The 121,896-nt window shown below is 41.2% G+C and overlaps 5 protein-coding genes across 16 annotated transcripts; 4 read left to right on the top strand and 1 right to left on the bottom strand.

Annotated features, from left to right (window-relative positions):
* The first annotated feature begins 575 nt into the window (after positions 1-575).
* Positions 576-6,683, top strand: LOC135527475 (peptidase inhibitor 15-like). Its single transcript, XM_064955991.1, has 7 exons — positions 576-786; positions 1,009-1,166; positions 4,057-4,455; positions 4,800-4,918; positions 5,079-5,181; positions 5,410-5,525; positions 5,765-6,683. The coding sequence occupies exons 1-7, from the start codon at positions 576-578 to the stop codon at positions 5,904-5,906; spliced, it is 1,248 nt and encodes a 415-aa protein (XP_064812063.1). The 3' UTR covers positions 5,907-6,683.
* A 1,401-nt stretch (positions 6,684-8,084) lies between these two features.
* Positions 8,085-37,414, top strand: LOC135528416 (hepatocyte nuclear factor 4-alpha-like). 3 transcript variants are annotated; one of them, XM_064957488.1, is made up of 10 exons: positions 8,085-8,268; positions 31,539-31,713; positions 31,959-32,083; positions 32,741-32,847; positions 33,227-33,382; positions 34,730-34,817; positions 34,996-35,148; positions 35,346-35,582; positions 35,823-35,945; positions 36,437-37,414. In XM_064957488.1, the coding sequence occupies exons 1-10, from the start codon at positions 8,214-8,216 to the stop codon at positions 36,577-36,579; spliced, it is 1,362 nt and encodes a 453-aa protein (XP_064813560.1). In that variant the 5' UTR covers positions 8,085-8,213; the 3' UTR covers positions 36,580-37,414. The 3 variants fall into 3 exon arrangements, with proteins under 3 accessions (XP_064813560.1, XP_064813558.1, XP_064813559.1); XM_064957486.1 differs by lacking the exon at positions 8,085-8,268 and adding an exon at positions 29,834-30,010; XM_064957487.1 differs by lacking the exon at positions 8,085-8,268 and adding an exon at positions 29,835-30,010 and having other exon boundaries at positions 31,959-32,053.
* A 1,481-nt stretch (positions 37,415-38,895) lies between these two features.
* Positions 38,896-44,547, top strand: LOC135528415 (alpha-tocopherol transfer protein-like). Of its 4 annotated transcripts, none has more exons than XM_064957485.1 (6): positions 38,896-39,173; positions 39,620-39,830; positions 40,104-40,285; positions 40,900-41,093; positions 41,261-41,371; positions 41,912-44,547. In XM_064957485.1, exons 2-6 carry the CDS (start codon positions 39,757-39,759, stop codon positions 42,194-42,196), a joined length of 846 nt encoding a protein of 281 aa, XP_064813557.1. In that variant the 5' UTR covers positions 38,896-39,173; positions 39,620-39,756; the 3' UTR covers positions 42,197-44,547. The 4 variants fall into 4 exon arrangements, with proteins under 4 accessions (XP_064813557.1, XP_064813555.1, XP_064813556.1 ...); XM_064957483.1 differs by having other exon boundaries at positions 39,542-39,830; XM_064957484.1 differs by having other exon boundaries at positions 38,896-39,242; positions 39,542-39,830.
* Positions 44,548-48,440: 3,893 nt separating this feature from the next.
* On the top strand, positions 48,441-69,551 carry LOC135528413 (cAMP-dependent protein kinase inhibitor gamma-like). 7 transcript variants are annotated; one of them, XM_064957475.1, is made up of 6 exons: positions 48,442-48,657; positions 56,954-57,112; positions 66,807-66,870; positions 67,553-67,655; positions 68,280-68,464; positions 68,904-69,551. In XM_064957475.1, coding segments are annotated over exons 4-6 (270 nt in total). In that variant the 5' UTR covers positions 48,442-48,657; positions 56,954-57,112; positions 66,807-66,870; positions 67,553-67,653; the 3' UTR covers positions 68,987-69,551. The 7 variants fall into 7 exon arrangements, with proteins under 7 accessions (XP_064813553.1, XP_064813547.1, XP_064813546.1 ...); XM_064957474.1 differs by lacking the exon at positions 56,954-57,112; XM_064957479.1 differs by lacking the exon at positions 67,553-67,655 and having other exon boundaries at positions 48,444-48,657.
* A 3,228-nt stretch (positions 69,552-72,779) lies between these two features.
* Positions 72,780-105,701, bottom strand: LOC135528412 (adenosine deaminase-like). Its single transcript, XM_064957473.1, has 11 exons — positions 105,556-105,701; positions 87,411-87,472; positions 86,957-87,079; positions 82,549-82,692; positions 82,154-82,269; positions 81,044-81,168; positions 79,610-79,681; positions 75,229-75,330; positions 74,216-74,283; positions 73,923-74,052; positions 72,780-73,805 (listed from the first exon to the last, which is right to left on the bottom strand). The coding sequence occupies exons 1-11, from the start codon at positions 105,598-105,600 to the stop codon at positions 73,701-73,703; spliced, it is 1,092 nt and encodes a 363-aa protein (XP_064813545.1). The 5' UTR covers positions 105,601-105,701; the 3' UTR covers positions 72,780-73,700.
* Positions 105,702-121,896: the final 16,195 nt, after the last annotated feature.

Raw genomic sequence — 121,896 nt, 5'->3', positions numbered from 1 at the left:
GCTGGCCTGCCACCCAGGCGCCCGTCAGATCTTGGCCTTTGTGCAACAGCGCTTTTGGTGGCCTACCAAGGTCCCTGACATGTCCACATTTGTCACAGCTTGCACAGTTGTGCACAGAATAAGACTCCTCGGCAAACTCCGGCTGGTCTCCTCTAACCTCTGCCTGTCCCTCACCATCTCTTATCTCACAACTCCCTGGACTTTGTCACAGGTCTTCCCCCATCTGATGGCACCACCACCATCCTGACTGGTTGATTGCTTCTCCAAAGCCGCCCACTTTATTCCTCTCCCCAAACTACCCTCTGCCAAAGAGACGGTCCAGCTCATGGTGCAGCACATCTTCCGGATCCATGGACTGCCCATGGACATGGTCTCCGACCGGGGTCCTCAGTTCTCATCCCAGTTATGGAAGGCGTTCTGCACCCTCATTGGGTCATCAGCCAGCCTGTCCTCCGGGTTCCGCCCCCAGTCCAACGGCCTGTCGGAGTGAGCCAACCAGGACCTTGAGACCACCCTGTGCTGCCTGGTCTCTGCAAACCCCACCACCTGGAGCCAGCTGTTTGTGTGGGTCGAATATGCTTGCAACACCCTTCCCTGCTCTGCCACGGGCCTATCTCCCTTCGAGTGTTCCCTGGGATATCAGCCCCTGCTCTTCCCTGAGCAGGAAGAGGAGGTCGGCATACCTTCTGTCCAGATGTATGTTCGCCTACTGGACCGGTCGGCACTCCTCAAGACCACCTCCATGTATCAACGACAAGCGGATCGCCATCGGACCCCGGCTCCCCGGTATCATCTTGGACAGAAGGTATGGTTCTCCACCCGGGATCTGCCTGTCCGGATGGAGTTTCGCAAACTGTCCCCCCGTTTTATCGGCCCTTTCCCCATCTCCAAGGTCATTAGCCCCTCTACTGTTCGTCTTCTGTTGCCCCTTACCCTTCGTATATACCCCACCTTTCATGTGTCCCGTATCAAGTCCGTGTCTCACAGTCCCTTGTCTTCCATTTCCAGGCCCACCCCTCCTGGGGGTTCGACCAGGGGGCAGGGGTTTCCAGTACCTAGTTGACTGGGAGAGTTATGGCCCGGAGGAGAGGTGCTGGGTCCCCGCTAGAGCCATCCTGGACCCCAGCCCTCATTGCAGACTTCCACCAAGCACCCCGGTCAACCAGGTATGCGCCCAGGTAGCCACCCCCAGGGGGGGGGGGGTACTGTCACACCCTGATCTGTTTCAGCTGTCTTTGTGCTTGTCTCCACCCCACCCCAGCTGTCGTCCATCTTCCCCATTATCCCGTGTACTTGTACCTCTGTTTTCTGTTTGTCTGTTGCCAATTCGTCTTGTTTGTCAAGCTTACCAGTGTTTGTCCGGCCAGCTCCTGTCTTTTCTCAGCCTCTCCTTTTCTCGCCATCCTGGTTTTTGAACCTTGCCGGTCCTGACCTTGAACCCGTCCGCCTGACCACTCTGCCTGACCCTGAACCTGCCTGCTGTCCGGTACCATTGCCACTATCTGGATTTCTGACCTCTGCCTGACCTGACCATGAGCCTGCCTGCCTGCCGTCCTGTACCTTTGCCTCTGTTGCTGTAATAAACATTGTTACTTTGACACGGTTTGCATCTGGGTCTTACCTTATCCTGATAAATATGATGTCAAGATGAGCCAATGGGGCCAAAGTTTAGGGAGAGTCAATAATGCCACCACACAGTTCACTGGCATATGTCTGGTTATAGTACCTATAGCAGGCATCAGTATGGTTGTACCTCAATGATTTTGTCGAAAGGGGATGTTTATGATACTACAGTGAGTATATAAGATTTTCAGGAAGTATATTATATTTCCTTGAGATAATTGGGTGACTGACAAAATGATGGGGTTTTATTTGGATTAAAAATCTAAACATATTTCAGTTTGCATTTAGGCCAATTTGACTGAAATCCTGTGCTTTCCCCATCCACTCAAAGTGAGAGAAAGACTCATTGGAATGCCTTAGTTAAAGAGTGCTGGTCATTCTGTACACAGAACATCTTTTTCGTTGGGCATGGCATGGGGGTAGAGGGTGGATGAATCTTCCACAAAGTAAAGACTTTTCCATACGGTTTCATGGCATACATCCAAGGTATTTCCCAACTGTGACATTCATTATTCATCGCATACATTCAGAAGTTTGGGTGGTCAATGGTTAGACTGTGATGGTGTTTGAAACTGAAGTATTGAAACTAAAGTTATTGAAACGAAAGTACAGTATAGTGATTCTTGTAAGCAAGCAATTCCATCACACACAATACAGTACTTCATGTACTATATACTGTAGACAGTCTCCTAGAAAGAAATGTAATATGCAAGTGTAACCATTTGACATGCCAACTGTATGTGTGACTATATATGGCATGAAACCCTTTTGATTTAATGCCTAAATACCACTGATTTAATCAGAGTGCTCCCACTGGACAGTTACTGTACCTCTCTTTTGACCTTATATATTTGCTCCACTGAGGAGGCAAGTATCTTGGCGATCTCTTTGACCCCACACTACTGGTAGAGTTTTGACAGTTGGTGCTGTGTACCTTGGCAGTGCCATGGTAGTCGAGAGGTACAGTATATTACAAATGGCAGAGGTTCTAGGAACCTTCATGCCTGGAATCCACTGGGACAGCTGGAGATGAACGCTGACTCCACAGTGTCAGGCACTTTCAAAATGGGACCTTTTAATGTTTAATATGCATTCTTCTCTCCTTTCATTCCCTGGAAGCATGCTTCTTATTTATTGAAATGTTTTATTGTGTTTTATTAAAACAACTTGGGGATAACTGTGGAGATAGAGGGGCAGCCAAAGCATGTGCTCTACGATTACAAACAGTTCTTTAGGCAGACCTAAGCACTCAAATGAAATATCACTCAAATGTCCCAACCCACAAATTATTTTGATGGAAAACTCTCATTCTACAGTTGATTTAAAGAAAAATCTTTATTATTCAGGGATTGAAAAAAATCCAAGTAATATTAGCCATCAAGAAAATACAAGAGAAGAAGAGATACTCATGTGCAATGAATTCTATAGAAACAGAATATATAAATACATATACAGTATTTCAATGATTACTAGAAAATCTTTCTTGTGTTTTTTTTACAGGGGCTTGGAAGCCAGTGCAGTGAGTTTTCATAATGAGCGTATTAACATATATCAAATTGTTTTCTGGCCCCTGGGTAGAAACCCTCTGTGAGAGAAAAAAAAGGAAGAGGGAGAAAAGACAGGAGGGCTTGTGAGTGTGTCAGATACCCTGTGAGAGAGTTGGCCCAGTTAAAGTTCCCTGCCACATATGTCAACCGGTCTTGTTTGCAAAGGCTAGTGTTTAAGTGTGGATCTGCTGAGCTTCTCATCTCCTAGCTGGCTGCTTTACTCTGCTCTACTCTGCTGGGCTTGAATAACTGATAAAGGTATGTACTGTCTGGGTCAGTGGCATTGCTGCTTTGTGTGCATGGCATTTGTATTTATTAAATATAGTAGAGACTGTGATGAATGTGAGATTAATTAAGCAATAAGAATGGTAATTATACATTTTTATTGATGCTAGTAGAGAATAATACATTTATAACTTTCCATTGTGAATTAGAATGTCAAATTAAATAATTATATTGATTACAGATACTTGTGTAAAAATATTGTTTCAGCTATAGGCTTCCTATAATTGTTCACAGTTTAGGTATGACTATGTGTGTTAAAATGAACAAGTTTCATGACAACATTCTGAATGTACAATTTACATATTAATTAAATATTGATAGTGATTTGCATATATTATTTTGTCACTGTATAAGGTTCTTGCTATCAGTATCTACTGTATATATTTTTTGCCTAACTACAAACAAACTACAGTTAAGAATGTAACATTTGTATTCTCTTGACCTCTGTAAACTTAATTCTGACTTATAATCATGAATTAATTCATTATACATTGATAAGTTCAGACAACACTTTGCACAGGAATTAGAAACATTACTTAATAGAAGCTTTCTCCCCAATAATTGTTGCTCTTTTGACTCCTAATATTGTAGCTTATGACAGTTTCTAAAAACATATATATTTATTCAACATGCTTTCCCTCCTCTCCCCACTCAACAGAAGTCTACTAGAACCATGTGCTATCAAAACTCCATCCAGAGGGTAGAGATGGGTGCTGCTTGTGCTCAACTCCTCTTCGCTGCCATCTTCTGGTCAATGCCTTACACTGGAGCTGCTGCTGTGCTGTCTCTGTCCAAATCCAACCAGACAGACCTTCTCCAACTAACTAGGTCTGCCTTCGAGGCAGAGTCTGACTGGAGTAATCGGAATCTTACTAGCATCGACATGCCTCGTAGCCGAAGGAGGAGAGCCATCTCCTCCAGAGAAATGAATGCCTTGTTGGATTATCACAACCGTGTCCGCTCCCAGGTCTTCCCTCAAGCTGCCAACATGGAGATCATGGTGAGGCCCCGACATCTACTGTAACGGGGCAGGAAAACAAGGGACTGACGCATCTGACCGACAAATCAGAAAAAAATCTGAAACATAACTTTGGAGTTTTTGCTCTACACTAGAGTTAGATTTGACATTTTAGAAATATCTTTTGTCGATGTTTAATCACGTATATTTATTTAGTATGTCAAGTGTCGCGTAGGTATGTACACACAAGTAAAACAATGTGGCGAGGAGACGCTAGACAGATAGGACCAGCGGACATCTGTAAAGCCTTCCTCGTGCGAGGGGCAGGGTTAATGAGGTTTTATCTTTGAGAGGTGTTGAACTGCTGGTCTCTCTCCATGCTTTAGGTGTGGGATGGGAAACTGGCAAAATCAGCAGATTCCTGGGCTTCCCGCTGCATATGGGATCATGGACCCTCACAGACCATGAGATATATGGGCCAAAACCTGTCCATCAACTCTGGCAGGTACTTTTGAACTGAACTGTCCCTCTTCTTTCCATGTTGCTTATGTGAATGTTTGGTTCAACAATGGCTGCCTAAAGAACACTGTCTTATTGTATATCTGGTCAAATATGAAGTAGGTTGGTATTTTTTGAAAATCCAAAATGTGTCTTTCTTCTCCTAGATACCGATCAGTCATTGAGCTGGTGAGGTCCTGGCAGGATGAGAAAAACTCATTCTCCTACCCCAACACATGCAGTGGACCAGTTTGTTCCCACTATACACAGGTGTGTGGCTTAGATACTGCACTAAATGGGAATGTATTGACTGGGATGTCTTCTATTTATCCATAGTCTTCTATTTACAGAAGATAAGTACTGTACTGGTATAGTTGATATTTGTATTGGTAAGAAATTGGGTGACTGTGTGTGAGAACTTGTTTGCAATTAATTATGTTGACTATGAGAGCTACACATTGCATCAACAAATTGATACATTGCATCTTTCTGTTTTAGATGGTATGGGCCAATACCAATAGGATGGGATGTGCCATCAACAAGTGCTCAAACATGAACGTGTATGGGAGCTCTTGGAGAACAGCAGTGTTCCTGGTTTGCAACTACTCTATCAAGTAAGTAATGTACTCACAAATCCTTCTCTGTTCGTAGAAAGAGTAAGCTGTCTTGTTATGATGAACACAAAAAAAGCCAAATCTGTAGAATATACCCACTAGAGATTAATACGTTTATTTTTTCAATGTACAAGCTATATTCATCAGAACCTTACATTGAAGTGAATATTCTCTAATCATAAAAGGAAACAAACAAACACACAAGATCAGTAGTTAACCAGGTTTTATTTCTCTTCCAGAGGGAACTGGGTTGGAGAGGCTCCCTACAAGAGTGGCAAACCATGCTCTGCTTGTCCATCAAAATATGGAGGTTCGTGTAACAGAAACCAGTGTTCCTCCGCTGGTTCAAAAGTCAAAGCCAAAAAACGAAAAAGATATTAAAACAAGTTGGACGTCAGTCACATTTTCCCTGTTTTAATGGAAGACTTTAAATGATTAACTGTTTCTTGTTGAACCATTCCATTGATCTCATTAAAAAAACAACTTCAAGAGAAGATGTGTGAGATGCGAAGAATTTCTAAATAATAATAGTAATTTAAAAAAACAAGAACTGGTTTTGCAAAGTTGGAAGTAACTAAAAATGACAAAAAAGTTTCTGTGATTAAATTACAGTACCACTATTTTTGTGTTTATTATTAACAAGTGTTTGATGCACCACCCACTGGATGTTTAGGCAAGCCCCCCTAATTATAAGCCTAAGGAACTTAAACTCTTGGGTTGCAAAGCTCCATTTTGGGCCAGGACATACAGAACCCAGCTACCTAAAACCACAAGGGAATTATGTTGCATTCATCTAATTATATCCTTTATTGAAAATGTTGAGAAGATGAGTTCAATATATTTGTAGGGCTATGCCAACGTGTTTGATAAGTCCACAAACTGTTTGCACTGTTTTTGGTTGATTATTTGGCTCGAGTGACATTTTGCGAAGCTATTTGTATTGAAAATGAAGCACTTTTATAGTTCACTGTTTTCTTTTTTTTTTATTGTATAATACATGTTTACTGTAAATTTAGAGACATAGATCATTTTTATGAATTGTTCTGTTGTAGACCAATTATCTTTTATAACATTGTAATTCACTTATTAGAGGTCACGATTGGCCTGAAAATGACAACACTGTCAAGCATTCTTTGAATAAAAAAGAAAGTGAGTTTACCTCAGTAGTGGGTGTTTTAATGAACCTTACAGTTCCAGGGTGCTTTTTTTCACCTCTGTCTGTCTTAAAAGGAGGACTTCAAGAGACCTTTAATAGATTTTCTTCTAATTATCTTTGCATGGCCGTTTGTTACTAGCAACAGACAATCAATCCCATTTTACATTTACAGTTGTATGATGTCAATTCATGTAGTCTATTCATGTACGCATGAGAACGTAGATATTATCAAATGGACACAGTGACAGGCTGTATTGTGCATATTCTCTCAAATGGCCCCCGGCCTGCATCTGTGCTTATTTAACTAGGAGGCCAAGGGAGGCTAGGGGATCTGCTCTGCTGTCATGTTTTTCCACCTCATTCCACCTCCACCTCCATATTCATCCGGAGAGAGTGTCCGTCTCTGCTATAAAACTGGACTAACGAGGCTTTTATGGTCAGAATCATTGGGATAACTGCGCAATGGACACTCCGGAACTATACAATTCAATTGGTTCATATCCATTAACAATGAGAGACTGGGAGTCAAATATAAAGTGATTTGTATATTTTATTTCATGGCCACAATGGTTCATATTAATAATAAATATTCTACCTTGTAGTATGTGTCACAAATGTTAGTTTGATGAATATGCACTGCATGCGTCATTCCTCTTTACATGTTCATGCTCGTAAAATATTTTGGAGTGAAACTTTATGACACCTAATCAATCAATAAATATTTCAATGTTTTCAGAGGACATCTGATTCCGTGGGAAAACTCCTTTTCAGGAAAAGCAACATGGGAAACTCCTTTTCGGGACAGCAACTGACCCATACATGCGACCAAAAGTGAAAGTCCCCACAAGGAAAACAAATGCGCTATTTTGTAATGATATCAGTGTGAGACCTGTATATGTTGTCACCTTGCTGCCACCCACAGGGATATTTGTATCAAACTGTATTTGTCCAGTGTTTGTCTGTGCATTGCATAACCTGGACGGACTATATGTCTTTTCAACCAAAACATTTACTTCATTCACACTCAGCGTCTGAAGGTGGGGAGGTAAAACCCTCTGTCCATGCTCCAATCCAGCTTTCTCTTTCATGTCCCTCTCTCCGCCTTCCCCCTTTCTCGCCGTGGTTGAACAAATGCAGCCTCCCATTCTTCCTTCCTTACTTTTTACTCAATGCACACTAATAAAATGTTTGGATATTGAATATAGAAAGAAATACATAACTTGTCTACAGACCATATTTGAGCTTCTATCATCTAGTTGCTATAGCGACAGCTGCCTGTCATATAGATCTGGTCTCTATACGAGCCTGGTTACTGTTTAACCTCTCCACCCACATTTGCCCAGATTAGGAAAATCAATAAGATAACAGCTAGGAGTACCTACCTACCTACGGCTGGGGCCTTACCTTGCATCAACACTACCTTTCTCACTATAACGCAGGCGGGCGCTAACTTCCATATTTGAAATCCTAGAACTTTAGGAATACAGGAGAAAAAGAAAGACACATTTGAAAGAAACAGGGGGAGGAGAGAGATGGTCAATGTAAACTCACAAGTCAGTACAAGCATGGAGATTCCATTCGCTGATGGTGAGTACACAGTTTCGTTTATCATCTCACGGTTTCGGTGCGTTATGGTGGAGCTCACACCAGCTGTTGACTTTGTTTAAACTGTGGTTGGCAATACACACTGCAGAGGGCTTCTCTTCTGGCAGGCAGGTCCATTCAATGTAGAAAATATCGTCGTCATTTTTGTCTGTGTTTTTGACACGACTGCAATCAAGGAGGTGTGGAGACGATGGGAAGGTTGTTAAAAAGGGCCCCACAATAACCTGAGACTGACGGATGAGACTCCATTCAGACTGATATGAACCTGGGAAGTCAAAGCTTTGAAGAGTAGAATAATATGATTTAAGTTCCAATATAGGCAGTGGGTAGTATTTGATGAATGGAAAAGACTGAGTCAGAGTGAATCAGGATATAATCATAGCCAGGATAGTAGAAAGGTGTGAAGAAGTGAGGCCTGAAACGCTGGGCTTTCACCTGAAAAACACATGGGAACCACCTGGGTAAAACTGGAAAAGCATCCAACCACATCAGCAACCTCTGATCCAATTACACTAAAGTTGCCAAAACATGCCTTTTCAGGAGTGTAATGTGTACATAGCTTGGGGTTGGTTTTCATTATGTCATTCACCACACATGGTATGATTTACATATGAGTCTGGGAGATGTAAAACTCCCCAACCAAACTAGGGATATTAGTCGTCCTAAGAAGGGCACACTAGAGTAGCGTCATTGTTTATTCAAAACTGTTGGGTTCTTTCTGGTTTTATTATACTGTATATCTTTATACTATGTTTCTTTGTGCAGACATACAAATGCTGCAAATCACAATGTCACAAGGTCACTCCTCCTAATTTGAGGTAGTGCTGACATAATGTCTCATGCATCAGGAGACTTAATAATACTGACATGAGTACGTCACAGACCTGCAGTTATGAGTTCTTGTCCCTGGTGGACATTACCTGAGCTGCACCTTATTCCCTTACAGCAGTGTCTTAAACCTTTTATTGCCCAGGGACCCCCGCCCAGGCAAACCTGCAACCCAGGGACTCCCATCATGTTTGCAAAACGTTTTTTTTATTTTTTTTATCTTGTCTTATCATCCGGTGAATTATAATGCCAAGGACAAGTAAATCAACATTTCAAAATGAATAGATTTGGTAGATAGTTTTTCATGGTTTTGACCTCCCCACATTCTAATTGGAAGAAGTGTAAACTCTAAGATCGCCTATACTAGAAAGGTAACGTGAAAGTAGGGCTGTGACGATAATGGAATTTTGGGTAATGATGAATTGTCATGCAAATGAACAGTTTTTTGGCATAATTTTCTTCTTTTAAAAAAGATTTTGAGCTTGTAATGCATCATAATGCATATTTGAAAGACATACCTACTGAATACAACAACGACATACAGTACTTAATTAATACAACACAGCTTTGGTTACACCCGTCTCAAAAATAGTTTTGACCGCTTAGAACTTTTGGAAAGGAGGCTTCTCCTCCCAACCATGCCATTCTGCTCATAAAATAATTACCAACTTCATGTAAAAATGAAAAACTGCTTTTGGTTAAACTATAAATACTTGAATATAAAGTTTAAACCCCCCTTCTCCTAAAATGAATGTATTAAGACGATTACGATGACTATTATACAATAATTGTGCCAGCCCTACTACAAACACATTCGCATATAGCAGCTGTTTAGCTGGTTAAACAATGGTTAGCAATATGTTGGCAAAAATGTATGTCCAAGTCAAGAGGTACTGCATCATGAAGGGGCCTCGGCCTACAGTCTGGATTCAGACCTACAGTATCAGTCACAAGTTTGGACACACTTTCTCATTCAAGGGTTTTTCTTTATTTTTACTATTTTCTACATTGTAGAATATTAGTGAAGACATCAAAACTATGAAATAACACATATGGAATCAATTAGTAACCAAAAAAAGTGTTTAACGAATGAAAATACACTACCGTACTTTAAAAAACTACATTACAAATGTCCTTGTTTTTGAAAGAAAAGCAAATTTTTTGTCCATTAAAATAAAATCAAACTGATCAGGAATACAGTGTAGACATTCTTAATGTTGTAAATGACTATTATAGCTGGAAACGGCAGATTTTTTATGGAATATCTACATAGGCAGACAGAGGCCCATTATCAGCAACCATCACTCCAGTGTTCCAATTGCACGTTGTGTTAGCTAATCCAAGTTTATAATTTTAAAAGGCTAATTGATAATTAGAAAACCCTTTTGCAATTATGTTAGCACAGCTGAAAACTGTTGTGCTAAATTAAAGAAGCAATAATATTGGCCTTCTTTAGATTAGTTGAGTATCTGGAGCATCATCATTTGTGGGTTTGATTACAGGCTCAAAATGGTCAGAAACAAATAACTTTCTTCTGAAACTCATCAGTCTATTCTTGTTCTGAGAAATGAAGTCTATTCCATGCGGGAAATTGCCAAGAAACTGAAGATCTCATACAACGCTGTGTACTACTCCCTTCACAGAACAGGGCAAAGTGGCTCTAACCAGAATAGAAAGAGGAGTGGGAGGCCCCGGTGCACAACTGAGCAAGAGGACAAATACATTAGAGTGTCTAGTTTGAGAAACAGATACCTCACCAGTCCTCAACTGACAGCTTCATTAAATTGTACCCACAAAACACCATTCTCAACGTCAACAGTGAAGAGGTGACTCCGGGATGCTGGCCTTCTAGTCAGAGTTGCAAAGAAAAAGTCATATCTCAGACTGGCCAATGAAAATATAATATTAAGATGGGCAAAAGAACACAGACACTGGACAGAGAAAGATTGGAAAAAGTGTTATGGACAAACAAACCTACTGTAAGTTTGAGGTGTTCGGATCACAAAGAAGAACATTCATGAGATGCAGAAAAAATGAAAAGATGCTGGAGGAGTGCTTGACGCCATCTGTCAAGCATGATGGAAAAAATGTGATGGTCTGGGGGTGCTTTCGTGGTGATAAAGTGGGAGATTTGTACAGGGTAAAAGGGATCTCGAAGAAGGAAGGCTATCACTCCAGTTTGCAAACCATGCCATACCCTGTGAACAGCATTTAATTGGAGCCAATTTCCTCCTACAACAGGACAATGACCCAAAGCACAGCTCCAAACTATGCAATAACTATTTAGGGAAGAAGCAGTCAGCTGGTATTTTGTCTATAATGGAGTGGCGAGCACAGTCACCGGATATCAACCATATTGAGCTGTTGTGGGAGCAGCTTGACCGTATGGTACGTAAGAAGTGCCCATCAAGACAATCCAAGTTGTGGGAGGTGCTTCAGGAAGCATGGGGTGAAATCTCTTCAGAGTACGTCAACAAATTGACAACTAGAATGCCAAAGGTCTGCAAGGCTGTAATTGCTGCAAATGGAGGATTCTTTGACGAAAGCAAAGTTTGAGAGACACAATTATTATTTCAATTAAAAATCATTATTTCTAACCTTGTCAACGTCTTGACTATATTTCCTACTCATTTTACAACTCATTTCATGTATGTTTTTATGGAAAACAAGGACATTTATAAGTGACCCCAAACTTTTGAACGGTAGTGTATATTCTAAATAAATCACTGACAGTGTCACCAGCAAAGCACCCCCACACAATCACACCTCCTCATCCATGCTTCATAGTGGGAAACACACATGCGACGATCACCTACTCTGCATCTCACAAAGACAAGGCGGTTGGAATCAAACATTTCAAATTTGGACTCATCAGACCAAAGGACAGATTTCCACTGGCCTAATGTCCATTGCTCATGTTTACTGGCCCAAGCAAGTCTCTTCTTCTTATTGGTGTCCTTTAATAGTGGTTTCTTTGCAGCAATTCAACCTGATTCACAGTCTCCTCTGAATAGTTGATGTTGAGATGCATCTGTTACTTGAACTCCACGAAGAAGTTATTTGGGCTTCAATTTCTGAGGCTGGAACTTCTAATGAACTTATCCTCCTTTAGTTAACGAAGGAAGTCAGTTAAGAACAAATTTCTATTTACAATGACGGCCTACCCCGGCCAAACCCAGGTGACGCTGGGCCAATGGTGCACCGCCCTATGGGATACCCAATCAAGGACAGATGTGATTCAGCCTGGATTCAAACCAGGGACTGTAGAGATGCCTTTTGCACTGAGATGCAGTGCCTTAGACTGCTGCACCACTCGGGAGTCCAGTTGTTATGACTGCACTTGAAGAAACATTTAAATGTCTTGAACTGTTCCACATTGACTGAACTTCATGTCTTAAGGTAATGATGAACTGTCGTTTCTCTTTGCTTATTTGGTCTTTTACCAAATATGGCTATCTTCTGTATACCACCCGTACCATGTCACAACACAACTGATTGGCTCAAACGCATTAAGAAGGAAATTACACAAATTCACTTTTATCAAGGCACACCTGTTAATTGAAATGGACTCAAGGTGACTACGTCATGAAGCTGGTTGAGAGAATGCCAAGAGTGTGCAAAGGTGTCATCAAGGCAAAGAGTGGCTACTTTGAAGAATTTTGTTTTAACACTTTTGTGGTTACTACATGATTCCATGTGTGTTATTTCATAGTTTTGATGTCTTCACTATTATTTTATAATGTAGAAAATAGTAAAAATAAAAACCCTTCAATGAGTAGGTGTGTCCAAACCTTTGACTGGTACTGTATATATACATTGCTGTCTGAAAGTATTCATACCCCTTGAATTATTTCACATTTTGTTGTACTACAGCCTGAATTCAAAATGGATTCAATATATTTATTTTGTGACTCATCAACACATAATAAAATGACAAATTAAATCTTATTTAACTAGGCAAGCCAGTTAAGAACAAATTATTATTTATAATGACAGGCTACCGGGGAACAGTGGGTTAACTGCCTTGCTCAGGGGCAGAAGGACAGATTTTTACCTTGTCAGCTTGGCAATTCAATCCAGCAACCTTTTGGTTACTGGCCGAACACTCTAACCACTAGGTCAACTGCCACCCTGACATGTTCATAGAAACGTTAGCACATTATTTGAAAATGAAATACCAAATATCTCAATAACATAAGTATTCAAACCCCGGAGTCAATACATGTGAGAATAACCTTTGGCAGCGTTTATAGCTTTGAGTCTTTCTGGATGAATCTCTAAAATCTTTACATACCTGGACTGTAAAATATTTAGGAACATTCAATGTCATCTTGGTAAGCAACTCCCGTGTATATTTGGTGTTGTCTTTAAGGTTATTGTCCTGCTGAAAGGTGAATTCGCCCCAAACATAATGCTTTGTATTCAGGACATAAAGTATATTTCTGTGCCACATTTTTTGCATTTTTACTTTAGTGCCTTATTGTAAACAGGATGCGTGTTTTGGAATATTTTTTATTCTGTGCAGACTTCCTTCTTTTCACTCTGTCATTTATATTAGTATTATTGAGTACCTACAATGTTGTTGATCCATCCTCAGTTTTCTCCTATCACAGCCATTAAACTCTGTAACTGTTTTAAAGTCACCAATGGCCTCATGGTGAAATCCCTGAGTGGATACCGCGAAATTGGGGCAAAAAAAATGCTTCAATAAATGTTTTTAAATCAAGCGTTAAATCCTATTATGGCACAGAGTGAGTCCAATGCAACTTATTATGTGACTTGTAAAGCAAATGTTTCATGCAGCGCGATACATCTCTTTCGCATAGAGTTAATCAAACTGTTGATTGTGGCCTGTGAAATGTTGTTCCTCTCCTCTGCAATGGCTGTGCGAAGTTGCTGGATATTGGCAGGAACTGGAACACACTGTCCTAAACATCAACCCAGAGCATCCCAAACATGCTCAATGGGTGACATGTCTGGTGAGAATGCAAGCCATGGAAGAACTAGGACATTTTTAGCTTCCATGAATTGTGTACATATCCTTGCGACATGGGGTTGTGCATGATCACGCTGAAACATGAGTTGATGGAGGTGGATGAATGGCACAACAATGGGCCTCAGGATCTTGTCATGTTATCTCTGTGCATTCAAATTGCCATCAATAAAAATGGAATTATGTTCATTGTCCGTAACTTATGCCTGCCCATACCATAACCCCACTTCCACAACGGGGCACTCTGTTCACAATGTTGACATCAGCAAAACGCTCACCCATACGCCTGCCATCTGCCTGATACAGATGAAACCGGTTCATCTGTGAAGAGCACCATTCTCTAGCGTGACAGTAGCCATCGAAGGTGAGCATTTGCCCACTGAAGTCGGTTGCGACGCCAAACTGCAGTCAGCTCAAGACCCTGGTCAGAATGATAAGCACGCAGATGAGCTTCCCTGAGACAGTTTCAGACAGTTTGTGCAGAAGTTTTTCGGTTGTGCAAACCCACAGTTTCATCAGCTGCCCGACTGGCTGGTCTCAGACGATCCCACAGGTGAAGAAGCCAGATGTGGAGGTCCTGGGCTGGCATGGTTACATGTGGTCTGCGGTTGTGAGGCCGATTGGACGTACTGTCAAATGATCTAAAATGACATTGGAGGCTGTTTATGGTAGAGAAATTAACATTAAATTATCTGGAAAGAGCTCTGGTGGACATTCCTGCCAATTGCACACCTCAAAACTTGAGACATCTGTGGCATTATGTTGTGTGACAAAACTGCACATTTATAGTGGCCTTTTATTTTCCCCAGCACAAGGCTCACCTGTGTAATGATCATGCTGTTTAATCAACTTCTTGATATGCCACACCTCTCAGGTGGAAGGGTTACCTTGGCAATGAGGAAATGCTCACTAACAAGGATATAAACAAATTTGTGCACCACATTTGAGAGGATTAAGCTTTTTGCGTATATGGAACAATTCTGGGATCTTTTATTTCAGCACATGAAACACAGGACCAACACTTTACATGTTGCGTTTATATTTTCATTCAGTATATTTAGGCTTCCCATAACAAAGGGGTTGAATTCTTATTGACTCAAGACATTTCAGCTTTTCATTTTTAATTAATTTGTAAAAATGTCGACAAACAATTCTACTGTGACATTATGGGGTATTGTGTGTAGGCCAATGATACAAAATCTACATTTAATCAATTTTAAATTCAGGCTGTAACAAAATGTGTCAAAAGTCAATAATAATATATACTGTATAGATTCACGGACCCCCAGCAGTACCTCGACCCCTGGTTGAATACCCCTACCTTACAGTATACAGTTCATTACTTTTGACCAGAGTTAGTGCACTATATAGGGAATAGGGTGCCAAATCAGAAGCACTATCAGCCATCCTGGGATGTGACTTTTGACAATAACATCCGTTTTTCTGGACTTGGACAGGAGAGATCTGCCATTTGAGATGGAAGGCTATGCCATTATTTATTAACAGTTTATTACACACATAGAGTAAATACAACAACACTAAAAGCAGTGCAATGATCAAACCCAGAAGTGAATCTACATAGATGTTCCTGTTATTGAACTGAGTTAAGGAGATACGTCTGTAATATCTGTGATATGTCTGCGTCTCTATGGGGTTGGACAGAGCTAGTCCCTCCTCAACAGTAATATCAACACTATAAACAATTATCAACAGCCACATAACAATAATAAACAGCTAAGATGGAGGGTTTTCTTGTCATTTATGAACCCTCCACTCAAACCGATTGTACTGCTGGCCGAGGCAACAAGCCACCATACGTTCAGTGTAAAATTCAAATGTATATTTCACTTAGCTTCAGGTCATATATTGAGATGAATTGCTCAACCGTCACAACTTGGACAAACTACTACTGGCGCTCTGATGCTTGCAGAATCAGTTGGCAAATGTAAACACAACAAAAGCCATAGAACAGCCCTTCAGCGAACGGATCTGTTTACCCAAAATGCTGAATGACTTTGTGGTGGGCTCTGATTGGCTGAACCAGTCAACTTCCTGCCCTATCAGTGACAGGACAAGAATGAACTAAAGCAACTCAAGTAACCTCAAACAGGCCAGCCCTCTCATTTGTTAACATATAATTAAAGTTAGTGGAATGCAATTTAATTCACCTTTCTATTGCTTAGGACTGGGTGCAATCTGTAATTTCTGTATGTTTACTGTCAGTCAGAATGTAATTTAAAAAAAAATATGTATTTAACCTTTATTTAATAAGGTTTGGCGTACGGGCCATATATACAGTACGACCCATATACACCTTGTTGTCTGCTAGGAGGCAGAGCTTGTGAATGCTGATAGTGTCAATCACTTTAGTTTACAGTAGTACATACTGTCATCAATCAAAATGAAAACAAATCCCTCTAACGAGAATGACAGGATGTGAATGAAGGGTTTTTGGAAAGAGACACTGGGCACAACACAGTTCTAAATTGGAGAGAGTTTTCTAATCTGGAGCAGTAGACGTATGCTTTAGGTCACAGACAGACACATCCTGTTTCTCTCTATTCATCATCTCAAAACCATCTCATTCGTCATTATTCAGCTATTTCATGACAGCTCTCTATGCTTGGACAGGCTACATGCTTGAACTTTTCCTCGTCATATACACTACCGTTCAAAAGTTCGGGGTCACTTTGAAATTTCCTTGTTTTTGAAAGAAAAGCAAATTTCTTGTCCATTAAAATAACATCAATTTGATCAGAAATACAGTGTAGATATTCTTAATGTTGTAAATGACTATTGTAGCTGGAAACGGCAGATTTTTTATGGAATATCTACATTGGCCTATAGAGACCCATTATCAGCAACCATCACTCCTGTGTTCCAATGGCACGTTGTGTCAGCTAATCCAAGTTTATAATTTTAAAAGGCTAATTGATCATTAGAAAACTATTTTGCAATTATGTTATCACAACTGTAAACTGTTGTGCTGTTAAAGAAGCAATAAAACTGGCCTTCTTTAGACTATTTGAGTATCTGGAGCATCAGCATTTGTGGGTTTGATTACAGGCTCAAAATGGCCAGAAGCAAATAACTTTCTTCTGAAACTCATCAGTCTATTCTTGTTCTGAGAAATGAAGGCTATTATGAGAGAAGTTGCCAAGAAACTGAAGATCTCATACAATGCTGTGTACTACTCCCTTCACAGAACAGCGCAAACTGGCCAGAATAGAAAGAGGAGAGGGAGGCCCCGATGCACAACTGAGCAAGAGGACAAATACATTAGAGTGTCTAGTTAGAGACCTAGCCAAAATAGCAGCACACAAAATTACAGACACATCTACATTTAGATGTGTGTGTGTGTTAGTGTTAAAGCCAGGTAAGCAGATCTCCCCATTAGCAGTGTGCATGGATGGGGGTATTACACTCCAATCAAATCTCATTGTGCCAGGCATTATAAGATTATGTACCCCCACCCCCCCCACGCACACACACACACACACACACACACACACACACACACACACACACACACACACACACACACACACACACACACACACACACAGACTTTTCAAAAAAGTTTTCAAAAAAGTTTCTTTCCTTGTCAGGACATTTGGGTGAATTGTTAGGACACTGGGGTCCTGATATGGTAGAAAAACAAGTACACACACACGCACGCGCATGCACACACACACACACTGGGTAAGTGGCTTAGCTTATGGCCCTACATCCCCACCGGCTACAGCCCCATAGCTTCCGTCCCTCACAAACAAACTCCCACACACACTCTTTCACCCTCACTCTGCTCGTGTAGGGCCGGGCAGGGCCTGGGTGAGCACGGTAGTGTGCTCCCAGTGAGAGGGGAGAGAGAGGCTGATTGGTCTACGGTCTCGTCACTGGGCCTGGTCACTGTCAGGGCTCAGCTATCCACAGTCAGGAGGATGTATGGAGAGAAGCATGGAACACTACATGGTCACCTCACCACTCCAGGTACAGTCAGGAACACATGTAACAGTCAGGTATTCTGTAGTTCTAGAACTGTTGTGCTATGACTGTAGTGCTGTAGCACTATAACTGTCCGACTACAACTACTCAACAGATATTGACCATGTGACCTGTTACACATACTTTTACATAGCTGATGGCTACAGAGAGAGGAATTTAATCCGTGTGTACGGTAGATTAACTCCACCACACAACAAACAACTTGGCTGTTTGTTTACGTTTCAAACCATGGGACTGTGTTCCAAGAGCAGCCGAAGTAAAGCTGCGGACGGATTGCTCACAGAACGAAGATTCGTGTCGTTCGTTAGTTGAATGAACACATTCTGACTTGATCATTTTTGCTGTGTATGAAAATGGACACATTATCATAGGTCAGTCGTTATTGATGTGGTGATACCATATTGGTCATGTACAAGGTAAGGTTATACAGTGTATTATTGTTGTTGTGTATCATTTTACCTTCTATGTTGAGATTATTCATAAAAAAATGGGAAAACTGCCGATTAACTAATTTGCTCTAAAAGCTGAACGTCCCCCGCAAAGTTGTCTTCTTGGGCGACTATCACCTACAAAAATAATGGGATACTGAATCATTTGTCCACAAGGTGGCACTGCAACCCAGTGATTCCATTCTCTATTATACAGGTCAGTCTGTGGACATCTACCTTATCATTAGGCCTACATTAGGCCTTCTCATCATTAGGCCTCCTCTTTCAACTCCCAATAACTGTTCATCAAGCTCAGTCAGTAGAATATTAGTGAAAGTGTGATGAACTGTCATAATGGGACCAATTAGTTTGTTTGAATGTTGAGTGTATGAAAGAGGCACCAATGTCAGTTGCTGTCTAGCTTCTGATGCTACTTATGTATTTGTTCATTTTAAAACAATTCTTGTGAAGATGAAGGATAAGGTTGAAATCCTTCTCTTATAGTATCTTGTGTTTTCTTCCTGATCATGAGGTCAAATGACTATTGATTGGTTGCTGACAGAAGAAAGAACCTATTACAGCAGACAGAGATAACCGGTCACGGCAGCCGTGTGCTGACAGATAGGATTGGGCTAGGAAGAGGCTAAATGAATTCTCAGCAAAACAGCGGTTAATGATTAAAGGGCTTTATCAAGACACTGCAATTGATTTACGTGGAGCATCGCGCTAAATGTTTATTGATGCAATTGTTTACTTATTTAGTGTACAGACATGGGGCTACTTGAGTTTTCCTCTCGCATGGTGGAAAAAACAACTAGTGGTGGATGTGTAAGAATATATTCCATTGGTGGTCTGTTTTTAGTTTAGAAGGTTTTGCATGTAGACGGTAGTCTACATTTTACATGTCAAATCCTTGACTGTTGAAAGTTATCTACAAACAGAGTGAAGAAGTTTTATAACTTCACCTTTTTTTAATGTTTTATTTTGTAGATAATCTTGCTTTAACAAATGATTTATGATTACCTAGTGGAAGTCTACACCTTACTTTTACAATAATACGAGTCTCTTGTATCGTTTAGAGATTTCCAGTGACAAACAAATAGGATTTCTATGTGGTAAATTGGAGTGTGGGACTGTGAGCAAGGAATAATCTTCCTCAATTTCTAGCTCATTTTATGCTCTATTTGCAAATGTGTTTATTGCCCAATACTATTGGGGTTATGGGGGCTGAGCAAAATTAGATCCTAGTAGTTTATCATTACCCTAAGAACAAACAGTCATGGGTCAGGACTATGACAACTTTTCAGTTGTTTCAGATAACTATTTGAACAATCTCAGTTGTTTTTCGTATGAAGATATATGCATTTTCACTTTTTCTAGCTGTTTCCTCCTCTGTACTTGAATCAATGATAATGCTCTGGGCCAAATTATACACGTTCAAATCTCTGAAGTTGACCATTGGTGCCACAATCCTAACTCTCTGTGGTTCTCTGCTCCAACCTGAGGTGGCAGACTAAAAATAAAGGCACATTGAAAAGAGTAACATGTTCCTACTCTGTAGGCCTCTGGGAGTCAACTACCACTGCAAGTTTGAGCTTCAGTGTTGCCCAAGGCATTTGCACAAAACTGTTTTGAGTCAAAAACAATTGTATTTCACCTCAGCATATCTGGAAAAATGAAGTGTTTCTTTTCTGATGTACGTTTTAACAAACAAGTCACAAGAGGTATAAGTGTTGGTCAGTGCTAACTAAAACAGAGGGGAGGAGAATCAAGTCAACAATGTCACCTTCACTTGTAAACACAACATTTCAATTGTATCATCAACACTAAAGCAACCACTAAAACACCAAATATAAGAATAATTTCAACCAATGTCAACATGAAGACATGCAGTCAACTATTTTCCAACAGTACAGACACAGTGATAATCCCACTGGTCAGCCGAAGGGGCTTGTAGTTGCACAAGATGTGTGATTTGCAGATAGTTATCATCTGTTGACAAGGTCTTCGCCTGCCATGACACTACTACTACTCACATGGTATCTCCTACATCTAACAGACAGACAGACAGACAGACAGAGGCAGCGCAGGCTCAACACTGGCCTAAAATATGCTGCAACGAGCACATTGCCTCCTTGTTCTCGCTCTTCTTATCAATATCTACAGCACTGTATCGTACACACATCAAAAACACTTACATTTTCCCTGCGCTTGAAGCTCTCCTAAAAAATAATATGTTCCCATATAGAGTATATTCCAAATATCATTGACTCTTGGTTTCCCCCCGGCTGTTACCTCCAGTTATTTGTTTTTTTAATCCTCACTAGCTCTTTCCATTGGGATCGGACGTGTGGAATGAAAAAGAGTCATTCAGTGGAAGGTACAAATAGGCAGTGGTTAACAAATGGAGTTTGGTCAGTGGTCGGACTATTCAGATTCCTATTCAGAAGACAGACAGGACTTTGTTCACAAACTGGAGTTTGAAGTTAGTTTCAAAGGGGAGAATTACACTGGTGTTACATCAGGTCTCTCCGGCAGTCAGTCCTTTGACTTTTAGCCCCCGGGCTGTTTGGGCGACTGATTATAAGACTGAACGACTGATTATAAGACTGACAGGACAGGACTTCCATACACATGTCATAGACAGATGAACATGGCTACTTCATATGCGTGTGACGAGGACTGCCTGTGTCAAAAGGGAGCGTGAGGGAACACGTTATGTCATGTTAACCCTTCATAAAAAAAAATGTTTGAATTTTTTTTTTCCTGTGTGTTTCACAGGAATAAATGACTTGTCTAGAAGAAATTTCACTTTGAGCGTTTATATGGACTGCATGTTACTGCTAAAGATCTAGTCTCCTGACTTTTGTGTTAGGGTCGTTGCCGGTGCAGGTTAAAACAGGTTAAAGTGAACTGGTTAAATCAGCAGGCTTCTCTGATTACTCTGTGATAAGATACTGACAGGAGGCTCCTTCGGCTGCTCTATGATAACCTCTGCCCATCCCATCGTTGCTGTTTCCGTGCCGTGGGAATGTACGACATACAGGTTAACAGGAACTAATGTTAAACATACGACCTCATATAATAGCACTCTCCATATTTGAAAAAGCATGACAGATCATATAGTTACTAAGATGATAAATGATCATTGGCGATCATATTTAGCGTACTATGACATGGAATCGTGTTAGCAGCATGTGAATGACATGAAAATGACATTTCCAGAACTCCCAACATTTAGTTAAACATCTCCCATTTGCACAACATGAGATAAATGATCATTAGTAAAATACTGAAAGTAGACAAGTTATGTCAGTTTAAGGTGAGGATCCAAAAAGTAGCTATCAGTATCTTTCTATACCCGAAGAGTCTGTCACTGCCTGAGTGTGAATAAGAAAACCTTAACCTTGCAGATTACACTTTATAGAGCAGTATATGACTGTTCTTGGACGAGTTCACAGAAAATTAAGATGGGAGCTGGTGATAATAAAGACATTTAATGGCTAAGGAGATAAGATTTCTTCTAAGTGACTCATTCCCCTCATTCCGTCACACAGATTTCCCTCTCGCTACCTTCTGGTTCTTCACGATCATTACTGCCGTGGTGATTGAGCAAATATGGCCACTTGAGGGGCGTTCTAACAGTCTTTTGTATGTGGCCCAAATGGCACCCTATTCCCTTGTGCACTACTTTTGACTAGAGCTCTATGGGCCTTGGCCAAGAGTATTGCACTGTATAGGGAATAGAGTGCTGTTTGGGAACTCAGCCGAAGTGCTTCATGATCATTGCTGCCGTGGTGCTCAAGCAAACATGAACAAATATGGGCACTTGAGGGGTGTTCCACTAGAGTCTGTGTCTACCAAAGATGTGGAGAAGTAATCAATTGTAATGACCTCTGTTCAGACTTACTTGTATGATATACACCTAGCAGCTCTGGCGAGGCCCTAGATTAGTCGCATGTTCTATTTGAGCACCTCGTGTCATCCGTTGATAAAACAATTTGTGGCAGGCTACACATCTTCCTTTCTCAAGCTCAAAGAAGTGTGAAGATTCTTCAGTGACATTTTCTTTGTGATTCTAAATCGGTGTTCATCCATCTGACCGGTTGTAGTGGACAATCAAATTCGAACGTTTTCACTTGATCTTCTCTACATTCTCAGGCGGATCACTGTGACCGACTTAACCACAGAATTTTTTTGATTCGGGAGGAGATTTTATTTGCTGAATCCTATATATGCTCTGGGTGGGTAGTTATCAACTTCACCAGCCTGCGTTTTTACTGCTCTGAGGTCTCGGTGAACCCAAGATCATTGACCTATCGCTTTGTACTGGCACCTTCCTTCTTCAAATACAACACTGCTGTTTACCATGTCACATTTACTGACACAGTGGGGTCAGCTTATTTGCGTATTCTGCAACATTTCATTTTTCTAAAAATCAGTTGCTTTATATAAGTGTTGACTGTATTAGACCTTTAAAGATGATGTCGTCTTATGAACTTATGATACACTTTCGAGTATTATAATACTTTTCTCGCAGCGCATTCTGTTCTCAAATTCTTGTTAAGCCACTTTAGTTTGGTAAATCCTGCTGAAAGCTTTCTAATACGGTGCTTGCTTTCCCCAAAATGAACCCGTTATGGCTTGAGACTCGTATCCCAATCCCAATGTGGTCCTAAAAACATAGGCTCCTACCAAATCAAATCAAATGTTATTGGTCACATACACATGTTCAGCAGATGTTATTGCGGGTGTAGCGAAATGCTTGTGTTTCAAGCTCCAAAAGTGCAGTTCTATCTAACAATACACAACAATACACACAACTCGAAAAAGTAAAATAGTGGAATTAAGAAATATAGAAATATTAGGAGTCCAGAGTATAATATCCACGTATTCTTCAGATATACTATATATTCTATCCACATACTGTCCATAATTTCAATACATCCCATCACACACATACAGTGCATTCAGAAAGTATTCAGACCCTTTGACTTTTTCCACATTTTGTTATGCTACAGCCTGATTCAAAAATGTATTAAATAACAATTTTTCCTCATCAATCTACACACAATACCCCATAATGACAAAGCAAAAACAGGTTTTCTGGAAATGTTTGCAAATGTATTAAATATAAAAACAAAAATACATTATTTACGTACAGTACCAGTCAAAAGTTTGGGCACACCTATTCATTCCAGGGTTTTTCTTTAGTTTTACTATTTTCTACATTGTAGAATAATAGTGAAGACATCAAAACAATGAAATAACACATATGGAATCATGTCGTAACCAAAAAAGTATTAAACAAATCAAAATATATTTTATATTTGAGATTCTTCAAAGTAGCCACCCTTTGCCTTGATGAAAGCTTTTCACACTCTTGGGATTCTCTCAACCTACTCAAAATGAGTAGGTGTGTCCAAACTTTTGACTGATACTGTGAGTATTCAGGCCCTTTGCTATGAGCCTTGAAATTGAGCTCAGGTGCATCCTGTTTCCATTGACCATTCTTGAGATGTTTCCACAACTTGATTGGAGTCCACCTGTGGTAAATTTAATTGATTGGACATGATTTGGAAAGGCACACACCTGTCCATATACGTTCTCACAGTTGATAGTGCATGTCAGAGCAAAAAGCAAGCCACGAGTTCGAAGGAATTGTCCGTAGAGCTCCGAGACAGGATTGTGTCGAGGCACAGATCTGGGGAAGGGTACCAAAAAATGTCTGCTGCATTGAAGGTCCCCAAGAACACAGTGGCTTCCATAATTTTTAAATGGAAGAAGTTTGGAACCACCAAGACTCTTCCTAGAGCTGGTCACCCTGCCAAACTCAGCAATCGGGGGAGAAGGGCCTTTGTCGGGGAGGTGATCAAGAACCCATGGTCACTCTGACAGAGCTCCAGAGCTCCCCTGTGGCAATGGGAGAACCTTCCAGAAGGACAACCATCTTTGCAGCACATCACAAATCAGGCTTTTATGGTAGAGTGGCCAGACCAAAGCCACTCCTCAGTAAGAGGCACATGACAGCCCGCTTGGAGTTTGCCAAGAGGCACCTAAAGGACTCTCAGACTATGAGAAACAAGATTCTCTGGTCTGATGAAACCAATACTGAACTCTTTGGCCTGAATGCCAAGTGTTACATCTGGAGGAAACCTGGCACCATCCCTACGGTGAAGCATGGTGGTGGCAGCATCATGCTGTGGGGATGTTTTTCAGCGGCAGGGACGGGGAGACTAGTCAGGATCGAGGGAAAGATGAACGGAGCAAAATACAGAGAGATCCTTGATGAAAACCTGCTCCAGAGTGCTCAGGACCTCAGACTGTGGTGACGATTCACCTTCCAACAGGACAACGACCCTAAGCACACAGCCAAGACAACGCAGGCGTGGCTTCGGGACAAGTCTCTGAATGTCCTTGAGTGGCCCAGCTAGAGGCCAGAGTTGAATCCAATGGAACATCTCTGGAGAGACCTGAAAATAGCAGCGACACTCCCCGTCCAACCTGACAGAGCTTGAGAGGATCCACTGAGAAGAATTGGAGAAACTCACCAAATACAGGTGTGCCAAGCTTGTAGCGTCATACCCAAGAAGACTCGAGGCTGTAATCGCTGCCAAAGGTGCTTCAACAATGTACTGAGTAAAGGGTCTGAATACTTATGTAAATGTGTTATTTCAGTTTCTTATTTAGAATACATTTTTTATAAAAACCTGTTTTTGCTTTTTCATTATGGGGTATTGTGTGTAGATAGATGAGCGGAAAAAATAATTTCATCCATTTTAGAATTAGGCTGTAACATAACAAAATGTGGAAAAAGTCAAGGGGTATGAATACTTTCCAAATGCACTGTATACAGTGCCTTGCGAAAGTATTCGGCCCCCTTGAACTTTGCGACCTTTTGCCACATTTCAGGCTTCAAACATAAAGATATAAAACTGTATTTTTTTGTGAATAATCAACAACAAGTGGGTCACAATCATGAAGTGGAACGACATTTATTGGATATTTCAAACTTTTTTAACAAATCAAAAACTGAAAATTGGGCGTGCAAAATTATTCATTCCCCTTAAGTTAATACTTTGCAGCGCCACCTTTTGCTGCGATTACAGCTGTAAGTCGCTTGGGGTATGTCTCTATCAGTTTTGCACATTGAGAGACTGACATTTTTTCCCATTCCTCCTTGCAAAACAGCTCGAGCTCAGTGAGGTTGGATGGAGAGCATTTGTGAACAGCAGTTTTCAGTTCTTTCCAAAGATTCTCAATTGGATTCAGGTCTGGACTTTGACTTGGCCATTCTAACACCTGTATATGTTTATTTTTGAACCATTCCATTGTAGATTTTGCTTTATGTTTTGGATCATTGTCTTGTTGGAAGACAAATCTCCGTCCCAGTCTCAGGTCTTTTGCAGACTTCATCAGGTTTTCTTCCAGAATGGTCCTGTATTTGGCTCCATCCATCTTCCCATCAATTTTAACCATCTTCCCTGTCCCTGCTGAAGAAAAGCAGGCCCAAACCATGATGCTGCCACCACCATGTTTGACAGTGGGTATGGTGTGTTCAGGGTGATGAGTTGTGTTGCTTTTACACCAAACATAACATTTTGCATTGTTGCCAAAAGGTTCAATTTTGGTTTCATCTGACCAGAGCACCTTCTTCCACATGTTTGGTGTGTCTCCCAGGTGGCTTGTGGCAAACTTTAAACAACACTTTTTATGGATATCTTTAAGAAATGGCTTTCTTCTTGCCACTCTTCCATAAAGGCCAGATTTGTGCAATATACGACTGATTGTTGTCCTATGGACAGAGTCTCCCACCTCAGCTGTAGATCTCTGCAGTTCATCCAGAGTGATCATGGGCCTCTTGGCTGCATCTCTGATCAGTCTTCTCCTTGTATGAGCTGAAAGTTTAGAGGGACGGCCAGGTCTTGGTAGATTTGCAGTGGTCTGATACTCCTTCCATTTCAATAGTATCGCTTGCACAGTGCTCCTTGGGATGTTTAAAGCTTGGGAAATCTTTTTGTATCCAAATCCGGCTTTAAACTTCTTCACAACAGTATCTCGGGACCTGCCTGGTGTGTTCCTTGTTCTTCATGATGCTCTCTGCGCTTTTAACGGACCTCTGAGACTATCACAGTGCAGGTGCATTTATACGGAGACTTGATTACACACAGGTGGATTGTATTTATCATCATTAGTCATTTAGGTCAACATTGAGAGATCATTCAGAGATCCTCACTGAACTTCTGGAGAGAGTTTGCTGCACTGAAAGTAAAGGGGCTGAATAATTTTGCACGCCCAATTTTTCAGTTTTTGATTTGTTAAAAAAGTTTGAAATATACAATAAATGTCGTTCCACTTCATGATTGTGTCCCACTTGTTGTTGGTTCTTCACAAAAAAATACAGTTTTATATCTTTATGTTTGAAGCCTGAAATGTGGCAAAAGGTCGCAAAGTTCAAGGGGGCCGAATACTTTCGCAAGGCACTGTATATATGTACGTGTGTGTGTGTGATGGGATGGGATGTGTAGACATGATGGACAATATGTGGATAGAATATGTAGTATATCTGAAGAATACGTGGATAGAATACTATATGTACAGCAATAGTTGAATAGGATGGCCTTGACTAGAATACAGTATATACAAATGAAATGGGTACAACAGTATGTAAACATTATTAAAGTGACCAGTGTTCTATTATTAAATTGACCAGAGTTCCAAGTCTATGTACATAGGCAGCAGCCTCTAAGGTGCAGGGTTGAGTAACCGGGTGGTAGCCGGCTAATGACCGTGACTGAAGTTCAGGGCAGGGTACTGGGCGGATGCCGGATAGTGGTGACAAACCAATGACATTAGTGACCAAACAGCGCTCTAAAAAGCATTACATTTGACCATAAGTTTCTTTGAACAAAAAAAGTTTTGGAAGAGTTGGGTCACACTACTTATGTTATGTGCGTACAGAATTTTGTGAAACAATTAACTCTTTTACATAAAGGCAACAACAAAAAAATCCAGCAATAGTTATTTATCTGGTTTAATATGCAAGAATGAAGTGAGATTTACCAGAGATATATTACATGTGGACGTACAGTGCCAGTCAAAAGTTTGGACACACCAACTTATTCAAGGGGTTTTCTTTATTTTTTACTATTTTCTACATTGTTGAATAAAAAAAGTGTTAAACAAATCAAAATATAAATCAAAATACAAATCAAGATATTTGAGATTTTTCAAAGTAGACACACTTTGCCTTGACGACAGCTTTGCACACTCTTGGCATTCTCTCATTCAGCTTCATGAGGCACCTGGAATGCATTTCAATTAACAGGTGTGATTGTTAAAAGTTCATTTCTTTCCTTCTTTCCTTCTTAACGCGTTTGAGCCAATCAGTTGTGTTGTGACAAGGTAGGGGTGGTATACAGAAGAAGGTATTTGGTAAAAGACGAAGTTCATATCATGGAAAGAACAGCTCAAATAAGCTAATAGAAACAACAGTCCATCATTACTTTAAGACATGAAGGTCAGTCAATACGGAACATTTCAAGAACTTTGAACATTTCTTCAAGTGCAGTTGCAAAAACCATCAAGAGCTATGATGAAACTGTCTCTCATGAGGAACGACACAGGAAAGGAAAAATCAGAGTTACCTCTGCTGCAGAGGATAAGTTCATTAGAGTTACCAGCCTCCGAAATTGCAGCCCAAATAAATGCTTCACTGAGTTCACAGACACATCTCAACATCAACTGTTCAGAGGACACTGTGTGAATCAGTCCTTCTTGTTCAAATTGCTGCAAAGAAACTTCTACTAAAGGACACCAATAATAATAAGAGACTTGCTTGGGACAAGAAACACGAGCAATGGACATTAGACCGGTGGAAATCTGTTCTTTGGTCTGATGAGTCCAAATTTGAGATTTTTGGTTCCAACCGCTGTGTCTTTGTGAGACGCAGAGTAGGTGAACAGATGATCTCTGCATGTGTGGTCCCACCGTGAAGCATGGAGGAGGTGGGATGGTGTTGGGGTTCTTGTCTGGTGACACTGTTGGTGATTTATTTAGAATTCAAGGCACACTTAACCAACATGGCTACCACAGCATTCTGCAGTGATATGCCATCCCATCTGGTTTGCGCTTAGTGGGACTATCATTTGTTTTTGAACAGGACAATGACCCAACACACCCAACACTCCAAGCTGTGTAAGGACTATTTGACCAAGAAGGAGAGTGATGGAGTGCTGCATCAGATGACCTAGCCTCCACAATCCACTGTCCTCTACCCAATTGAGATGGTTTGGGATGAGTTGGACTGCAGAGTGAAGGAAATGCAGCCAACAAGTACTCAGCATATATGGGAACTGCTTCAAGACTGTTGGAAAAGTATTTCAGGTGAAGTTGGTTGAGAGAATGCCAAGAGTGTGAAACGCTGTCATCAAGGCAAAGGGTGGCGACTTTCAAGAATTTAAAATATAAAATATATTTTGATTTGTTTAACACTTTTTTTAGTTACTACATGATTGTATGTGTTATTTCATAGTTTTGATTTCTTCACTATTATTCTACAATGTAGAAAATAGATCTGTAGGTCTGAATCCAGACTGTAGGCCGAGTCCTCCTCATGATGCAGTACTTCCAGTTGAGCTGCACTTCTCTTCACTTTGAGTATAGATTTGATTAAAACATCTAGCTAAAAGGCAAAATAATCTGTATGCTCTCAGATTGCAATAAGAATTCATATGAAAATATGCTCTTTGCTGCCCTGATGAAGGAGTTGGCTCAGAGTGCTTTGGCCTACAATTTGAGATTCCAATTCTTTGGTCAAAGACATTTAGTTATCTGATGGTTTTAAATGGCAGGAAACAACAAGAGGTGATTTCAAGCAAGTAAAGCACAATGATTTGGCTGAGATTCAACATTCATTTTATGTCTCTCATGATATAATTGTTGATCCATTACTGACAGCAACGTGGAAAGAGAAAGAGGGAAAGAGAGAGAGCGAGAGAAAGAGAGAGATGTGGAAAAGAGTGAGAGATCCAAGTTATGTTTGAGAGAAAAACAACCATGATTCTCCAATAGAAAAGGAGTCTAGTTAAACATCAACCAGACTTCCACCCCACCCCTCCTGGGAGCCTGGGAGGAAGCTCCTCCTGTCAGTCTGACCCAGGCTTCTCATGGCCTCCTCCTCCAGAGCTCTGGAGGAGAGACTGTCCCCATAGCATAGGGGTATCTCTTTTCACTTTTAGGAGGAGGAGCCTGGCCAAATAATCGGGGTGGGGGGGGTGGGGGGGGAGTGAGGAGGGAAGGCACTTAGCTTCATGGACAAGTCTTTTTGATCAACTGTCAGGTAGCTGAGAGGGAATTTGTTTGTCCAAAGCACTGGTAGACATGGACATGGCAGACTATAGTGACGCCCTGGACCCAGCCTACACCACATTGGAATTTGAAAACATGCAAGTGCTCTCCATGGGCACAGGTGAGTCAGAGTCATACGTTGCCTGGTTGAACTTTGAGACTTTTGGCTACTAAACGTTTGGACAGAGGGTTTAAGTTGATGTCATCAAAAGTAGCTGTCATTTGTCCAATCTTGTATTGGATGCAAAAGGATGAGAATGTGCTTTTCTGATAATATGATCACCTTTTGTTGCAATAGTAAAACATTCAAGGGTTTTGCACAATACACCCAATGCATCTGGATGATTTGGTGATGAAACAACTGTTTGGTAGAGAATGACCTTATCCTGTTGTAACTTGTAGACTGTATATTTGACCTAAAATAGAGTTACAACGAATAGATATTCATTATATGATTTAAGTGACATGGACATCACTCTCTTGTTACCTGTATTAATGTTCCCATGCATTTCAAGGTCCATACAAAAAGAAAAAGCATTTCTCAGAGTTCTTTGACAGCATGATAGCTTTTTTGAAAGTGAAACATTGGCCTTTCTAGTTTCCCATGACATTCGACTGTGAACTTGATTCTGAAATGAAACAATTTGGTCTGAGGAAGAAAAGGCAATGACCCTTGAAAGACAATCGAATTGCATGGCCAATATCATCTTTGTTATTCCTTACTCATTGTACTGGCTTATACACATAAATATTCAGATTGTTTATGATACGTAAACAGCATACAGTACATTGTATATGTGTAGTTTATTTCAACAATAAATGTTTTTACTAGTATAATTACAGCTTTACTACACAGGTATGTATAACATAACTGTGAGTAACTCAATGTAAAGTGTTGGCAGAAACCTTCCATACTGTATGATTGATTGAACCAGTCATCTCATTGATGACTTTGAGGGAGGGTGAGACTGCCTGTCTCCACTGATTGCCTTTCCAGAGGTAATCAAGCCTGGATCAGTTACTGTTTACCTTGACAGGATTTCAGATACTACTCAGATAGACAGTAAATACTACTGTAATAGACCGTAGCCTGATGATAGTCGTATTAGCCCATTTGATCAACAAGCAATGACACTGACCGTAATGCAATCACTTGATGCCGGTTGTTCTCACCTTTAAATTAAACTAATCAAAGTATCTGTTTGCTTTGAAAATATGTTAAGTTTAATGACTGAATATAATATTCTGTCATTATATTGACCAATTACTGAGAGAGAGCTTAGAGTCGAAACATTACTTTTTCACGTTTTAGGGCAAACATTCTGCTAAAAGTAACAAATATTTCAGCATCACATAACATTTCCTTTCTAACTCTTTTCTACTAGTCACTCCACACCATCCATCCCTATACTCACAGGCTAACTTCCAAAAAGTTCCTAGATGTGAATTACTTAATTCAGTCATCAAAAATGTCTAGTAACTACTTATCCCACTGCACACATACATATCCTCTTCCCTAAGTCAAACATTGATGACCCAAAGACCTCCTGACCCCGAAGAGGAAGACTGGATTGATAAAGCACTTTTCCACAGCTCAAAATGCTTTACATAGTCTAGCACCCACAATATCGCTCTGTCTGTTGTTTCAGACTCCTCACCGGCTGAGAGTGCCAACATGAACACAGCCAACCACCTCGGTGTGGTCGCCCTGTGTGCCATATGTGGGGACAGGGCCACGGGAAAGCACTACGGGGCCTCCAGCTGTGACGGCTGCAAAGGTTTTTTCCGCCGAAGTGTTCGCAAAAACCACATGTACTCATGCAGGTGAGGATCAGGCTTATAGTACATTATACGCAAGGGCAAACAACAGAACCACCGTATTCCGGTCCATTTGGCAAGAATAATGACACAGTTGCAATTGCTGATTTATGCCTCTAGAGCCAGAGATAACAACGAAAGAATGACTAAAACAGACGGTTGCAATAATGACGCTGGCATATTCAACAACAGCACTCTCTCTACTCTCAACACAATTCATCTAAAGTGTTCTTTCTAACTTCCTTCTCCAGATTCAACAGACAGTGCATTGTGGACAAAGACAAAAGGAATCAATGCAGATACTGTCGATTGAAGAAATGCTTTCGAGCTGGCATGAAAAAAGAAGGTATACAATTCATTCAACTTCATTCAAATGGTAATTTGCAAGAGTGAAAGAGTGAAAAAATGATTGAGATGATTGAGGCCTATGTGGTCATATTGTGGTAGTATGTATTATGCTCAGTCTCTACTTTTTGTACAAGAACGTGATGAAACTAGCAGTTATTATTTCAAAATCTCTGGTAAAGGATATCCTAGAACTAGAACGTCCCATTTTTATCAGCCAGTCCCTATCATAGCATTGTAGAGCCAAGCAGAGCCATTGGGACTGAGGTATGAGGTATGTTGCAAGAGCCAGGAGACCAGCACTTTGTTAATGTTGACTCCATGATGCACTAAAGTCTATGACCAGCTTATGCTGAGCAAACAGTTCAGTGGGGGAATTATAGCCACACGTACTGATAAACACATCAACCTTGGGAGACTTTTGTCTCCCTCGAAAGTTAATGCTAATATGAGTCAATGATAAGTCAATGATAATATCCCCATAATAATTGTTAATGAGTGTCAGATAATATTGTATGCACCATTTATTATGAAAAGAATGGCATATTTGAGTTGTATGACTTTGAAGGTTTGTCAAGTTGAGTCAGAATGACAGTATGGGGAGTGCTTTGACTGAACAATTTCTGGTGAACAATAGACAATCAAGGATCTATTCTCTCCTGATAGCTACGGTTTGTTTGTTTGTCAGCTGTACAGAACGAAAGAGACAGAATCAGCACCAGAAGATCTAGCTATGAAGACAGCAGTTTACCATCTATCAATGCACTCATCCAGGCAGATGTACTCTCAAGACAGGTAAGGCCCATGGATATGGCTATTTCAATCGAAATCATTGTAAGCATTTTAAAGTCATTTTAAATTGCCCCAGAATGGGTAAAAAAAAGTTGTATTGAAAGGTATGGAATTGAATTTATTTTTGTTAAATAAGTGGTGTTGATAATTTGTCTATGAATAGGACACACATGTATTTATTATTGTGTGTGTGTGTGTGTGTGTGTGTATGTGTGTGTGTGTGTGTGTGTGTGTGTGTGTGTGTGTGTGTGTGTGTGTGTGTGTGTGTGTGTGTGTGTGTGTGTGTGTGTGTGTGTGTGTGTGTGTGTGTGTGTGTGTGTGTGTGTGTGTGTGTGTGTGTGTGTGTGTGTGTGTGTGTGTATGTATGTGTGTGTGTGTGTAGATATCCTCACCTGGGCCCATACTGAATGGTGACATCAGGACGAAAAAGATAGCATCCGTCACAGATGTGTGTGAATCAATGAAACAGCAGCTGCTGGTGCTGGTAGAATGGGCCAAGTACATCCCTGCCTTCTGTGATCTGCCTCTGGATGACCAGGTAAGACATTGCACTAGACTTTACAGTGTCTAGTGGACTGGACTAAACTAGGTTGGACTAAACCATACTACTCTTATTCTGGGGTATTGCACTTTATGGGCCATTTTGTCTTGGACTAAAAAGCCTGCAATATAGGACAGGAAACCAGTCTGGTAGATAATTCAAGTATTTTATTAAACTTATATTTAACCAGGCAAGTCAATTAAGCACAACAGTTATATTTACAACGGAGGCTTAGCAAGAAGCAAAAGGCCTCCTGTGGGGACAGGGGCTGGGATTTTTAAAAATGATGTTGGGAGTATTATTGTCATTCCTAAAAAGAACAACTTAAAGCTATGTGTCCAGGGAATATACATCTCTCCAATCAGCATCTTGAGGAGGGAGTGCTGCTGCTGTTTTTAAAGACCTCCGAATCCAAAGAAGGGGTTAATGTATTTGAATCACCAGTTAGAATATGATGAGCTGGTTTGAAAGTTCTATCCGTGCTCAGAACCATTCCAGAATCATTAACACTGTGATGACCAGGGCTTGGTAACTGATTTGCTGAAATTGAATTAGTGAGGGATCCAACAGGTGTATCTTCACACACTTACTTGACTCTGGTCAGCTCTTCAGTGACCTAAAAGGTGGTGGGAAAGATTCCTTGTTTAATGGTTAGTTATAAGTGGCATAAGAGGTATAATATTTCCAGGGTTGGGTAGGTTACTTTCTAAATGTAATCCTTTACATGTACTAGTTATGTGTCCAAAATTGTAATCAGCAACGTCATCTGATTACTTTTAGTTACTTTTGATTACTTTCCCCTTAAGAGGCATTAGAAGAAGACAAAAAGGATCCATCAAACTGTGAAAATATTATTCCTAAACATAATTACCGGTCCTCTTCTGTATATGACTCCCTGCTGGTAAAGGTTCAATAAAACATCTCAAATAAATCAAATGCATTTGGTGTGTCTTCATAGTGGACTCGCTCAGCTGGAACAAACAAAAACTTTTTTCAATGCTGAATTCAATGTAATTGAGAAAACATAGTGTATTTTTTTCCACAAACATCCTTTTTGAATTTAAAAGTAATCCAAGAAGTAATCATCTAGTTTTTAAAAAGTATTTGTCACCTGATTACAATATTTTTGCTGGTAACAACTGATTACAGTAAGCTATTTTGTAATCAGATGACATGTAATAAGTTACTCCCCAACCCTGAATATTTCCCATGTCTTATCAAATACATGGTTTCATAGAAAAGACAGTTAACATGGAGACTAACATGTATGCTGGTAAGAGGTGTTTTGCTGCAAGACAGTTTCAAGGTTAAAGCTAATAATGAAATGACTTTACTTTGTTTCAGGTGGCATTGCTACGAGCTCATGCTGGAGAGCATCTTCTGCTTGGAGTTGCAAAGAGGTCTATGTTGTACAAGGACCTCCTGCTATTAGGTAAAGTCAAGATAACATCTTAGCTACAGTACATCACATATGTCATATAACAGACTAGTTAGAATTGTCAGAATAGTTTATGATAGCAATAATATGATACTTGTTTGGGGGGGGGGGGGTCATCAAACACAGGGTGATCCTTCCCTACAAGACAGTTATTTGTTTCTGTTCTTTGTAGGAAATGACCACATTATCCCCCGGAACTGCCCCGAGTTGGAAGTGATCCGGGTAGCAGTTAGGATTCTGGACGAGCTCGTGCTGTCCTTCCAGGAGCACCAGATAGACGACAATGAATACGCTTGTTTGAAAGCCATTGTTTTCTTCGATCCAGGTACTACATGAAACACAACATCACTTTTAAAATAAACAGACTATCCTTCGAGGGCAGTAACCTTTGTGTTTAAAAATAAAAATGATTTTACCCGTGAGTAACAAAACTATTGACTAGAAATGGTTGTTCTACGAGCAATATGACCAGGCAGTGAGTGACCAAGCTATTGACCAAACACCTACTCTCTCCTGCTCCAGATGCCAAAGGTCTGAGTGACCCCAGTAAGATCAAGCGGATGCGTTACCAGATTCAGGTCAGCCTAGAGGACTACATCAACGACCGGCAGTATGACTCCCGGGGGCGCTTTGGAGAACTGCTCCTGCTGCTGCCCACACTACAGAGCATCACCTGGCAGATGATCGAACAGATACAGTTTGTCAAGCTATTTGGGATGGCCAAGATTGACAACCTGCTCCAAGAGATGCTCTTAGGAGGTTAGCCTTCTTGATATTGTTACTGAGAAACAACCATTCTAAATCTATGGCCAAATGTAATGCCAAAAGAATTGAGTACAAACAAGTTTCCAGGAGTTCTATTGTCTAAAGAAGTGTACACTCTTCAATAGGATAACATGCTAGTTAGTTATCATACTGTACTACCAATGGACAGTGTCACAGTGAATGAGGAAACTAACTTGTTTGTGTGATTTTTGCATGTTTTGTGGTGTCCCTCAGGTTCTGCTAACGAGACAACTCACACACCTCACTCTCTGCATCCACATCTGGTTCAGGAACACCTCAGCAACAATGTCATTGTGGCCAGCAACATGGCTACTCCCATCCATACCGTCCAAATCTGTGAGTATCAATAACTACATATGCCCGACTTTAAATGTCCAACTCTGAGGGCAGGTTCCCCAAAAACAGATTAAGCCGAGTCCTGGATTCAAAAGCACTGAATGTTGTGTCTGGGACACCGACCACAAAATGTACCTAAAAATGCCTGTGATTCTCAACCAACGATGGGCTCAGTGGCATCAATCCACTCCCATTTGCAACAGTCAGGTAGTTGGAAGGACAAACAAGCTTGGCAGAATAATCCACTAAATTCTTCAGAGAGACTAATCAGGCTTACTTTGTCAAAGAAAACGTCTGTTATTTTTTTCTTAACATTTTTAATGCCCTCAGAAATTTCACAAAAGTGCTTATTCATTGTCTGGAAAAAAATAATGTTTTCTTTCCAAGTAATGTCATGCCACAAGGTAAATATGCTGCTTTGCTGTGTACCTAACTGACTGCGTAGTTCAGTGTTATTCCTCCACTAACTGATTCTTTCTGGTTTGTTGCAGCCACTCCTGAAACTCCAATTCCCTCTCCTCCCACAGCCTCCAGTTCAGAACACTATAAGATGGCTCAAGGGGTTATAGCCACCGTGCCCAAGCAAACTAGCGCCGTCCCGCAGCCAACCATCACCAAACAAGAAGCCATCTAACACAGAACTGGACCCCACAAACCCCGTCTAACAAAGCATTCACAATTTCATAATCTTCGCTAGTATCTCTATTTCTTTATACATACATACAGTATATAGATGAAAAACAATTCATATGTGAGAAAAACTTATTCTCAACAAATCTCAGGAGTGTACTGTACAGTTGGGATACATTAGTCAACTGACCCCCACCAGAGGTACATAAGCCCAATAATATTATTACATGTACAATGTAGTATAAAGCAGACAAGAGATGAGAAATGACATTGTCATGTTTTTAAATAATGTAATAATGTGACAGACATAGCTATATAATAGGTAGTCAATTGGTTCAGAATTATTATTATTTTTTACTTTTTCAAGTTCTATTCAACTTGCTGTATGACAGTTTTGTGTTTCATTGAAATATGTCCCTGTCTAATATGGTTTAATATGTCCCTGTCTGTATGTTCTAAAAATCGCTATTTAGTTCTGTAGTAACGTGCCTAAATGTTTGAATTAAAACAGCTCAGTCCATTCAATGCTGTATACTTTCTGTGGAGCCACTTCATAAAAGCTTAAGACAATTACAGGTTGAGGAACTCACAATGTTTTCCCATTTGAAATAAATGCATAGCATTGGTGTTTAGATATAACAAATATTTGCAGTTTTACTGTAAAGACATGTTAGTGTATTTTGTTTGACTATAGAATCCTTTTGTGTCATGGTATTATAACCACTAAATTACAGAATAAACTGTGCCTTTCATTCAATACTGCCTTACACTGGAAAGATGGGCAATATGGTTCACCTTACAATGTGAAGATGAATAAAATGTCAATGTTTATTTTTAAATCACTTTGCACTGCCCCTTATTTAAATTACACAATACAAGTACTTAATGGAACCTTAACTTATATGGTATGAGACCAATAACATCTCAATTAAAAAATGTAGAAGGAATAGCTTATCCACTGTTAATAAACCCTGATTTTATGTCTGAAGGAAAAATATAATTTGCTACATTATTTCAGAGGTCTCCTCCTGTCACCCTATATCTATCACACATTTGTCTGGCACAGTCAATATTGTACAACAAGTTAAGTGAATGAGAAAACTAGATGATTTGTTATCTTCATTTTACTGTTCTTAGTTATTACTAAGCTATGGTATTGAAGATAGCCTACAATCCTCAAGATGTGTATTTCTCAATTATTATTAGCATGGTATTATGATATGGATAATGGTCAATGACCATAATGATATTCAATGTTTCATTATCGAGGTCGGGTTAACCCTGGCTCAAGAATTAAAGTGACATTTCAAAACCAGCTTGAATTGATTGTCGGCTGTTTTAGTCTCTGACGAATGAAAAGCCGTGGCCTACGTGGCAGTGCATGGTCAGGATAAATAGTACAAGGGGTGTTTCTTCAGGCTGATAACATGTCATAAAGTAATTGCAGATAGCTGTGAAATAAAGCTTCTCATAGATTATTTTTCTACTTGAGTAAGCTAAAGAAAAAGTCAGTAATACCTCATCGATAGGTTCAAGACAAGGCATTTACATTTTTGTGTTTATTGGCGCACCCATTTCTTCCAGGCTCTATTGGTTATCTCTGTCACCTTCCCTCCATTTCTCGTTACATTAATAGGCCAACATCGAGTTTTGTTTAACAAGTGTAGTGAAATCAAATATTTGACAAGTTCATTGCGGTCCAGTGTGTGGAGTAGTGTGGTCTTACAGGCATGTTTAGGAGCGTGTAGCAGCGACAGTGCAATATAAAAGGCTATTGTCTATTTAGAATTTCTATGACCTGTCAATTGAAGCCAAAATGGGACAGCTGTAACGCAAGCGTTCAATCCAATTTGCTCAGTCTCTTGGCCTATCAACCAACGTTTGTGGTGCAATTGCGCCATCTATCGGATCCAATGACCGCAGAAAACCTGCCCATTATCAGGTGCATATCACGCGCATGGACTTTACTTCACATTATAGAAGGCCTTGGTTAACCATTTTATTCTGGAGATGATTAAACATAAAGTGTGTATCATACATTTATTTTAATTTCATCTGTATAAATATGTATCCGAATAAAAAAAACTAAAGCCAACACAATTCATAATAGCCTATTTAGGTATTGATGTATAATTTTGATGATGATTTGTTGTTACAATGTACTGTAGCAAGTACTGAATGACGCAGCTCATCACATGCTTCAGAGTAACCAAAGAGAGAAAGAATCTCGCGCCACCCGGAATTCGCCGCGGATTGCGCCAGAAAGAAGGTCGTCACAAGTTATTACAGCCACAAAGTTGTAAACCCCGCCCATTTCTACAATTTACCTTCTCAAAATGTGATTTTAAACTTTACCCTAACAGTAACCACACTGATAACGGCTTGCCTAAACCTGACCTTAAGTTAAGACCAAAATGCTAATTTTGTTTTAATTAATTTTTACGATACAGCCAATTTTGTCTGTGGCTGTGGCTGTGGTAACTAGTGGAAACCCAGAAATGTTGGTTTGTTGGGCAGCTTCTGTTTTGATTTACTAAAGCATTCGTCTGGAGAACAGTTTTGACTCTGAAAATACAACAAAAAACTATCGTCATACTGGTTGGTATTCAGAATCCGCAGTGGCTTGCAAGCACAGCTTCTCGAGTGCAGCGCGGTCAAAAGCAGAATGTATGGGAAATACAGGATAGTGTTTACAATACAGTGTTTTCAAGATATTGTCGTGACATTTATGTTGTTTAGGCCACTGCTGTTGCTGTAGGCTAGACTAGAGAATACACACAATTTTGTGGCTACCGTGTATGACTAATAGCTGATAACAACCTTAGAGATGTCCTGTGGTAATTGTGGTATTTCTCATGTGGTTCTACTGTCTTGTAATGCTCTCCAGTCCAGGTTTTCTTGTACCACGACTATTTCTGCTGTGTTGTTTTATCCAGACATGTATTTAGTATTTGTTTATATTTTAGTGGCCAAAATGATGTCTGAAGAAAGTGCACCTATGAGGCACATTGATCTTGGGTCTCCTCCTGCTCTGGAACCACCAGCGGCTGGTTACAGGTTCCCCGGCCCTCCGCCACCCATCTACTCCTGCACTCTGACCCCTGAGCTGGTAGCCAAAGCCCGGGAGGAGCTACAGGAGAAGCCCGAGTGGAGGCTGAGAGACGTGCAGGCCCTGAGGGACATGGTGCTGAAGGAGCAGCCTAACCTCCGGACCAGGCTGGACGATGCCTTCCTCCTGCGCTTTCTACGGGCCAGGTATGTCATGATTTATTACAGTACCTACCCACAATTCTCTGGGTAACTGTCCCTGAGCGTCTCAGAGTAGGAGTAATGATCTAGGATCAGGCCCGCGGTCCATATAATTCTGTAATTATGATTTGAAAGTCAAAACTGATCCTAGATCAGCACTCATACTCTAATACTGTTTATGAATATGGGCCCTGATTTCTTCTTATTGAAGATTGTTCTATCTTGAAGCTAACATAATGGTGTCCTGTCACCTGTCCCATGTCCTTGTCCAACCACCAGGAAGTTTGACTATGACCGTGCCATGCAGCTTCTCCTTAACTACCATACCAGTCGGCGGGCCTGGCCTGAGGTCTTCCAGGACCTGAAACCTTCCACTATCAAACATGTGTTAGACCTAGGCTTCCTCACTGTCCTGCCCCATCCAGACCCTAATGGATGCTACATCCTCTGTCTCAGACCTGGTCAGTGTGTTAGCTCGCACTATCTAATGTATTTCCATGTCCAAGAAGGGCTCTAACTTTATTTTTTTCATCTTTATTTGGTAACACTTCATATGGACATACTCATCGTAGAAGAATAGAACAATAGAATCTCATTTTATTTAATCCATAGGGGATGGAAATGGATAATTTACAATGCCCTATGGGCTATGTATAATGAAACAATAAGGCACGGGGTGGTGTGGTATATGGCCAATATACCACAGCTAAGGGCTGTTCTTAGGCACGATGCAAAGCTGAGTGGCTGTATACCACAAACCCCCGAGTGCCTTATTGCTATTATAAACTGGTTACCAATGTAATTAGTAGTAAAAATAAATGTTTTGTAATACCATTGGTATCCTGTCTGATATACGACGGCTGTCAGCCCATCAGCATTCAGGGCTCGAACCACCCAGTTTATAATACACTATAATGCATGACACAGGAGCTAACAGCTGCTCATAAACATATACAGCAAAAACAAAAATTGGAATCTTGAAAACATGTCTGCCAATAGCCTTGATATAACAGATTAAAATTGTCCTATGCTTGACCTTCTTCGGTGTTACTAAATACAAATTAATTTACAACAGGAAAATGGAAAGCGAATGATTATCCATTTGAGGACAACATCCGGGCAATTTACCTGACTCTGGAGAAGCTGATTCAGCCAGAGGAGACTCAGGTTAATGGGATCGTCATCTTAGCAGACTACACTGGGGTGGGCTTGTCTCAGGCATCCAATCCGGGCCCATTCCTGGCCAAGAAGGTTGTCAGCATCCTTCAGGTAACCTTATTACTGCTCTGATATTATCACCCATAACAACAAGATCAAAGTACACTCAAATCAGATCTCAAATATGTATCTTATCAAACACCCTTAAGGAAGATACTCTTGGCTTGTGTATTTTGTAAATAATATAAATATATTTGAATTTCAATGTTGCATTTCAGGATAGCTTCCCAATAAGAATCAAGGCTGTTAACATCATAAATGAGCCCCGGATTTTCAAAGGGATCTTTGCAATAATTAAGCCTTTTTTGAAGGAGAAGATGGCAGAGAGGGTGAGTCTTATCTTCCTTTTTTCTGTACACAGTAGCCTTTTGAATTTTGATCACTGCATTCAGATTTAATTTAATAAAATCACATTTTATTTGTCACATGTGCCGAATACAACAGGTGTAAGCCTTACCGTGAAATGCTTACTTCAAGCCCTTAACCATCATTGCAGTTTTAAGAAAATAGAGTTAATGAAATATGTACTAAATAAACTAAAGTAAAAAATTAAATACAAATTAAAAAGTAACACAATAAAAGACAATAACGAGGCTATATACAGGTGTTATACCCTGATGAAGACAGCGTGTCTGTCGAAACGTTGGACATAACATTTTTTTGCATCTGAGCTCCGAGTGTGCTGCTCTCCTTTATTATTTTTTTATATACAGGGGTTAACAGTGATATGATTTGAAGTGAATTCAAATGTATTAAAAGCCATTATGAATTAATTTAATCAAATGAACAGGAATACTTGAAGTACTGTATGCTCCTTTGTGATTCTGTTACACATCAGCCTAACATAATTCCCTTTATTTTTCATACAGTACGTTCTCCATGGGTCAGACCTGCACTCTCTGCACCACAACATCCCTCGATCCGTCCTGCCAGAGGAGTATGGTGGGGTGGCCGGTCACCTCGACATGTCAGCCTGGTCGAAGACATTACTGGACTCCGAGGAGGAGTTTATAGTGGAGTTCTGCCAGCCAGATCCTCTAGAGGGCATAGTTCTCCCAAACTCCATGCTGTTTGAAGGGCAGCAGCCTGGTGGTGCTGCCCAGGATGATGACACCTTCAGGGGTCTGCGCTCTCAGCTCTACTACTGTTACTGATACTGACCATCACCTCTCTCTCGTTTAACTACTGTGAGGACACTAGCCTGGTCCCAGATGTGTTTGTGCTGTCTTACCAACGCCTATAGTCTTTTATGTGACAATGGCTATAGGAGTTGGTTAAACAGCACAACTAGATCTGGGACTAGGCTATGAGAACACTACTGTTTCTTTTGAAACATTTATCTATGTTTTATCATGGTCCCATGGGGCAAGTTTTCAATGTTATTTAGTACAAATCACTACAGGAAGAGCTAAGTAGTCGTCTGGGCCCATGTTCAAAAAGCGTCTCAGAGTAGGAGTGCTGATATAGGATTAGTTTTTACCTTTGAGATCATAATTAATACAATATATGGACATGGGAGACGCTTTACGAGTTCAGGGCCTGCTACATGGCCAAGCATAAGGCAGCTTCAGGTTCTGGCAAAGAGGCTTATTAGGAGCTGCCTCGGTTTCAAACCATTTCCAGTGTTACATTTATTTCCTATAGAGGAAGACGATCAACTGTGCCCATTTAAAATGCCACTCACTTCCGCTTTCTCCTTAATTTCTCAGAATACATGTACTGAGGCTGTTCCTGTTAGACTTCCTCTGCGTGGTCATATTCAAACACCATGTTGTAGCCTTACCCGATCCATACTTTGCCTTAATCTATTTTCGATAATGATAGATGTGCAAGGGGTTATGAATGGGATTTAATTTGTAACCATGCAAGGTTGCCACTTTTATCCAAAGCAACTTACAGTGCAATGAGTGGATAGCCTACAATTTTAGCATGTGTATGTGATCCCTGCAGGAATTGAAACCAGTGATGAACTTGCCATCGGTGGTGTCACGCTCTTACTAACTGAGCCACTCAAGACCTGTAATGTCTGAGTTACTGAGAGCCCTAGCCTACAGTATGACATGTGCATTCGTTCTTATTAAGACATATTTTACTAGTCCTGATCAGTTAATACAGCCTGGCTTCAAGGACGTAACATAGTAAACATAAATCTGTGACACTCAAATTACAGTAGTATGATATGTTACATTTGGTATGGTTACATAAGACAGAAGGTTACTTAAGCCAAAAACTAAAGTGGGGAGGATGGGTGGGCGTATAACGCAAACGTCTAGCAATCCAAAGGACACGTGTATCGAACCACATCACAGACAACTTTAGCAACTTTGCAACTACTTAGCATGTTAGCTAGCTAACCCTTCCCCTAAACTTAACCCTAACCTCGAGCCTAGCTAACGTTAGCCACAAAAAATTGGAATTCGTAACATATCATACGTATTGCCAACTTGTAAGACATTGCACGAATTGCAATTTGTAACATATAAGAAATGGATTGTGGACATCCACAAATTAATACATACCATACATATTTTGTAATTGTTTTTATTTAACTAGGTAAGTCAGTTAAGAATAAATTCTTATTTTACAATGACGGCCAAACCCTCCCCTAACCCGGACGACGCTGGGCCAATTGTGCGCCGCCCTATGGGACTCACGATCACGGCCGGTTGTGATACAGCCTAAGATCGAACCAGGGTCTGTAGTGACACCTCTAGCACTAGACCACTGCATCACTTGGGAGCCAATATATTAAATGGGGGGAGACAGATTTGTGTTTACTATCTTACATCTACCCCTGAGTCCAGGTTGGTTATTTCTCGTTCATCTTGATTTGATTTCACCCACTAGCATTGTAGATAGTGGATAGTTCAAAAATAGTAACTACAATATTACATATTAACGTCAACATAGCTGACATTTATCTACATGAAACAGACTAGTTAATGCATTGTTCTAGACAAGTTTGAATCCACAGACAGATTATTATTTTCATATTTACAGACAGATACCTGCTTTATGTTTTCTTTGAATTATACCAATAGTGACAACACTTCGGGCTGGTTTCCTGCACACAGATTAAGCCTAGTCCTAGACTAAAAAGGATGTTCAATGGAAATTCTCCATTAGTATAGAACTAGGCCTAGTCTGTGATTGGAAAACTAGCCCATAATGTTTTGTTTTAATTGCAAACCCAGGGTACAGAAGCCAGTTCTATAGGGGACCCCACCCAGCAACACTGGAGCTATATGTCAGTTTTTGCCAAATATTTTATTATTACCACAGGTCATTTAGAGATTAGGTTATATTGCCACCAAGAATGTGCAAAGCTGTCATCAAGGCAAAGGGTGGCTACTTTGAAGAATCTCAAATATAAAATATATTTTGTTTTGTTTAACAATTTTTGGTTACTACATGATTCCATATGTGTTATTTCATTGTTTTGATGTCTTCACTATTATTCTACAATGTAGAAAAGAGTACAAATAAAGGAAAACCCTTAAATGAGTAGGTGTGTCCAAACTTTTGACTGGTACTGGATATATATATATATATATATATATATATATATATATATAGGCCTATTATTCATTATTTTATGAAAGGCCAGTGTTTTTAAAATATTTTATTTTGTCATTGTTACATTGCACAATGTTATATTGTAGTTAGCTAAAACATTTATTTTTCTATGCATGTCTGCAATGCAATGCAGATGTCCTCCCTCATATTGCAGAGTAAACATATATCGATCAAAAGATTAATAAACTAATTTCAAATGCAGATGTTATGTATTCTGCAAAACCCTTACATGTCCATTAGGCCTAGAGGATGGTTTGCACATAGAGATCTTAGGGCAGTGTTCCCCAACTAGCGGCCCACAGGACGAATTTGGCCTAAGGGTGATTTTATTTGGCCCCCCAAGTTTTCTGAGCAAAAAAAGTGTTTATTTTTATTGTTGGACATATAAGACTAAAAACACCAGCAAATCGGCTCCAAGTGATTTTAATTTTGGAAATCGGTTCCAAAGTATTCCCACACATAATATGTGATCATATACAAACGTAAGCAAGGTCTGAAATTATTATGTTATGGTCAAATGTTATATATGCTTGGGCTTCCTGCAGTCAATTTGCAGTCTAGAAATTATTTGTAATTATGTTCTGGCCAAGTAAAAATTGTCCTGGAAATTAATTTAGTTGATGATCCATGTCCTAGGGTATGCATATGAAGACTAGAACATGGACCGGCCTCCCAAATGCATATTAAAACCTCTACGGGATTGGTGTCCCCACGTGGGACGGTTGAGCTAACATAGGCTAATGTGATTAGCATGAGGTTGTAAGTAACAAGAACATTTCCCAGGACATAGACATATCTGATATGGGCAGAAAGCTTAAAGTCTTGTTAATCTAACTGCACTGCCCAGTTAACAGTATATATTACAGTGAAAGAATACCATGCTATTGTTTGAGGAGAGTGCACAGTTATGAACTTGAAAATGTATTAATAAACCAATTAGGCACATTTGGGCAGTCTTGATACAACATTTTGAACAGAAATGCAATGGTTCAATGAATCAGCCTAAAACTTTGCACATACCCTGCTGCCATCTAATGGCCAAAAGCTAAATTGTGCATAACCTGGAAAAGTACATTATGGCCCTTCTCTCATCAAAGATGATGCAAAAACAAAAACGGTCTTTTCTTCATATTATCTTTAACCAGATCTAATGTGTTATATTCTCTTACATTAGCTTCACATTTCCACAAACTTCACATTTTTTCCTTTCAAATGGCATCAATAATATGCATACCCTTGCTTCAGGTCCTGAGCTACATGCAGTTAGATTTGGGTATGTCATTTCTGGCAAAAAATTGAAAAAAAGTGTCAGATCCTTAGTTAAGGCTAAACTCATCATTAGAATCTCCATAGTCCCCTCATTAAATTGCTGAGATGTTTCCCAAAACCATTATTAACATTGCACTTGAAATGTTCATAATCTAATGAAAACTGAGATGACTGTGTTAAAATATAAACAGTAGACTATAGGCATATTTCAATCATATTGAAATACATTGCATTTTGAATTGACTTCTATTTTAAGTTTCTCGTTTTAATGTCAGGTGCACAAGTAGGCCACACTGAAATGTCTTTATTTCTACTTGAAGGCTACTGTCTGTCACTTGTCTCAATATATTTATTGATGTGTAGCCTAACGTGCGCAATGATGTGCCAAATTGGTAATTTAGTGCATTTGTATTGGGTAAGCATTAGAATAAGACACCTCAATATTTGTAGCTGTAGGTGGTAATATCTCTAGGAGCTAATCCAATGTAAGTTTGTGAAATAATTATAATGTTAAGGTAAGATCTGAATGGAGAACGCTGATCCGAGAGCAGTAGTCCCTTTCTTTCGATCATATCAGTAGGGTAACTTGGGGGAACTGTTCCCCTTAAATTAAAACTTCTTAAGGATCGGTGTCCCGTCAACAGGACAATTGTAAATCATGCAGCACGTTATGTCAAGATCGCAGAATTTAGAGAAACAATACATTTCAGTAAGCTGAAAGCTTAAATTCTTGTTAATATAACTGCACTATTCAATTTACAGTAGCTATTACTGTGAAAAAATGCCATGTTATTGTTTGAAGAGAGCTCCTAACAACAAAACAGTTTTTCACTGCGATAGGTTTGATAAATTCACCTCTGAAGGTGAAATGTGTACTTACATTCTGAAATCTTGCTCTGATCTATCATCCAAAGGGTCCCAGAGATAACATGAAGTGTCATTTTGTTATATAAAATAATTTTTCTTATCCTAAAAAGGTCCATATAGCATGCACAATCGATTTTGTATTTCTACTTGTTCAATTTGCAATGAAAGGAATCTGTGAAAATCTCACCATAAACATTGTTTTAACGAGTAAAATCACATTTGTATCTATTCCCCAGAGATCCTAGAAGGTACCAAGACTTCACTATTTCATTAGGGATGTAGTATATCCTATAGGACACCATATTTGGTCAGAGAGCGACGCATTCATGGCACGCCGATTACTCGGGCGGCCATCACTTGAATTACTGTATCTTTGTCAAATAAGCACCAATCGGGGCCAAGCAAAGCTAGCTAGATATTCAATGAGCTGGGCTTTATGGGAGTATCTGGACACCATGTATATGTTGTAAAATGTAGCTACTAACATTGTACAATCACATGCCTTTTCATTTTGGATAAAAATTACAAGGATTTTCAGAGTTATGAAGTTATGAAAACTGTTTGCAAATTTTGAGCTTATGATATGGCTACTAATACTTGGAAAGCTAAATCAAAGTCCAAGTATACTGATTTGATGATATTCTTGCAGAAAAATGTAATACTCATTTATTTTACTAGGCAAGTCAGTTAAGAACAAATTATTATTTTCAATGACGGCCTAGGAACAGTGGGTTAATTACCTGTTCAGGGGCAGAACAACAGATTTGTACCTTGTCAGCTCAGGGGTTTGAACTTGCAACCTTCCAGTTACTAGTCCAACGCTCTAACCACTAGGCTACCCTTAATGTGAATGTCTCCTTCACGATTTGTCCAATGTACCTGGGGACTTCACAGTAAAAGTCTTGAGGTTCAGTCACACTTCAAGTTATCCATCTGAAACGTTGCACATGCACTGCTGCCATCTTGTGGACACTAAGATGCCATCTTGTGGACACTTGTGGACAATTACAACCACTATTACTGTGACCTTTCTCTTGCATTTCAAAGATGGTGGTAAAAAAACACTGGTTATTTTTTTCTTTGTATTTTCTTCTACCAGATCTATTGTGTTATATTATCCTACATTCACATTTCCACAAACTTCAAAGTGTTTCCTTTCAAAGGGTACCAAGAATACGCATTTCCTTGCTTCAGGGCCTGAGCTACAGGCAGTTAGATTTGGGTATGTCATTTAGGCGAAAATTGAAAAAAAGGAGGCTATTAAAAAAAAGAAGCTAATTTTGGTAAGATTTAGATATGTGCATACTGGCTATCCTTTAGGCAACAACATTTTGAAGGGAAAAAGTGGACAATTTACGTTGTTATTTGCGCCACTATAAGGGCAAAACGCCCCTGTCTTTGGGGAAAAATGCCCCCTAAAGATTCGTGTGTTAAATCAATTTTAAACGTTTTATATGTTAAGGAAATATTTTAAACTGAGAGCAGCCCTCCATTTATTTCGATCCTGTCAGTATTGACACATGGTCCAACAACGACCGTGTTCTCTGCCTACATCTTTCGGTCGTTGTAGGAAAGATCACTAACAGCCTAAATTCCACCGATATCGGGAAACCGGGCCCAGAACAGAACACAATACAATAATACGCCTGAAACACAAGACGGTTTTTGATTGGCTGTGGGGTGGCTAACTCCATTTTGGAAACAGCTGTTTGAGAAGTACCATTCCCTCATTGTTTCCCTGAGGTTCCCAGAGAAACATCCCGCTTTCGGATACTTTTTTTTTATCACTAATCCAGACCAACGTCCTTATAAGATTTACACTACGTGTTGCAGATGATCCCGGAAACTTAATTGGTGTTTGATCCGATTGTAACAAGTAGATAAGAAAGGCTTGCGAATCAAGGTTAGTAATGTGTATTTTGGTTACAGTATAACACATTGTTGTGAAAATGATTGTAGCGGCACGACCTCGGCGGAATATGCTTTTAGACTAAGAGCAATTAGCCTACAATTCTTATGTTGATGCAGGCCGTGTGTTCGTCAAAGTGGCCAGCATTTGGGGATTTGAGGGACGTTTTATTTGTTTCTTTGCTCATTGGAGTTCCTATTTATAGCGGCTATATTATCTGACCCGAAAGTACTGTCGTCTGGTGAAATAGATAGCCTATCAATGCCTATTATTCTCTCAGTATTCTGTGCGATTTATGTACTCGTCCAATATTTAAACATTCAATTCAGTTTTGCGTATTGCCCACCAAAATCAGGTAAACACATAAATAAGTTCAGGGTTCAGCACCGATAAACTGATCCTGTACAATGACAGTTTCAAAAGAATGGGCGTTTTCACACTTGGCCCCTATCAGCCAATTTGTTTGAAGTCAGTGCAGTTCGAGTCATGTTTTGTCGGCAGTGTGAACATTCTAAAGGAACTTCGAAGAAAACGTGTGCTGTTTTGGGATACTGGTTAGCGACTGTCAAGGATGCACAGAAATTCCGAAATATATGTGTCGTTTTGATACATTAATACATTCAGATTATTAGTTTGCACTATGTGTTCTATGTGTTAAGCGAGCTTCATAAACTGTTTATTCGATTGTGGGGTTTGAATAGTGTGAGAAGACGACAACATATTTGGTGAGTCACAAAATAGCGTACAAAATAAAGGTAATTGCTATCTGGGATTCCTGGGACCCCATTTGAAGTTGACAGTTTAAATGGTTAAGGTAAAGGAACCTAGGAAGAAACCTAGAGGAATCAGGCTCTGAGGGGTGACCAGTCCTTTTCTGGCTGTGCATTACGGCCAGATTGTTCTTCAAGATGTTCAAACTTTCATATATGGCCAGCAGGGTCAAATAATAAGCGCCATCTATTAGCTTCCAAAATGTAAGTAGGTATATCTAGCTGTCAAATAACACGTTCTGACGGAATGGCTTGTCCTGCATTGAGTGAATGTTGGAAAAAGATATTGGTTCCTTTCTAAACATAGTGAATGCAAAGGGGACTCAGACCACAAAATGGTGAAGTAAACTGGGAAAAGAGTTGAGTCCTCTTTCAAAGGCAAGGGCAGCATCACTGCAAAGAGAACTGAGTTTTTATTATTTTATGAATTATTTTTGTTTACCCCAAGAGTTCACTTTAAAGAGGATTGCTATTGGTGTTTTCACATAGTCCTCTTTAAAATAACCATTCTCAACAAATACCCTCTGTTAAGATCATGATCATCACATTTGCATATGCAGTTTACAATTTGCCTTGACAGGGGAATTTCTTGTGAACAGGTACTGCTGTATCTGGTTATCTGTATGAACACATGATTATCATTTGGGTGTGTTGGTGTAAATGGAGATGTTTACTATTGACCCAGTAGTAGATGAAGGGGGGCCCCAGTGGACCTGGGGTGTATTTAATTAGTGTGAACTGTAACCAAAAACAATAATTTCTTAGTGGACAAGTTCACTTGTCGTTTGGTTTCTAGTGGATACACCCTCTGTATGTTTCTGGTAGATATTTGGTCAATGTTCCCTCTTGGTCCTGTAGGGATGCCATGTATATTTGCAGGGTTTTTGTTCCAAGGCCAGCAGCACAATCACTTGATAAACAAGACCATTAGCTGAATCAGATGATATGAACTTGGACAAAAGCCTGCACACACATTTAAGACCAGGGGTGAAAAGCATGAGTCATTTTCTATCTTTCAGATGAAGTTAAGGCTTCATGGATCAACAATAATGCTAATGTACTGTAAGCCTGTACTGTGCATCTGCAGTAGCACCAACAGAACCACTTTTTTTTTTTCTTTTACAACTCCCACTTCAGCTAATGGATGTCATATCTATGATCTGTGTGTATGTTGATAGCTGCCAAGGTAACAATAACATTATTAGCCAGGAAAGATTCAGATTGAATCCACTGTAGAGGAGGCCTACTCTGGGCGAGTGTGTGTTTTGTTGGGTTGTTGTGTATTGTTGTTTTGGGTGTGGTGGCCATCACTTTCTTCCCTCAGGAAGTGCATTATTTTAGTCTCTGGTGTAAATCTGGTTACGTGGGCGATCCCACGCCAGGATAGGCTTATTTTTGGTGTCTCTGGTTGTTCTGGCAATTCTCACAGAGAAACCTAATTTGGAGGAAGGATGTGTTACGAACTTTTTACATTTGTGTCACAGTGTTTGAGAAAATCGTGATGAAAGTGGCCATTTTAGACCCGTTTAGAGCTATACATGCAAGACCCTATGATCTGTGAACTGTACATGATACAAACAACATCTTGGTGTCATTATACTCCTTATCGTGTGCTCTCAAATATGGAGTATGTCCAGATTCTTAAATAACAATTTTCACATACATTTTTTCAACATTAAACATTCATACTACTATCGGAAAAGTACCTTTTTTAGACATATTGTTTGGAACAAAATACTCTTTAGACGTGTTACATTTCCATAGTGGGCTCTCAGGTACTATTAAAGATATTCTATGTCAATTTCTATGTATAAAATGACACACCACCGGTCAAAAGTTTTAGAACACCTACTCATTCAAGGGTTTTTCTTAATTTTTACTATTTTCTACATTGTATAATTATAGTCAAGACATCAAAACTATGAAATAACACATGGAATCATGTTGTAACCAAAAAATATCGTAACAAATCAAAATATATTTGAGATTCTTCAAATAGCCACCCTTTGCCTTGATGACAGCTTTGCACACTTGGCATTCTCTCAACCAGCTTCACCTGGAATGCTTTTCCAACATTCTAGGAGTTCTCACATATTGCTGAGCACTTCTTGGCTGCTTTTCCTTATCACTTTGCGGTCCGACTCATCCCAAACTATCTCAATTTGGTTGGTCGGGGGATTGTGGAGGCCAGGTCATCTGATGCAGTACTCCATCACTCTCCTCCTTGGACAAATAGCCCTTACATAGCCTGGAGGTGTGTTGGGTCATTGTCCTGTTAAAAAACAAATGATAGTCCCACTAAGCCCAATCCAGTTGGGATGGCGTATTGCTGCAGAATGCTGTGGTGTGCCTTGAATTCAAAATAAAATCACAGACAGTGTCACATTTACATTTACATTTAAGTCATTTAGCAGACGCTCTTATCCAGAGCGACTTACAAATTGGTGAATTCACCTTCTGACATCCAGTGGAACAGCCACTTTACAATAGTGCATCTAAATCATTTAAGGGGGGGGTGAGAAGGATTACTTATCCTATCCTAGGTATTCCTTAAAGAGGTGGGGTTTCAGGTGTCTCCGGAAGGTGGTGATTGACACCGCTGTCCTGGCGTCGTGAGGGAGTTTGTTCCACCATTGGGGGGCCAGAGCAGCGAACAGTTTTGACTGGGCTGAGCGGGAACTGTACTTCCTCAGTGGTAGGGAGGCGAGCAGGCCAGAGGTGGATGAACGCAGTGCCCTTGTTTGGGTGTAGGGCCTGATCAGAGCCTGGAGGTACTGCAGTGCCGTTCCCCTCACAGCTCCGTAGGCAAGCACCATGGTCTTGTAGCGGATGCGAGCTTCAACTGGAAGCCAGTGGAGAGAGCGGAGGAGCGGGGTGACGTGAGAGAACTTGGGAAGGTTGAACACCAGACGGGCTGCGGCGTTCTGGATGAGTTGTAGGGGTTTAATGGCACAGGCAGGGAGCCCAGCCAACAGCGAGTTGCAGTAATCCAGACTGGAGATGACAAGTGCCTGGATTAGGACCTGCGCCGCTTCCTGTGTGAGGCAGGGTCGTACTCTGCGGATGTTGTAGAGCATGAACCTACAGGAACGGGCCACCGCCATGATGTTAGTTGAGAATGACAGGGTGTTGTCCAGGATCACGCCAAGGTTCTTAGCGCTCTGGGAGGAGGACACAATGGAGTTGTCAACCGTGATGGCGAGATCATGGAACGGGCAGTCCTTCCCCGGGAGGAAGAGCAGCTCCGTCCTGCCGAGGTTCAGCTTGAGGTGGTGATCCGTCATCCACACTGATACGTCTGCCAGACATGCAGAGATGCGATTCGCCACCTGGTCATCAGAAGGGGGAAAGGAGAAGATTGATTGTGTGTCGTCTGCATAGCAATGATAGGAGAGACCATGTGAGGTTATGACAGAGCCAAGTGACTTGGTGTATAGCGAGAATAGGAGAGGGCCTAGAACAGAGCCCTGGGGGACACCAGTGGTGAGAGCGCGTGGCGAGGAGACAGATTCTCGCCACGCCACCTGGTAGGAGCGACCTGTCAGGTAGGACGCAATCCAAGCGTGGGCCGCGCCGGAGATGCCCAACTCGGAGAGGGTGGAGAGGAGGCTCTGATGGTTCACAGTATCGAAGGCAGCCGATAGGTCTAGAAGGATGAGAGCAGAGGAGAGAGAGTTAGCTTTAGCAGTGCGGAGCGCCTCCGTGATACAGAGAAGAGCAGTCTCAGTTGAATGACTAGTCTTGAAACCTGACTGATTTGGATCAAGAAGGTCATTCTGAGAGAGATAGCGGGAGAGCTGGCCAAGGACGGCACGTTCAAGAGTTTGAGAGAAAAGAAAGAAGGGATACTGGTCTGTAGTTGTTGACATCAGAGGGGTCGAGTGTAGGTTTTTTCAGAAGGGGTGCAACTCTCGCTCTCTTGAAGACTGAAGGGACGTAGCCAGCGGTCAGGGATGAGTTGATGAGTGAGGTGAGGTAAGGGAGAAGGTCTCCGGAAACGGTCTGGAGAAGAGAGGAGGGGATAGGGTCAAGCGGGCAGGTTGTTGGGCGGCCGGCCGTCACAAGAAGCGAGATTTCATCTGGAGAGAGAGGGGAGAAAGAGGTCAGAGCACAGCGTAGGGCAGTGTGAGCAGAACCAGCGGTGTCGTTTGACACCAGCAAAGCACTCACACCGAGTCTCACAAAGACATGGTTGGCACCAAAAATCTTCAATTTGGACTCCAGAACAAAGGACAAATTTCAACCGGTCTAACGTCCATAGTTCTTGTTTCTTGGCCCAAGCAAGTCTCTTCTTCTTATTGGTGTCCTTTAGTAGTGGTTTCTTTGCAGCAATTCTACCATGAATGCCTGACTCACACAGTCTCCGCTGAACAGTTGATGTTGAGATGTCTGTTACTTGAACTCTGAAGCTGGTAACTCTTCTGAGGCTGGTAACTCTCTAACGAACTTATCGTTTGCGGCAGAGGAAACTCTGGGTTCTCCATTCCTGTGGCGATCCTCATGAGAGCGATTGATGGTTTTTGCGACTGCACTTGAAGAAGCTTTCGAAGTTCTTAAAATGTTCTGTATTGACTTGATCTTCATGTCTTAAAGTAATGATGGACTCTCGTTTCTCTTTGCTTATTTGATCTGTTCTTGCCATAATATGTACTTGGTCTTTTACCATATAGTGCTATCTTCTGTATACCCCCCTACCTTGTCACAACTACAGGTCGACTTCAAGCTTTCATAACAAATTGGAAATCTGTATTTTTGGACACCGATTTAGCAGATTATTTTTTACCTTTATTTAACTAGGCAAGTCAGTTAAGAACACATTCTTATTTTCAATGACGGCCGAGGAACGGTGGGTTAACTGCCTTGTTCAGGGGCTGAACGACAGATTTTTACCTTGTCAGCTCGTTTCCAATCTTGCAACCTTAGTTAATTAGTCCAACACTATAACCACCTGCCTCTCGTTGCATTCCATGAGGAGCCTGCCTGTTACGCGAATGCAGTAAGCCAAGGTAAGTTATTAGCCAGCATTAAACTTATCTTATAAAAACAATCAATCAATCATAATCACTAGTTAACTACACATGGTTGATGATATTACTAGTTTATCTAGCGTGTCCTGCGTTGCATATAATCGATGCGGTGCGTATTCGTGAAAAAGGACTGTCATTGCTCCAATGTGTACCTAACCATAAACATCAATGCCTTTCTTAAAATCAATACACAAGTATATATTTTTAAACCTGCATATTTAGCTAAAAGAAATCCAGGTTAGCAGGCAATATTAACAAGGTGAAATTGTGTCACTTCTCTTGCGTTCATGCAATCAGGGTATATGCAACAGTTTGGGCTGCCTAATTTGCCAGAATATTACGGAATTATGACATAACATTGAAGGTTGTGCAATGTAATAGGAATATTTAGACTTATGGATGCCACCCGTTAGATAAAATACGGAACGGTTCCGTATTTCACTGAAAGAATAAACGTCTTGTTTTCGAGATGATAGTTTCCGGATTAGACCATATTAATGACCTAAGGCTCGTATTTCTGTGTGTTATTATGTTATAATTAAGTCTATGATTTGATAGAGCAGTCTGACTGAGCGGTGGTAGGCAGCAGCAAGCTCGTAAGCATTCATTCAAACAGCACTTTTGTGTGTTTTGCCAGCAGGTCTTTGCTGTGCTTCAAGCATTGCGCTGTTTATGACTTCAAGCCTATCAACTCCCGAGATGAGGCTGGTGTAACCGATGTGAAATGGCTAGCTAGTTAGCGGGGTGCGCGCTAATAGCGTTTCAAACGTCACTTGCTCTGAGACTTGGAGTGGTTGTTCCCCTTGCTCTGCATGGGTAACGCTGCTTCGAGGGTGGCTGTTGTCGATGTGTTCCTGGTTCGAGCCCAGGTAGGAGCGAGGAGAGGAACGGAAGCTATACTGTTACACTGGCAATACTAAAGTGCCTATAAGAACATCCAATAGTCAAAGGTTAATGAAATACAAATGGTATCGAGAGAAATAGTCTTATAATAACTACAACCTAAAAGTTTTTACCTGGGAATATTGATGACTCATGTGAAAAGGAACCACCAGCTTTTATATGTTCTCATGTTCTGAGCAAGGAACTTAAACATTAGCTTTCTTACATGGCACATATTGCACTTTTTCTTTCTTCTCCAACACTTTGTTTTTGCATTATTTAAACCAAATTGAACATGTTTCATTATTTATTCGAGGCTAAACTTATTTTATTGATGTTATATTAAGTTCAAATAAGTGGTCATTCAGTATTGTTGTAATTGTCATTATTACAAATAAAAAATAAATACAAATCGGCCGATTAATCGGTATCAGCTTTTTTTTGGTCCTCCAATAATCGGTATTGGCGTTGAAAAATCATAATCGGTCGACCTCTAGTCACAACACAACCGATTGGCTCAAACGCATTAAGAAGGAAATAAATTCCACAAATTAACTTTTAACAAGGCCGACCTGTTAATTGAAATGCATTCCAGAAAGACTACCTCATGAAGCTGGTTGAGAGAATACCAAGAGTGTGGAAAGCAGTCATCAAGGCAAAGGGTGGCTATTTGAAGAATCTCAAATATATTTTGATTTAACACTTTTTTTCTTTTGGTTTCTGCATGATTCCATATGTTATTTCGTAGTTTTGATGTCTTCACTATTATTCTACAATGTAGGAAATAGTAAAAATAACGAAAAACCCTTGAATGAGTAGGTGTTCTAAAACTTTTGACCGGTAGTGTATGTCATTAGCCAATCGCAGCCCTCCTTTTTAGTAGTGTACATTCAGCAAATCACCAGCAGAGTTCTCTTTGAATCCATTTTCCCATTCACTGTGTTGGTGGCGCTTATAATTTATTTTACCTTCAAAATTACTAGTGAGCCCCCTCTGAAAATTTGATGGACTTGTAGAGCATAAGCTCTGTAGTTAGACCAGGCTGGAGGACATTGGTTGTGTGTCTGTTTTTAGCTCCTTCACTTTCTCATGACCAAATGACTGGCAGGAAGATAAATGTATTTTACTGCACAAAGACATCATAGATACGCGTACACACACACACACCTCGTCTGTAGACCAGACTTAAGATTTGTCCGAATGTGCTTGTTTGCTACTTCTTAAGTCTCTAACTTAATCGTGGCATTACTTTAGTTAAGTTGAGTCATGATTTTCATATTACACATCACTTTGTGTTTTCAAACTTTTTCAGGAAGTCTAGGTGCTAATTGGTTTAGCAAAATAACTACGTAGGCTACGTAGGCTTAGTCATTAAGAACATGTAAAGGGTTGGTTAGTTAGTGCTAAGCGGGTATGATTGATGATTGTTAATGTTAATGATTGACTTTAAAAACTCATTAACATGACTGGGTAACCTGAGTAAATAACTAGCAATTAAGATTACATTTCTCAATAATCTTCATGTACTACATTAGTAGTTATTATAGTGAAGAGCTGGTTTGATTACTTCTAACAAACCATAATGATTACCCAAGTTTGCTGTTTTTCAAGGCTTGCTGCTTACGGGGAATGTTGTGCCTTCACTTCCACCCTCCTCATTCTGTACAAAGCAAATTGAATCACTGGACATCTACATCCTGGTAGATTTGTTGGAGAGGACAAGGCTGCGGCTGCGAGACCTGGTGCAGCTGTGGATATGTTTTAGCCCTGGTAAGTGATTGAGATGTGTTCAGTTTGGTTGGGGAGGACCTTTACTGTAACAGGTGTTGAAAAAAAGCTGCAACCTACTAGTTGTTTTGTGTAGATACCAGTTCAGTCGCTATGCACATACATGCATAACAGGGTGTTTTCCAGTATGATCCAATAACAGATTGCCTTAGTTGGTCACAACCACAATAATAAACATGCATTCTTTCCTCTCCTGTCTTCCCTCCCCTTGTTTATTCTAAGAAGTAAAGCATGGTGGTCCTGTTCAGTCCCATCCTCTTTACTTTTTAAGTCTGACGGGGTGGTTTGGAGAAGCCAGTCCATAAACAACTCTAGCAGAGTTGTATGTTAAATATGGGAGCATAAATATACTTAGTCTGTCACCATGATCCCTTTCTACCACCGTGATAGTGAACAGAGCTAAAGAGACGTCTCTATATTCCCACTCTCTTGACTCCTTCTCAGTTATCTGCTTGTCTCGTCTTTGCAATGTCGCCTGTGTTCGGTTTCCCCCCCAAAAAACATCTTAAGGCTATAACATGCTGACCAAATCGCGTGCGCCATTGCGCGCAATTTGATTTTGTCCACCCACACCGGACGCGATCAGGACATACGGGTTGAAATATCAAAACAAACTCTGAACCTATTATATTAATTTGGGGACGGGTCGAAAAGCATTAAGCATGTATGGCAATTTAGCTAGCTAGCTTGCTGTCGCTAGCTCATTTGTCCTGGGATATAAACATTGGGTTATTTTACCTAAAATGCACAAGGTCCTCTACTCCGACAATTAATCCACAGATAAAACAGCTTCCAGTCGTCTCTCCTTCCTTCAGGCTTCTTCACATTTTGGACTTTATATGGCGGTTGGCCACCAACTTTCGGTGCGTTACCACAACCGACTGGAGTGTGGACCTCAGGTTTTTTTTTTTTACCTTTATTTAACTAGGCAACTAGGCCTTTATTTAACTGCGCCGCCCTATTGGACTCCCAATCACGGCCGGTTATGATACAGCCTGGATTCAAACCAGGGTGTCTGTAGTGAAGTCTCTAGCACTAAGATGCAGTGCCTTAGACCGCTGCGCCACTCAGGAACCTCAGTTCATCTTTCAATTACCCACGTGTGTATGTGCCACTAACAACCAATGAGGAGATGGGAGAGGCCGGACTTTCAGCGCGTTGAGCGTCACAAATAGAAGCAAATTCTATTTTAGTGCCTGGCCATGCAGACGCTCGTGAGCAGTGTGGGTGCAATGATTAAATTATGTATGTGTGCATTTTATTTTGCAACGCGAGTGGTGTGGTCAGCATGTAAGTTGACCGTTAGAACCTTTCGTAGGAGCATCATTAAATCTCAGAGCTGTTTCCCAAAATCATCGGTATTAAAGGGAAATGTCAGTGTTTCAACTTCATATTCATCATCTCCAGCATCACCCCGACATCAACATATGTGAAAATGGAGCGTTCCTATGTTTTGTAGTAAAAAAAGATAGACGATAAGTGTTTCCAATGACATCGGTGTGCATCCTGTAATTTTAACCAATTATGAGTAGGTATCGCCTGTTAACTGCATATTAATTGCACTACAAAATATAGATGTGCCATTTTCACATACAGTATGTTGATATTCAGGTAGTGCTGGAAATTTCCCTTTATCGTTTCACTTAAAAATGCTCGTAATCTTACGCCTGCCTCAGTCCACTCATAGAACAGCTGTGCGTCATTAGATGCTTATTTGCCCCCCACCCCCCCGCGTCACTTCATACACAGAAGATCTCTGCTAAACATAGAATCACATTTAGCCTTCTCTCTGTGACCTCTAACTTTAGAACGAAGTTGACTACAGACACACGTTTGCCAATGTCTTTGCAATTTATACAAAACAAGCGGCATTTAAAGAAAAGCTTCAAATGAAATCCAATATGACGGCATTAAAATAAACGGTATTGGCCTTTTCCAATCATATTGAAATATATTTCATGTTCAATCACTATATTGCTACTTGTAGGCTACTGTGTAATTTGTCTCTATATTTTTCATGATGTGTGTAGCCTAACGTGCGCAATGATGTGCCAAATCGGTGATTTTTTTTATTTTTATTGAGTAAGCATTAGAATAAGCCACCTCAATATTTGCAGCCGAAGGTGGCAATATCTCTCTAGGAGCTGATCCGTCATTAGTATTGTGTTGTAATTATAATGTTAAGGTGAGTTTTGAATAGTAAAGCTAATCAGAGAGCAGCACTCCCCTTTCTTTCTGTCCTATCAGTAAGGTAACTTGGGGGAAACTGTCCCCCTTAAGGGAAATGTCTGTTTTCTGAAAGAAAAAAAAATTACACATGTCACTATTAATATAGTTTGTTTTTGTCCAAATCATCCTAAAATAATGTCAATCTGTTGATTGTGTGACTCAATGTTACTTAGATGATTTGGACATGTTTTGGAAAATGCTAATATAGGTATCATTTGACTTGTGTTGATTGTCCTGGGGGCATTTTGCCCCACTGAACAATGTCTCTGACCATGTGGATTATTTATCTTTAAGCTCCCATACTTTTTATATATATATAAAAAGTATGGGAGCTTAAAGATAAATAATCCACATGGTCAGAGAAAAAAATGTATATATAAAAATGTTTATGGATCTATTAGATTATATATATCCACCTATGACAAAATATTTTATAAATGTACCTCAACATCGTTTTGTTTGAGTGACTTAAAAAGTTGAGATGTGACATTTTTAGTTGAACAGGACTAGTGAAAAATAATTGGTAACAGTGTTTTCTGCTGTTGAAGGGAAGATGCGTCATTAAAACGCTCCTAAATTGTTGTCGTGGAAACCCGGGCTCTGCTTGACACCTACACATGTGCATTCATCTTAAAGTAACAAACGGGGATTATTGGTAAATGTTTGTAAAAAAAACAACCAAAAAACATGTCATACTCAACTTTACTCTTGCACATGGTTCAGCATTGTTAGGTAGGCCATATCATATTTCATTTGGCGGAAACAGATCTGTGTTTGTTTAGCTGGCTTAGAAAGATAGCACGATGACATTTACTCTAAAGAAAAGCAGCACAAATTGTACTTTCTGTCACGGTTGTTTTAGTCACTGTTGTTTTAGGAACATTTCTTCAGGAGAACAGAGCTTTTTTCTATTTCATATCAGAAACATTATCTTCTCCAGTGAGTTTCTGTCCGCATCCAAAATGGCACCCTATTTCCCATATAGTGCACTACTTTTGACCAGAGCCAAAATGGCACCCTATTTCCCATATAGTGCACTACTTTTGACCAGAGCCGTATGTGGAATAGATTGCCATTTCAGAAGCACCCCTGTGCCTCACCATATGGGTGTCCTGACTCGTTAGCTTTTTCCTATAAACTCATTCTGCAACAGAAAAGAGGAGAGTGTAAGTGATTGTGCCTTTGCTTATCCTCCCAGTCTGTCTCAAAAGTACATTAAAAATGTTTTAATCCCCATTAAACATTTTGATTTACGATGGTAAATCGATGGTGATTTAGCAGCATGGGGGGGGGGGACCAGTTCCAATATGTATGCGGCTTTTCTATGACGTCCATAGATGAGTGAGTTCTTTGGACTGTTAACATCAGCAGTTTTCTTCTAAAGCTGTTAACACCTGCTTCTGACTCAGCCTCAGCTGTGATTTGTGGCTGTCCTCCACACGCACACACGGACTGGGGAAGCCCCTTGCTGTATAGGTCTGGCAGGCCATGTTGCTACAGTACACTTATAGAGCTCGCCAGCTTGTAGTCCTAAAAAAAAACTGAAGTTAGTATTTTCTACCTCTGGTTCGTTGGCTATTCCTGTGTGGGAAATGAATGGGGAAAAGAATAGTGTTTTGGGATATACACCGAAAATAAGGTCTGAGGTTAACACAGGCTTAGACAATCTTGTATGTTTTGTTCTATGAGATATCAGTCAGTTAACATGAACTTTTTATGAATTATGAAGCCTTTATGTGCTCAAGCTATTTACTTAATTAGTCGCTAACGGCTGGAACTACAACATTAGTCGCGTAATTTTTTACGTTACAAGGCGGACCACGCAAACTAGTTACGCTACACTAGTCTGACAAAAAAGCTAGTTAGTTTAGTTAGCTTTCTGCTTACCAGCTTGAACGAAAACGCAAGGATAGTATGTTGCTTTACTCCAGGCTGCAACCATATCTCTTCAGGGGGAAGGTGTTCATTTTATCGCTTCCTGAACAATGTTGTCCAGAGGAGACATTGGGTCCGTCTGATAAAGCAAGCGAAGCCTGTTAGCTAGACGTGAAAGGCATGCAACCAGAATTATAGTTTTATTGTTTAAATGTTAGCACATCGTTAGCGTTTTAATTGTTTAGCTGACGTTAGCCGATAAAGATTATTTTATAGAATAAAACTTAAGATCTCCTCAGCCTGTGTTTACCACAGGCTTTATTTTAGTAATTTAACCAAAACACCCATTAATTTCCCCATAGGCTTTGGACACTGAGCCAGGGTGGAGTTAGCCTCGGTTAGTGCCTACAAAAATACGCCATTTACTATTGCTCTCTGATCTGACGTGTCTGGTTGACAGAGTGGAGCGGGGTTATAGGGTAATCTACACACGTATCCCTCTAATGTATTCTGGAGAAGAGAATAGAAAAGCTTATTTAATTGTACAGCTCCTTTCTCCTCTCTATTTCCACTCATGGACGACATTCATTCACCAGAGGGACTATACACTTTCTGCTTTTGTGCTGCTTTGCCCTCAAGATAGAAGTCACTTTATTCCATTGTGGTCATGTGGTTGCATTGTGAGAAGACCAACCATTATGTATCTCCACGGGCCCTACATTGTTATAATGCATTAAGCCCTTGGTCCACAGGCACTGATATTTGACCTAGCTTTCGGTAGCCTGTAACACACTGAACTAGGCCAACATAGAGAACAGAATGGCCTACTGTAAAGAATGTATTCCACCTGTATTGTGAGACTATTTCATTCTTGTTCATGACCTTAACTTTGTCTTCTGGTTTTGGGCATCAAGGAGGATTCTGAAATGCCTTGAAGAACCTATGAAGCAAGATGAATATTAAACTTTGTGTTAGTTTGATGTCCTCAGGATCTTTGGCCTACTAGGATTTTAAAAGATTCAAAAGGCTGTTTAGATGTTAATTAATGTATGAGTTTCCAGGTAGTCAAAATTCTATAACGCGAGTGGATGTCAGGCCTGCCATTGGTGTGTTACAGTAGATGATGTTGATTTTCATTCAGTAAGCCTGGGAGCAGCAAGTTTTTCAGGGAAGCTGTGTTAGTTGATTAGGCGCCTTGAGACTATGTGGAAGTTATGAAGGACTTCCTGAGATGTGGTGAGTCATGTGAGGGATGACGGGTGAAGCCCCAGTGATGTCATCCACCAGCTGAAGGTCCTAAAGCAGAATGGTTGTGTTGTTTGAAACAGTCCCTTTGAAACAGTAAATTACCAGCGGAACTTGTCCAATAAGATCAAAGATTTTGTTTACTGTTGCAAAATGTTTTGCTACAGCGTTGCACTACTGAACACGAACCAGGCTGCCCACTAGGACTCCACATCCCCTGGGTCTCCTTGTCACTGTTACTCCCTCAGAGCACTGCTCAGCTCATCCCACCACTTATTGCCAACACACAATGATCCAAATGATCGTTCAAGAAATGCTAATTGGATATTGCCAATCAACATGGTTTCTTCAGCATCAAAAGAGGGAGAAAACAGATTGCATTAAGTAGTGTATTATCCCTTAATGATAGGCTAGGTCTGTAGCTATGGGAACAATTTGGCTAGATTTACATAGGGATTTACATAGTGCGCCACAGGGAGCAATGAGGGCAACTGCAGTTGTGAGGTTCTGAAAAAGCCCTTAGTTACTCTTCTAAATTAAACTTGGCAAAGATGTTGGAGCCTAAGCCTCCCTGTGTCAGTCAGGGAATTTGTTATTTCACAAATGCAAACTGCTGCAAGTTCTCCCTCAACTCACACCAGGCTATCTTTCTGATTTTAACTTTTATACTTCTCACTACTACCAGGGGAAATTAAGTACTCGCACCAAAGTCCGGCGGCCTCATAAAAAGAGGAAGGATATACAGAGCACATACTCGCCACCAGTTTTCAATAGACACTGTTTTTTATTTATTTTATTTATTTAAGAAACGGAAGCGCTGTGTAGAACAACAATGCTAACCCTGTTGCTGGAGGAAATACAACTCCTCAGTGTTGTGGAATGGGCTGGTAGTCAACACAGGCAGGCAGTAGCTGCTGACAGAATGAGATCGGCCAGCATCCAGACTCCCAGTGTCTCGGTGAAGCCCTGGCTCCGAGGTGGGGAAGGAGAGAGCCTCCATGGACTGCTGTCTGCTTTACACACACTGAGTTGGGAGTTCTAAAACTGGAGTTTGTGGTGCAGTGGTTAAGGGCGCTGTACTGCAGTACCAGCTGTGCCACCAGAGACTCTGGGTTTGCGCCCAGGCTCTGTCGTAACCGGACGCGACTGGGAGGTCCGTGGGGGTTTGGGAGGGCTTGGCCGGTCGGGATATCCTTGTTTCATCATGCACCAGCGACTCCTGTGGCGGGCCGGGCGAGGTGCGCGCTAACCAAGGTTGCCAGGTGCACGGTGTTTCCTCCGACACATTGGTGCGGCTGGCTTCCGGGTTGGATGCGCGCTGTGTTAAGAAGCAGTGTGGCTTGGTTGGTTTGTGTAACGGAGGACGCATGACTTTCAACCTTCGTCTCTCCCGAGCCCGTACGGGAGTTGTAGCGATGAGGCAAGATAGTAGCTACTAAAAACAATTGGATACCATGAAATTGGGGAGAAAAAGGGGTAAAATTCAAAACAAAATTATTATTTTTTAAATAAAACATGTTTGTTTACACTCTTCAGATTATTTTTGGTAAATTGTAGAACTTTCCTATCTTTTTCTGTCAAAATCTGAATGAATGTGGCATATGGTTTGATTATAAAGGCTTTTTGGTGTTTGGCTCGACTTGGCATTCCTGTTTTAACAGGAATATTAGGGAAGTTGAGTGTCCTACTCAGCTGGTTGCACATGGTTTCCTATGGTTTCTCATCCCAATATCAGCAAAGCATACCCTCTGTTCTGCTATTTAAAAGTGAAGGGCTCTTGTTTTGATCATTGTTATAGTCTAGCTAACATGTTTAGCCTATAATAATTACACCTTATTTTTTTTTCCATTACTCTAGCTTAAATATAATGAACAGATCCCCAAAGCAACCAGGCAGGATCTAAGAATAGTCACAGAAGATTAGCTTGTTGCTATGAGAGAGTTGGATTAAGTCATGTGTAGCCTAGGCCTTCTCCCCTCTACTCAATAAATGCAGTGAAATAGTTGACGGACTTCATATTGGGCAGGAGACTGCCCTAATGGGGTTTAGAAGACAGCGAGGCGGCTTTTCTTTGTGCAGGTTATTGCAGGTAATGTAGAGTTTATTACAGTGATCAGGCTTAAAAGGCTCCGGTGTGATTGGACCAGCATCTCTCCCTAATGGCCAGTGAAAGCACTATGGTCATTCTGCTGACTCATATCCATTCGGTTCCCTGGCTGATCTCACAGGCTACAATAACATCTGCTAAATATGTGTATGTGACCAATACAATTTCATTTAATTTGTTGATGATTATTGGTGCATGTGTGTGGTGGTGGTCCTATTACATCATGTTGTCTTGTCGGTGATGTTCATTTACTGTAAACAAAGCCCTTTATTCAATCAAGAGCCTTCTCTCGCTCCAGCCTGGTTTCAAAGACGGAGCATAGTAAACGTAAACCCAGGACACTCAGACTGTATGTTACATTTGGTAAGGGAAAAGGGGAGTACCTAGTCAGTTGTACAACTGAATGCCTTCAACTGAAATGTGTCTTGCGTTTAACCGAACCCCTTTGAATCAGAGAGGTGCAGGGGGCTGCCTTGATCGACATCCACGGCGCCCGGGGAACAATGGGTTAACTGCCTTGCTCAGGTGCAGAATGACAGATTTTGGCCTTGTCAGCTCAGGGATTCGACTAAGGTTACTTAAGGCCAAAACAAAAGTACGGTTGGTTGGCCGTATAACGCCAACATCTAGCAACCCAAACATTGCGTGTTCAAATCTCGTCACAAACAACTTTAGCATTTTGTCTAATTAGCAACTTTGCAACAATTTCATCTTACTTTTTTAGTTACGACACAACTACTTAGCGTGTTAGCTAACTCTTCCCGTAACCTTAACCCTTTTACCTAACTCCTAATCTTAACCCCTAACCCAGCTAATATTCGCCACCTAGCTAACAGCTTTAGCCACAACAAATCGGAATTCGTAACTTATCATACGTTTAGCAAGTTTTGTAACATATTGTACAAATTGCAATTCGTAACAAATACCATACGAAATGAACATCCACAAATTAATATATGCCATGCCAAATGTAACACATACCAATTAGTCTCTCGGCTTTACGTTTACTATGTTACATCTTCCCCTGATTCCAGGTTGCTCTCTCCCCCTCTCTCACAAATTCAACTAGTGATGTATTGTAAATGGAGCCAATGAAAGCTCCGCCTCTTGTTCCGAGAATCATAGCTTCCTCAGAGATTCACAGAACATTGTAAACACACATTAGTGTCTTGCAGTAGAGCGAGCACTGAGCTAAACTAACAGATCACACTGACTGGTACTGCACTCTACAGTAGTCGTTTCCCGTAGAGAGTTAAGGTGTTTTGTCTGGGCTGAAAGCACACATTTGACCTCTGGTAATGTTAAAAGCTGCAGCTGGGTACAGTTTCCTCTCCTCCCCTGCTCTGCCCTTTCAGGACATAAAGAGAGCCCTTTAGGCTAATGTATTGAGTTACCATTGTGACTTTTAAACTGTGGCACTGGGAAAACAAACTGTTAAGCCATAGACTACAGTAAAAGTGAAGTGGCGAACTGCAGTAGAACTTGGTTACAGTAACAAACTGCTTGCCTCAAGCAGACAGTGCCATGCATTATAATAACACGTTTATGTATACTCTATGTAGATTATACACACACACACACACACACAGTAGTTTCAATGAGATGCTGCAGCCTTCTTAAGCCTCCACAGCAGCGTTGGAACAGAGCAGAGGTAACGTGCTAAAGGGCAGAACATCAGAACATCCCTCCATGGAAACCAGCTTGTTTAATGATCGTGTGTGTGTGAGGCTGAAAAGCAGCATGTGTGGGTAAGTCCTCATGAGACCACAAAAATGGCAATTAGATAAGGTCCCAAACGCTGTTGCGAGGCAGACAACAACGGAACATCTTTCACAGAGAAAGTGCTGCATTAGCAAGTTTTCTAATGTTGATCTAAGGTACATTTTAAACACAATTTCTGTCTGCAGAGAAAATAGATTAGAGGAGGTATTTAATTTTATTTTTGGATGTTTTTTTTGTGAGAAGCATGGTCATGGTACTAGCTGATGGGTGGATGATGAGTGCTCTGGATCAGCCCAGGGAAGCCCTACACTCAGTGACATTTCCTGGGGTGCTGTCCTCTCCTGGAGGGGAGGACGGATAAAACCTTTCAGACCATGACAATTTGACTAATAAGGTCACCGGTCCAACCATCAGAGTGTTGACTTGAATGCAAATGTCTGTTCTAGTAATCTAATTCTATTCGTCTCTCCTCTCTCTCTCTCTCTCTCTCCCTTGCAGCTCATTCCTCTTTTTTCAAGCTGCACAGACACAGCTGCCCTTGCCCCATACCGACGGACACTGGGTAATTATAATATTTATAATAACTGTAGAGAGGAAGCCGTTCTGAATGATGAGTTCCTCTGAGTGATACTAAAGGAATGTGAGTGGAGTGTTTGACAACCACCCGACCCAGGGTTACTGTGTCACTGCTAAAATGGAAGTAGAGAAGGCTGTTGCTGCCAACTTAGTTTTTCTCCAGGAATTCTTCAGGGTTCAATGTTTTGTTGAATCCGTTGACACGTTGTTTTTTTTGGCAGGCAAAGTTGCTTATTTGTGGCGACCTGACCTTGACTATCAAACTATGTAGAACTTTGTTATGCTCGAGATTGACATTCAGTTCTCCTATCAACTCTTTGTAATGCTGTTTGGAGTGCCACTACGAGGCTCTTGACCATAGGCTAACCATGGCTGATGCTTAATGGTGGTTGGAGGAGGAGGGAAGTGTGGGAGTAGGATAGGTCCAGCTGCCTGTAATTGTCCGACACACCGGGCCAACAAAATCATAGCTTGGCGTCCACATTTTTTTTGGTACATGTCACAGTTGTTTCAAACAATGGTGAGTGCAGCGTTCAGTCTGGTTTAACCAGCTCATAGATTCAGTCTCCATATCTTTTCCAGAGGAAAGGCCCTTACTTCGAAAAATAGATGATTGTCTTTTCTTTCTGGAGCAGCTTATTTTCTCCTCCACCCTCCTTTTCTCCTAGGAACCACCAGTTGTACAGTGTTGTAGTCCCTGGCAGGATCCATGACCCAATTTAATATGGGCTAAGAAGAAAAAGACCGAGCAGGGAGGAATCGATAGCTAATGTGAGCTGAGCTCAATACGCTCTTTACTTGAACTCATTATTTTCTTTCTTTTTTTTCTCTCCCCCGGCCGGCCTCCGCCCTTTTTGAATGGCTTTATAAGCACAGTCAGACACTTTGGTTCATATTGATCACTTCTTGTGTTTTTACTTCAATAAAAGCTCCTTATTTCCTATAAAGAGGAACTTCCTGCAAGCTTGCATTGTTTGTGTGGGTAGTTTTTAAACGGCCGAAGCGAGTGATGGGTTTGAGTCCCAGATCAGCGCTCCTGTTTTTTTTTTTTTTTGTAATTAGGTTGGTGAGTTAACACTGACACCAGCTCCATTAGCCCCTGTGCAGAAATACAAATGGCAATGATGAACTCCTTCACTGTTGCTACAGAATGGCACAGACCTGTATGGCTCAACATTGACAGAGTCATACCCCTCAGACTAGTGTGTCAACCAGAACCAAACTGTTTATTTTCCGTTTTTACACAGTTCCAGCTGCTATGGTGCATGCATAACCAGACTACTACCGTGTCTGGCACGGTAGTAGGACTTTGAAAAGCCCAAGTGTGTATTGATGTCCTTTGCATCATCTGTGTTCTCTCTCTCTCATTCCCACTTTCTCCATCCCTCTCTGCAGGTGTAATGAGGTTTCAGGTCATGGACAGATGATGGATGTGGAGACAACAACGTCGTACTCTGACTTCATCAATTGTGATCGTACAGGCCGCAGGAACGCAGTACCTGACATCCAGGGACAGGGGGCAGCAGCCAGCACCAGTGAATTAACCAAAGGCATGGAAGGGATGGACCTGAAGGCTGCAGGTGAGCGTATATGCTATATAACCAGGAGGTATCTTTATGGTTTATGATTTTATTAGGATCCCCGTTAGCCGACGCCAATGGCGACAGCTAGTCTTCCTGGGGTCCAACATATAATGAAAATACATTAGACAAAAATACTTTACAATTGACGTACCTGTAAAACATGAACATAGATATTAGACTTATACAGAGCATTCTGAAAGTATTCAGACCTCATCCCCCTTTCCACATTTTGTTACATTACAGCCTTATTCTAAAATTGCAATACCCCAGAATGACAGTTTTTTTTTTTAGAATTTTTTGCACATTTATTATGAATTTTTTAAAAACAACACCTTATTTGCTGTTCAGTTGCACCATATGAAACAGTTTATGTGGAAAAAAATCCTTTGTGGTTGCTGTGTTTTTTTTAATGGACCATGTTTCCTCTGTATTTTAGAAGGAGAGACTGGTGCATCACCAGCACCTGAGGGTGAAGGGTCAACCAGCCAAGAGGCCCAGGGAGTCAAGGGCCCATCATAAACCACCTCACAGGAGAGGAGAGAGGGACACAGACAGGAAGGGACAGCAGGAGACACGGAGAGAGGGGATCTACTGGTTGTCCTGCCTGCCCGAATCCTACTCCTCAACAGCGATGACATAATCTCTCACTGTGTAGCTCTGATGGAGCTTTGCTGGTCCAGTTGCATGATACTTCCTCTCCTTTATCAATTGGCATTGTGGGAAATGGAGTTGACAGAACTTGACAGTTGACAAGTAGGACTACATCTAATCCTGGCCTATAGTTGCTGCTGGAATACAGTGGTAAAGGAAATGTTCTCATATCACTATGAGAAAACACAGAACTTTGGACCGAACTCCCATCAAGAAGAAGAGCTATACAGAATCTATAATCATTTGTTACTCCTTTTGTTATGTGTACGTTTGTGGCCTAGTTAAAAATGTTCCTTAGTTTATCCTTTCTTTTACAAGAACACATGAAGTTGCAATTACAATGTACTGTAATGGAGGTCATATTTATTTCAAATGGTTCTCTGATATCTTTGTAATTGGAATTTCTTTGTGCAATAAAATGTGTAGTAAGTGCTAGGCTATATGGAATTGTTTTAACAAAAAACATGTTTTTGTCTTTACTGCTATTAGCCCATACAAACAAATTGAATTACAGATTCACTACAAGGAACAACAGAACAAACTTCCTTTAGAATTTTTTGGGGGGGACTGAAGTGCCTATCCTATATCTGAGAGAGATTAAATATATTTTTTTAAATATAATTTTTACATTGTATTTAACCCCTTATTTTGGGCACTAAACAGTCTCCATATATACTTCCATTCATTTTTTTTCAACTGGTACTTAGAGACCTTTAGACAAGGCTTGTGTTCATCCTAGAACAAAACAACCGACATGTTCGTGAGAGTCTCACCTTTTCACAAAGGGGTCATATTGGTGTGTAGCCCAAACAGTTCTGACGCTACAGACAGAAGTTGGCAGATCAGCTGTACTGAATTCAGACGAGTCCCAAGACGCTTGTGGGGGCTGTAGAGCAAAACGGAGAACCCCATCTTGTTCATGAGTCTCATCTTTTCATAGAAGGGTCATAATAGTTTTGCAACTCTGCCACCTTTCACCGCAGATGCGGAAGTGTGACATCGGAGGATGTGGTGGATTGAGACACATCCAATGCAAAAAAAAAAAACGGATGTACTACATGACCAAAAGTATGTGGACACCTACTCCTCGAACATCTCATTCCAAAATCATGGGCATTAATATGGATTTGGTCCCCCCCCTTTGCTGCTATAACAGTCTCCACTCTTCTGGGGAGGCTTTCCACTAGATGTTGGAAAATTGCTGCGAGGACTTGCTTCCACTCAGCAATGAGCATTAGTGAGGTTGGGCGATTAAGCCTGGCTCACAGTTGGCCTTCCAATTCATCCCAAAGGTGTTCGATGGGGTTGAGGTCAGGCCTCTGTGCAGGCCAGTCAAGTTCTTCAACACCGATCTCAACAAAGCATTTCTGTAAGAACCTCGTGCATGGGGAAATTGTCATGCTGAAACAGGAAATTGCCATCCCCAAACTTTTACCACAGAATGCTGTAGCATTAAAATTTCCCTTCCACGGGAACTAAGGGGCCGAGCCTGAACCATGAAAAAGCCCCAGGCCATTATTCCTCCTACACCTAACTTTACAGTTGGCACTATGCATTGGAGCAGGTAGCGTTCTCCTGGCATCCGCCAAACCCAGATTTCTCCATCGGACAGTTGGTGAAGTGTGATTCATCACTCCAGAGAATGCGTTTCCTACTGCTCCAGAGTCCAATGGCGGCAAGCTTTACACCACTGCAGCCGACGTTTGGCATTGCGCGTGGGGATCTTAGACATTGCTTCCAGCGGCAGTTTGGAACTCCGTAGTAAGTGTTGCAACTGAGGCCAGAATATTTTTTACACGCTAAGCAATTCAGCACTCGGAGTTTCCGATCTGTGAACTTCTGTGGGGTACCACTTCAGGCTGAGCCGTTGTTGCTCCTAGATGTTTCCACTTCACAACAATGGCACTTACAGCTGACTTGATGGAAAGGTGGCATCCTATGACGGTGCCATGTTGAAAGTCACTGAGCTCTTCAGTAAGGCCATTCTATTGCCAATGTTTGAGCAGTGAGATTGCATGGCTGTGTGCTCGATTTTTATATACCTTTCAGCAACTGGTGTGGCTGAAATAGCCGAATCCACTAAATTGAAGGGGTCTCCACATCTCTCTTAAATTGACAGATTTTTAGGGGGACTTTTGTATTATGCTAATTATACTGAACAAAAATATAAACAACAACTGAAGACTTTAATGAGTTAGTTCATATAAGGAAATCAGCCAATTTAAGTTGTCATTCGGCCCTAAACTATGGATTTCACATGACTGGGAATACAGAAAGGCATTTGTTTTTGAGATACCTTTAAAAGAAATGGTAGGGGCGTGGATCAGAAAACCAGTCAGTATCTGCTGTGACCATTTTCCTCATGCAGCGCAACACATCTCATTCACATAGAGTTGATCAGGCTGTTGATTGTGGCTTGTCCCACTCTTCAATGGCTGTGCAAAGTTGCTTGATATTGGAGGGAGCCGGAACACGCTGTCGTACACGTCGATCCACAGCATCCCAAACATGCCCCATGGGTGAAATGTCTGGGGAAAAAACGGGGACATTTTCAGCTTCCAGGAATTGTGTACAGATCCTTGCGACATGGGGCAGTACATTATAATGCTGAAACATGAGGTGATGGCAGTAGATGAATTGTACGACAATGGGCCCCCGGATCTCATCATGGTATCTCTGTGCATTCCCAGTCATTGATAAAATGCAATGGTGTTCATTGTCTGTAGCTTATGCCTGCCCATACCATAACCCCACCGCCACCATGTGGCACTCTGTTCACAAAGTTGACATCAGCAAACCACTTGCCCACACAACACCATACGCTTTGTCTGAGGTTGTGAGGCTGGTTGGACGTACTGCCAAGTTCTCTAGAACAACGTTCGGAGCAGTTTATCGAAGGGAAATGGAAATTCAATTATCTTGCAACCGCTCTGGTGGACATTCCTGCAGTCAGCATTCCAATTGCACGCTCCCTCAAAATGCGAAAACAAAATTTGAGTGGCCTTTTATTGTCCCCAGCACAAGGTGCACCAGTGTTATGAGCATGCTCTTTAATCAGCTTCTTGATATGCCACACCTGTCAGGTGGAGGGATTATCTTGGCAAAGGAAAAAGGCTCAGTAAGAGGGACACATTTGTGCACAGAATGAGAGAGATTTTTTAATTATGGAACATTTCTGGGTTCTTTTATATCAGCTCATGGATCATGGGAACAACACTTTACATGTTGCATTTATATTTTTGTTTAGTGTATATTTAGGGGGTTCCACTCTTCTTTTTTTAAACAATGGCGTTAGCATGACTGGTGGAAGTTTAATATTTGCACTTATAATTATGACCATAAACAGCTTTGTGTGCATTGGAATGGTCTCAGGAAGCCAATGTTTACATTTCGGCCAATAGGAAGGAGCACCTGAACTTCCATTTACAGTAAGTCTTTATTCGATAAAGGAGAAGAAGCACCTTTTAGTGAAGTGTTACTCATCGGGAAGCTCTCTAAGTGCCTGGGTCCTGCTGATTCTCCATATGTGTGCATTTCCAGTAAGAGATTCAATACGGAGGTTGCCATGAAACTTGGTTTTACATTTGAACCACATTGTGTATAGTGCGGTGATGTCTATCTTGTAGTTTTATTCTGATACGTTTCAAGAATGAAAAGACCATTTGATGCAAAAGTGTTTCATTGTAGACATTGCTTGTATTTTAACATCATTGTCCTCCACAGAAGAGATGTATAATACATTGAATTACTTTCAAATTAGTAAAAATGAAAAAATATATAAAATGTGTTACGCTATAAAATCAGAGAAAAACATTTAACACAAGTTATTCTTAAAACTAAGACCACTTTAGTAGGCGGTCTTACAATGAGATGGCTAGTAGATAGTTCGCCACCTAGTGGTTATCTATAACTACAACAACATTGAATGTTTAGAAAATATTTGGTATAGAGCTGGTAAACCTGATGCATCCCCACATTTTTTTTAAAGTAAATTGTGGGCATGGTGATTCAAACGGTCTATTGGCCTATCTCACTTGACCTAGGCACAACTCATATATAGTACACAATAGCTTTCCTTTACCACCAGTAGATGAAAAGTATTTACCTTTAAGCATAAATGGATAGTACACATCTATTACATTCAATTAATGATATATGATATATACCGGATGCAAAGAGTACTTTGAGAATTGACTGAGGCATATAAAGTGCTTGTTGTTTGATGAGGCAAGGTAAGCTGTTAGTTTCACTTTGAGAAAGACCAAACAGATTGTACTGTTTACCATCAGGTTGAAATAAATCATTTAAGACCATCTTTATATCTCTGCACCAATTCCACAGTAGGCTAAACAACTGCTTTATCAGTGGGATCCACAGTTAGATGGAATACTAATTAACTGGTTTTTTTTCCTCCATTGCAATGAGAGCGTTTAAGCTATGTACAGCAGTACAATAACATATTGCTAGTTCAATGTATGTACACATAGGAGCATAGACATTCCAGAGTGGAAGTAAGAGTTTCAAGTGGTTGGTTCCTGGTTTGTTGTGTTGCCATTTAAGCGGATCTGATCAAGGCTTCATTTCAAAAGACAGTGTTCTCCACCATCCCATAGGCTTCATACAACTCGTTAACAAGATCCTTCTTCTCCTTCTCAGGCAAGAAGCTGGAGTTAGCGGAGTTTATGTTCTGGAAAACAAGGTGAGCGAGAGAGAAACATTCAACCATACAAACAGTGGTAGATTGTATTTCACAGTATTAAACCACAATGCCAAATTGGAATAAGAGTTCAAATTTGCTTTGTACCAGTCTCTTGAATTCCTCCTCAGTGAAACCCATGTACTTCTGGGCAGTGCTGTAGTCTAAGTGCAGGCTGGAGTTGAAAATCAAAGGGTCATCTGTGTTCAGGGAGTAGTTGGCCTTATCCTTCCTGAATCTACACACACACACACCACACACAGACGTCATTCCGAGGCGATGAAGTAAACCTTAACAAAAATGAAACAAGCTGAGCCTGTAACTGCGATCTTCATGAATTGGTGAAAACTTGATCCAAAGACGTATCATTCAAATAATATAGGGAGTGAAAGACAGTTTACGTGATGACAGGATGCTCGGTGAAGTCTGGATGACAGGCTCCAGTCAGTCTGCTGGATATGGGACACACCTGAAATCACACAGCATTCCTTCATGTACCTATAGGCGTCAACTTTTTCCAGAAGTGTGCCCTTGCACACTCCCACTCATTGGTTTAAAAAAAACAACAACATATGATTGGTGTAAGTTTCCACCATTGTTAAATCCATGCCAGAAAGTGTAGAAGTGCACACTTCAAAATAAGGAGTGGGTGAATCAGGACGTAGTCAGATGTACTGCTAGCGGATGAGATGTGTGATGTCTCTCCGTGACCACCAGAGGTCCCTGTGCACTAGCTTGCCATACAGGCCTCCATGGTAGGATATACACAATTAGGAACATGACTGCTCTTTCCATGACAGACTGAGCAAGTGAATCCAGGTGAAAGCTATGATCCCTTATTGATGTCACTTGTTAATCCACTTCAATCAGTGTAGATGAGAAGGATGTTTAAGCCATGAGAAAATTGAGACATGAATTGTGTGTGTGTGTGTGTGTGTGTGTGTGTGTGTGTGTGTGTGTGTGTGTGTGTGTGTGTGTGTGTGTGTGTGTGCCATTCAGAGGGTGTGGTAGTAAGTCCCAGGCGCACCGGTTTGAGTGTCAAGAACTGCAACCCTGCTGGGTTTGTCACTCTCAACAGTTTCCTGTGTGCATCAACAATGGTCCACCAATCAAAGGACATCTTGACAACTGTGGGAAGCATCGGAGTCAACATGGGCCAGCATACCTACGGAACACTTTCAACACCTTGTAGAGTCCACGCCCCAACGAATTGAGGCAAAAGGGGGTGCAACTCAATATTAAGGAAGGTGTTTCTAATGTTTTGTACACAGTGTGTATGGCTTGTTTTATGAGATAAAGTGAGTGATTGGCTTGTTTTATGAGATAAAGTGAGTGATACATCATGTAATATACTGTGTCTACAAAGCTCAATGTAACTTTCATTACAGGTGAAAAGTAACGTGCACATTCTTACCTCAAAATGCATGTTCTGCTCCAGGAGCTGTTTGTACAACACTTGATCCTTCAGTGTGTTGTATCCATGTCCTACTCTCTCTGCTTTCAGGACCTCCACAGCCTGAAGAAGACATCAGATATGGGTCACCAAGCAGTTCAAAGGCATGGCAGAGAAATCACGTTAAAGATGTTTTGGGCTGAGGAGGGGTATTTCTCTCCCCGCTCTGCTCTCAAGTACATTGTTATCCGCTCATATGGGAGTAATAAAAGACCTAGTGCCCAAACTTGTGATTATTATATATTTTTTCTATCATTATTTTTCTATTATTATTTTTTTCATTGTGATATATCAATGGGTGCTGCAGAACCCTCAGCCCCCCTACTTTCCGCGGCTATGCACAAAAAGGTACAAATATTTTCATTTACACGTCAACAGAACTACTGGCTGTTGGGTAAATCCATATGATTTCAACGAAACCTTCCTTCCGTACATGTCTGCCCATGGAAGAAGTGGTGAGAAAGGGACTTCTTGGACCTGATTTTCAAAACATAGAAGTGCTTAAAGTTGACCCATTTTTGCATACCCCACCCTACTAGGAGACATCCATTGTCTTCATCACTGGAAAAGATCAATGGTTGAGTTTGATACAGTGCCTTCAGAAAGGATTCAAACCCCTTGACTTGTTCCACATTTTGTTGTGTTACAGCCTAAAATTAAAATGGATTAAATTGCGATTTTTTTGTTCGATTCTTTTTTTTTTTTTTTTTCCTGAGGACCTGGTTTTAACCGTGCACAGGGCCTGCCTAGGATCTGAAGGAGGGTGTCAGGCGGGTGATTACAGTGTTCCGAACAGAGACAGATAAATAGGCTGAGACTGATATTTCTTAGAAAAAAAACATTTGAGAGAGAGAGAGAGAAAACGGAGTTCAGAGGGGACTGCCAACTGACGTTAACATCCAAATCTGTGTGTATCGGATGATGACTAGGGTCAGTATGACCAATTAACAATGGCATCCAAACCTGTGGGAGCTGGTTATGATCAAAAGAACGCGAGTATCCAAATCTGTGTGTACCGGATGTATAGCTAGAACCTTGGGGGGGGGGGGGGGGGGGGGGCGAATGACCATCCAAACCTGTGTGAGCCGGATGGAAACTAGACTTCCAAACTAGATTTCCTATGTGATAATATATTGATTCTGTGAAGATATGAAAAAAAACATGAACGAGAAAAAGTGTGATTAATCGATTAGTAATACTGGGAGTACATTGAGATGCAACTTAAACAACCCATATGTAGAAGTACGTACTCTAGTTTCAAGAGTGGTCTCTTTATGGATCATTTATTAGAGATCATTATATGACTGTCTACAGGATCTGGGAGATAGTCTCAGAAAAAGACTGGCATATATTAAAACCCTGAGGAAAGAGGAGCGGAAATAAATTCATAGAAGAGAGGGACACGAACAAAGCCATAAAAACACTAATAGAAGCGCACAAGCATTCTACCAATTCGGCCCTGCTGAAAGAAAAATTCCAATCTTAGAGAATTCAGGGCTGTAATTGTGAGTTGGCAGAAGAAGAATCATTAGCTCAATACACCAGTGCATTGATGTTAGAGTTCTATCAGTGTAATCGCATTAGCTGTACTATTTGTGAAGTCATTTGAGTATGGACATTGTGAAATGGGTTACTTGGTAAGTTCGCTTTGGCTATTGCTGGTTGAATATAGCCAGCATCGGTAAACGTTAGGGACGTAATTTAAATTATCGCCAGCAGCACAGTTAGTCACCAACATTTCAAATAAACATGAAAAAAGCCTAATCAGCTCTGCTAGGTGAGTAGAATGGAGAGGGAAGATGTATTCTCTTTTTCGTGTCTGGAAGTAGCGTTAGCTAGCAAGCTAGCCAACTTTAGCCAGTTAGCTTGGATGTGAGGCAAGAAAAGTATTATATTTTGTGAGATCAGAAAGTTTGGATCAAACCTGCTCCTTAGCATATTTTGGGGTTGAATAATCTTTGTTAGAATCAAGGAAAGTGGATATTACCATATTATAATTGACAATATAAACTCAGCAAAAAAATAAATTTCCTCTCACTATCAACTGCACTTATTTTCAGCAAACTTAACATGTGTAAATATTTGTATGAACATAACAAGATTCAACAACTGAGACATAAACTGAACAAATTCCACAGACATGTGACTAACAGAAGTGGAATAATGTGTCCCTAAACGAAGGGGAGTCAAAATCAAAAGTAACAGTCAGTATCTGGTGTGGCCACCAGCTGCATTAAGTACTGCTGTGCGTCTTCTCCTCATGGACTGTACCAGATTTGCCAGTTCTTGCTGTGAGATGTTACCCCACTTTCACCAAGGCACCTGCAAGTTCCCGGACATTTCTGGGGGGGGGGGGGGAATGGCCCTAGCCCTCACCCGCCAATCCAACAGGTCCCAGACGTCCGGGCTCTTCGCTGGCCATGGCAGAACACGGACATTGCTGTCTTACAGGAAATCACACACAGAACAAGCAGTATGGCTGGTGGCATTGTCATGCTGGAGGGTCATGTCAGGATGAGCCTGCAGGAAGGGTACCACATGAGGGAGGAGGATGTCTTCCCTGTAACGGACAGCGTTGAGATTGCCTGCAATGACAACAAGCTCAGTCCGATGATGCTGTGACACACCGCCCCAGACCATGACGGACCCTCCACCTCCAAATTGATCCCTCTCCAGAGTACAGGCCTCGGTGTAACGCTTATTCCTTCAACAATAAACGTGAATCTGACATCACCCCTGGTGAGACAAAACCGCAACTCATCAGTGAAGAACACTTTTTGCCAGTCCTGTCTGGTCCAGCCACGGTGATTTTGTGCCCATAGGCGACGTTTTTGCCGGTGATGTCTGGTGAGGACCTGCCTTACAACAGGCCTACAAGCCCTCAGTCCAGCTTCTCTCAGCGTATTGCAGACAGTCTGAGCACTGATGGAGGGATTGTGCATCCCTGGTGTAACTTGGGCAGTTGTTGTTGCCATCCTGTACCTATCCCACAGGTGTGATGTTCGGATGTACCGATCCTGTGCAGGTGTTGTTACACGTGGTCTGCCACTGCGAGGACGATCAGCTGTCCGTCCTGTCTCCCTGTAGCGCTGTCTTAGGCGTCTCACAATACGGACATTGCAATTTATTACCCTGGCCACATTTGCAGTCCTCGTGTCTCCTTGCAGCATGCCTAAGGAACGTTCACGCAGATGAGCAGGGACCATGGGCATCTTTCTTTTGGTGTTTTTCAGAGTAAGTAGAAAGGCCTCTTTAGTGTCCTAATTTTACATAACTGTGACCTTAATTGCCTACCGTCTGTACCATTCCACAGGTGCATGCTCATTAACTGTTTACTGAGCAGCCCCATGTTATAGACAGAAGCATGCTACAGGGCAGACCAATCCGAACTTCTCTCGGCAAGTCCAGCCCATCCATTATTTCAGACAATCATGGCTAGAGGGAAGGTTCCTGCATTTTTCTGTGGCTAAACCAATTAGGCTCATAATTTGACCATTTTATTTGTATTTACAGATGGCATACAGGTTTGTTATTAAGGCACATGAAAGTTAACATGTTCCACAAGGCATTTCTGCCCCCCAAAAAACACATTTTCCTCAAATAAATAAATAAAAACTTGAAATGTCTCTCCTGTGCAGTAGTGACGTGCAACGTAAGCCTAGCTTATTGAAACGGGTCACATTTTTGTAAAAACGGTTTTACCACCACCGTTTCTAAGCTTTTAAATACCCATAGACTTCCAATCCTTGCGCTAATGTTAGTTAGCATTGCCTCGCAAAACTACCTCCAACTCCCTTCATTCTGGACACAGAGACATAACAATGGTATCCACAAAATCATCTGACTCTGGGGAAGTAGATAAAGGGCCTCATTGCCAAAATTCTGAAGTAACCCTTTAAGGGAAAAAAAGTAACTTTCTGAGCACTTCTACAATGGGCAAATATGTATGGAAGGCTTCGTTCTAATCAAAAGGGGTGCTGTCAAAAAGGGATTGAATTCAAATGAGTTCACACTACGCCTGGTAATATGCTGTCTTTGGTTGCAACATTTTAAAAGATGGCTTCCATAGAATGGAAGTCACATAGGCTAGCGAAGACTTTCCGGGAGACATGAAATTGGATAGTGTGATGTGTGTACTGAGTTGTTTAGTTGTTTCCATCTGAAATACATATTTAAGTTGTTATAAAAGGTTTTCACAATGCAATCACTTATAACATAATAACGCTGCTGTGTGTTGAGCAGTAGAGGAAGTCTTGGGTCAAGCTGAACAGCCAGTAGACATGTCATTTAAAATTGACATATTTAGTGTTCCCCAAAGACTATAGAGGAATTGAAAGCTCACCTCTTTCACCACCGAGGCAGGGCCCACCTCTCCTGCATGGACTGTTCTATGGATCCCACATCTCGCTGCTTCCTGTCAACAAGGTCAATCAAGGTCAATGAAAAGCATCAACACCAAGTTAACCAGAGAACTATCTGGGTTTTACATTAGCAATGCATTTAGTTCCCGACCTAAATACTTTTCATTGTCTTGAAACTATGTAATTATACATGGATGACCTACAGTCACAAGATTGTTCCAAGACCTCAGAGATTCCAAGAGCTTGTGCTATTGTCACGAGTAGGGAGATATCTTTTATTTTTTTGCCAAGGGCTAGACTGAAAAGGACTACATCTCACCAACAACATTTGAGAAACATCAGATTTTGACAAACCCCAGCATCGCTTCTAAAATTAAAAAAAAAAAAATCCATCTAGAGCTTGTTCAGTTATGTTAACAGTCTGTATTAGTGCAGTGCTCTCTTTTAATACTCTCTTAAGGCCAGTTGCCCAGATGCAGATGGAGCTTAGTCCTGGCCTAAAAGGCATCCTTATATTCAATGGAGATTCTCCATTGAAAGTGCCATTTAGTCCAGGACTAGGCTTAATCTGGCTCTGAGATACCAGCCCCTAGTATTTTGCCCTGGCATGTCCAAATGTATCACTCCAGCCTCTGATCACTTACCACAGTGTTTCCAGATATTGTCCTGAGGGAATGATTTTAACGGTCTCATATTTATTTACACCACAAACATGGAAAATAGATCTATGCAAGCAGTACGAACGTAATTCTTGTTGAAATGACATATGTTGACTTTTGGTCGGCTTGTTATTACTACATTTATTACCGACTTATAGTATTTCTAAAGTTGTCCCACTTTACCACATCGCAAATAGTTTTATTGCTGAAAGTCCTTTGTTATTCTTAAGAAAGTTTTTGGGTTTCAAGAAATGGCTCACAAGAATGATCTCGACATCAAATGTGTCTCTAAAGTGACCGTCATGCCTCTATGTACTGAATGGGTTCTACTACAGAGTAACTCCATTCATTATAATGACAAGAAAGGTGCAAGTAATTGGCCCGTTAGGAAATACATCAACCAATTGCAGGACTTAAATGTCTGCGGTTCTGCAACATGTCCGGATGTTCTGCAACATCGGTTCTGCAACAATCAAATGTGAATAATTCTTAGTGTTTTCAGTAAACCTTCGCTCTATGCTCCCACTCTTTTAAGTTTTGAGAAAGTTGGAGTTTGAGCTCTCACCTTTAAGCCATACAACCTAGCTTGGTATGCTACATGATAGTAGTATACGATATCCATACGATGTGCTAAAGACAACTCTAGTCCTTTAGCATTTCCGTTAACCATGCATGCTTGCATGACAATGATAAAACAGTTGACTAGAGCACATACAGTATGAATTGGATAGGAGGGATTCAAAGTTAGGCAGTTACCTCATAGGCCATCCTGTGTCCTGGGAAGGCCTCACAGTTGAGTGACTCGTCTCCTGCCAGATCAATAGCCACCACTCCGTTCTTCTTATACTTCTTACACAACTCCACCACGTCCATGGACCAGCCTGTGCAACGCAACACACACGTTTATTAGCAGTAGCAACCCAGTAAGGTCAAACAGATTAGATTTTTTTTTTAAACGCATAATGTATGATTTCTGGGAATGTTTTTGAAGTGTTTTCATGCTAGATTTATGACCTAATGGTTATCTAAATAGTCTACTGCAGTCCACGAATGTGTAATATGCCAAGCATCTCAGTAAAAGCTCAAAGTAATAGTTGAAAAGGTCAAATTGTCCAGTTAAACTTAAAAGCAGAATCAAAATCCCCAAAACTGACTACAGAGCACTGTTCACTGGAATGTCTGCCTAAAATAGCCACTGACATTTTGTTACATGTAATTACAAATACAGATACTATGCTCTGGTAAGTCAGAAAGTTACATCAATCCAAATGACTTAACTAATACCTACAGCGTTTCCCAAACTCAAGGGGTGCCCGTTTTGGTTTTTGCCCTAACACTACACAGCTAAATCAAGTAATAAACTAACCAGCAAGCTTTGGTCTTTTGAATCAGCTGTGTGGCCAAAACCAAAACGGGCACCCCTTGGGGTCCCGAGGACCGAGTTTGGGAAGCCCTGAAAGGGGATCTTTTGTATGGAAGACAATGCTAGCTCCATTCTGTACTGTAACATAGAAGATGAGACTTGCAATTGTTCATTCAGTGATACAATACACAAACAAGAGCCCCTTTTTTACTGTCTGCAAATGGTAACATCAGCTAAGGAGAAAAATAAATAAATGTGCACAGCATCACAACCATCGTCAAGTATAGATCAACACAGTTGAGTGGGGATGGAATGAAACGAGAGACAGTCGGAAAATGACGACAACAGAAAGTGTGGGAGGTGTTTTTAAATGTGAGATGTTTTGGCTTGCAACCTCCTACAGTGTGATAAGGATCACAGACATTAACTACAGACAACGAGGAGGGGATGAGTCGTGCCAGACAGACAGGACAGGAGCATGAACAGGACAGTGAGGGCATTACTTGGCATGTGGCGCATGCAGCACAGAATGGACCTGGCTTTGATCTTGTACGCCTTCTCTCCCTCGGCCAGTCCCTGGTTCACCAAGTGAACCACCTCATCTGGGCTCAGGTCACCTCTGGGAGAAGAGAGCGAGTGAAATCAAGATTGCGAGAATCCTTGAATGCATTTCTATGTTTAATGTTATACGTTTTGAGCTCTGAGGACAAGAACAGATACCTACAACTGATATGAACAATACAAAACTCTGCCATTGGAGAGCACAAGGAACTCAAAGAAGTACTGAATTGCACATGTCCATATATTCAAGTGTGACAATCGCTAATGCGGTATGTTTCAAATTCACACTTTTCTGCCAGCTACCTTACCAACTCAGAAAAATATCATATCCGCTTACTCTTCTTGGTTCCATGGAATGGGTTCCACGTCAGTGTTAGCCAGCAAGTGTGGGCTGTATCTAACTTCAACGTAGATGACCCCTTCTTTGGCTTTGTCCTCCACAAACTCGTAAGCTATCCTCTTGATCGCCTCTCTGTCGCCACTGGAAAGGTAATATAAAAATCAGTGGAAGGCCAAGAGAAACAACACGAATATCAACTCAACGATGGCAGGTAAAATGCTAATTGTTAGTCAGCAACAAAGGCCCTACATTGTTGGGGGATTTCCTCAAATGATGCTGATCCAGATACAAATACATTTTTAAAACAACTTGATTTAGGACACACGTAAAACAAAGGAAATGTTCTCGGAACGGCCAACTATTCTTTGCGTCTTTTCTCTCTTTGCCTGCAGGGTTAGTAAAAGGGTGTGTCTCTGAATGGCAGAAGGGTAATCTGATCGTAGATCCTCAGCACACCACAGCAGGAGGACTGAACCAACCCTCCACGTGACCTCTGAACTGCACTTGAACGTACACTGAGCGATTAACTGCTACTGCCAATAGGACTGACTGTCTGGAGGAGAAAATGACATATCATTATCCCTGTAATTATCATTATCCCTGCAATGACGATAAAGGACATAAGATCAGCCTCTGTACAGTATTTGACGAATGACATAGGGGATAATAGAATATTATAGTCATTTGTAATAGTAGTTTCATTGGATTTTGAGTGCATATCATTCTGTTATATTGTGCCCATTTCTGCAACAGTCCCTGTGGAGTAATGGGGATTTTGGAGTGGGGGGAAATGTCTGCAAACTCACTCAGATGTTCCTAGCGTCATTTCCCTCTCGGTTGCTTTTTGACTTCACAACACAGATTCTGTTTCACATCACATGATTGGTCTGAATGTGTGTTGTTCCCCCACCCCCATGCTTATCCATCCACCTACACACACAAAACTCCTGCATGAGCCAAACGCAGCTAGCAAGTTCCCCCATTTTGTTGTTGTCGTGTAGGGGGGGGGGGGGGGGCAACAACAAGGTTTTCAAGCGAAGGACTTGATAAAGAATGCTTTATTCAGCATAACCGCTAGCTAGCAGCTGCTCTGTCCTGGCTAGAGGCTACGACTACAAACCATTATTGTTTCTTTTGATAGTTGTGGGAGGTTGTTGGTTAGCCTGGCAGAGAATTGAAACATCACGTTAGTCTGAGCAGTGGGTGAGGTTTGAGTTTAGATTTTGACTAGGATTGTTGCTTTTTTTCATAAGTACCATCTGGGGTCCAAAATGTAAAATATGTTGGTACTGTAGATTTTGGGTTAAATATAAGGTAGTGTTGTAATGGGAATGGAATACATAACAACCTTGTCTGAGTTCAGTTGGGTGCCAAATAAACACCTGCTGGCATCATGACGTGCTCCTCTGTGCTGCATGATCTGCATTTCAACTAACTGACCCCCTAGTCTGGCCACCAGAGGAAACATTGCATAACACTGTGTCTGTCTGCGTTACATTCACTCACTAACCAGAAAGAAGACCTATCAAGCACTGGTCTTAAAGTGAAGGTACCCCAATTGGGCTGCTATTTAACTCACACAATTCACAATCATTACAAATAACAGTCCCAATACAAAGCTCCCCCTCACTTTCATATTTTAGCCGTAATTTAACAAATGAGGTGATCACGTGTTCTCTAAAAGCTTGTTGATTGCATTGCGTGTCATGCAAATACATTTAAACTCTTGAATCCTAACACACCGTACAGCAGTTCTGATTCTTGTTGAAATAAAACAGGGAAGTAAACAGTACATACAGTACATGTCATCTCCCTGTCATGGCTCTCTACAGATTGAACTTTCATCTCCATCTAAGAGCCATCTGCAATAATAAAGCTGATTAAAGAGCTTGGTGGAGCACAACCTCCTGTAAACTGAACTTGACAGGAACACAAATGAGTCCTGCAGCACCTTGACGTCATCTTGTGCTGTAACACTACCAGCATAAAACAAACTCACCCTAACACTCATTTATCAAGAGATTAATCAAACGCTCACTTTTGAGCAGTGGTCTAAAGTACGTAAGTAAAATTACTTTAAAGTAGTACTTAAGTAGTTGTTTTGGGGGTATCTGTACTTTGATTTACTATTTATATTTCTGCAACAGTCCCTGTGGAGTAAGGGGTATGTTGCAGTGGTGGGAAATGTCTGCAAACTCACTCAGATGTTCCTAGGGTCATTTCCCTCTCTGTTGCTTTTTGACTTCACAACACAGATTCTGTTTCACATCACATGATTGAAAAAAAAAAAAAGACTGCTTCTGGCTTTTACACTGGAAGTGAAAACACGAACGCTTGTTGCTAACTGGCCTGGTCTAAATGCTTTTTGTTCCCCCACCCCCATGCTTATCCATCCATCTAAACACACAAAAATCCTGCATGAGCCAAACGCAGCTATCAAGTTCCCCATTTTGTTGTGTGTTTGTGTGTGTGTGCGGGGGGGGGGGTCGCACCAGACACAACTACAAGGTTTTCAAGGGAAGGACTTGATAAATAATGCTTTACTCAGCATAACCGCTAGCTAGCAGCTGCTCTGTCCTGGCTAGAGGCTACGACTACGACTACAAACCATTATTGCTTCTTTTCATAGTTGTGGGAGGTTGTTGGTTAGTCTGGCAGAGAATAGAAACATCACATGTTAAAATCAAATCAAATGTTATTTGTCACATACGCCGAATACAACAACCTTACAGTGAAATGTTTACCTACAAGCCCTTAACCAACTCTACTTTAAGAAGTTAAGATGTTTGTTTTTTTAAATAAGTGTTCAGGAAAACATTTAAAATAAAAGTAGAAATAATTAAACAGCAGCAGCAAAATAACAAGCAAGGCTATATACAGGGGGTACCGGTACAGAGTCAATGTGCGGGGGCACCGGTTAGTTGAGGTAATTTGTACATGTAGGTTGAGTTAAAGTGACTATGCATAGATTATAAACAAAGAGTAGCAGCAGCGTAAAAGAGGGCTCTGGGTAGCCTTTTGATTAGCTGTTCAGGAGTAGAAGCTGTTAAGCCTTTTGGAACCTCGACTTGGCGCTCCGGTACCACCTGCCGTGAGGTAGCAGAAAGAACATTCTAGGACTAGTGTGGCTGGAGTCTATGACAATTTTTAGAGCCTTCCTCTGACACCGCCTGATATAGAGGTCCTGGATGGCAGGAAGTTTGGCCCCAGTGATGTACTGGTTTGAGGTTAGATTTTTACTAGGATTGTTGCTTTTTTCAAAAGTACCATCTGGGGGGCCAAAATGTGAAATATGTTGGTACTGTAGATTTTGGGTTAAATATAAGGTAGTGTTGTAATGGGAATGGAATACATAACAACCTTGACTCTGTCTGAGTTCAGTTGGTTGCCAAAGAAACACCTGCTGGCATCATGACGTGCTCCTCTGTGCTGCATGATCTGCATTTCAACTAACTGACCCCCTAGTCTGGCCACCAGAGGAAACATTGCATAATACTAACCAGGAAGAAGACCTATCAAGCGCTGGTCTTAAAAGTGAAGGTACCTCAATTGGGCTGCTATTTAACTCACACAATTCACAATCATTACAAATAACAGTCCCAAATGACAGTCTTTAAAAGCTTGTTGATTGCATTGCGTGTCATGCAAACACATTTAAACTCTTAACTCCTAACACACTGTACAGCAGTTATGATTGGTAGTTTAGCCCCTTGACACCATCTTGTGCTGTAACACGTAAAGTACTTAAGTAAAAACACTTCAAAGTACTACTTAAGTAGTTTTTTTGTTATCTGTACTTTGCTTTACTATTTTTTGATTACTTTTACTACATTCCTAAAAAAAACTATTAAAGTACTAGTTACATTTTGAATGCTTAGTAGGTCAGGAAAATGGTCCAATTCATGCAATTATCAAGAGAACATTCCTGATCATCCCTACTGCCTCTGATCTGGCGAACTCACTAAACACAAATAATTTGTTTGTAAATTATGTCTCAGTGTTGGATTGGGCCTCTGGCTATCCATACATTTTAAAACAAGAAAACCGTGCCTTTATATTTGCTAAATATAAAGGATTCAAAATTATTTTGATACTTAAGTATATTTTGGCAATTACATTTACTTTTGATACTTGAGTATATTTAAAACCGAAATACTTTTAGACTTGAACTCAATAAGTATTTTACTGGGTAACTTTCACTTTTACTTGAGTCATTTTCCATTATGGTATCTTTACTTTTTCTCAAGTATGACAATTGGGTACTTTTTCCACCACTGCTATTGAGTTTGACATCGTGAGACAACTTCTCCCGGTGATAACAACAGTATGAAACCAAAAGCTCAGGGGATTCGTGCAGTAGTCAGCATCTCATTCTCTCAGCCATCTTCATGTTCAGGGTACTTACGCAATAACGTGCATATACTCTGCGAACTTGCCGAGGAACTCTGTGAGGGTGGCAGGCTGGTGTATCACACAGATTTGTCTCATGTCCTCCACTGTGTATGCAGGTAGGGGGATCCCACGTCGCCTGGTAAAGACATACAGAAACAGAGGACTTTAAAAGTACAACCAGCAATAGGTAGCCACAGCTGCTCAATGTTCATTTCAATTAATTATATTAATGACTTAAAGGAAATTGCTAGTTCAGAAATAGCCCCATAAATAGGCCTACATGTTCCAAACGAAAGATACTCTAAGAACAATGTGTCACATGAACCTAATAAACCATGTCACTTGAGTCTAATAGTCCTTTTACCAAAGGTAATTGACAGTTAATGCTTAAAGAGAACTTGCAAAACCTGTAATAAAACACACTATTTAAACAAAATACTAAGAATTCAACATGTTTATAGACTTACTTGGCAACGTCTAGGATGGTCTCCACTCGGAGAGCGCCATCAAGATGCACATGCAGCTCAATCTGAAGATGAGACAAAATTCAAAATGTAATGTACTTTAACCTAATGACCTATAGAGTAATTTAGCCTGAATTGAAGTACAGACAATCAGGATGAACTCAAACAAATCAATAAACTAAACATTGGCAACTGAGAGAGCATGTGTTGTTGTGTGATGTGGTTCAATGCAATGTGTTGGCTGGACCACATCTATAACGAATGCAGTGTGCATGACTGGGCACCGTAGTTGTTGCAGTCGGTGAAAAGGCCAGGGATGCCAGAGAAGGTTCAAAGAAGAGCAACTGAGTGCTCGGCCCTTATTCCATCAGAGCTGACAGAGGAAGGTGCTAAATCTTGCCCAGCTACTCTACACCAGCTGACTACAAGGCAGATTGACTGTGGTCACCCCAAGCCCCAGTTACAACTAATAAAACATGACCAGAGGATTCGATTGTAAAGGGAAGGTATATAATGTATCGATTTTGTTATCTTTTGACCGTCTGAGGCACATACTGGATGAGATTGAGAATATAGGTAATGTATTCCTAAAAAATAACAAATCTTCCAAGACGAGCAACAGGAAAGAACCTTGAAAAGTTCTAAGCCATCTTTATCATCTTACAGTTTACAGGTGTTCAAATCCTGTTGCTGCAGTACTATTTTGTTACGACAATACTGGTCAAATTAAGATCCTACGACCTCCCGGGTGGCGCAGTGGTTAAGGGCGCTGTACTGCAGCGCCAGCTGTGCCACCAGAGACTCTGGGTTCGCGCCCAGGCTCTGTCGTAACCGGCCGCGACCGGGAGGTCCGTGGGGCGACGCACAATTAGCCTAGCGTCGTCTGGGTTAGGGAGGGTTTGGCCGGTAGGGATATCCTTGTCTCATCATGCACCAGTGACTCCTTTGGCGGGCCGGGCGCAGTGTGCGCTAACCAAGGTTGCCAGGTGCACAGTGTTTCCTCTGACACATTGGTGCGGCTGGCTTCTGGGTTGGATGTGCGCTGTGTTAAGAAGCAGTGTGGCTTGGTTGGGTTGTGTATCGGAGAATGCATGACTTTCAACCTTTGTCTCTCCCTGTATGTGTCTGACAGGTTGGCTCTTGAAGGGTTTACCATTACGGTTATTATATATTGAGTTTAGTACGAGTGTGATAATTATGGTCTGACATGATCCCGGCCACTAACTATAGTATGACAGGAAACCCTGCTTGAAATACTAATATGTTTTCTATAGGAAATGTGAAGATAGTTTATTTTAGTATAATTTAATGTATGTAATTAAAAGTGCGAAAATCACTGTAGACCCTATGTGTCGTGACTTGACTTTAACATCAATCTGAAGACTGTTATTTATCTAATTAGAACTAACTATGTTTAATTGTTACCCAATTTTTTATTAATCATGTAACAATTAACTCATTAGGATCTGGGGCACCACGAGAGCGGTTCTTTAAAGAGTTACCATCTCCCGAATTAAACTCTAAAAAGGTCTTTACCCATCACACCTATAAACAGTCAACTTATTAATCATAACATCGTATCATATCATCATTCTGAACAGTCGTAGCCTCCTTGCATCTGCAAAAACCTGAGGCTTACTTATGATTCAGTATGACACAAATTGGTTTAATATTTTATTTACAAGCTAATTAAATGGGAACACAGGATAAACATACACATTCCGCACCGGTTATTGACTGGAGACGTAATACGCTGATAACAGGTCCATAGCGGAATGACAACAACATTGACGCTTGTTAAAGAAGAGATGGAGAGGAAGAGGGACAGAGACACTTAACATTGGTACATTCAGAAAGTTCTCTCACCTAAAGTAACCATATACTTTGCACACAAACTGTCGCCCGCTTTGAGTAAGAAATCATGAATGTATATACGTGAAATTCCTGGGTTCGCCGGTGAACAGGGCAATATGAAATATGAAAAATTATGAAAGTGATTTGGTTAAGAGAGGGATGTGCTTCATCTATACAAACAGTCTTCCCGTCGAAACCCTAACACGTCCTAAAGCGAATACTGGAACAATATTTCTAACAGACGAATGTGGGGAATGGTCAGTGGTGAACTAAAGAATAATCATGTCATATGGGTTGATATTTTGTGATGTCATTAAAAAGGTTATAAAGGAAATACGGTAACTTGAAAAGTATATACACTACATGTATGAAGTCTCCATCCTTAATGTTGTATATGAAATAACAAAAATACTTTCATCATTTGTCATACGTTTTGAATGTGATTTTAGGAGCCATGAGAATTTGTCTCCTTTTTTTTTGACCTTTATTTAACCAGGCAAGTCAGTTAAGAACAAATTCTTATTTTCAATGACGGCCTGGGAACAGTGGGTTAACTGCCTGTTCAGGGGCAGAACAACAGATTTGTACCTTGTCAGCTCGGGGGTTTGAACTCGCAACCTTTCAGTTACTAGTCCAACGCTCTAGCCACTAGGCTACCCTGCCACCCCTATAAACTTTACACATGGTAAGTAGCCACGCCACGAGTGAGGTCAGAGAGTGTGTTAGCCTGATGGAACCACCCCCTTCTACCAGAGTGCATAGAAGGATTGGTAAAGAAGTTAACATTAGACCAGAAAAACGTGAAGTGTTAGCTACACATTTGAAATGATTGGAACTTTGAACCTCAACACGAGGCGAAGAAAATAAACTCAACTCCCAGACCAGAAAAGCATCGAGCTGCAGCTCACGCCAGAGTGGTTTGAACCCTGAATACCAACATGATTTGGAGAAGAAAACCCTCTCAGACAATCACTGGCACAGCTGATTAGCTGTCCTAAAACAAATATCTAGAAAAGCGAATTTAAGTGGGACCATCCTACTACTCTTCGAACCATTCCACCGTACTACTCTTCTCAAATCAATGTAGTACGCTACTTTCATCACCATCGACACGGCTGGCTATCCTATCTTCCAAGGAGCATCTTCCAGAGTGAACAACATTAGAAGACGGAAAACGGGGTCCCCTTTTGGACAATCAGAGCCTTACAAGCGTTCTGCTGAAAGGCCAACCCAACACTCTTCCTAAGGAGGGCTGGTTCAGACAGAGATAATAAACAAACGAAGGCATTCACACATAAATACATTCATCTTACTCCAAACGGGCGGCAATTCATGTGCAAAGTATATGATTACTGTGAGAATGATTTCAACGCTGTGTCTCTTTTTCCTCTCTCCCTTTCCATGTCGTTGTGTAACAAGCCGCCATATGTTGTTGTGTCATTCCGCTAGGGACACTTTCTAATGTATTAAGTAAGTGTGTATGTTATCCTGTGCTATTATTTAGTTAGCTAGAAAATAAATAATTAAACTAATTTGTGTAGTACTGAATCATTAGTACGGCTGGGGTTTTTGCAATTGCAAGGAGGTTACGACTGTTCAGAATGATGAAATGATAAGAGGTAATGATTAATACGTTGACTGTTTTATGGATGTGATAGGTAAAGACCTTTAGAGTTTAATTTGGGAGATGATAACTCTTTAAACAACCTCTTCCGTGGTGCCCCAAAGTCCTAATGAGTTAATTACACTATTAATTTAAATTGGGTAACAATTAAACATAGGTAGTTGATTAGATAAATAACAGTCATCAGATTAATGAAAGTAAAGTAACGATATATTGATCATCCTTGAGATGTTTCTACAATTTGATTGGAGTCCACCTGTGGTAAATGTAATTGATTGGACATTATTTGGAAGGAAACACACTTGTCTATATGAGATCCCACAGTTGACAGGGACTGGGGAACTAGTCAGGATAGAGGGAAAGATGAATGGAACAGAGTACAGAGAAATCCTAGGTGAAAACCTGCTCCAGAGCGACAGTTCACCTTCCATCAGGACAACAACCCTAAGCACACAGCCAAGGCAATGTAGGAGTGGCTTCGGGACAAGTCTCCGAATGTCCTTGAGTGGCCCTGTCAGAGCCAGGACTTGAACCTGATCGAACATCTCTGGAGAGACCTGAAAATAGCTGGCAAGTGACGCTCCCCAGCCAACCTGACAGAGCTTGAGAGGATCTGCAGAGAAGAATGGGAGAAATACCCCAAATACAGCTGTGCCAAGCCTGTAGCGTCATACCCAAGAAGACTCAACGCTGTAGTCGCTGCCAAAGGTGCTTCAACAAAGTACTGAGTAAAGGCTCTGAGTACTTATGTAAATGTAATATTTCTTTTTTTTTAATGCATTTGCAAAAAAAAAAACTGTTTTTGCTTTGTCATTATGGGTTATTGTTTGTAGATTGATGAAGGGGAAACAATATTTAATCCATTTCAGAATAAGGCTGTAACGTAACAAAATGTGGAAACGGTCAAGGGGTTTGAATATTTTTAGACTGCACTGTAAATAAAAATGTGTCTCCAACAGGGTTATCTTTGGCACAGCATTGGCCTACTGTATGCAGGCTAAATCCTAACTAGTTGAACACAACAGCCATTTTTCTCTAGATGTCACCTTATGGAATATAGGGAAATAAATCAGTTCCTGAGAAACATTTCAATCATGTGACAAACTCTTTCCACGGAGGGCCGAGTGTCTGCGGGTCTTCGCTCCTCCCTTGTACTTGATTGATGAATTAAGGTCACTCATTATTAAAAACTTCCCTCACCTGGTTGTCTAGGTCTTAATAAAAAAACATTAAAAAAAACACAGACACTAGGCCATCCGTGGAATGAGTTTGACACCCCATGATTTACATCCTTAGAAAGAATGTGGAGCCTGTCTGAACACGCTATGACTCGGTAGACTTCACAGTGTACTACACACCCTAGTAAAACTACGTCAGAGTACACCAAAAGGCCTTCGTGAATTTACAGCAACAGCTGTAATCTCGCCTCACAGAGCCATTAGGTTTTGTGTTCGGATTGAGACATGAAACCTATCAGTCAATACACATGTATTATTCCAGCACGAGAGTGGCTTAAAATGCAAGACTGAGTATGATGTGGTTATTTACCACCAATGTGCTCCTCGGCTATACAGAGGTTCCTATAATAAGGTTTTTTGTCAACAACCACTTTTCACACTGACAACATGCCCAGGGTGTAAGTCTCTGTTACAGCATCCCTATTCAATACACTCCTCCATGCGTGCGAGCATGTGCCTGTGTATGTGTACATGCCTATGCGAGAAAGAAACAGACAAAATGATGAGGGAATGTGTGCTTAGATAATGTGTCATGTGTATAATTTGAACAATGAGTTATACATTGCGGTTTTGAAGAAGACAGTGTTTCAATTACGTTAGTGAGTTTTAAGGAGTAAAGATATTCTCTGGTCTCTGTTGTTTAGGCCCATTACAGGTCTATCAAGGCTGGGAGACAAACAATCTCACAGAGACTTTCAAGCAGAGAGCTTCTCTACCTCAACAACAACATGGGCAATGATGTCAGAGCATCAATCCACTCTAGGCTACATAGACGGATCAGGTTTAAGACAGCTGTTTAAGTCATTTAGAGGTGAGGTCATCTTCTGGCATTGTAGTAACAACTTATTTCCTCATGGGCTATTCTTCTGTGCTTTCCTACTTTACTAACCATGAGCAAACGTCTCTAATTCTTCAATGTTTGAAAGGTGACCTCCACCAACTGCTGTTTTCAGATCTCGCCATAGGTTATGGATGTGATTCAGATCTGGCCACTCCAGAACCTCTTCTTGAACCATTCATGGGTGTTTCGTTTTATGTGTGTTTGGGGACGTTGTCCTGCTGGAAGACCCACAACCTTCAACGGAGACCCCGTTTTTGGACACTGGGTTGAACATTGGTCTCCAAAACACCTGATAATCTGCTGATTTCATGATGCCTTGCACATTTAAGGTTCCCAGTACCAGAGGCAGAAAAATCAACCAGCACAGCATTAGCATACCTACCCCATTTGATTGTAGGGAGGGTATTATTTTCATTGAATGCTAAATTTGGTTGTCAGTAAACACAGCGCTGATCTGTATTGCCAAAAAGCTCACATTTTGTTTCACTTGTCCACAGAACATTTCCCCCAGGATTTAGTCTTGTTTGATTGGGTTTTTGAGAAGTACAAATCAGGCTATCTTTTGTCTTCTTCAGCAGTGGGGTTTTCCTATGTTTTTCCAATGACCAAATGAGCCATTCATACATTCTCCCTACAAACAAACATGGGGAGGTTTGATAATGCTGTTTCAAAAGGGAGTGCATTATGAAGATTGGAGAAGCAGTTTCTGCCTCTAGTTATCCCCGATCACACTAGGCGATATCCTGGTGACGTTGGCTAGCTAAGCTCACGCGCAGGTACATGTCATCGGTCAAACGGTCGTCTCGCGCCAAACTGCACAGTTTGCAGGCCGTCAAATCAAAGGCACTCCTTCAATATAAAAGTTGTTTTGACTAAAACACTTTCACATGGTTGAAGCAATAACATGTTCAACTACTTAAGACATTGGCTCCAATCTAGGTTCTGTCTTAAGATTTAGAGAACATGAACAACTTAAGGAAGAATGTTTCACTTCTCAAACCCCAAACCCCGGCCACATCTGCTTAGTCTGCTTCGCAAGCATTTCTGGAAATCTTGCACCTGGTTTTAGAAACTCTGTGTCTGTTGGGTCACATTGCTGCCTCTGTCACTGGAGGCCTTGAATGTGTGCAGGATATCATGAACTCGGCAGATTATCAAGGTGTTTTGGAGTGCAATGTTCAGGAAATTTTTGGGAAAAGTTCAAGGGTGACAATTTATTTGCCCGCAATTGTACATGCAGTGGAAAATATAGTTATTTATAATCTGTTCTCTTGCCGCTTACATAGATACAGGAACTGAAAGAAAATGTCTATTTCAACTTAATTTTGTTAGCGTGTGTAACAGGCAGGCATGGCAGCAACAGAATATATAATCAAGACTCATCAAACGACACAACATGTTATGTAATGCACAGTATATGCTTATGTCACTTGGATAGTTGACCTATGGTCGATAAGAGAAAGAGTGAATGTGTCAAGTCATTGTCCTGCCCCTTTCTTACGGTCTACCTCCTTCCACAGTCAGTGTAACATAATAAAATGGACATACAGGGTGTCTATACACACACACACATACATAGGGGTTGTCCTACCTTTATCTCATAATGGTATACCGGTGTAAAAAAATATTGGGTCGCTAAATCTGGCGGTATGAAGGACCATGTAAAAAACTGTTGGTAGCTAAATCCGTCGAGAAGGACCATGTTGAAATGGTTGGCTGGTATGCCCTCACCTTCTGAGCAGTCGGCTATGAATGCCCCCATATTGGTTTGGTTCTGCCCACTATAGTACTGTCTGGTCAGAACATGATGTTGAGGCCCATACTGAACACTTGGAAACAGCTATGGGTGTTGGGGACCATTTGAATATGTTTATACACTACAATCACCAAAGGTATGTGGACACCTGCTCATTGAGCAGCTCATTCCAAAGTCATGGGCATTAATATGCTGCCCCCTTTGCTGCTATAACACCACAAGTGCATTAGTGAGGTCAGGGCTCTGTGCAGGCCAGTGTTGTTCTTCCACAAAGATCTCGACAAACCATTTCTGCATGGACCTCGTTTTGTGTTCGTGGGAATTGTCATGCTGAAACAGGAAAGGGCATTCCCTAAACTGTTGCCACAAAGTTGGAAGCACAGAATCATCTAGAATCTCATTGTATGCTGTAGCGTTAAAAATTCCCTCCACTGGAATTATGGGGCCTAGCCCAAACCATGAAAGACAGTCACAGACCATTAATACTCATCAACCTAACTTTACAGTTGGCACTATGCGTGAGGGCAGGTAGCATTCTCCCGGCATCCGCCAGACCAAGATTTGTCCGTCAATCTGCCAGATGGTGAAGCGTGATTCATCACGCCAGAGAACGTGTTTCCACTGTTCCATAGTCCAATGGCGGTGAGCTTTACACGACTCCAGCCGACGCTTGGCATTGAGCATGGTGATCTTAGACTTGTGTGGCTGCTCGGCCATGGAAACCCATTTCATGAAGCTCCCTACAAATGCTTGTACTGCGGATGTTGCTTCCAGAGGCAGTTTGGAACTTGGTAATGAGCGTTGCAACCTGAGGACAGACGATTTTTACACGCTTCAGCACTCGGTGGTCCCATTCTGTGAGCTTGTGTGGCCTACCACTTCGCGTCTGAGCAGTTATTGCTCGTAGGTAGCATCCTATGACGGTCCCAGGTTGAGTCACTGAGCTCTTCAGTAAGATCATTCTACTGCCAATGTTTGTCTATGGCGATTATATGGCTGTGTGCTGGATTTTGATACACCTATCAGCAACGGGTGTGGCTGACATAGCCGAATCCCCCAATTTGAAGGGTTGTCCACATACTTTGGTATATGTATGATTGTGGTAAATCGAATGACTTGGAATATTATTGTTGTGGTTCTAGAAGACAAATATCTGCACACATGTAAACAGTATTAGTTAAGGGTTATAACTATGGAATATACATACAGTACCAGTCAAAAGTTTGGACACACCTACTCATTCATGGGCTTTTCTTTATTTGTACTATTTTCTACATTGTAGAATAATACTGAAGACAAACTACAAAATAACACATCTGGAATAATGTACAGTAGTAAGCAAAAGTATTTTATATGAGATTCTTTGAAGTAGCCATCCTTTGACAACTTTGCATACTCTTGGCATTCTCTCAACCAGCTTCACCTGGAATGCTTTTCCAACTGTCTTGAAAGAGTTCCCACATATGCTGAGCACTTGTTGGCTGCTTTTCCTTCACTCTGCGATCCAACTCAAACTCCCAAACCATCTCAATTGGGTTAAGGTCCGGTGATTGTGGTGGCCAGATCTGATGAGGCACTCCATCGCTCTCATTCTTGGTCAATTAGCCCTTACACAGCCTGAAGGTGTGTTGAGTTATTGTCCTGTTGAAAAACAAATGATAGTCCCACTAAGCGCAAACCAGGTGGGATGGCATATCGCTGCAGAATGTGCCATGAATTCTAAATAAATCACTGACAGTGTCACCATCAAAGCACCCGCACACCATAACACCTCCATGCTTCATGGTGGGAACCACACATGCGGAGATCATCTGTAAACCTACTATGCGTCTCACGAAGACACAGCGGTTGGAACCAAAAATCTCAAATCTCAAATTTGGACTCATCAGACCAAAAGGACAGATTTCCACCAGTCTAATGTCCATTGCTCGTGTTTCTTGGCCCAAGCAAGTCTCTCTTCTTCTTCTTCTTGTCCTTTAGTAGTGGTTTCTTTGCAGCAATTTGACCATGAAGGCCTGACTCACACAGTCTCCTCTGAACAATTGATGTTGAGATGTATCTGTTACTTGAACTCCGTGAAGCATTTATTGGGCTGCAATTTCTGAGGCTGGTAACTCTAATGAATTTATCCTCTGCAGCAGAGGTAAAACTGGGTCTCTTTTTCCTGTGGTGCTCCTCATGAGAGCCAGTTTCATCTTTCAAAGTTCTAAAAATGTTCCAGATTGACTGACCTTCATGTCTTAAAGTAACGATTGACTGTCGTTTCTCTTTGCTTATTTGAGCTGTTCTTGCCATTATATGGACTTTGTATTTTACCAAATTGGGCTATCTTCTGTATACCACCCCTACCTTGACACATCACAACTGATTGGCTCAAACACATTAAGAAGGAAATAAATTCCACAAGTTAACCTTTAACAAGGCACACCTATTCATTTAAAATGGATTCCAGGTGACTACCTCATGAAGCTGGTTGAGAGAATTCCAAGAGTGTGCAAAGCTGTCATCAAGGCAAAGGGTGTCTATTTTGAAGAATCTCAAATATAAAATACAATGTAGAAAATAGTCAAAATTAAGAAGAACCCTTGAATGAGTAGGTGCATCCAAATTTTGACTGGTACTGTATATGTAGATGAATAAATGACAAACAGCATTAAACTTACAACATGTCTACAAAGGGCTATAAACACAGCATCAACATAAACATTCACTCTTGGAGAGAGAAAGAGAAACAAATTACTTGGATTGACAACCTCTCTCTCCAGCCAGGTGCGAGAATCTACAATTTTATCAGATCTGGCAAGGTGCCACAGGGTCATAAATTACTCAGAGCATGAGCAAGCGCCAAGAACAGTCTGTGATGACTTTAGAATCTCATCCAAGGCAGCACAATAAACCTCCTCATTTTTTAAAATTAACTAGGCAAGTCAGATCAGAACAAATTGTTATTTACAATGACAGCCTACGGCGGCCAAACCTGGACGATGCTGAGCCAATTGTGCGCCGCTTTATGGGACAACTCCCAATCATGGCCAGATGTGTTACAGCCTGGATAATAAAAGGCAACTATGGAAAAAGCTGGGATAGCGTGTGCATGCCAAAGACTGTTTATTAGGGGTGAAACGGTTCATGTATTCTTATCGAACCGTTCGGAACATGGTCTAGGGTGCACGGTACACTCTGCGAACCGAACAATACATTAATAATATAGCTAGGAAAATATATACATATTTAATTGTAAAAATGTTTTTATTATTGCATAAACCAATGGCGTATAAATTAACGTGGGAAAAATATCCACATAGCTTAAAAAAAATAAAAAGTTTTGACTCGTAGCTGTATGCAGCTCTGCTCATTAGTTATTTCACTCCAGCGAGAACAGAGCCGTTGTAGCTGCAATTAGCTTACGAAGGAATTAGCAGTTAGCTACAAGCAAAGGAGCAACATGGCAAGCATTGACGAGCCAGAACTAGAAGACACCCCAGTATCATTCAGGTCTGCCAACTGGGAACATTTCGGTTTCCCTGTAAACTGTAACAAGGATGGCCAACGAGTGGTGGATTAAACCTCTACAACATGTAGGCTCTACTCATTGCCGATAGCCTATTTAAGTGACAATACGAGTAACATGACTACTCATTTGCGCCGGCATCACCCAAAAGTGCCAATCTGTGGGGTTTGGCGAAACACAGCGATAGCAAAATTCATAGCGGCAGATATGAGACCCTTCTCTGTGGTAGAGAATGCAGGGTTCAGAAACATGTTTAAAGTGTATTAATCTAGCATCTCAAAAAGCAATGTCATTGAATCCATTAACTTGCCTTCTAGCAAAGATCAGGAGGGTGGTATCCTTCTTTCACAACAGCACAACTGCTGCACATGTTTTCAAGACACAACAGGAGATGCTGGAGCTGCCAAACTACAAACTCATTCAAGATGTTCCTACTAGATGGATTTCAAGCCATGACATGGTTGAGAGATACCTCGAGCAGAAAGTTGCAGTGTGTTCTTACACTGACTTATCAAGCTGTGAGGAAGAATGTCAAAGATAGTGACTTTGTCTGAAAATGACATAAGACAAGCAGAGGAAGTTATCAAAGTGTGCAAATGTCTCAAAACAGTCACAACACTGATATGCACCAAGAGCATTTCATGGGTTTCCATGGTCCTGCCTATGAAAAACAATGATCCTGAACTCAACGGTGGCATCCGATGAACCTGCAGTAAGGGATGTCAAGACTGCTATCAGAGTTAACATGGAGCCTAGATATGCTGACCCTGGTGTCCAAGACTTCTTACACCAGAGCACTGCCTTGGAACCCCGGTTCAAGTCCCTGCTGCACCTGGATGCTGCTGCTCGTCTGAGAGTCGACAATGAACTCACAACAGAGATTGTGACCAATATACAACAGGTATTGTATTTATTTTGTTCACGTGACATTTATTATTTGATTAATTTGTGATTTAACAATTCATTACAAAGTAATAATTGTAATTGTCATAATAGTGTCTGATATATATTTCTAACAACAAATCATATTTTTAAAGCCACTTCAAAGATAGTAATTTTCATCTAATTTAATTCTGCCGGGTCAAGCCACAGATACCACACGAGCCGACCCCTCTCCAGAGACGGCAGACGTTCTCCTCCAGAAAAGAAGTCTGCCATGGCGGAGCTTTTTGGGGAGTTGTTTACAACCCAGGAGCAGGGAACCAAGTCAAAGGTCAAAGTCATAGAGGAGGAGGTGACCTCATACAGGGAAGTGGACTGTATTCCCCTGGATGCTGATCCACTTACATGGTGGAAGACCAAAGGGTTAAAATGTTGCCATGTTAGCAAGGCGCTACCTGGCTGTGCCTGTGACCTCTGTCCCTAGCGAGAGGGTATTCTCCACAGCCTCTGACATTGTCACAGCAAGCTGATCTGTGCTCACTGCAGATAATGTGGATTGACTAATCTTCTTCAAGAAAATCTTGAAAATCTGACAGAAATGTTGTTATTTTTTCCAAGTAACCAGTCTCAAGTGGTTCTATTTTGTTTAAGACACTGCTATGTGACTTAATGTTGATATATGCTGCTGGACTATGCACTCTTGTTGAAGTTCCGTTTTAAATGACTATTTAATTTCATGTTATAAGCAGGCACTGCTCTTTTTTGTTGTCCCTTTGTTTCCAAATATGCTCCTGGGAATTCAAGCTACCCATGTTTACTATTATAATACATGGAAAATCTAAATACAAATGACATATTTCTCAGGCATTTATTTTGTCGATGTATCGAAACCGTACCGAACCTTGACACCACTGTACCGTATCGTTCCCGAAACATGAATTTTGAGAACCGTTTTACCCCTAATGTTTTACCAATACAACAATTAAACCACTTCTACAAAAGTACTTATGCAATCAATGCAATAAAGACACTTATGGCAATACAAAATAATACTATATACAATAAACAATACACAAACCAGTATTGGCAACTCTAACATTAAAATAAATGTTACAGCCATCCAGTAGAACATATGGTTGAAAGTTATCAAAGTAACATTAAGTAATTAGTGGTAATTATTATTATTAGAAAGCATGCAACACCCCCATTAAAACCCCCCTGCAACTTAAATTCCAATGCAAGCACATCAGAGACATTTGTGTCACTGTCGACAATAAAAAGTTCTGAAACATGAGTCTTCTCCCTTCGGAAGACAATAACACTGACCTGAATGGGCGGGTGCAAGTGTCTAGATGTGCATTTCCAAGCGCTCTAATTGGTTGGGAATGGCAGGGCTAGGATAACTAAGGTAGGCTGAGCAGCCAACCTAACGGGATTTAAGGGAAACTGAAGGGACTGTGAGGGGAAGTTAGAGGGTAGAGGGAAGTTAGAAGGTAGTGGGGAAAGGAAGGCCTTTTTTATTTATTTTTTACTGGTGTTATATTTTGTTTATGTTATACTCTACATAAACAGTACATATTCTACTGCCTAACACATGAATCAGTCTGATTCCACCAGTAAAGCACATACCAATTCAACCATCCATCCCCACAGTGGCATGTTACCTAATACTCATTATAAACTGGGTGGTTCGAACCCTGAATGCTCGTTGGCTGAAAGACCTGATATCAGACCATATACCATGGGTATGACAAAAAAAGTGTACTGGTCTAAATTACATTGGTAATCTGATATTTGTGGAATATAAAAAGACTTCCTTGATATATGTTTTACAGTTTCTTTAAATACTTGAAAACTGAAATGGTCGGTCTATTCATTGTTTTTCCATTTTAGTAGACACTCTTATCCAGAGCAACTTACAGTAGTGAGTGCATAATTTTTTATCCTGGTCCCCCGTGGGAATCAAACTGTCACGGATCCCTCCGGAACTTTCATTACGCACACCTGTCCCCTATTCACACTGATTAGTACTTGTATAAGTGTGCCATTTGGTTTCCATTGGGTGGTCGATTATTGTTACAATGTTTGTTGGTGCGTGCGAGTACCTGTTTTTGTGCCATTGAGGATTGCGCAGATGATTACGGGGCTCGTCCCGTGTGTTAATCATTGTGCTCGTGTGTTATTTATTAGAGCATACACAAAACAGCCCTTATTGTAATTGTTCCTAAAATCCCCTATGGGAGAAATGAATAGTGGAAAAACGATTGGAACCATTTCCCTGTTTGCGCAATGGGTTTTATTGGTACAATGACTCATACTGTGGTACTCTATTGCTTAAGTATACTGCATGCTATGTAAAACCTCAGTAAGTGACTGACAAAATATATCAATAGAAAATGTAGACCATCTAGGCCAGTGGTAGTCGTTGCACGGCCCGCAGGCCGAGCAATTAATGTGTTGTGGCTCGCTCTGATTTACCTATTTTCCATTCATAATACATAACAATGACGCAATTTCAATTAAATGTGTTTAATGCAGGCCTGAATCACTTTTGTTGAATATGTCTATTGTTCCCTGGACGGCAGATAGATAGCAGTATAGCACAGCTGTTGAACATAAAGGCCGAAATAGAACACAACTGCTCAGCTACAGCGACTGACACATATCAGTTTGCTACTAGCTCATTTTGCAGTCTGGTTGACATGGATCGATTTATTGTAAAAAAGAAACAGAAATCCATTGACAATAAAAATGAGGGGGAATCTAAGAACAAACAACTGCCGGAGAACCAGGAAAATCAGGAAGATGGCGGCGGGGAAGTGAAGCTAGCTAATGCAGCTAACGTAGCTAAGAGAAGTATACGGCCGATTCAAGAAGAACACAGAAAGTTCCAAGGGAAATGGACAGACAAGTATTGTTTTGTACTGCATGATGGGACAAGCTCACTGTCTTATTTGCCAGAAGGCAGTCAACTGTTTTAAACAAGCACATTTAGAGAGTGACATTTCCAGTCACATCATGCCCACTTTGACAAAACATGTCCACCGGAAATTCTGTGAGTTGCTGGAGGAATACCAGACAGAATACGGTGACCTGATATTTCACAATGAGGTGAAATGGCTGTCTCCTGGCAGAATTTTGGATAGATTTCTCTCCCCTCCCTCAAATCTGTAAATTTGTTGCAAGAAAGAGGAGAGGAACTAAAGTGGATGATCTACAGTTGATATTAAAGCTGGCTTTTTTTAATTGACATCACCTGCCACCTGAACACGGTGAATCTCCAGCTCCAAGGGAAAGATAAAACTCTGGACAAAATGCTGCGTGTGGTCACAGCATTTCAAAATAAAAATCACCACACTGTTCATACCTGACAGACAAGTTTGTTCATTTCCCAAAACTCAGAGCAGTCACCACATCCAACCCAGACATACTGCAACATTTTAGCTATGATGCATTTGTGCGTGTGTTGGAAGAGTTGAAGTTGGAGTTTGAGTCAAGATTCAAGGATATGATGGAGTACAAGGAGTTTTTCAACTTCATTGAGAACCCCTTCCAATGCGCCAGTGGCATCTCTGACCCCAGTCATCACAGCCCTCTGTCCTGACCGTGCTAGCATAGAGAGAGAGATAGTGTCATCTCTGACCCCAGTCATCACAGCCCTCTGTCCTGACCGTGCTGGCATAGAGAGAGAGATAGTGTCATCTCTGACCCCAGTCATCACAGCCCTCTGTCCTGACCGTGCTGGCATAGAGAGAGAGATAGTGTCATCTCTGACCCCAGTCATCACAGCCCTCTGTCCTGACCGTGCTGGAATAGAGAGAGAGATAGTGTCATCTCTGACCCCAGTCATCACAGCCCTCTGTCCTGACCGTGTTGGCATAGAGAGAGAGAGATAGTGTCATCTCTGATCCCAGTCATCACAGCTCTCTGTCCTGACCGTGCTGGCATAGAGAGAGAGATAGTGTCATCTCTGACCCCAGTCATCACAGCTCTCTGTCCTGACCGTGCTGGCATAGAGAGAGAGAGATAGTGGAGCTGCAGGCAAATGACATATTTCAAAGTGAACTAAGTGAACTAAGATCAGGTGTTACCCATTTCTGGAGCCTTGTGTAAGACACAGAGTATCCACTTCTGAAGCATCCACTTCTGAAGCAGTGTGTGCAAAAGGTACAATTTTTTGTCAGCGCTTATTTATGTGAAGCAAAATTTTCAACAATGTACATTGTGAAACAAAAATAGAGAAACAGACTGACCAATGCACACCTGGATTGCCTCTCAAGAATAGCAGCAACAGACTATACATTTAGAATTAATTCAGTCAAGGAGCAGAAGGGACATTTTCACTCATCCAACTATTGAGGTAACCCTTAATATGGGTCTTATGTGATGTAACCTATTATATATATGTGTGTGTGTGTGTGTGTGAGTGTGAGTGTGAGTGTGAGTGTGAGTGTGAGTGTGTGTGTGTGTGAAGTCCCTTTATCAGGACCCTGTCTTTCAAAGATAATCCGTAAAAATCCAAATAACTTCACAGATCTTCATTGTAAAGTGTTTAAACACTGTTTCCCATGCTTGTTCAATGAACCATAAACAATTAATGAACATGCACCTGTTGAACAGTCGTTAAAACAATAACAGCGTACAGATGGTAGGCAATTAAGGTTACAGTTACTAAAAGTTAGGACACTAAAGAGGCCTTTCTACTGACTGAAAAACACCAAAAGAAGGATGCACAGTGTCCCTGCTCATCTGCATGAACGTGCCTTAGTTATGCTGCAAGGAGGCATGAAGACTGCAGATGTGGCCAAGGCAATAAATTGCAATGTACTGTGAGACGCCTAAGACAGGTAGACAGGACGGACCGCTGATTGTCCTCACAGTGGCAGACCATGTGTAAAAACACCTGCACAGGATCGGTACATCCAAAAATCACACCTGCAGGACAGGTACAGGATGGCAACAACTGCCCGAGTTACACCAGGGATGCACAATCCCTCCATCAGTGCTCAGACAGTCCGCAATAGCCTGAGTGAGGCTGGGCTGAGGGCTTGTAGGCCTGTTGTAAGGCAGGTCCTCACCAGACATCACCGGCAACAATGTCACCTATGGGCACAAACCCACCATCGCTGGACCAGACAGGAGTGGCAAAAAGTGCTCTTCACTGACGAGTCGCGGTTCCAGATTTGCGTTTATCGTCGAAGGAATGAGTGTTACACTGAGGCCTGTACTCTGGAGCGGGATTGATTTGGTCTGGGGCGGTGTGTCACAGCATCATCAGACTGAGCTTGTTGTCACTGCAGGCAATCTGAACTCTCTGCATTACAGGGAAGACATCCTCCTCCCTCACGTGGTACCCTTCCTGCAGGCTTATCCTGACATGACCCTCCAGCATGACAATGCCACTAGCCATACTGCTCATTCTGTGCATGATTTCATGTAAGAAGAGAATGTCAGTGTTCTGCCATGGCCAGCAAAGAGCCTGGATCTCAATGCCATTGTGCACGTCTGGGACTTGTTGGATCGGAGGTTGAGGGCTAAGGCCATTCCCCCCAGAAATGTTTGGGAACTTGCAGGTGTCTTGGTGGAAGAATGGGGTAACTGGCAAATCTGGTGCAGTCCATGAGGAGGAGATGCACTGGAAGTACTTAATGCAGCTGGTACTTTTGATATGGACCCCCCTGTTCAGGGTCACATTCCATTTCTGTTATTCACACATCTGTTTAACTTGTTCAGTTTATGTCTCAGTTGTTGAACCTTGTTATGTTCATGCATATATTTACACATGCTAGGACTGCGGAAAATAACGCAGTTGACAGTGATGATCTGTTTCTTTTTACTGAGTTTATATATTTGTGATGTGCTGTAAATCAAATCAATTGCATGTGCTCTATTGCTCCGAATTTGCTCTCAATTGATAATATTGGAAGGAAACGTACAACAGATTTAAGTTCTGTGCCGGCCTCTGAATGATTGTCTCAACCCAAAGTGCCCCCTTACAAAAAAATAGTGAGTAACACCGATCAAGGCTATGCATTCTCCATTTAACGTGTTGCTCGGCGAGGCTTGTGTAAATTAATAGGTTAATTGCGCAAGGACGGCAGTTCTGCTGTAGTAGTAGACTGGGACTCCTTAAAAACATGCCACTTTGTCCGAAGTGATTTTCGTAGCAGTGTTAGGAAAGCATTTTCGCTAACCTTAACCTAATTCTCCTAACCTGCTAATCCTAACCTGTAGACTACCTTTCGTTTCTTCTAACCATGTGCATCCGGGGTTTTAGAATCAAACAGATGAATTAACGAAGTTAAACCTTACCATATAAACAAAGTAGCTGAGTGAACTGGTATATTTCCTATATACAAGAACGTGGTTGAGTAATACGAGTGAATCATTTACTGCAAAATTCGCTTTGCCTGATATATTATGTTCTTCATTTGTAACTTACCTTTGGTTTGTTAAATACTATTTGCTCTGTAAAGTGTTCTGCCATTGTGAAAGCTCTCCTGTGACTGCCGATGAATGTGAAACTGCTGAAAGCACAGAATGAGTGGCGCGACTTCAAGCTTCTCCCGGTCAGGGCTAACGTTCCCATTATATAGGCAGGCCTACATGGCTAGCGCGACACGCCTTGATCCAACCCACACTGAGCACAGACGTGAATTCAGATGTGAATTCAACAGCGATTCCACGTTCCAATCGGTATTTGGCATAAACGCGCTCGTAAATCGAGTTTCTCCACCTCTATACATCTATTAAGACCTATGGATACATTTCATGGTTACAATGTTTCCACGATGTAACCAGTAGAATGGTTGTGGTGTGTAGGATTAGCAGCACAGGTTAATCCTATGCTTAGAGGGTTAACAATGACCTGATTAGGCCTATATCCTGTCCAGAGCTACTATAGCCAGGACTGTACTTCTGGTAAGGAAACACATAAAGGCCTAATGATGATAAATGTTACAGCAAAACCATAACATTTGTATTGGTGGTGCCACACTGTGGTGTAAGGGAAATGGGGACATCCATGGGACCCATGTGTCAGGTCCTCTTATAGGAGCTTGTGGGGCCTGCCCTGGGGCCACTATTGAATGTGCTCTTCTTTGAGTTAAAGATCAGCATGATGAGCATATTATGACAGGTTCCATGTTTGTCAGTCTTACCTGTGAGTTGTGCTTGATAAACTGACTGAGATGTCCATCAAGTGCTGGGCCACTTCCTGTCTCTGGGCAGGAAATAGGTGCATCCTACAGTCAAAATTACAAACGGACATCTTTCTAACAGCATTGCCATCAGGTACAGTAGGCTATTAATGCCATACAGACAGTATACACACTGTTAAATTAGTTCTGCCTGCATGTCTCGTTTATATTCATTTGTTTGTTTGTTTTATTTTTTTTACCTTTATTTAACTGAGCAAGTCAGTTAAGAACACATTCTTGTTTTACAATAACGTCCTACTCCGTCCAAACCCGGAAGACGCTGGGCCAATTGTGCGCCGCCCAATGGGACTCCCGATCACTGCAGGTTCTGATACAGCCTGGGATCGAACCAGGGTCTGTAGTGACAACTCTAGCACTGAGATGCAATGCCTTAGACCGCTGTGCCACTCGGGGAAAAAACAGTTGCAGTTGCATATTTTTTTGTATAATGCCTATTCTTTGACGCAGATTATTTAGGTTATAAAAATCAAGTGAAACAGTGTGGCGTTAGGGTAACCCACTAACAGGTTGTTGAAATTCACAACACTATTAGGATGTAGCACCCCCCTGTGGTTGTAATCTGAAGGCTGCCTTCAAATATACATGGTTCTATAGTATATCCCGTTAAAAACCGGTGAGTGTAGTGTACAATGGGAAACATCCACATTTTAAGACACTAGACTGCCAATGACGTCCAACTTCCATCAAACCTCACGATTGTGTTGTTTTTTCTACTCCGGCACATGTTGCTTCCTCCACATATTACATTAATGCCCTTGGGACCTCCAAGATTCAACCCTTTAGGTTTGCAAGGTACGCTAACATAGACAAGAAAGGTTGTCTAAAAACACAATTTAAATTCCCATGAGTATGCAGTTAAAGGGGCAATCAGCAGTTGCTACATTTCTGGACTTAATGACATATGTCCATTGATTCTCGAAGAATATCACTTTTAAATGCCTCATGAGTTTAGTTCAACTGTTGTACCCCATCAGAACCCAAAATATAAACTTGTTTTACTCCAGTGTTTGTTAACAAAGTAAATCTAAACAAATGCTATACAGCCTCAAAGCATGGTTAAAACCATACTTTTGATATCATGTATGGTCGTGTCCTTGCAGCCATAGCTCTGTCTATGAGTTTAAGAGGGGTTACATTTCTCAGTCCCCATTCCAAAACAGGGATGGGGAGCATGCTTTGTTATTGTTTCTACTGCTGATTGTCACTAATTATACTTGTCTGAATTGTGAACAGGGTTTCAGTCATCTATTAGTTTCAAAGGCATCATCACCGCCTGGTATGGGGCCAAGCTTCCTGGCGTCCATGACCTCTATACCAGGCGGTGACAGAGGAAGGCCCAAAAAATTGCCAAGGACTCCAGCCACCCTAGTTATAGACCGTTCTCTCTGCTACCGCACAGCAAGCGGTACCGGAGCGCCAAGTCTAGGTTAAAAAGGCTTCTTAACAGCTTCTACCCCCAGCCATAAGACTCTTGAACAGTTAATCAAATGGCTACCCTGACTATTTGCATTGTACCAACCCCATCCCCTGTTTTTACACTGCTGCTACTCTCTGTTTATTATCCATGCATAGTCACTTTACCTCTGCCTACATGTACATATTACCTCAATTACCTCGACTAACCGGTGCCCCCGCACATTGACTCTGTACCTGAACCCCCTGTATATAGCCTCACTACTGTTATTTTATTGTTGCTCCTTAATTATTTGTTATATTTCTATTATTCATTTTTTCTTTTTTTTCTTCTTAAAACTGCATTGTTGTTTAGGGGCTTGTAAAGTAAGCATTTCACTGTATTCAGCGCATGTGACAAATAACATGTGATTTGATTTGATTTTGATTTGAACATTCAGTCACTTATTCATGCAAATGTAACAAGTTCCTGGTAAGATGAATACGTACTAGTAGTGTTAAATACTACTACTACTTAATATTACTACTTCTTACAGTATTAGTCCTACCAGGAACTCTTTACATTTGCATAGATTTATTTATTTATTTTTATTTATTTTTTGCAGTTGCATATTTTTTTGTATAATGCCTATTCTTTTGCACATTTGCATAGATACAGTGAGTATGACTGAACTTTATGAGCCTCACTGTTATGATCATCTTTCAATGTATTTTATCATTGTAATCTACTGTAGTATTCCTACGTATTTGATATACAGGTAGCCAACTGTATCACATTTTGTCAACATGAACTGATCATCATAGGCTTCATATTCACAGTACATGTTTAACCTGTGTTGTGTGTGATAAATCAAAGTGGCAGTTGTATATGTCTCATGTTGTTTTTGTTCTATACAAAACAGAGATTTGTTTTGTGTTCAAGTTGATTGAGTCTGGTCATGTGTGTGATAGTGGTTACCCACAATAAAAAAATCTAAAATAAACTTTAAAGAAGTGAACTGTCCCTTTAAATAAAAAATGCCACACTTTACAACATGTACACATGTTCTCATCCCTGAAGTGAGGGCTGAGACAAGAAAGAGCCAAAACCGCAAATAATCGGGATATTTAACTACTATGGTTGTTGATACTAGTTCTGACAATGGTTTTGCCAAATCAATTGAACAATTTTATGACAAAAGAACTCAAAACATGACAAGAGACAAGGAACGTCACCTGACCTGGAATTATACTGGGTACTATATTAACTCGAAAGCATTGCCTGGCTGTGTCATAGCCTGTTCAGAGTAATAAAACATTAATTACACAGTGTTGCGGCCCTCATTGAATGTGTATCCTCATTGAGTTCAAATTCACAGTGAATGATTGATAATGCCATTCAAATTGTAAGTTACAAGTTGTAATTCAATGCCAGTTTGTGTCATTCTGGGGCCCTCAGCAACGAAAAGAGGTGTGATCCATCACACACGTTCCCGAGTTGAGCTTCTCTCACAGCAACTTTGTTGGCTTAAACATTCCCATAACATTCCATGTGCGTTGTGTCACACAATATGTCATGCGTTTTCACAGCAGCCCACTACCGTTCACATCTGTCATCACATATTCATTCATTTTAGCCTTGGTTTGCATTGTAATAAAGGCTAAATCTCACTTGAATTCTCAGTGATTTCAGTGTGTTAGATGTCCTCAGTATGCTGTATGCAGTACAGTATATCTCCACCACTGTAGTAAAGGGCACAGTCTCAGCTAAAAAATATTGACACTGCTCACCGCATGTTAGGAAGTGGTCTCACAGATGAATTTGGTCCTTGGACCGTATTTATTTGTTCTCCAGTTATTTGTAGTAACTGCGGCTAGAAATGGATGTGTTGTTGGTTTAGGTGTGTCTGAATGCATTGCACATGGCTATTTCTACAGTATGTTACCTTTCCATAAACAGATGTAATTATCTTTCCATAAACAGATACCTTTGTGTACTGCAGGTTATTTGTGTAACCCCGGTTCTCTGATATTATGAGTGAGATATCTCACAGTGGGATTCACCGAATCTCTAAGCAGCTTGAAGAACCAATCATACATGTCTGTCAGAGAGAGACAAGTCAAGTGGCGAATCAGGGAGCCCCTCATCTCATACTAAAGAGCCACTCTTGTGAGTAGTGGAATGTGGTGGGGGTATCTCACTCATAATATCATAATATTCTCTTTCAATTTTTTGTTTCAATATCTCACATATGGGATATATGGCCAACTCCCGTATCGCACATGCTTTCTGAAGCCAGGTATTCTCAAGGTTTCAATCCTCAAAGGACACTGAGGACACTGCGCCAAAGACTGTGTAGTGATGTCTAGCCGGTAGAACCTCAGAAAAGTATGAGGGCATGCCCAACAATCCGCATCGCAAATCTCCTGCAAGGAAATGCCCTTAAACAGGCGAGGCAATGGCAATTGTAATTGCTGCTGACCTTAGGCATAAAGGCAGGTACCAACGGTGAGGTGAGCTGACAGTGCGTGTTGCTAACGCACTCACTTTGCGGATGGAAGGGCAACCAGTAAAGCAGTCTTAAAGAATAGATATGTAAGCAACGCTCTCCCTTCACGAAATGACATAACAAGGGGTGTTTACCCACAGTCTTATTGTCGAAGTCGATATGACAGGCCGTGATGGCGACTATATAGACTTTAACAGTGGAGAACACCCTCCCTCTGTACAAAATGTCCTGCAGAAAGCATATAACCTCAGACACAAAGCATTGGAAAGGAATGATCTATTTTTGGTCACACCGCTTCTCAAAAACGCACCAACTTTTTCCATAGGTGAGCTTGGCAAAGAGACATGACAGAGAGATAGGCCTGTCGCATCCCCCTATCCAGAGCTTGCCGTATCATTGTGGGGCTACCAAGATGAGGGATGAGCATTCATCCCTCACTCTGGCTACAGTGGGGAGTGTGAGGCTGAGGGGAGGAAAAGCCTAAAGCAATACCCTCAGGCAAGGGTGTGCCAGTGCATCCACCCCCAGAGGTGTGTCTCCTGCTAGCGCGAAGGACAACGGGAAGTGCACGTTTTCTTTGCAATGTGAAGAGATCTATTTTATTTATTTAAAAATTTTGGGGGGAGGGTGGATCAGCTTAATATTGCGGAAAGAATGTTGCTTCCAATGTAATTGTCTGCATCATTTCCAATCCCCCATATTTTTTGGGGGAAATATATATAACCATACACGCATGCATATATATGCACATATATACATACACATACCTATATAGACATACATACTTTTTTAAAGAATATACCTTTATTATTATTCCCCACAAACCCTTCCGCCGATCCCCCAATTGGAGTAAACTAATAAACACTTCTGCTTCTACCTTCAATCCATACATCTTATACACACTCTACAGACAGTCTACTTTACAATAGTTCTCTCTTGTTTGTTCTTTGTCCTTCCTCTATTTCTGATGTCCATCCAGTTTGATTTCTATTTGTAACTATGCTATTTCACAAAAGCTCCGAACCTATATACATTCTACAGATCCCTTATGCCCTACATTGTTTATCTTGTTATTAGTCCCACCCTTCAGCTCTACTCAACCCCTCCCATCTGTCTCTCAACATCATCCATTTCGGATTTCTACTTGCCATATATTTTTCAACTGTGCTGTGATGCTTCACAAAATAATTGAACCTTCCTATTCTCATATCTTCTGCAGATTGTAAATTAAAAATATATTTTTTTGCTAAAACAATTATTATATTATTGATTGATTGACTATGGCTTTTCAAATCACCCAGTATTGCTATCTGTAGTGTTAGTTCTAGGCAAATGTTGCAATTCTTCAGCCATTCCTGGACCTGTGTGACAGTAGGTGTGCTTTGCTCCGCAGAATAAGCGCAGGGAGAGAGTGCCACCCTGGCGGTTAATGTATGCCACCACAGTCGTATTGTATGTTTTAATCAAGGCATGATAATTCCAAAGGGAGGGTCGAAAGTGTCTCAGAGTAGGAAACACTGTCAGCAATTCAAGGTAGTTTATATGAGAAATTCAGCATTGTGGGATCCACAGTCCGTTTATTGCATTCCCCTCTTGAACAGGCCCCAGCCCGTAAGTAACGCGTCACCACTATCCCTGTTGCCACTACCCCTAGGGGAGTGCCCAAAACAAAGACCAAGGGGCTCTTCCAGTGACAGAGAGCTGAAAGACAAGCAGAGGTCACCTCTATCTGACGGGTTGAGGTGATGCTGTGTACACAGATGCTGGGCAGCACTGGAAGTCTCTCATCCTCAGTAGGCCCATCTACTGAGATGGAGGACACCATAAACCCCAGCACTCAAACGCACGTACTGAATGTGACCCCTTTGTGTAATAAAGAGGAGCCATCCTGCTCTAGTATGCGTGTCAAGTCGCCAGTTGCTACTGAAAGCGGGTGGACTCAACTCCTTCATAACCGTGGACCAGATCCAGGGCTGGACTGCACATGAGCGACAGTTCCCAGCTCTGGTGGTGAGTAGCCCACAGGTCGACAGACTCTCGCTCACCAGTGGTGCCGCAGCACCCTCTGTATTCTGTATTTTTGCTCTGTGTCCTTGGCAATACGCTTGAATACAACAGAGGTGTACGCCAGGTAGCCATGATTCCCGAGTATACAGGGCAGCCAGAAGTTGAAGGGGTCAACCTCCTTCTTTCGAAGTTTGCACTTCTGACGCAATGGCGGCGACAGCTGGCCCAAACAGTTCCTTTGGCTCGACAGGAGCGTCAAGGAAGTCTGCTTTCTCCTTGTCAGACAGGCTGGACTAGTGGAGCCACAAGGTTCTCTCCCCTAACACCGCAAGGCTCATGGCACGGCCAAAGCCTTGAATGGCACCACTGGAGGCTCTGAGGTTGAGATCTGTGATGACACAGATCTCATCCCAAATGTCTGGGTTAGGCTTGCCGACAAGTAGGAGATTGTGAATCTCTAGCATTAAATCAGCCTGGTAAGCCAGCAGTAGGGATGTAACATTCAACAGCCGTACAGAACGTGCAGCAGAAACGTTGACTGTTGTTGGCTGTACCTTGAAAAGCAAACCATAAAAATCTCATGTGTGCTTTTAGGTGACTTTTTGTGACTTTTTGGGAGAAGGATGCGGAGAAGTGGTCCGTCTTATTAGGGCGAGAATTGCTTGTCGGTGACAAGGTACTAGAGTTGAGGTGGCTGGCCAGTGACTGCTCGACCAACGTTGGCTTGCCGTGGCCCAGCTCCTCCATGTCTTTGACATTCATGCTGTCAAAAAGTCCGGTTTGGATCTTGCCAGTCAAGGGTTTGTCCCAATTAGGTTTGTCACAATCTGGAATAGCTGAGAGGAGTTGTTTGCCTGGGAGGGTGCAAGAGGGGAGTTACCTCCCATCATACCAGTCCCTCTCTGCACTGCCACCCCCATGGGTTCAGGTCACTCAACGCTGAGTCTGGCGGCTGCTCGTTTGCAGACATCGATAAGTGAATATCTGTCATCTGCCACAGGTGCCCCGTTAAGGGCAGAAGAGGGTCTAGAGGTAATGGCTTGCGCCTCCTCGTCCTCTTCCTCCTCCGCTGCCTGGAGGGAGTCTTTCATGCCATCGTCGTCATTGAGGTCCCCTTCCCATTTGCCACCTGAGCTAATAGCCTAGCTAGTTAGCACAGTGCTAGCCAGAGAAGCTAGCACCATGTGGGTCTTGCGATGAACCAAAGTGTGGCTCTCGACTGATAAGCAGACGGTCAGTCTATTCAATGCGAAACGTCAGTGGGTTGACCTAAATGAGAGCGCTAGTAATTCCATCCTTCCACGTAGAATTTTTAGTTGTTGTAGAATAGCTATCCTTGCAGCTTAGCGAGCCAAGTCTCACGAAAGCCACCACAGGAGACGAAAGGAAAAAAGAGCGGAAAAGCTGATTAACCAAATCGAAAAGGTTCCTTTCTGTGAATTCACACAACACAAAAGACGAAAGCTGAAAAACCTTTGCTCGTCGGCGTAGCCTTCCAGTTGAACAGGAAAACAGATCATGTCGTGCTGAGGAGAGCTAAAGTAGAACTTTTCTGTGAGGAAGGGGGGTGAAAATGACCAGAGGGCAAGCGACTCAACAGACTTGTGAGATTGGTTCTTCGAGCTACTTAGAGATTCTGTGAATCCCACTGTAAGATGTTAAAATGAATAATTGAGAAGCCTGGCTGCCCAAAATGACTAGTTTGTTGGTTGGCGTCCAAGTTATTTGTCCTGGTTTTTGTTCTAACCATCCTGTTTCTATATATTCCCTATATATTACAGGACAAATCATAGTTTACACAGATTGTCATTCACAGGCCTGAACAAAAATATTTCCATCCATGTTGCTGCTCAGACCGTGCCAGATGAGACAGACAGTGTTGCCTTCCTACCTTCCTAGCTAATAAACCTGCCACTGCGGCTATCAAGGTGGGTGGGCGGGTGCTTCCATGTAGGCGACAGGAGTTTCCTAGCAGACAGACTAGGACTGCGTCCCAAATGGCAACCTATTTCCTATGTAAATGGGCTACTTTTGACAGGGGCCCGTAGTAGTGCACTAAATAGGGAATAGGGTGCCATTTGGGACCAAACCTGGGAGAGAGTGAATGAGTGTTACACTGAGGCCTGTACTCTGGAGCGGGATTGATTTGGTCTGGGGCGGTGTGTCACAGCATCATCAGACTGAGCTTGTTGTCACTGCAGGCAATCTGAACGCTCTGCATTACAGGGAAGACATCTCCTCCCTCACGTGGTACCCTTCCTGCAGGCTTATCCTGACATGACCCTCCAGCATGACAATGCCACTAGCCATACTGCTCATTCTGTGCATGATTTCCTGTAAGAAGAGAATGTCAGTGTTCTGCCATGGCCAGCAAAGAGCCTGGATCTCAATGCCATTGTGCACGTCTGGGACTTGTTGGATCGGAGGTTGAGGGCTAAGGCCATTCCCCCCAGAAATGTTTGGGAATTTGCAGGTGTCTTGGTGGAAGAATGGGGTAACTGGCAAATCTGGTGCAGTCCATGAGGAGGAGATGCACTGGAAGTACTTACAGTTTTTTTCGATTGCTAAACGACAATGGACACAACTGGAGTCACATGTGCAAAACTCTAACTACAGTCTGCACAACAGCAGTTCATGTGGACCAAACTCTAGTTCGTTTTTCATTGCTTGAACACAGTTTTCAAAACTCTACACACTTATCCCATGACTTTAACCACAACCTGCACAACACTGTGGATTTACAGCACTTTGTTCAAATGCTAACACACTGCTGTCAAAACTGTGAACCACACATTCAAAACGGAATAGATTTCAGCCTTGTGCCTTTCAAACACTGCTGATTGCAATTTCAGCTGAAAGGCAAAGCAGGTGTCTTGTTTTAGACTTGTTAGTGAACACACACACATATTACAGTATATATAGGTAGAGCTCAGAAAGACTCATTTTGGAAATGGAACAAGGAAGATGGGTTCGTGGAGGGAGAAGGGTGGCAGGGAGAGGGCGGATGCGTGGAGGAAGACAAAGAAGACAAAGAGCTGTTATTTCAGATGAAATAAGGGCTACACTTATAGACCATGTCGTGAACCATGGTCTCTTAATGAGAGAGGCAGGGTTGAGGGTGCAACCCAATCTGCAAAGATCCACAGTGGCATCTGTAATGCGAATTTTCCATCATACAAACAGGTGAGAGTTACATCCTTACAGTAAATGAAAACATTACAGGAATCTATTTTGTATTGCAATTATATAATATTTACACAGATATATATTACAGTAAGTTTGACTGTAAAATATATTTTTACAACAGGACCCAAAGGCTGCCCCCAACAGGGGGAAGAGGAAAAATATTTTCAGATGCGCAGGAAAATGCTATTGTTGACATGGTTGTTGTCAACAATGCAATAAAACTGCGGGAGATTCAAGATAGAGTGCTGGCTGATAATGATATATTTGACCATGTTAATTCTGTCAGCACAACAACTATTGCTCGAGTCCTAAAGAAACACCAAGTTACAATGAAACTGTTATACACTGTACCGTTCGAGAGAAACAGTGAACGGGTAAAAGAGCAAAGATACCAATATGTCCAGGTAAGACGTCTGAGGTTACGTACACAGCTATACAAAATATTTACAGTTAAAAAAAACACTTGCATTTCTACAGTAAAACTGTGCACTTACTGTTTTTCAGAGAGTAATGGAGGTGGAAGCACTGGAAAGACCACATTCATTTGTATTTATCGATGAAGCTGGATTTAACCTTGCCAAAACACGGTGCAGAGGAAGGAATGTTATAGGTCAAAGGGCCACTGTGGAGGTTCCAGGCCAAAGGGGGGGAAATATCACCATGTGTGCTGCAATGGCCAATGATGGTTTGCTTCTCAACACACCACTCATTGGCCCATACAACACAGAAAGGCTTATAGCTTTCCTAGAACAGCTCTATGCTCAGCTAGTGCCAGCAGAACAGGGGGAGCCAGTAAGAAACCCCCAAATTTTTGTCATAGTTTGCGAAAACGTTGCTTTTCACCACTCTGCAGCTGTCACAGATTGGTTTGCAGCACATCACAGATTTATGGTTTTGTACCTGCCTGCATATTCACCCTTCCTCAACCCAATAGAGGAGTTTTCTCTGCCTGGAGGTGGAAAGTGTTTGGTCACCACCCACATGACCAAATGTCTCTTTTGGAAGCCATGCGTGCCGGATGTGAGGACACGAGTCCAGAGGACTGCCAGGCACTCCAGAAGGTTCTTCCCCAGGTGCATGGCAAGAGAAAACATTAGATGTGATGTTGAAGAAAACCTGTGGCCTGATGCTAGAGAGAGGCAGGATTAGCCCCTCAATTATTTGTTTGAATTACAGTATGTACTTTTAGTTTCTACCTTTTTTTTCTCATTACTGTTTTCCGTAAATTACTACAGACTATTGAAGCAAACTGCTAATTTTCATTTACCTTAAAGAATTGTTATGTTCTAAAAATTTTAATAAATCATGTGAAAGAATGTCACTCTTTTCTTTGAAGAAAATATTACTTTGTATGAAGTCACTGAAATTGTTCAAACTGTAAAGATGAAAAGTTTGTATTTTCTGTATTGTGTTTGATGCCAGTGTTTTTACTCTCAGTGTGTTCTGAGTGACAGTGTGTGTTATCTCAGTGAGGGTTGTGCATAGTGTTTGGCTGCACTGAGCGTGTTTTGAGCCATGTGTTAAGAGTTGTGTTGCTTGGAATGAGTTTTGCAGGTGATGTGAACTGTTTAGCTCAGGTGACTGTTGGTAGTGCAGACTGTAGTTAGAGTTTTCCACATGTGACTCCAGTTGTGCCCACTGACGTTTAGCAATCGAAAAAAACTGTAATGCAGCTGGTAGCCACACCAGATACTGACTGTTACTTTTGATAAACCCCCCCCCCCCCTCCCCTGTTCAGGGTCACATTCCATTTCTGTTATTCACACATCTGTTTAACTTGTTCAGTTTATGTCTCAGTTGTTGAACCTTGTTCATACATATATTTACACATGCTAGGACTGCTGAAAATAACGCAGTTGACAGTGAGGATCTGTTTCTTTTTACTGAGTTTATATATTTGTGATGTGCTGTAAATCAAATCAATTGCATGTGCTCTATTGCTCCGAATTTGCTCTCAATTGATAATATTGGAAGGAAACGTACAACAAATTTAAGTTCTGTGCCGGCCTCTGAATGATTGTCTCAACCCAAAGTGCCCCCTTACAAAAAAATAGTGAGTAACACCGATCAAGGCTATGCATTCTCCATTTAACGTGTTGCTCGGCGAGGCTTGTGCAAATTAATAGGTTAATTGCGCAAGGACGGCAGTTCTGCTGTAGTAGTAGACTGGGACTCCTTAAAAACATGCCACTTTGTCCGAAGTGATTTTCGTAGCAGTGTTAGGAAAGCATTTTCGCTAACCTTAACCTAATTCTCCTAACCTGCTAATCCTAACCTGTAGACTACCTTTCGTTTCTTCTAACCATGTGCATCCGGGGTTTTAGAATCAAACAGATGAATTAACGAAGTTAAACCTTACCATATAATAAACAAAGTAGCTGAGTGAACTGGTATATTTCCTATATACAAGAACGTGGTTGAGTAATACGAGTGAATCATTTACTGCAAAATTCGCTTTGCCTGATATATTATGTTCTTCATTTGTAACTTACCTTTGGTTTGTTAAATACTATTTGCTCTGTAAAGTGTTCTGCCATTGTGAAAGCTCTCCTGTGACTGCCGATGAATGTGAAACTGCTGAAAGCACAGAATGAGTGGCGCGACTTCAAGCTTCTCCCGGTCAGGGCTAACGTTCCCATTATATAGGCAGGCCTACATGGCTAGCGCGACACGCCTTGATCCAACCCACACTGAGCACAGACGTGAATTCAGACGTGAATTCAACAGCGATTCCACGTTCCAGTCGGTATTTGGCATAAACGCGCTCGTAAATCGAGTTTCTCCACCTCTATACATCTATTAAGACCTATGGATACATTTCATGGTTACAATGTTTCCACGATGTAACCAGTAGAATAGTTGTGGTGTGTAGGATTAGCAGCACAGGTTAATCCTATGCTTAGAGGGTTAATTAACAATGACCTGATTAGGCCTATATCCTGTCCAGAGCTACTATAGCCAGGACTGTACTTCTGGTAAGGAAACACATAAAGGCCTAATGATGATAAATGTTACAGCAAAACCATAACATTTGTATTGGTGGTGCCACACTGTGGTGTAAGGGAAATGGGGACATCCATGGGACCCATGTGTCAGGTCCTCTTATAGGAGCTTGTGGGGCCTGCCCTGGGGCCACTATTGAATGTGCTCTTCTTTGAGTTAAAGATCAGCATGATGAGCATATTATGACAGGTTCCATGTTTGTCAGTCTTACCTGTGAGTTGTGCTTGATAAACTGACTGAGATGTCCATCAAGTGCTGGGCCACTTCCTGTCTCTGGGCAGGAAATAGGTGCATCCTACAGTCAAAATTACAAACGGACATCTTTCTAACAGCATTGCCATCAGGTACAGTAGGCTATTAATGCCATACAGACAGTATACACCCTTGCAGTATACACACTGTTAAATTAGTTCTGCCTGCATGTCTCGTTTATATTCATTTGTTTGTTTGTTTTATTTTTTTTTACCTTTATTTAACTGAGCAAGTCAGTTAAGAACACATTCTTGTTTTACAATAACGTCCTACTCCGTCCAAACCCGGAAGACGCTGGGCCAATTGTGCGCCGCCCAATGGGACTCCCGATCACTGCAGGTTGTGATACAGCCTGGGATCGAACCAGGGTCTGTAGTGACAACTCTAGCACTGAGATGCAATGCCTTAGACCGCTGTGCCACTCGGGGAAAAAAACAGTTGCAGTTGCATATTTTTTTGTATAATGCCTATTCTTTGACACAGATTATTTAGGTTATAAAAATCAAGTGAAACAGTGTGGCGTTAGGGTAACCCACTAACAGGTTGTTGAAATTCACAACACTATTAGGATGTAGCACCCCCCTGTGGTTGTAATCTGAAGGCTGCCTTCAAATATACATGGTTCTATAGTATATCCCGTTAAAAACCGGTGAGTGTAGTGTACAATGGGAAACATCCACATTTTAAGACACTAGACTGCCAATGACGTCCAACTTCCATCAAACCTCACGATTGTGTTGTTTTTTTCTACTCCGGCACATGTTGCTTCCTCCACATATTACATTAATGCCCTTGGGACCTCCAAGATTCAACCCTTTAGGTTTGCAAGGTACGCTAACATAGACAAGAAAGGTTGTCTAAAAACACAATTTAAATTCCCATGAGTATGCAGTTAAAGGGGCAATCAGCAGTTGCTACATTTCTGGACTTAATGACATATGTCCATTGATTCTCGAAGAATATCACTTTTAAATGCCTCATGAGTTTAGTTCAACTGTTGTACCCCATCAGAACCCAAAATATAAACTTGTTTTACTCCAGTGTTTGTTAACAAAGTAAATCTAAACAAATGCTATACAGCCTCAAAGCATGGTTAAAACCATACTTTTGATATAATGTATGGTCGTGTCCTTGCAGCCATAGCTCTGTCTATGAGTTTAAGAGGGGTTACATTTCTCAGTCCCCATTCCAAAACAGGGATGAGGAGCATGCTTTGTTATTGTTTCTACTGCTGATTGTCACTAATTATACTTGTCTGAATTGTGTTCAGGGTTTCAGTCATCTATTAGTTTCAAAGGCATCATCACCGCCTGGTATGGGGCCAAGCTTCCTGGTGTCCAGGACCTCTATACCAGGCGGTGACAGAGGAAGGCCCAAAAAATTGCCAAGGACTCCAGCCACCCTAGTTATAGACTGTTCTCTCTGCTACCGCACAGCAAGCGGTACCGAAGCGCCAAGTCTAGGTTAAAAAGGCTTCTTAACAGCTTCTACCCCCAGCCATAAGACTCTTGAACAGTTAATTAAATGGCTACCCTGACTATTTGCATTGTACCAACCCCATCCCCTGTTTTTACACTGCTGCTACTCTCTGTTTATTATCCATGCATAGTCACTTTACCTCTGCCTACATGTACATATTACCTCAATTACCTCGACTAACCGGTGCCCCCGCACATTGACTCTGTACCTGAACCCCCTGTATATAACCTCACTACTGTTATTTTATTGTTGCTCCTTAATTATTTGTTATATTTCTATTATTAATTTTTTTCTTTTTTTTCTTCTTAAAACTGCATTGTTGTTTAGGGGCTTGTAAAGTAAGCATTTCACTGTAAGGTATTCAGCGCATGTGACAAATAACATGTGATTTGATTTGATTTTGATTTGAACATTCAGTCATACTTATTCATGCAAATGTAACGAGTTCCTGGTAAGATTAATACGTACTAGTAGTGTTAAATACTACTACTACTTAATATTACTACTTCTTACAGTATTAGTCCTACCAGGAACTCTTTACATTTGCATAGATTTTTTTTTGCAGTTGCAGTTGCATATTTTTTTGTATAATGCCTATTCTTTTGCACATTTGCATAGATACAGTAAGTATGACTGAACTTTATGAGCCTCACTGTTATGATCATCTTTCGATGTATTTTATCATTGTAATCTACTGTAGTATTCCTACGTATTTGATATACAGGTAGCCTACTGTATCACATTTTGTCAACATGAACTGATCATCATAGGCTTCATATTCACAGTACATGTTTAACCTGTGTTGTGTGTGATAAATCAAAGTGGCAGTTGTATATGTCTCATGTTGTTTTTATTCAATACAAACAGAGATTTGTTTTGTGTTCAAGTTGATTGAGTCTGGTCATGTGTGTGATAGTGGTTAAGAACAATAAAAAAATCTAAAATAAACTTTAAAGAAGTGAACTGTCCCTTTAAATAAAAAATGCCACACTTTACAACATGTACACATGTTCTCATCCCTGAAGTGAGGGCTGAGACAAGAAAGAGCCAAAACCGCAAATAATCGGGATATTTAACTACTATGGTTGTTGATACTAGTTCTGACAATGGTTTTGCCAAATCAATTGAACAATTTTATGACAAAAGAACATGACAAGAGACAAGGAACGTCACCTGACCTGGAATTATACTGGGTACTATATTAACTCGAAAGCATTGCCTGGCTGTGTCATAGCCTGTTCAGAGTAATAAAACATTAATTACACAGTGTTGCGGCCCTCATTGAATGTGTATCCTCATTGAGTTCAAATTCACAGTGAATGATTGATAATGCCATTCAAATTGTAAGTTACAAGTTGTAATTCAATGCCAGTTTGTGTCATTCTGGGGCCCTCAGCAACGAAAAGAGGTGTGATCCATCATACACGTTCCCGAGTTGAGCTTCTCTCACAGCAACTTTGCTGGCTTAAACATTCCCATAACATTCCATGTGCGTTGTGTCACACAATATGTCATGCGTTTTCACAGCAGCCCACTACCGTTCACATCTGTCATCACATATTCATTCATTTTAGCCTTGGTTTGCATTGTAATAAAGGCTAAATCTCACTTGAATTCTCAGTGATTTCAGTGTGTTAGATGTCTTCAGTATGCTGTATGCAGTACAGTATATCTCCACCACTGTAGTAAAGGGCACAGTCTCAGCTAAAAAATATTGACACTGCTCACCACATG

This window comes from Oncorhynchus masou, chromosome 33 (assembly GCF_036934945.1).
Source record: "Oncorhynchus masou masou isolate Uvic2021 chromosome 33, UVic_Omas_1.1, whole genome shotgun sequence".
Taxonomy (NCBI): Eukaryota; Metazoa; Chordata; class Actinopteri; order Salmoniformes; family Salmonidae; genus Oncorhynchus; species Oncorhynchus masou.
This window is presented reverse-complemented; position numbering and strand designations above follow the sequence as displayed.

Excerpts from the sequence above, each read along its gene's own strand:
- LOC135528412 (XM_064957473.1), bottom strand. The coding sequence starts at position 105,600 with ATGGCAGAACACTTTACAGAGCAAATAGTATTTAACAAACCAAAG. Across the intron at positions 82,270-82,548 it reads ATTCCATGGAACCAAGAAGA|AGGTGACCTGAGCCCAGATG; the intron begins GTAAGCGGATAT and ends CTCTTCTCCCAG. Across the intron at positions 81,169-82,153 it reads CTGCATGCGCCACATGCCAA|GCTGGTCCATGGACGTGGTG; the intron begins GTAATGCCCTCA and ends TGCGTTGCACAG.
- LOC135528415 (XM_064957482.1), top strand. The coding sequence starts at position 39,403 with ATGTCCTGTGGTAATTGTGGTATTTCTCATGTGGTTCTACTGTCTTGT. Across the intron at positions 39,831-40,103 it reads CTGCGCTTTCTACGGGCCAG|GAAGTTTGACTATGACCGTG; the intron begins GTATGTCATGAT and ends TCCAACCACCAG. Across the intron at positions 40,286-40,899 it reads CATCCTCTGTCTCAGACCTG|GAAAATGGAAAGCGAATGAT; the intron begins GTCAGTGTGTTA and ends AATTTACAACAG.
- LOC135528416 (XM_064957486.1), top strand. The coding sequence starts at position 29,923 with ATGGACATGGCAGACTATAGTGACGCCCTGGACCCAGCCTACACCACA. Across the intron at positions 35,149-35,345 it reads CATTGTTTTCTTCGATCCAG|ATGCCAAAGGTCTGAGTGAC; the intron begins GTACTACATGAA and ends CTCCTGCTCCAG. Across the intron at positions 35,583-35,822 it reads CCAAGAGATGCTCTTAGGAG|GTTCTGCTAACGAGACAACT; the intron begins GTTAGCCTTCTT and ends GGTGTCCCTCAG.
- LOC135527475 (XM_064955991.1), top strand. The coding sequence starts at position 576 with ATGCTTGCAACACCCTTCCCTGCTCTGCCACGGGCCTATCTCCCTTCG. Across the intron at positions 1,167-4,056 it reads CAAGCACCCCGGTCAACCAG|TTTCTAAAAACATATATATT; the intron begins GTATGCGCCCAG and ends AGCTTATGACAG. Across the intron at positions 4,919-5,078 it reads CTGTCCATCAACTCTGGCAG|ATACCGATCAGTCATTGAGC; the intron begins GTACTTTTGAAC and ends TTCTTCTCCTAG.
- LOC135528413 (XM_064957474.1), top strand. Across the intron at positions 68,465-68,903 it reads GATGGACCTGAAGGCTGCAG|AAGGAGAGACTGGTGCATCA; the intron begins GTGAGCGTATAT and ends TCTGTATTTTAG.